The 144,179-nt window shown below is 44.9% G+C and overlaps 4 protein-coding genes and 1 non-coding gene across 6 annotated transcripts; 2 read left to right on the top strand and 3 right to left on the bottom strand.

Moving 5' to 3' along the window:
- Positions 1 to 9,779: 9,779 nt before the first annotated feature.
- On the bottom strand, positions 9,780 to 13,597 carry LOC144481822 (uncharacterized). Its single transcript, XM_078200975.1, has 2 exons — positions 13,541 to 13,597; positions 9,780 to 12,646 (listed from the first exon to the last, which is right to left on the bottom strand). The coding sequence occupies exon 2, from the start codon at positions 12,300 to 12,302 to the stop codon at positions 11,478 to 11,480; it is 825 nt and encodes a 274-aa protein (XP_078057101.1). The 5' UTR covers positions 12,303 to 12,646; positions 13,541 to 13,597; the 3' UTR covers positions 9,780 to 11,477.
- A 10,672-nt stretch (positions 13,598 to 24,269) lies between these two features.
- LOC144481933 (uncharacterized) lies at positions 24,270 to 29,325 on the bottom strand. Its single transcript, XM_078201102.1, has 2 exons — positions 29,147 to 29,325; positions 24,270 to 28,636 (listed from the first exon to the last, which is right to left on the bottom strand). The coding sequence occupies exon 2, from the start codon at positions 28,286 to 28,288 to the stop codon at positions 27,854 to 27,856; it is 435 nt and encodes a 144-aa protein (XP_078057228.1). The 5' UTR covers positions 28,289 to 28,636; positions 29,147 to 29,325; the 3' UTR covers positions 24,270 to 27,853.
- Positions 29,326 to 29,485: 160 nt separating this feature from the next.
- Positions 29,486 to 100,895, top strand: LOC144481934 (uncharacterized). The gene is made up of 6 exons (XM_078201103.1): positions 29,486 to 29,500; positions 30,100 to 31,546; positions 31,908 to 31,909; positions 45,995 to 46,828; positions 79,393 to 79,398; positions 99,452 to 100,895. Exons 2-6 carry the CDS (start codon positions 30,464 to 30,466, stop codon positions 100,803 to 100,805), a joined length of 3,279 nt encoding a protein of 1,092 aa, XP_078057229.1. The 5' UTR covers positions 29,486 to 29,500; positions 30,100 to 30,463; the 3' UTR covers positions 100,806 to 100,895.
- On the bottom strand, positions 92,544 to 92,615 carry trnae-uuc (transfer RNA glutamic acid (anticodon UUC)). The gene has a single exon. It is a non-coding gene; the product is annotated as a tRNA-Glu (tRNA).
- Positions 100,896 to 102,538: 1,643 nt separating the features above from the next.
- On the top strand, positions 102,539 to 113,834 carry LOC144481931 (uncharacterized). Of its 2 annotated transcripts, none has more exons than XM_078201099.1 (4): positions 102,539 to 102,642; positions 103,854 to 103,945; positions 105,163 to 106,140; positions 112,159 to 113,834. In XM_078201099.1, the coding sequence occupies exons 3-4, from the start codon at positions 105,272 to 105,274 to the stop codon at positions 112,241 to 112,243; spliced, it is 954 nt and encodes a 317-aa protein (XP_078057225.1). In that variant the 5' UTR covers positions 102,539 to 102,642; positions 103,854 to 103,945; positions 105,163 to 105,271; the 3' UTR covers positions 112,244 to 113,834. The 2 variants fall into 2 exon arrangements, with proteins under 2 accessions (XP_078057225.1, XP_078057226.1); XM_078201100.1 differs by having other exon boundaries at positions 102,539 to 102,673.
- Positions 113,835 to 144,179: the final 30,345 nt, after the last annotated feature.

The raw sequence follows: 144,179 nt of genomic DNA, 5'->3' as shown, positions 1-144,179 counted from the left end.
GCTGATTTGTTTTTAAATCATCTGGAAACTCGTGTGTCTATTTTAGTTTATATTTGAGGATTGATGGGAACCAGTTAAATGTAGAAATTTGAAGTAACTGTGAGAATTTTATTGTGTTGTCACCTCAACCCGAGATAAATAACAAAGATTTTGCAGGTGGTAATGTGTTTGGGATTTTAAATTAACGAGATGTTGCCTATAAAATCAGGCCTTGGAAGTTGGCTTAAAAAAGATTAAGTTACAATGAAGGATTTGGTATCCTATTTTAAGCAAGGAGTTGTGAGCTTGTCGAGCTCTGTTGCTTTAAGAAGCTATAGCTGAGAGAGAGAATGCTGAGGATTCATTGTTTGAAATTTACAAACTGAGAGAACCTGTGGGTTTCGTTTGTTTTAAGTGGATGTTTGTCGATGTGTTTTATCATTGTTTTGGGCTACATTTGTGAAGGTTTATCTTTCTGGGGAATTAACCTTATCTTGAGTCTTTAATTAGAGACATTTCTGAAAATTTAAACAACAGAACCACAAGAACGCTTTTGGTTATTGTTTTGAAGCACATGCTAAGTTTCTCTGCTTATGTATGGATGATATTTGTGGGCTGAATGGTTCAAGCTTTGAGATTTTCTGCCAGTGATTTAAATCAAACAGATTTTTAAAAAGGAAGTGCAATTAATCAAGCTTTATTTACAAAAGTTATGAACCTGCAGCCATTTTTACTGGCCAGAAACATGATAAGAAGTCTCACAACACCAGGTTAAAGTCTAATAGGTTTATTTGGTAGCACAAGCTTTCAGAGTCTCGGTCCTTCTTCAGGTGAGTGAGGAGTTGTGTTCACAAACAGGGCAGATATAGACACAAACTCAATTTACAAGATAATGGTTGAAATGCGAGTCTTTACAGGTAATCAAGTCTTAAAGGTACAGACAATGTGAGTGGAGAGAGGGTTAAGCACAGGTTAAGGAGATGTGAATTGTCTCCAGCCAGGACAGTTAGTGAGATTTTGCAAGCCCAGGCAAGTCGTGGGGGTTACAGATGGTGTGACATGAACCCAAGATCCCGGTTGAGGCCGTCCTCATGTGTGCGGAACTTGGCTATCAGTTTCTGCTCAGCGACTCTGCGTTGTCGTGTGTCGTGAAGGCCACCTTGGAGAACGCTTATCCGAAGATCAGAGGCCGAATGCCCGTGACTGCTGAAGTGCTCCCCAACAGGAAGAGAACACTCTTGCCTGGTGATTGTCGAGCGGTGTTCATTCATCCGTTGTCATAGCGTCTGCATGGTCTCCCCAATATACTATGCCTCGGGACATCCTTTCTTGCAGCGTATCAGGTAGACAACGTTGGCCGAGTCGCAAGTGTATGTACCGTGTACCTGGTGGATGGTGTTCTCATGTGAGATGATGGCATCCGTGTCGATGATCCGGCACGTCTTGCAGGTTGTGTGGTTCCATGATTCCAGGATATTTTGCTTAATGTGTGGGCATTTTAGTCCAGATTCAAACTCACACGTGAGAATGAGAGTTTTAATTGAAATAGTCAATTAAAATTTGGGACACGTGAAATGATTCTGACCAATCCTGTGTTCATCGAATCCCTACAGTGCAGAAAGGATCATTCAGCCCATCGAGTCTGCACCGTCTCTCGCATATTGCATTTTACCCAGGCCTTCTCCACCGTCCTATCCCTGTAATCTCACACATTTACCATGGGGAACCTATCTTGGGAAACTGAGGGGCAATTTAGCATGGAAAATCCCCCTAACCTCATTTTGGGACACTAAGTAGCAATTTAGCATGGCCAATTCACCTGACTTTCATATCTGATCTGTTGGATTGATCTTGGGTTAAACCTCCTGTCAGGTCCAAAGATTTACACAATTAAAACAATGAAAAGGAAAATTCTGGAATTGGATACTGAAGAAAAGAGTTTAAAAGGAGAGATTATGAAATAGAAATGATTCCCAGACCGTGTGGTCATTAGATTAAAACAAAGGAAGGGTGCTGATGTCCATTTGAGAAGTTTTAATCCACCCCTTTTCAAACTAAGGGCATCTACGTACAAAGCCCAAGGATGGTAGATACGGGGGTTGGGAAACCTAATGATGGGGGCACCTATCTATTTGTGAGATGATTACAAATCCCCATAATGCCCAGATACTAATTTTATTGGGCCTATCTGTAATGTATGTAATCTATAACCATTCTGATTGGACTGTGTCCAGGCGGGATGGGTTGAGTAACTGGATAAGAATTGATGATTTTCTTTGGGTGGAGTTAGAAACATAGAAACATAGAAAACTACAGCACAAAACAGGCCCTTCGGCCCCACAAGTTGTGCCGGACATATCCTTTTAGGCCTACCTATAACCCTCCATCCTATTAAGTCCCATGTACTCATCCAGGAGTCTCTTAAAAGACCCTATTGAGTTTGCCTCCACCACCACTGACGGCAGCCGATTCCACTCGCCCACCACCCTCTGAATGAAATACTTCCCCCTAACATTTCCCCTGTACCTACCCCCCAGCACCTTAAACCTGTGTCCTCTCGTAGCAGCCATTTCCACCCTGGGAAAAAGCCTCTGAGAGTCCACCCGATCTATGCCTCTCAACATCTTATTAGGTCTCCTCTCCTCTCCTCTCATCCTTCGTCTCTCCAAGGAGAAAAGACCGAGCTCCCTCAGCCTATCCTCATAAGGCACGCCACTCAATCCAGGCAACATCCTTGTAAATCTCCTCTGCACCCTTTCAATCTTTTCCACATCCTTCCTGTAATGAGTTGTACATGGTTAGCCCCTTGTGGCTTCTCCCTGCTGGTGTAACTCAATAAACTGTTTGTCGATTGAATCAGGCTTGAGTGTTGAATGATTCTTCTGAGTTCATTACCCCCAACACAGTGGGTACATTCCCACTTCATCTTGGGAGTGGCCTGATAGGCCGTGGTCCAGACAACATGTGGAGATTGGGGGACCTTTCATGAATCTCACGTGTTTGTTCGTTTTAGATGCGCATTCAAAATGGTTGGAAGCACCGATCATGAGTAATATTCCAGCTGCTGTGACAATAGAGAAGCTCTGTCAGATTTTCACAAGCCCTGGGTTACCAGATTGGCTTGTTTCAGATAACGACACTCTGTTTACAAGTGAGGTGTTTCAGGAATTCCTGTAAAGGAATGGTCTACGCCATGTGCGTACTACACCGATTCATCTGGCTACAAATGGTCCAGCAGAAAGAGCTGTTCAAACTCTGAAGGAGGGATTGAAGAGAATGGCAGGCGATACTTTAAGAACAAAGTTTTCAAGATTTTTGTTCCAGTATTGCATCACATCACAATCCACAACCGGACTCTAACCTGTGAAAATTTAGGCTGAATTCTCATCTGGGTCTGCTTCATCCAGATCTCAGAGCAAAAGTGAGTAGGAGACAAGAGAAGCAGAAGGAGGGACACGACTACCAAACAGAGGCAGTTCAAACCGGCTGATCAGGTTTATATCAGAAAATTTAGGAGTAACCAAAAGTGGTTACCGGGAATCATTTTAAACCAAAGTAGTCCAGTATCTTGGGTTGTGAGACTGTAAAACAGAAGAGTTGTTCGCAGAACCAAGACCATACTTGCTTGTGGTGTGACCCCGAGTCAGGAACAGTTTCAGAGTCAGCAACCATTACTGAGAACATGGCAGAGGGTCATGCTGCTGTGGACATTCACCAGGAAGTGGTTCCTGTGTTTCCAGCTTTGCCAGTTGACTCTGCTGTGGGAGTGGAAGAGGAACGTTCATGTACAGATTCTCAAACTACCTCTTCACCTCCCATTCCAGATCCACCATTACAAGATTTACCAGTGGTATTGTACAGGTCGCAATGCAACCGCAAAGCTCCTGACAGACTTCTATATTGTTAAAGACATTACTTTTGTTGTATTTCTGTCCTGATGGGGGATTGAAATTTAAGGGGAGAACATAAGGAATAGGAGCAGGAGTAGGCCATCTAGCCCCTCGAGCCTGCCCCGCCATTCAATAAGATCATGGCTGATCTGAATTGGATCAGTTCCACTTACCCGCCTGATCCCCATAACCCCTAATTCCCTTACCGATCAGGAATCCATCTATCCGTGATTTAACCATATTCAACGAGGTAGCCTTCACCACTTCAGTGGGCAGAGAATTCCAGAGATTCACCACCCTCTGAGAGAAGAAGTTCCTCCTCAACTCTGTCCTAAACTGACCCCCCCTTTATTTTGAGGCTGTGCCCTCTAGTTCTAGCTTCCTTTCTAAGTGGAAAGAATCTCTCCATCTCTACCCTATCCAGCCCCCTCATTATCTTATAGGTCTCTATAAGATCCCCCCTCAGCCTTCTAAATTCCAACAAATACAAACCCAATCTGCTCAGTCTCTCCTCATAGTCAACACTCCTCAACTCTGGTATCAACCTGGTGAACCTTCTCTGCACTCCCTCCAAGGCCAATATATCCTTCCGCAAATAAGGGGACCAAAGAGGAGAAGTGTTACAGAGTGTTCTTCTCAGCCTTTCTCACTTCTGAGCACGTGTGGGCTCTGGGCAGGGTTGCAGTCTGTAAGTCCAGGCTGGTTCTAGAGCTCCTACTTTCTTTTGTTTACTGCTGTTTTTTTTAAACTTTGTTGTTTATTTATATAAAGAACATTCTGCTTTTAACAACGCATTCGACCACCTTATTTGTGGACTGATGTTCTCACAATGGGAAAGCAGCCAGATTAGTTAAATAGACAGCCTTAACTGTGAGACAATTAAAGAATAAATGATTCATTAATGCATGTTTGGCTGGAAATGTAAATTTGAACAGAAAAGTTTACAACGTTTAGAATTCTAAACACAATAAGAATGGGTAAAATGCTGTGGGAATTATAAGATGTTCCCTTCTCAGGCCGATAGAATAAAAGGACTTGTTGACCTCAACTGGAGGGAATTAATAGGCTCCTGTTCAAGATGTCTCAACACTAAATGACTGATGTTAACTAATTATTGGTCGTTACTCAGGTAACCTCAAGAATTGTCTTAAAATTAGCCAGAAACCAAACCAATTTTATTATTGACCAGTTATAGACCAATTGTCTCCATTCCAACAATTGGCTAAGATGGGCTTTCAATGTTTTAAAAGTACATAAAAGGGATCTCGAGAAGGCAATTTGGCAGAGAGAGCTGGAGGGAGAGATGATTACAGCGAGGTGTTGAGGAATTATTTGCGGAAGGATATATTGGCCTTGGAGGGAGTGCAGAGAAGGTTCACCAGGTTGATACCAGCGAGGTGTTGAGAGCTGTTTGTTCACTTCACTTCTGGGCGGCACGGTAGCACAGTGGTTAGCACTGCTGCTTCACAGCGCCAGGGTCCCGGGTTCGATTCCCGGCTCGGGTCACTGTCTGTGTGGAGTTTGCACATTCTCCTCGTGTCTGCATGGGTTTTCTCCGGGTGCTCCGGTTTCCTCCCACAGTCCAAAGATGTGCGGGTTAGGTTGATTGGCCAGGTTAAAAATTGCCCCTTAGAATCCTGAGATGTGGAGGTTAGAGGGATTAGCGGGTAAATATGTGGGGGTAGGTCCTGGGTGGGATTGTGGTCGGTGCAGACTCGATGGGCCAAATGGCCTCCTTCTGCACTGTAGGGTTTCTATGATGATTTCTATGTCCTGGTCTGAGAGGGATGGAGAGACATCTGTTCAATTCTGATAGTTAAGCTTTCTTCTCTTACCTTTGTTTTCTTTTATCTTTCTGACTTGTTACATTTTTAATGGTTAATAAACTTTCTGAATTCACCAGAGTATTCTTTCTTGCCATATGGTTAAGTCACTAGAACCTGTGTGATTTACGATTAGTGAGGTTATTGCAAACAAGTGAACCCCATAAATCTTAGTTCAAATCAATCAAAGTTCTGACTAATGGAATGCAATCCTTTATGAGAGAAATTGAACATAGAAGTAAGCATGTTATGCTTCAGTGATACAGGGTAACGCTGAGACTGCATCTTGAATACTGGGTGCACTTTTCATATAACCATAGAAAATTACAGCTCAGAAACAGGCCTTTTGGCCCTTCTTGTCTGTGGCCGATCCATTTTATGCCTAGTCCCACTGACCTGCACTTGGACCATATCCCTCCACACCCCTCTCATCCATGAACCCGTCCAAGTTTTTCTTAAATGTTAAAAGCATTTACCACTTTATCCGGCAGCTCATTCCACATTCCCACCACTCTCTGCGTGAAGAAGCCCCCCCTAATATTCCCTTTAAACTTTTCTCCTTTCACCCTTAACCCATGCCCTCTGGTTTTTTTCTCCCCTAGCCTCAGCGGAAAAAGCCTGCTTGCATTCACTCTATCTATACCCATCAAAATCTTATACACCTCTATCAAATCTCCCCTCAATCTTCTACGCTCCAGGGAATAAAGTCCCAACCTATTCAATCTCTCTCTGTAACTCAGCTTCTCAAGTCCCGGCAACATCCTTGTGAACCTTCTCTGCACTCTTTCAATCTTATTTACATCCTTCCTGTAACTAGGTGACCAAAACTGTACACAATACTCCAAATTCGGCCTCACCAATGCCTTATATAACCTTACCATAACACTCCAACTTTTATACTCGATACTCCGATTTATAAAGGCCAATGTACCAAAGGCACTCTTTATGACCCTATCCACCTGTGACGTCACTTTTAAAGAATAAATAAAAGAATAAAGAACAATACAGCACAGGAACAGGCCCTTCGGCCCTCCAAGCCCGCGCCGCTCCCCGGTCCAGGATTGAATCCTGAATCCAGGATCCCCGCCCAATTTTCCAGCCTATCTACATACAAATATCCTATCCACCGAGCTGTCCCTCACAGCTATGATGCTTTGTTCATCACAACCTATTAACTCACCCCTACCCCCCCATTCCAGACCATGTGATCTCCAGGGAGAGGCGAAAACCCAGAGTGAAAACCCCAGGGCCAATACGGGGGAAAAAAAAATCTGGGAAATTCCTCTCCGACCCCCTGAGGCGATCGAAACGAGTCCAGGAGATCACAATGGCCCTGATCGGAAAATGCTTCCCAACCCTATTCATTTCCACTTCCACGAACACCATATGAATTCCCTGCCCCCGAGACAGGTTCCCAACTATCCGCAGTCTCGCTCTGTACTGGCACCAGCAAGATGATCATAGAATGAAGCCTTGAAACGAGAAACAAAGAACAATTAGCCCGCGACGCTCCCTGGTCCAAACTAGACCACTCTTTTGTATCCCTCCATTCCCACTCCGTTCATATAGCTGTCCAGATAAGTCTTAAACGTTCCCAGTGTGTCCGCCTCCACCACCTTGCCCGGCAACCCATTCCAGGCCCCCACGACCCTCTGTGTAAAATATGTCCTTCTGATATCTGTGTTAAACCTCCCCCGCTTCACCTTGAACCTATGACCCCTCGTGAACGTCACCACCGACCCGGGGAAAAGCTTCCCACCGTTCACCCTATCTATGCCTTTCATAATTTTATACACCTCTATTAAGTCTCCCCTCATCCTCCGTCTTTCCAAGGAGAACAACCCCAGTTTCCCCAATCTCTCCTCATAACCAAGCCCCTCCATACCAGGCAACATCCTGGTAAACCTCCTCTGTACTCTCTCCAAAGCCTCCACGTCCTTCTGGTAGTGTGGCGACCAGAACTGGACGCAGTATTCCAAATGCGGCCGAACCAACGTTCTATACATCTGCAACATCAGACCCCAACTTTTATACTCTATGCCCCGTCCTATAAAGGCAAGCATGCCATATGCCTTCTTCACCACCAGGGAACTCTGAACCTGTATTCCCAGATCCCTCTGTTCAACTGTACTCTTCAGAGTCCTACCATTTACCCTGTACGTTCTTCTTTGATTTGTCCTTCCAAAGTGCAATATCTCACACTTGTCTGCGTTAAATTCCATTTGCCATTTTTCAGCCCATTTTTCTAGTTGGTCCAAATCCCTCTGCAAGCTTTGAAAACCTTCCTCACTGTCCACTACACCTCCAATCTTTGTATCATCAGCAAACTTGCTGATCCAATTTACCACATTATCATCCAGATCATTGATATAGATGACAAACAACAATGGACACAACACTGATCCCTGCGGCGCACCACTAGTCACAGGCCTCCACTCAGAGAAGCAATCCTCCACAACCACTCTCTGGCTTCTTCCATTGAGCCAGTGTCTTATCCAATTTACTACCTCCCCATGTATACCTAGCGACTGAACCTTCCTAACTAACCTCCCATGAGGGACCTTGTCAAAGGCCTTGCTGAAATCCAGGTAGACAACATCTACCGCCTTCCCTTCATCCACTTTCCTGGTAACCTCCTCGAAAAACTCTAATAGATTGGTCAAACATGACCTACCACGCACAAAGCCATGTTGACTCTCCCTAATAAGTCCCTGTCTATGCAAATATTTATTCATCTCCTATTTAAGAAATCATACAAATACATTGAAAGTGGTTCAGAGGAGGTTTAATAGATTGCTTTCCAATTCTTGATCCTCGCAGTATAAATTTTGTCCAATTCTCCGTGTCTTCAGCTCTGACAAAGGTCACCCTGACTCAAAATGTTGTCTCAATTCTGTCTCTCCAGATGCTGTCAGACTTGCTGAGATTGTCCAGCATTTTCTGTTTTTGTTTTGGATTCCAGCAACAGCAGAGCTTTGCCTTTTTCACAATTCTTGTTTGATAAGGGGATCAAAAGTATCGGGTGTAGAACGGGAATGTGGAACTCAACACAAACAGATCAGCCATGATGTAACTAAATGGTGGAGCAGCCTCGAAGGGCCAAATGGCCGACTTCTGCTCCTGTACTGGTCACAAATTCCTGAGAATTGTGATATAAAGCTGGAAGATTTGCCTCCCTTGAGTTAGAGGGAAAATATGCAGGGGAACCATTACAGTGAAGCTTTTTCCCAGGGTGGAAGTCAATTACGAGGGGGCATAGGTTTAAAGGAGATGTACGAGGCAAGTTTTTTTTTTACACAGAGGGTGGTGGGTGCCTGGAACTCGCTGCCGGGAGAGGCATTGGAAGCAAATACGATAGTGACTTTTAAGGGACATCCTGACAAATACATAAATAGGATGGGAATATTGGGATACAGTCCCTGGATGGGTAAGGGATTTTAGTTCAGTCAGGCAGCATGGTCGGTGCAGGCTTGGAGGGTCGAAGGGTCTGCTCCTGTGCTGTAAATTTCTTTGTTCTTTGAAAGACAGTTCTGGGATTAAGGTTGCCAGACTGGAAAAGAAAAACATGGAAATAAACCCTCGGGGAACAAAGAATCACTTTGGACTGGTTTTTGGACAATTGAGTGTCAACACCCAAAGGCAGAGTGAAATATAACTGTTGAGTGGGATATTTGATTGTGTTAAGAGTAAAAGGGCAAAGTTCAATTTTATGGTGTAAGGGATATGTTCCCGACAAAAAAGCGTTGTCATTGTTACTTCCAGTTTGTTTGTTGGAGTCGAAGTCATGAGGTTGAAGTTTTGTTGTGTGAGCCGTTTTTTTATGGCGAGCTTGAATTGATTTTTAGAAGTTACTGGTCTTTAGAGAGATTCTAACAGTTGGTTTAGAGCCACAAGTTTCGACTTCCCATTCGACCCCTACTTTCAGGCACAGTGCACACCTACACACCTACACATCTACACACACACACACACACACACACACACACACACACACACACACACACACACACACACACACACACACACACACACACACACACACACACACACACACACACCCGCTCAGGTCAATTTCGGTAACTTCTTTAAGCGGATTCCCTCCAAGGGAAGATGATACTTTGATTTATTATTGTCACATGTATTATCATACAGTGAAAAGTATTGTTTCTTGCGCGCTATACAGATAAAGCATACCGTTCATAGAGGAGGAAACGAGAGAATGCAGAATGTAATGTTACAGTCATAGCTAGGGTGTAGAGAAAGATCAACTTAATGCGAGGTAGGTCCATTCAAAAGACTGACAGCAGCAGGGAAGAAGCTCTTCTTGAGTCGGTTGGTACGTGACCTCAGACTTTTGTATCTTTTTCCCGACGGAAGAAGGTGGAAGAGAGAATGTCCGGGGTGCATGGGGTCCTTAATTATGTTGGCTGCTTTGCCAAGGCAGCGGGAAGTGTAGACAGAGTCAATGGATGGGAGGCTAGTTTGCGTGATAGATTGAGTCACGACCTTTTCAGTTCCTTGCGGTCTTGAGCAGAGCAGGAGCCATACTAAGCTGTGATGCAACCAGAAATAATATTTTCTATGGTGCATCTGTAAAAGTTGGTGAGAGTCATAGCTCACATGCCAAATTTCCTTAGTCTTCTGAGAAAGTAGAGGCGTTGATGGGCTTCTTAACTATAGTGTCAGCATGGGGGGGGACCAGGACAGGTTGTTGGTGATCTGGACACCAAAAAACTTGAAGCTCTCAACCCTTTCTACTTTGTCCCCATTGATGTAGACAGGGACATGTTCTTCTTTACGCTTCCTGAAGTCGATGACAATCTCCTTCGTTTTGTTGACATTGAGGGAGAGATTATTGTTGCTGCACCAGTTCACCAGATTCTCTATCTCATTCCTGTACTCTGTCTCGTCATTGTTTGAGATCCAACCCACTACGGTGGTGTTGTCAGCAAACTTGAAAATCGAGTTGAAGGGGAATTTGGCCGCACAGTCATAGGTGTATGAGGAGTGTAGCAGAGGGCTGAGAACACAGCCTTGTGGGACACCGGTGTTGAGGATGATCGTGGAGGAGGTGTTGTTGCCTATCTTTACTGATTGTGGTCTGTGAGTTAGGAAGTTCAGGATCCAGTCGCAGAGGGAGGAGCCGAGGCCCAGGCCACGGAGTTTGGAGATGAGTTTGCCTGTTGAAGACCTAATGTTCTTTCAGATTTCTTGGGAAGTCATCAACAGAGTTGGAGGTATTTACACTGTAATCCAGACAAAAATTTTGGCTCCTTTCTGTCTCTCTATTGCTCATGTCAATGACAATCCGGCAAGGAGCTGGGGGCTGAATTTAGCTGAGAATAACGGTGCCTGCGCCCCAGTTGGGAAACTGCATGGGCGTCACACTAATAGACAGGAAGGTGCTGGAGGACTGACTGGGAAATGGGCCTCCAACCAATTGTTATATCAGTCACTCAGAGCTAAAGAGAAACCCATCTCTTTAAATACAGATACAGGGAAGAGGCTGCAATGAAATCTGTCCCTTTTAACCTGCACAAAAGCAGGAGGCCATTCAGCCCATCGTGCCCCTGCTATCTCTGAAAGGACTCGCTGATTCATCCAACTGCTCTGTTCTTTCCCCACAGCCCTGCAAATTCTTCCCTTTCAAGTCTTTGCCCTTTGGAAAGATACTATTGAATCTGCTTTCAGGCAGATCAGAAGAACTCACTGTGTCAAAACACAAAATAAAATCTCATCTTTCCCCTGGCTCCTTTGCCAATTACCTTAAAGGGACTCATTTCTGTCAAAGAGCCTGCCAACCCCTCTCACCCAGTCCAGGATCGGATAAACAGCAGCAATAACAACAAAATCCAACTCCAGTAATCACTTGTGAACTCGCTGGTGTCAGAAGATGGGAAAACTGACTGAATCCCTTCCCACACATGGTGCAGATGAATGATGTCTCCCCGCTGTGATCTTGCTGGTGTGTCAGCAGTTGGGATGAAGTACTGAATCCCACACTGAGGGTAGGCCTCTCCTTGCTGTGAACTCGCTGATGATCCCGCAGTGTGGATGACCTTCTGAACCTCTTTGTGCAGTGAGAGCAGCTAAACGGTCTCTCCTCAGTGTGAATGCGCTGGTGGACCATCAGATCCTGAGACCTTTTGAAATCCCTCCCACAGTCAGAACATTTAAAGGGTTTCTCATCAGTGTGAGTGAGATTGTGTCTGAGCAGACTGGATAACTGAGTGAATCCATTCCCACACACAGAGCAGCTGAACAGTCTCTCTCCGGTGTGAACTCGCTGGTGTCTCTGCAGATGGGGTAACTGAGTGAATCCCTTCCCACACACGGGACAGGCGAATGGCCTCTCCCCAGTGTGTACTCGCTGGTGTGTCTGCAAATGGGTTAACTGAGTGAATCCCTTCCCACACACAGAGCAAGTGAATGGCCTCTCACCCGTGTGAATTCGCTGGTGTGTCATCAGGTTGGATGCATCATTGAATCCCTTCCCACACACAGTACAGGTGAATGGCCTCTCTCCAGTGTGACTGCGCCAATGAATTTCCAGCCGAGATGGGTGCCTGAATCCCTTGCCACAGTTCCCACATTTCCATGGTTTCTCCATAGTGCTGGTATCCTTGTGATTCTCCAGGTTTGATGATCAGTTGAAGCCTCGTCCACACACACAACACGTGTACGGTCTCTCCCCGCTGTGAATGCTGCGATGTTTTTCACGCTGTGTGACTGGTTAAAGCTCTTTCCACAGTCAGTGCACTGAAACACTCTCACTCGGGTGTGTGTGTGGGGCTCGGTGCTTTTCCAGTCACACAATGTTCAAAAGCAAACAGAACAGAGAAATATTTTTTCTTCTAGATACAAAGGCCGATGATATTCAGATTCCGATAAATGGAGTGACTGTCAGATTTTGCTGAGAGATTTCTGTCTGTGAATCGTCCAACTTATGATATCCTGCAAAAATTACAAAAGTTATCACAGTGAGTAGAGGATAGAAATTCGGAACAGCCAATTCTAGTTTCTATGGGACATTCTTTCCTCTCTCATTCCCCAAAAGCTGTGAATTTCCATCCCACACACTCTCCCTCCATTCTCACTCTGCTGTATCTAATATTCACCCTCCCAATTCTCTATATGACTAGAAATATATAATATAGCTACAGTACTATATCACAACACTAGCAATAATGATAAATGTACTTTGTTACAGAACCATAAATAATACATCTATTCTGTACCATATAAAATAAACCAATATGTCTCGTGTTGTTATAAGTGTCACAAGTTGTCTTACATTAACATTGCAATGAAGTTACTGTGCAAATCCCCACACTCCGGCGCCTGTTCGGGGACACCGAGGGAGAATTTAGCATAGCCAATGCACCTAACCAGCACATCTTTTGGACTGTGCGAGGAAACCGGAGAACCCAGAGGAAACCCACGCAGACACAGGGAGAATGTGCAGACTCCACAGACAGTGACCCAAACCGGGAATCAAGCCCGGGTCCCTGGCGCGGTGAGGCAGCAGTGCTAACCACTGTGCCATCCTGCATCGCTTGCTATATTAATTTACTGTTCCCTTAAATGTCAGCCATCTTCTGGGGAAACCAGCCCTTTAATTGTGAACTTTGGGAAAGAGACCATCCTTTTAGCCAGACCAATAAATGTGTCAAGCTGAGGTAGCGAAGGAGGTCAATGTCTTAAAGAGAGAGAGACCTGGGCCAACTTTTCCAGAGTCTGCACCCTCCCTGGATTCACTTCCTTTCCCTTCAGTTGCTGCAAGTCCCCAATTTCCCCCAGAATGAGAAAAGAAATGGAAAGAGGGAGAAAAGAAAGTGTTTTACTCACAGATGTTGCCGACAGAAAGAAGTTTTAGCCTGTCGGAAGCTCAATCTTCATTCACACAAAGCCCACACTCTGATTGGCTGGAGGACCAGAGTCCTTCCAGTCCTCCAACTCTTCCCATTGGCCAACACGCAATTATAAAGGTCAGGAGGTGGGCTCTCCTGCGCAACTTCCCCTTGGACATGCGCATTCCGCTGCCGGGGGTGGGGCAGCGAGCGGCTTCTTGCTCCGGCGGGAGCCACCAGCCCGTTGCCTGGAAACCTCGGCTCGAGGAGGAGGAAGGAGAAGGGAACAATGGGTGGGGGCGGGGCTCCCGTGTCCGCGCGGCCGGGGCTCCCGTGTCCGCGCGGCCGGGGCTCCCGTGTCCGCGCGGCCGGGTGCGCACCCCCTGAACTTCATGCTGAGGTGCTGCAATGGGAAGGGCTATCGATAAAATGATTGCAGAACCAGAGCTCTTATGAAGGGTCGTCCAGCCTCGAAACGTTGGCTCTAATCTCTCTCCACAGAGACCGGCTGAGATTTTCCAGCTGTTTCTGATTCAGATTCCAGCATCCGCAATATTTTGCCTTTATATGTATTTATATATCCATGTGCACGATGTTAACAAAGTGGACTTTTACTAACCATTATGTAAAGCATACGATTTAGCTGACTTGACCACATTCCTATAGTTATTCAGCACCCAAAGACACAGTAATGGAGCATTAAACTATCCTAGCAGGGCCTCTGGTATCAGCATTGTGAGACTGCTAGCAGTAAGACAAATCAGAGATAAGAGTGTCCTGAGAAGAGAGATTCATTGTGAAGGCTCAGGGACGGTTGATAAGATGTAGGGATTCTATGATTTTAATGAACATTCTTTCCTCTCATTCCCCAAAAGCTGTAAATCTCCATCCCACACACTTTCTCCATTCTCACTCTGCTGTATTTAATATTCAACCTCCCCCCAGCGCCCTCCAATTCTCCTGAAGGTGCTGATTCAGGCTGATTGACAAATCCATGTTCACTGCTTCCTGTCCTGGACAGAGAGAGCTGAAAATCTTCACGCAGGCTGCCAGACAGACATATGTCTATGTGACTGAACTAAAAATGTGTGGAATATTCAGACTGGATTCACTTCCTTTCCCTTCAGTTGCTGCAAGTCCCCAATATCCCCCAGAATAAGAAAAGAAATGGTTTCCTCACAGATGTTGCACAGAGGAGGAAGTTTTAGTCGTACAGAAATATATCTGTCCAGCAGCCTACATGGGGATTTCCAGCTCTCTGTGTCCAGGACAGGAAGCAGTGAGCATGGATCTGTCAATCAGCCTCAATCAGCACCTTCAGGAGAATTCGGAGGGTGAATATTAGATACAGCAGAGTGAGAATGGAGGGAGAGTGTGTGGAATGGAGATTTGCAGCTTTTGGGGAATGAGAGAGGAAAGAATGTTCCATAGAAACTATAATTAACTTTTCTGAATTTCTATCCTGTAATGACACTGATGAATTTTGTAAACTCCTTTTACAGGATATCAGACAGTGAGGATTTACAGACATAAATTTCAAACCAAACGTCATGTCAACATCTGACTGAGTCACTCAATTTATCGCGAACTGAATATCATCTACCTTTTAATTGAGAAGAGAAATGTTTCTTTCTTCTGTCTGCTTCAGGAGATTTTAAACATCAGTGTGACTGGAAAAACACCGAGACACACACACACACACCCGAGTGAGAGTGTTCCAGTGCACTGACTGTGGAAAGAGCTTTAACCAGTTATACAGCCTGAAAATACATTGCAGCATCCACAGCAGGGAGAGACCGTACACGTGTTCACTGCGTGGACAAGGTTTCAACTGATCAACAAACCTGGTGAGTCACAAGGGCATCTGCACCATGGAGAAACTGTGGAAAAGGATTCATGTCCCCATCTCGGTTGGAAATTCATCAATGCATTCTCACTGGAGAGAGGCCATTCACTTGCTCTGTGTGTGGGGAGGGATTCACTCAGTCATCCGCCCTTCTGACACACCAGTGTGTTCACAGTGGGGAGAGACCATTCACCTGCTGTGTGTGTGGGAACTGATTCACTGGGTTATCCAGTGTGCAGAGACACAAAGTCACTCACTCCCAGGAGAGACCCTTTAAATGCTCTGACTGTGGGAGTGGCTTTAAAATTGCTGAGCATCTGATGGTCCACCAGGGCATTCACAGCGGGGAGGGGCGGTTCAGCTGTTCTCTCTGTACAAAGAGGATAGAAGTGCATGCATACTGTGGAGACACCAGCGCATTCACACCGGTAGAGACCATATACCTGCTCAGTGTGCACGAGAGGATTCACTCAATACCCCATGTGCTGAGGCATAATGTCACTCACACCCAGGATGGACCCTTTAAATGCTCTGACTGTTGGAGCGGCTTCAAAAGCTCTCAGGATCTGATGATCCAGCAGCGCATTCACACTGAGGAGAGACCGTTCAGCTGCTGTGTGTGTGGGAAGGAATTCATAAATCATCCAACCTGCGGAGACAGCAGTGAGTTCACAAGTGAATACAGGGGTTGGATTCTGCTGTTATTGCTGCTGTTAACCACATCCAGGGAGGAACCATGTTCATTCGGACAATTGGTGAAGTGGGAGGGTCAGAAGGTTTCTTTCTGCTGGTGTGGCCGTTCTCCCGACTTTGTTTCCAGTGGGCTGATGCTCTTTGAGCCTGGGAGAACACATTTCCACTGAAATGATCCACAAAAGTTGATGAAGAACATTTATTTCATCCTGGATAGTAAATAATGTTTTTCCTACCACTACAGGTTGATCTAAAATAAATACATTTGTCTCTGTTCCATTGAGCCTGCAGCACAGGGCCAGGCCAGTCGGCTCAATTGGTCTATGTCAGTATTTATGCTCCACGTGAGCCTCCACCCACCCCTCGTCATCTCCCCCATCACCATATCCTTCTATTCCTTTCCCTCTCATGTTTGTATCTGGCTTCCCCTCCAATGTATTCATGCTATTCACCTCAACCACTCGCTGTGGTAGTGAGTTCCACATTCTCACCACTCGCTGGGTACAGAGGTTTCTCCTGAAATCCCTATTGGATTATTGAACGCCCTTCATAATCTTAAAGACTTCCATCAGGTCACCCTTCAGTCTCCTCTTTTCTAGAGAAAAGCAGCCCCAGCCTTTCCTGAGGGTTAAATGCTCTCAGTTCTGGGATGAATCTCGTGAATCTTTGTTGCCCCTTCTCCAGTGCCTCTATTTCCTTTTTCTAAATGAAGATCACAAATGTTGACAGTGCTCTCAGTGTAGTCTAACCCTGGCTCTAACCAAGTTAAACATAACCTCACTGCTTTTTAATTCTACTCTGAGATCTGGTCCAGACTCTCCCAAAAGGGGAAACAACCTCTCAGTATCTACCCTGTCAAGCCCCCTGGGAATCTGATATGTCTCAATAAGGTTTGTTCTCATTCTTCTAAACTCCAATGAGTACAGGCCCAACCAACTCAACCAGCCTTCATAAGAAAGTTGCTCCATTATAGATCAACCTGGAGAATGTTCTCTGGACTGCCTCCAATGCCAATATAGCTTCATTTAGATAAGGGGACCAAAAGTGTTCACGGTATTCCAGGTGTAATCTAACTTGTGCCTTGTAGAGTTTTAGCAATAATTCTCTATTTTTATACTCCACTCCCTTTGAAATAAAGGCTAATGTTCCTTTTGACTTCCCGATGACCTGCTGAACTTGCATGCTAGTTTTTTTGTGATTTATGCGCAAGGACCCCCAGATTCCTCTGTGCTGCAGCTTTCTGCAGTCTTTCTCTATTTAAATAATATTCAGCTCCTTTATTCTTCCTAGCAAAGTGCATAGCTTTACCTTTTGCTACACTATGGTGCTCTGACTGTGGGTAATAATTGTACCAATTGGAGTTCAGTATAGGGCATTGATTGGATGGTCAGTTGATCACATGTAGACAGAGACTTGTAGAATCATACAGTGCAGAAGAGGCCCTTCGACTTCCAGTCAATAAAGCAGCCTTCTGTCATCAGTCTCTGTCTCCTACAACTGAGCCAATTTTGAATCCATTTGATCAAATTATCCTGTATTCCATGTGAATTTACCTTGTTTATCAGTCTCCCATGTGAGACCTTGTCAAAGACTTTGCTGAAATCCATGAACTACATCAACTGCACTACCCTTGTCACCTGCTCAAAAAATGCAATCAAATTTGTGAGGCATGACCTCCTTCTGACAAAACCATGCTGACTATCCCTTATCAAGCTTTGCCTCTCCAAGTGGAGATAGATGCTCTCCATCAGAATTTTCTCCAATAGTTTCCCCACCACTGGCATGAGACTCACTGGTCTGCAGTTCCCTGACTTATCTCTGCAATCCTCTTAAATAGCAGAACCACATTAGCTGTTCTCCAGTCGTCTGGCAGCTCCCCCGTGGCCAGAGAGGAATTGAAAATTTTGGCCAAAGCCTCTCCTCCTATAATTGCCTTGGGTACAATTCAAACAGACCTGGAGATTTATCCACTTTTAAGGCTGCCAACATCTCCAATACCTTGTCCTTCCCTATGTCAATTTGCTCAAGAACTTCACAGTCTCCCTGAATTCAATACCTTCATCCTATTTCTCTTCAGTGAAGACAGATGTGAGGTATTCAGTCAACACTCTACCAATGTCCATTGGCTCCACCCAGAGATTGCGCCCTTGGTCACTAATGGGCCCCACTCGTTCCCTGGTTATCCTCTTCCCATTGATATACTTATAGAATACCTTGTGATTTTCCCTACTTTTACCAGCCAGAGCTTTCTCATATCCCCTTTGCTCTCCTAATTGCTTTCTTAAGCTCCAACCTGCACTCTCTATACTTCACTCCACTGATTTGCTCCCCTTGTACTTGTTAAAGTATTTCTTTTCCTTCTCATCATATGCTGAAAATATCTGGTTATCCATTGTTCTCTGGGCTTTTTACTTCTTCCTATCACCTGAGAGGGAGCATGCTGTGCATGCACCCTCCCAGTTTCCTTTTTGAAGATCACAAACGTTGACAGTGCTCTCAGTGTAGTCTCACCCTGGTTCGAAACAAGTTGAACATACTCTCTCTGCTTTTCAATTCGATCCCTCGAGAATGGAACCCTATGTATGGGCCCCACATTTTAGGGAAGATGTGAAGTTGGGTGCAGAGGAGATTTATGAAAATGGCTCCAGGAATGAGGGACTTCAGTGAGTTGGAGAGACGGGAGCAGCGGAAATTTCTCGCTTTAGATCAGACAGGCATTAGGGTCAGGAAAGGGATCATTTAGCCCATTGAGTCAATGCAGATTCTCTGCAGATCAAACCATTTGATTTCCCATTGTATCCTGTATCCCTGTAGGTTTACTTCCCTCGTGCCCATCCAATTTCCTTTTGGAAACATTCCATCATTTCTGCTTCTTCTCCGCCACATAGGAAGTAGGTTCCAGGTATTTACCACTTTCTTCAAATGCAAAGGAGGCTCAGAGACACAGAAGGAGGCCTTTCCACCCATTGTGCCCATGTTGGCTCTTTGAACAATCTAAATATCTTTCAAGTCTTTTCCTTTTGGAAAGATACTATTCAATCTGTGTTTAGGCAGATCTGAACAACTCGTGGCATCAAAAATAAAATAAAATCTCATCTCCTCCCTCTGGCTCCTTTGCGAAATTCAGCTCTCAACTCTGTCACCTGGCTGTCATTGACACGAGCCACAGAGAAAGGTGCCTCAGGCTCAAATGGCAAATCGAAACTTGTGGCTTTAAAAACTGTTCGGATCTCTGTAATGATCAATGAAATTAAAAATGAATTCTAAACTGAGTGTACAGATTAAAGGATCACATGACTGAACTTCAAGTTTTCTGACAGTTACTGCAACAAACAAACTGTAAGCAACAATGATTAAACACTACATTTGTCGGGAGCATAGCCATTCAACCGTAAAATGGATTTTTGCCATTTTACTCTTAACACAATCAATTATCCCACTCAATGGTTATATTTTACTCTGCCTTGGAATGTTGGAACTCAATTCTCCAAAAACCAGTCCAAAGTGATTCTTGCTCCCTGAAGGTTCACTGCTAGTGTTTTCCTTTGCCAATCTGACAACCTTTAACCCAAAACTATCTTTCACAGTGATGGTTCCCCTGGACATTTTCCCTCTAACTCAGGCAAGGCGAATCTTCCAGCCTTGTTTCACAATTCTCAGGAATTTGTGACCATCATATAACATAGGAGCAGAAATCGGGCATTTGGCCTCTTTTGCCTGCTCCACCATATATTTACATCATGGCTGATCTCTTTGTGTTGAGTTCCACATTCCTGTTCTATCCCCGACATTTTTGATTCCCTTACCCAACAAGAACTGGGAATCAATCGAGCATGGATGTTCGGGAACTTGGGGAAATAAATAGTGATGTCTTAAGGAGTGTACTTATAACAGAGAAGGAGGTGCTGGAAGTCTTAAAGCGCATCAAGGTGGATAAATCCCCGGGACCTGATGAAGTGTATCCCAGGACATTGTGGGAGGCTAGGGAGGAAATTTGCGAGTCTCCCAGCAGAGATATTTGAATCATCGATAGTCACAGGTGAGGTGCCTGCAGATTGGAGAGTGGCAAATGTTGTGCCTTTGTTTAAGAAGGGCTGCAGGGAAAAGCCTGGGAACTACAAGCCAGTGAGCCTCACATCTTTGGTGGGTAAGTTGTGAGAAGGTATTTTGGGAGACAGGATCTACAGGCATTTAGATACACAAGGACTGATTAGGGACAGTCAGCATGGTTTTGTGAGTGGAAAATCATGCCTCACAAATTTGATTGAGCTTTTTGAAGGGGTAACCAAGAAGGTAGATGAGGGCAGTGCTGTTGATGTTGTTTACATGGACTTTAGCAAGGCCTTTGACAAGGTACCACATGGTAGGTTGTTGCATAAGGTTAAATTTCACGGGATCCAGGGTGAGGTAGCCAAGTGGATACAAAATTGGCTTGATGACAGAAGACAGAGGGTGGTTGTAGAGGGTTTTTCAAACTGGAGGCTTGTGACCAACGGTGTGCCTCAGGGATCGGTGCTGGGTCCACTGTTATTTGTCATTTATATTAATGATTTGGATGAGAATTTAGGAGGCATGGTTAGTAAGTTTGCAGATGACACCAAGATTGGTGGCATAGTGGACAGTGAAGAAGGTTATCTAGGATTGCAACAGGATCTTGATCAATTGGGCCAGTGGGCTGACGAATGGCAGGTGGAGCTTAATTTAGATAAATGTGAGGTGATGCATTTTGGTCGATCGAACCAGGGCAAGACTTACTCAGTTAATGGTGGGGCGCTGAGGAGAGTTATAGAACAAAGATATCTGGGGGTACAGGTTCATATATCCTTGAAAGTGGAGTCACAGGTGGACAGAGTGGTGAAGAAGGCATTTGGCATGCTTGGTTTCATTGGTCAGAACATTGAATACAGGAGTTGGGACGAATTGTTGAAGTTGTACAAGACATTGGTGAGGCCACACTTGGAATACTGTGTACAGTTCTGGTCACCCTATTATAGAAAGGATATTATTAAACTAGAAAGAGTGCAGAAACGATTTACTAGGATGCTACCGGGACTTGATGGTTTGAGTTATAAGGAGAGGCTGGATAGACTGGGACTTTTTTTTCTGGAGCGTAGGAGGCTGAGGGGTGATCTTATAGAGGTCTATAAAATAATGAGGGGCACAGATCAGCTAGATAGTCAATTTTTTCACATAGAGGCTGGTGAGTGTCTGGAACAAGCTGCCAGAGATAGTAGTAGAGGCGGGTACAACTTTGTCTCTTAAAAAGCATTTAGACAGTTACATGGGTAAGATGGCGATCGAGGGATATGGCCAAACGCGGGCAATTGGGACTAGCTTAGTGGTTAAAAAAAGGGCGGCATGGACAAATTGGGCCGAAGGACCTGTTTCCATGCAGTAAACCTCTCTGACTCTATGTTAGTCACATCCAGGACTGAACCATGCTCATTCTGACAGTTGGTGAAGTGAGAGGGTCGGAGGGTTTCTTTCTGCTGGACTGGCCGGTCTCACAACGTTGCTTCCAGTGGGCTGATGCTCTCTGAGCCTTGTTGCAAATTCTGGTTTCATGTTTCATTTATAGCACAGAATCTTGTGGTGTTTTGAAGATCAAATATAATCAGTTTGTGTTTATGTTTGCGACCTCCTGATTATGCCAGGTTGCCATGGAATTGAGCTGTGGGGGTTCGTAAGGTTCTTTTCTTTAATGTATCTGGGTGTTTCTCAGTGGATCGTTGCAGATCGTGACCTGTGTAGTTTATAGTATACTGGGAGGTCATGCAAGGGGAGAAGAGGCTGGAAGATGAGTCTAGCTTGGGGCGAGAAATTTCCAATGGTCTCCACGTTGAAAGTCTTGTGGTCAAAGGCAGTCGGCTTGAACAGTGAGCTTGGAATGAGCTGTGGAGAAGCTGTGGGAGCTGGCTGGGGAAAAGCAGTCAGTCTGTGCAAAGTCAGCTCAGGAAGGCAGTGGAACACATTAAATAGAGGGGAGACAGTGGCATCATGACATTGTGACTGGACTAGTAATCCAGAGACCAGTATTCAAAATCCCACCATTAGACTTTAATTCCAGACTTCTTTTTATTTAATTCAAATTTCACCATTTGCCATGGTGAAATTTGAATTAAATAAAAAGAAGTCTGGAATTAAAGTCTAATGGTGATCATAAAACCATTATCAATTGTCATAAAAACCTAAATTATTGACTTTAGGGATGGAAATTTGCCATCCTTATCTGGTCCGGCCTATGAAATAAAGAGTCTATGAAACAAAAGTCTGAAAACGAATACCACCCGACTCAACAACAGCTTCTTCCCTGCTGCCTTCAGACTTTTGAATGGACTTACCATATATTAAGCCAATCTTTCTCTACACCCTAGCTATGGCTGCAACACTGCATTCTGCACCCTTTGCTTCCCTTCTCCCCGATGTGCTGTGTGAACGGTATGCTTTGTCAGTATAGCTGGCAAGAAACAGTAAATGGCACAACACTTCTGGTTTGCAATGGATGGCATGTAAATCAATTCCATTCAATGTGACTCCAGATGCACTGCAATATGGTTGACTCTTAGAATGGCCTCTGAAATAGCTGAGCAAGCCACTCAGTTCAGGGGCAATCAGGGACAGGCAATAAATGCCAGTCCTGCCAGTGACATCTCATGATCGAATAGAAAAAACATAAAAACTAGGAGTAGGCCACTTGGCCCCTCGAGCCTGTTCCCCATTCAAGATCATCGCTGATCTGTTTGTCACCTCACCTCCACATTCCTGCCTGCCACTGTTCACACCCTTGTTAATCAAGAATGTTTTCAAAATATTCAGAGACTCTGCTTCCACTGCCCTTTGAGGAAGAGAGCGCCAGAGACTCACCACCCTCTGAGAGAAAACAATTCTCCTCATCTCCATTTTAAATGGACGACCCCTTATTCTTAAACAGTGACCACCCCCCCCCCCCCCTCTAGTTTTAGATTCTCCCACAAGAGGAAAAGTCCTCTTCACATCCACCATGTCAATACCCCTCTCAGGATCTTAAAGATTTGATCAATTCACCTCTTACTCTACTAAACTCCCGTGGATATAAACGTAACCTTTCCAACTTTGCCTATACTGGTAGTAGTCCAGTTAAAAACGGTAAAGTTGCCATCATCCCAGATGACTATGGGCTGTGACTGGTGGCAATTTGATCTGAGGGTCACCACATCTCAGGCGACGGACAAGGTTGAGAATGTGGGGCCTTCACAAATAACCTCAGTTGGTATGAGAATTGAACCCATGCTGTTGGTGTCACTCTGCATCAGTAGTCCAGTAAACAGTAAACCATCTCTGAACAGCTTCTAAACAATTTACATCTTTCCTTAAATAAGACCAATATTATACACAATAATAAAGATGTGGTCTCACCAGTGCTCTATACAACTGAAGCATAACCTCCCGACTCTTGGAATCAATTCTTGATGGTTTGAGTTATAAGGAGAGGCTGGATAGACTGGGACATTTTTCTCTGGAGCATAGGAGGCTGAGGGGTGATCTTATAGAGGTCTATAAAATGATGAGGGGCACAGATCAGCGAGATAGTCAATATCTTTCCCCAAAGGTAGGGGAGTCTAAAACTAGAGGGCACAGGTTTAAGGTGCGAGGGGAGAGATACAAAAGTGTCCAGAGGGGCAATTTCTTCACACAGAGGGTGGTGAGTGTCTGGAACAAGCTGCCAGAGGTAGTATTAGAGGCGGGTACAATTTTATCTTTTAAAAAGCATTTAGACAGTTACATGGGTAAGGTGTGTATAGAGGGATATGGGCCAAATGCGGGCAATTGGGATTAGTTTAGGGGTTTAAAAAAAAGGGATGGCATGGACAAGTTGGGCCGAAGGGCCTGTTTCCATGCTATGACTCTATAATTTACCTCTCAACAATCCGCACAGAGGGAAAATACATTTAAATATATATTTATGGAAATATCACTAAGTTATGGTGTGTATTATTAAATATGTAATTTAAAATATTTTAATGCACTGGGTGATCTTAAAGCTTCTGCTATCGGTCGGAGGAAGGAAAATGCTAAAAAAAAATTAAATGTTGCAGTGTGGAGTGTCGGAGTTTTTCAGGGACCGATGTATTATGCTAGCTTTCATGTAAGAGATTGCTCTTTTTTAATTACAGCTCAGCAAATACAAAGATCTCACAGAGACAGTAAATTCTGGTTGAAGACGTACTCTTTATTTTGCCCATGCCTGGTCCACACATGTGGGAGAAGTGACTTGAGGCAGCCCAAATCATTCTAAATTACACTGTTAAGACATACGGCAATTATACATTTTTCAGAAATTATTTGCCCGTCTACTCATCCCAACTGGATGAGCGTATGAATTATTTACCTTGGCCAATAACATTCTACCCTCTGGCAGCATAAAATACATCGGTCTGTAGAATCAGAAGTTCTGTCTCTTAGCGACCTTACTATGCAAGTCCAGAAAGTTCTTTCCCACTCTCTCACAGCAACCCTGAATACGTAAGTCCGTAAGTTCAAAAGTTCCTTTTCTCACTGTCAACTCAGCAATCCTTTATCAGGAAAACCTGTATCACTTTATTCATTTGGCTGTCTGGGATCGCTGGAAATATCTGAGACCCACGCTGACAAGGGAGTCTGTTTCTACTTTCCTTAGTGACTGTATTGTTTTCAAGGAATGCAGTTTTTTTTTACACAGCTATATCCCACCATGCCTTGGGGCAATGTGTAATTGGCCAAGGTGTACAGAATATTCAAAAATACATGTTTAAATTCTTTAACAGTGGTTATATTTGTTTCTATGCGAAACTGTACCTTTGTAACTCTGGGTACTTTGTGCTCTTTCTAAACTATATTCACTCTGAATTAGTTTTATCTTAATCTATTAGTCTTTTACTCCCAAGTTATCCTAAACCCCTCTAACATTAAGTTAAGGTATTCCTGATGTTTAGAAAACTCTTAAAGGTTACATTTTTAAACTTTGGATTGAGTTTTGTGAGGAACCTGTTTTTGTAAGAAATCTTCCTGAGTTATTTTTGAAGTCTGTGAGATTAATTTGGGGCTGTGAATGAGCCATTCTCCAATAAACCACAGGTCAATAAATCCATCACCACGGGTCCAGCTGAGGGCAGCTGGAGAGGGAAGAGTTAACAAAGAACTGCTGTTACCAGGTGGAAGACTCTTACATATAAACAAAGAGAGCCATTTCACATTCAGTGAGCATTTCCACAAGTGTCAATAAGATTCACCGGATTTGATGGTTTCCCTTCAGGATCAATGGAGCCCAGACTTGGGAAGGTATTTGGGAATTGGGAAGTGCAATGGGATCACCACTCACCTTGTTGGGAACCTGATTTGAGATTTTGACATGGTGGTCATCTTGGCTTGCCAGCCACAGAGAACAGAAAAGGCAGAGCCAGCTGTCTGGACACAGACCCATCTCCAAACAGCTTCAGAGCAGCAGAAAGGAAACTGCTCCTCAACAGGGAGGGAGAGACAGAGAGAGAGAGAGAGAGATATCCAGAAGCAGCCAAGGCTTCTGCTGTCAGTAACTGATCAGTTTGAAAGTGTCACGCCTGCACAGCCAGAAGTGAGGAACCTTCTCTCCTCCCGATGAACCCAACTCCATCCTAATAAACTCACCTCTGAAAGCAACATCTGGCTATTCGACAATGGAAGGCATTGTCACGGCAAAGACAATCCCAAAACCTCAAAACCTTCACCTCAGACAACGCAACATCCCAGTCCGGCACTGAGCAATATGGAACGGATTGCGTTTTGATAAGTCTCATTTATCTTCATCTATAATTAATCCTTGTGTGTGTGGAAGTAACCTCCAGAGCGACAGTGTGAAATAAAATAACCTCTTCTTTCAAGTATAAAGGCTTTGCTGCTGCGTGATTTTACATTGATTCACTCACTCCAAGGGTGAGATGTCCACACTCACAAACATTGTTCATGGGAAACTGGGCAAACACCTTTTAAAGCATCTGTGACCCTGAAATGTTATTTTCCTTTAGTTTCCAGTCTTCACCATTAGACAAGCATTCGCGGTTACCAAGTTATAATCCTGACAGCCTTGTGGTGAAGGAAGAGACTGGAGCCAATATTCACTTGGAATAGATTTATTCACAGACTGAAACACTACAGTATCTACCTCCTGACCCCACTCCACAATGTCAGTAACTCTCTACATGCGCTTAACTGACCCCCATCCAATCAATGCCCTTCACCTGTCTAGACTGAACTACAATTGGTACAATTAACACCCACAGTGAGAGCATCTCAAAAATCTCAAATGTAGGAAAATGTGAAGTTATGCACTTTGCTAGGAAGAATAAAGGAGCTGAATATTAATTAAATGGAGAAAGACTGCAGAAAGCTGCAGCACAGAGGCTTTGGGGGTCCTTGTGCATAAATCACAAAAAGCTAGCTGGTAATGGAAGGTAAATGCAATGTTGGCCTTTATTTCAAAGGGAATGGAGTATAAAAATAGAGAATTATTGCTAAAACTATACAAGGCACTAATTAGACTACACCTGGAAGACTGTGAACAGTTTTGGGTCCACTTATCTAATGAAAGACATACCGGCATTGAAAGTAGTCCAGAGAAGGTTCACCAGGTTGATCCGAACATGGAACGATTTTCTTATGAAGGCTTGGGCCTGTACTCATTGGCGTTTACAAGAATGAGAGGTGGCCTTATTGAGACATATTGGATTCTCAGAGGACTTGACAGGGTAGATACTGAGAGGTTATTTCCCCTTTTGGGAGAGTCCAGGACAGCCTAATCTCAGAGGAGAATTGAAAAACACGGAGGTTATGTTCAACTTGTTTAGAACAGGGTTAGACTACACTGGGAACACTATCAACATTTGTGATCTCGATTTAGAAAATGGAAGTAGAGGCACTGGAGAAGGTGTAACAAAGATTCACAACAATAATCCCAGAACTGAGAGCATTTAACCCTCAGGAAAGGCTGGGGCTGCTTTTCTCCAGAAAAGAGAAGACTGAAGGGTGACCTGGTGGAAGTCTTTAAGATTATGAAGTTCAATAACCCAATAGGGATTTCAGGAGAAACCTCTTTACCCAGCGAGTGGTGAGAATGTGGAACTCACTACCACAGCGAGTGGTGAGAATGTGGAACTCACTACCACAGCGAGTGGTTGAGGTGAATAGCATGAATACATTGGAGGGGAGGCTAGATACATCCATGAGGGAGAAAGGAATAGAAGGAGATGCTGATGGGGGAGATGACGAGGGGTGGATGGAGGCTCATGTGGAGCATAAATACTGACATAGACCAATTGAGCCGACTGGCCTGGCCCTGTGCTGTAAACTCAATGGAACAGAGACAAATGTATTTATTTTAGATCTACCTGTAGTGGTAGGAAAACCACTATTTACCATCCAGGATAAAATAAATGTCCTTCATCAGCTTTTGTGGATCATTTCAGTGGAAATGTGCTCTCCCAGGCTCAAAGAGCATCAGCCCACTGGAAGCAAAGTTATGAGACCGGCCATTCCAACAGAAAGAAACCCTCCGACTTTCCCACTTCACCAATTGTCCGAATGAACATGGTTCAGTCCTGGATGTGATTAACAGCAGCAATAACAGCAGAATCCAACCCCTTCTGAACTCGCTGGTGTCTCAGCAGGAGGGATGAATTTGTGAATTCCTTCCCACACAGAGCAGCTAAACGGTTTCTCCTCCATGCGCTGGTGGATCATCAGTTCCTGAGAGCTTTTGAAGCCACTCCATAGTCAGAGCATTTAAGTGGTCTCTCCTGGTTGTGAGTGACATTGTGCATCAGCAGGTGGGGTATCGAATGAGTCCTTTCGCACAGAGAGAGCTGGTGTGTGGTCTCTCCCAGTGTGAACTCGCTGGTGTCTCTTCAGTGTGCATGCCCTTCCAAACCTCTTTGTACAGAGAGAACAGCTGAACGGTCTCTCCCCGGTGTGAATGCGCTGGTGGTCCATCAGATGCTCAGCAATTTTGAAGGCATTCCCACAGTCAGAGCATTTATAGGGTCTCTCCTGGGAGTGAGTGACTTTGTGTCTCTGCAGGCTGGATAACCGAGTGAATCCGTTCCCACACACACAGCAGATGAACGGCCGTTCCCCAGTGTGACTGCGTCGATGAGTTTCCAGCTCAGATGGGGCTTTGAATCCTTTGCCACAGTCCCGACATTTCCATGGTTTCCTCATGGTGCCGGTATCCTTCTGATTCTCCAGGTTTGATGATCAGTTGAAGCCTCGTCCACACATACAACGCGTGTACGGTATCTCCCTGCTGTGAATGCTGTGATGTTTATTCAGGCCGTGTAACTGGTTAAAGCTCTTTACACAGTCAGTGCACTGGAACACTCTCACTCGGGTGTGTGTGTGTCTCAGTGGTTTTCCAGTCACACTGATGTTTAAAGCGTTCAAAAGCAAACAGAACAAAGAAACGAAGGCTGATGACATTCAGGTCCCGATGAATTGAGTGACTCTGTCAGATGTTGATGTGATCTTTGGTTTGAGATTTCTGACTGTATATGCTCACCTTCTGATACCCTGTAAAAGGAGTTTACAAAAGTCATCACAGTCAGTACAGATTAGAAACTCAGAACAGACAATTCCAGTTTCCATGGAATACTCTTTCCTCTCTCATTCCCCAAAAGCTGTAAATCTCCATCCCACACACTCTCCCTCCATCCTCACTCTGCTGTATCTAATATTCACCCTCCCAATTCTCCTGAAGGTGCTGATTCAGGCTGATTGACAGATCCATGTTCACTGATTCCTGTCCTGGACATGGAGAGCTGAAATACTGCATGCAGGCGGCCAGACAGATATATGTCTATATGACTGGACTAAAAAATGTGTGGAATATACATGTGGGGACCTGGGCCAAACTTTCCAGAGTCTGCACCCTCCCTGGATTCACTTCCTTTCCCTTCAGTTGCTGCAAGTCCCCAATTTCCCCCAGAATGAGAAAAGAAATGGAAAGAGAGAAACACTGATTTCCTCCCAGATGTTGCCCAGAGGAGGAAGTTTTAGTCTGAAGCTGATTGGACAACTTACGCTTTGTGACGCCACAATGGAGCCCTGCCTGAATCAGCCAATAGGGATCACACTGCTCCGCGGTGACGTCGCCACCCCTTCACCACCTCGAGCCGAGGTTTCCAGGCAACCGGCTGGTGGCTCCGGCCAGAGCGAGAAGCCGCTCGTTGATCTCTCCCTCTCCCCCGGCCCGGGACTGCGCATGTCTAAGGGAGAGGGGAAGCTACGCATGTGCAGAGAGTGCCCACCCCTGAACTTCACGATGAGATGTTGGCCAATAGAAAGAGTTGGAGGACCGGAAGGACTCTGATCCCTCAGCCAATCAGAACGCGGGCTTTGTGTGATTGAGCTCCAGACAGACTGAAACTTCCTCCTGTGAGTAAAACACTTTCTTTTCTCCCTCTGTCCATTTCTTTTCTCATTCTGGGGGGAATTGGGGACTTGCAGCAACTGAATGGAAAGGAAGTGAATCCAGGGAGGCTGCAGACTCTGGAAAGTTTGGCCCAGGTCTCCCTCTCTCTTAAAGGCATTGACATCTTTGCTCCCTCAGCTTAACACATTTATATGTCTGGCTACTAATGTTCACAATTAAATGGATGGTTTCCGACATAGATGGCTGACATTTAAGGGGACAGTAAATTAATATAGGACAGAGATATGTCTTGTGTTGTTCTACAAATTAGACAAATTAATTCTACAAATACAGATTAGATTATTTATGGTTTTGTAATAAAGTATATTTCTTCTTATTTCTGGCTGTGTAATGTATCACTGCAGCTACGTTATATATTTCCAGTCATCTAGAAAGTTGGGAGGGTGATTATTAGACATAGTGGATTGAGAATGGAGGTAAGTTGTGATATGAAGATTCACAGATTTTGAGGGAGGAAAGAATCTTCCACAGAAACTAGAATTGTCTGTTCTGAATTTCTATTTTGTGCTGATGGTGATGACTTTGTAAGTTCCTTTTACAGGATATCAGAAGGTGAGGATTTAGAGACAGAAATCTCAAACCAAATGGCACATCAACATCTGACAGAGTCACTCAATTTATTGGGACCTGAACATCATCAGCCTTTGAATCTTGAAGGAGAAATCTGTCTCTGTTCTGTCTGCTTCAGGGTATTTTAAACATCAATGTGACTGGAAAAGCAGCGAGACACACAGACACCTGAGTGAGAGAGTTCCAGTGCACTGACTGTGGAAAGAGCTTTAACCAGTTACACAGCCCGAAAAAAATCACAGCATTCACAGCGGGGAGAGACCGTGCACGGGTTCTGTGTGCGGCCAAGGCTTGAACTGTTTTTCTAACCTGAGAGACACAAGGATACCTGCACCATGGAGAAACAGTGGAAATGTGGGGACTGTGGGAAGAGATTCCGTACCCCATCTGATCTGGAAATTCATCGACGTGTTCACACTGGAGAGAGGCCATTCACTTGCTCTGCGTGTGGGAAGGGATTCAGTCAGTCATCCCACCTGCAGACACACAGGCGAGTTCACACTGGGGAGAGACCATACACCTGCTCTGACTGTGGCAAAGGATTTAGAGTTTCATCTCATCTGCGGACACACAGGCGAATTCACACTGGGGAGAGGCCATTCACGTGCTCTGACTGTGGGAAGGGACTCATTGATGCATCCGCCTTGTGGAAGCACCGGCGAGTTCACGTGAGGGAGAAACTGTTCCCCTGCTCAGAGTGTGGGAAGGGATTCAGTAATTCAATCGCCCTGCAGAAGCACCTTGGACTTCACACCGGGATAAGGCCTTTCACCTGCTACGAGTGTGGGAAGGGATTCACTCACTTATCCAGCCTGCAGATCCATTGGAGGGATCACATGGGGGAGTGGGCATTCACCTGTTCCCAATGCAGAAAGGGATTCACTCATTCATCTGCTCTGCAGAGGCACCAGAGAGTTCATACCAAGGAGAAGCCATTCACCTGCCCGGAGTGTGGGAAGGGATTCAGTGATGCATCTACCCTATGCAGGCACCGGCGAGTTCACTCTGGGGAGAGGCCGTTCAGCTGCACCGTGTGTGGGAAGAGATTCACTCAGTTATCCCACGTGATGCAACACAAGGCCACTCACACAAATGAGAGACCTTTTAAATGCTCTGACTGTGGCATTGCTTTCAAGAGCTCTGTGGAACTGATGTCCCACCAGCGCATTCACACGGAAGAGAGACCCTTCAGCTGCTCTCATTGTGCTAAGAGATTTAGAACATCGTCCAACTTGCTGAGACACCAGCGAGTTCACACCGGGGAGAGACCATTCACCTGCTCTGACTGTGGGAAGGGATTCACTCAGTCATCCCACCTGCAGAGACACCAGCGACTTCACACCGGGGAGAGGCTGTTCACCTGCTCTGACTGTGGGAAGGGATTTGCTCGGTCATCCTACCTGCTGAGACACCAGCAAGTTCACACCTGATTCCAGGGGTTAGATTCTGCTGTTATTGCTGCTGTTAATCACATCCAGGACTGAACCATGTTCATTCTGACAGTTAGTGAAGTGGAAGGGTCGGAGGGTTTCTTTCTGCTGGACTGGTCGGTCTCACGACTTTGCTTCCAGTGGGCTGATGCTCTTTGAGCCTGGGAGAGCACATTTCCACTGGAATGATCCACAAAATCTGATGAGACATTTATTTTATCCTGGATAGTAAATAGTGTTTTTCCTACCATTAGGGCAGAGAAGGAGACCATTCAGCCCATCAATTCTTAAGTGTGGAATAAAGTGTCAGTAAGTTTGTGAGCTATAAACTGAATTATATTCATGAAAGCTGTCTCTCTCTCGCTGTATATGCCATCACAACCCCTAGTCTACATTGTTTTCCAAATGTGTTCAGCTGGAATTGAAGTTACGATAGCCAATGGGTGCAAGCTGTTTTTGACTTGTATTTAGTTTTCTGCCCATCCTGTACTTTCCCACTAACTCTCAGACAAAACAGCCCGGCCAGCTGTAACAGTACTGTGTATAAATGTATGTTATTGTAACTGCTTTTTGAGATGCTCCATTTCACTGAAGCATTGCCCTGCCTGCTTGTAATAAAAATTCCTAAACTTACACCAACTCTGGACTCTGAGTAACATTTGTCTCACAGCAACCTGGCGTCAGGAACAGGATTCCCCGATGGCTCTGATTAAAGGGAAGTCCCCGTGGACAGCAGACACCGGGGTGAGTATTGTTTGTTTTCTAACACCCGGGTTTAATTGGGTCTGACTGAGCGCTGGGTCCTCCTCGGAACCCCAGGGCTCGGTTTCTGGTCTGTCTCTTTGATGTCCATTCACTGTCATTTCAATAATTGGAACATTGCAGACACGGAATTGTTGGTTTTACACTAAGGATGTGTCTGGGTGCGATGCTGAAGTCTCAGTGAGCCAGAGAGTTTTGTAGCTGCTGACAAGTGAGGGGATAAAGCTGCACGGGAGGCTAAACAGAAACAGTGAGGCAGTTGGAGAGAGTTTGGCGTGTTCAGAGGGTCCAGATAGGGGCTCAGCCAGCATTATCGCATTGATGGATCGGCACAGAAAAGATCCAACCCGTTGGAACCTATAAGGCCAAAGCTGGGTCAATGGCCTGGGGATTTGAATAACCCACAGGAGGTAAAGAGGTCGGCGGCACGGTAGCACAGTGGTTAGCATTGCTGCATCACAGCTCCAGGGTCCCGGGTTCGATTCCCGGCTCGGGTCACTGTCTGTGTGGAGTTTGCACATTCTCCTCGTGTCTGCGTGGGTTTCCTCCGGGTGCTCCGGTTTCCTCCCACAGTCCAAAGATGTGCAGGTTAGGTTGATTGGCCATGCTAAAATTGCCCCTTAGTGTCCTGGGATGCGTAGGTTAGAGGGATTAGTGGGTAAATATCTGGGGGTAGGGCCTGGGTGGGATTGTGGTCAGTGCAGACTCGATGGGCCGAATGGCCTCCTTCTGCACTGTAGGGTTTCTATGTTTCAGAGTGGACTTGCCCACAGCGGGAATGGTCATTTTGAATTCTATATTTGGCACGTTTAGCCACATTACCTTGGGAATGTAAGTCAATAGATATAAAAGCTGCATTCGGGAAATGTTGATGTACAAAGGGACCTCGGTGTCCTCGTCCACCAGTCACTGAAAGCAAACATACAGGTACAGCAAGCAGTTCGAAAGGAAAGTGGTCTGTTGGCCTTCATTGCAAGAGGACTTGAGTGCAGGAGCAAGGATGTCTTACTGCAGCTGTACAATGGCTTAGGAGGCCACACCTGGAGCATTGTGCGCAGTTTTGGTCTCCTTATCTAAGAAAGGATATACTTGCCCCAGAGGAAATGTAGTGAAGGTTCGCTATACTGATTCCTAGGATGGCAGGATTGTCGTATGAGGAGAGATTGAGTTGACCGGGCCTGTATTCAACACAGTTTCGAAGAATGAGAGGGAATCTCATTGAAAAGTATAAAATTCTGACACAGCTGGACAGACTGGATGCAGGGATGTTGATTCTTCTGGCTGAAAGGTCTGGAACAAGGGGTCACACTCTCAGAATACGGGGGGAGACCATTTAGGACTGAGATGAGGAGAAACTTCACAGAGGTTGGCAAAATGGTGGAATTCTCTACCACTGAAGACTGTGAAGGCCAAATCACTGAATATCATAGAATCCGTACAGTGAAGCAGGCCATTTGGCCCCTCAAGCCCGCACTGACAACAGTCGCACCCAGGCCCGATATATTTAAGAAAATAGATTTCTCGACTCTAAAGGTGTCAATGGGTATGGGGAAGCGCTGTCGTATGGCACTGAGAATAGATGATCAGTCATGATTATGCTGAATAGTGAAGCAGGAACGAAGGGCCGAATGGCCTCCCCTTGCTCCAATTGTTTAGTTTTCTCAACAAGCATTCTTTGTTGACATATAATCTCGACAGCATTATGGTGAAGGAAGAAACAGGAGTAAATTTTTATTTGGTATAGATTTATTCACAGAATGAGGTATTATGGGAAATACCTCCTGAATCCACTCCATGTCAGTATGTCTCTCTTTATATGTTCTCACGTAACCATCCAGTCAATGCCCTCCTCTTGTATATACTGAACCTGAATTAACACCCAGACCCAGAGCATCTGAAAGGTCTCTGATCGATGTGATGGTGTCTCAGCAGCAGCAATGAATATGGGACTCCGTTCCCCCACACGGTGCTGGCGAATGGCCTCTCTCTGTGAACTTGGCGATGCTTCCGCAGGCTGGATGACTCAGTGAATCTCTTCCCACACTCCGAGAAGGAGAACAGCCTCTCCCCAGCGTGAACGCGTTGGTGTGTGAGCAGATTGCGTGAACAACTGAACCCCTTCCCACACACGGAGCAGGTGAATGGTCTCTCTCTCCAGTGTGAAGCATCCAGTGCTTCCAAAGATTGGTTCATCGATGGAATTCCTGCCGACACTCAGAGCAGAGAATGGTTTTTGCCTGGTGTGAACTACGCGGTGGTTCTGCAGGGTGGGGGAACTACTGAATCCCTTCCCACAGACAAAGCAGGTAAACGCCTTTCCCCGGTGTGAACTCACTGGTGTGTAACCAGTTTAAGTTTATTTATTATTGTCACAAGTCGGCTCACATTAACGTTGCAATGAAGTTGCTGTGAAAAAAACAGGTGGGGTAAGTGAGTAAATCCTTTTCCACAGTCGTAGCAGGTGAACGGCCTCTCCCCGGTGTGAATGCGTCAATGAATTTCAGATGCGGATGGAATACAGAATCCTTTCCCACAGTCCCCACATTTCCACAATTTCTCCATGGTGCTGGTGTGAAAAACTGTGGAAATGTGGCAACACGCATAACTTCCCTCCATTGTCCATGAATGGGCCCAATCTCTCGCTCCTAATATATGCATAAAAGGCCGTAGGATTCTTCTTGGCCCTGTTTGCTAAAGACATTTCATGGACCCCTTTCGCCCTCCTAATTCCACATTTAAAGTTCCTTCCTACTTTCACTGTCCTCCTCAAAGACTTTGTCAGTTGTTGGATGCTTTGACCTATTGTATTCTTCCTTTTTCCTTTTAACTAAGCTTACAATTTCCCTTGTAATCCATGGTTCCCAAATCCTGCCATTTCTATCCTTCATTTTTGTGGGGATACGCATGTCCTGCATTTCAATCAACTGGCTTTTAAAAGCCTCCCTCATACCACACATGGATTTGCCCTCAAATAGCCGCTCTTAATCCACATTCCCCAGTTCTTGTCCAATTTGGATATATATGGCCCTCACCCAATTAAGCACACTCACCCGAGGGCCACACTTGTCCTTATCCATGAGTACCCAAAACCTTATGGAATTATGGTTGCTAAGCCCAAAATGCTCCCCAACTGAAACATCGATCACCTGGCCGAGCTCATTTCCCAGTATCAAGTTATGGTCCCGTCCATGGTCAGAGCAGGTGAATGGTCTCTCCCCAGTGTGAATGTGCTGCTGGACCATCAGATGCTAAGAGCGTTTGAATCCGCTCCCACACTCAGAGCATTTAAAGGGTCTCTCATTGGTGTGAGTGACATTGTGACTCAGTAGGTGGGTTAACTCAGTGAATCCCTTCCCGCACACACAGCAGATGAACGGTCTCCCCCTGGTGTGAACTCGCTGGTGTTTCAGCAGTCTGGATAACAAACTGAATCCTTCCCCACACGTGGAGCAGGTGAGTCGCCTTTCCCCAGTGTGACTGCCTCGATGAATTTCCAGCTGAGATGGGTGCCTGAATCCCTTCCACAGTTCCCATATTTCCACAGTTTCTCCACTGTGCAGGTGTCGTTGTGATTCTCCAGGTTTGATGATCAGTTGAAGCCTTGTCCACACACACAACACATGTACAGTCTCTCCCTACTGTGAATGCTGCAATGTATTTTCAGGCTGTGTAACTGGTTAAAGCTCTTTCCACACTCAGTGCACTGGAACACTCTCACTCAGGTGTGTGTGTGTGTGTCTGGGCTTTTCCAGTCACATGATAAAGAACAAAGAAAATTACAACACAGGAACAGGCCCTTCGGCCCTCCAAGCCTGCACCGACCATGCTGCCCGACTTAACTAAAACCCCTACCCTTCCGGAAACTACATCCCTCCATTCCCATCCTATTCATGTACTTGTCAAGACGCCCCGTAAAAGTCACAATCGTTTCCACTTCCACTACCTCTCCCGGCAACGAGTTTCAGGCACCAACCATCCTGTGTGTAAAAAGAATCTGCCTCGTACATCTCTTTTAAACCTTGCCTCTCGCACCTTAAACCTGTGCCCCCTCGTAATTGACTCTTCCACCCTGGGAAAAAGCTTCTGACTATCCACTATGTCCATGCCTCTCATAATCTTGGAGACTTCTATCAGGTCGCCCCTCAACCTCCGTCGTTCCAGTGAGAACAAACCAAGTTTCTCCAACCTCTCCACATAGCTAATGCCCTCCATACCAGGCAACATCCTGGTAAATCTTTTCTGTACCCTCTCCAAAGCCTCCACATCCTTCTGGTTGTGTGGCGACCAGAATTGAACACGAACTTCCAAGTGCGGCCTAACTAAGTCTATCAAGCTGCAACATGACTTGCCAATTTTTCAACTCAGTGCTCCGGCTGATGAAGGCAAGCATGCCGTATGCCTTCTTGACTACCTTCTCCACCTGCGTTGCCACTTTCAGTGACCTGTGTACCTGTACACCCAGATCCCTCTGCCTATCAATACTCTTCCGCGTTCTGCCATTTACTGTATATTTCCGATCTGTATTAGACCTTCACATGTGTCCAGATTAAACTCCATCTGCCATCTGTCTGCCCAAGTCTCCAACAGATCTGTATCCTGCTGTATCCTCTGATGGTCCTCATCACTATCCGCAAATCCACCAACCTTTGTTGTCCGCAAATTTCCTAATCAAGCCAGTTACATTTTCCTCCATCATTTATATATGTCACAAACAGCAAAGGTCCCAGCACTGATCCCTGAGAAACACACCCTTCCACTGCTACCCTCTGTCTTCTTTGATTGAGCCAGTTTTGTATCCACCTTGCCAGCTCACCTCTGATCCCATGCGACTTCACCTTCTGCACCAGTCTGTCATGAGGGACCTTGTCAAAGGCCTTACTGAAGTCCATGTAGACAATATCCACTGCCCTACCCTCAATCATCTTTGTCACTTCCTCGAAAAATTCATCAAGTTAGTGAGACACGACCTGCCCTTCACAAAACCATGTTGCCTCTCACTAATATGTCCACTTATTTCCAAGTGGGAATAAATCCTGTCTCGAAGAATCCTCTCCAAAAATTTCCCTACCACTGATGTAAGGCTCACCGGCCTGTAATTACCTGGATTATTCTTGCTACCCTTCTTAAACAAAGGAACAACATTGGCTATTCTCCAATCCTCTGGGATCTCCCCTGCAGCCAGTGAGGATACAAAGATTTCTCTCAAAGCCCCAGCAATTTCCACCCTTGCGCCTCTTAGTATTCTGGGGTATATCCCATCAGGCCCTGGAGACTTGTCTTCCTTAATGTTTCTCAAGAACCCCAATACCTCCTCCTTTTTGATCTCAACATGACTCAAACTATCTACACATCCTTTCCCAGACTCATCATCCACCAAGTCCTTCTCTTTGGTGAATACTAACGCAAAGTACTCATTTAATATCTCGCCCATTTCCTCGGGCTCCACGCATAGATTCCCTCCCTTGTCCTTGAGTGGGCCAACCTTCTCCCTGGCTACCCTCTTGCTCTTTATACATATGTATAAAAAGCCTTGGGATTTTCCTTAATCCTGCTGGCCAATGCTTTTTCGTGACCCCTTTTAGCCCTCCTTACTCCTTGCTTAAATTTCTTTCTACTTTCCTTGTATTCCACACTTGCTTCATGTGTTCCCAGCCTCCTAGCTTTGACAAATGCTTCCTTTTTCTCTTTGACTAGGCTCACAATATCTCTCGTTATTCAAGGTTCCTGAAACTTGCCATACTTATCCTTCATCCTTACAGGAACATGCCGGTCCTGAATCCCTATCAACTTACACTGTTTAAAGTCTTCTGAGGCAGACAGAACAGAGAAACATTTCTCCTTCTAGATTCAAAGGCCGATGATATTCAGGTCCAGTGAATTGAGTGACTCTGCCAGCTCTTAACAGCTGTTAATGCAACGTTTGATTTGAGATTTCTGTCTGTAAATCCTCACCTTCTGATATCCTGTAAAAGGAGTTTACAAAAGTCATCACTGTCAGTACAGGATATAAATTCAGAACAGACAATTCTAGTTTCTATGGAACATTCTTTCCCCTCTCATTCCCCAAAAGCTGCAAATTTCCATCCCACCCACACTCCCTCCATTCTCATTCTGCTGTATCAAATTATCACCTTCCCAATTCTCCTGAAGGTACGGATTGAGGCTGATTTACAGATCCATGCTCACTGCTTCCTGTCCTGCACACAGAGCATTGAAAATCTCCATGCAGGCTGCCAGACAGATATATGTCTATGTGACTGGACTAAATATGTGTGGAATATACAGACTGGACTCGCTTCCTTTCCCTTCAGTGGCTAAGGGTGGACAAGTCGCCAGGATCCAATAACTGCACAGTAGACTTTTAATGGAGGTTGCTGAAGAGATAGTGGACACTTTGGTTGTAATTTTTTGGAACTCACTAAATTCCAGGAGGGCATCGAAGATTGGAAATCAGCCAATGTGACTCCCTTGTTCGTAAAGGAAGAAAGGCAGAAGACAGAGAACTATAGGCCAGTTAATTTAACATCTATTATTGGCCAGACGCTGCAGTCAATAGTCAAAGAGGAAATAGCTAATCATTTAGGAAAGGGATGTTGTAAGTAACAGGGATGTTGAGGAGCAGACAGGGAAAAAGATCCTGGAAAGGTGTAATAATAACAGAGTGGTCGTGATGGGAGATTTTAATTTCCCAAATTTTGATTGGAATCTCTCTCGAGTAAGGGGTGTAGATGGGGACGAGTTTGTTAGGTGTGTTCAGGAGGGTTTCTTGACACAGTATGTAGATAAGCCTACAAGAGGAGAGGCTGTACTTAATTTGGTATTGGGAAATGAACCTGGGCAGGTGTCAGATATCTCAGTGGGAGAGCATTTTGGAGATAGTGATCATAATTCTATCTCCTTTACAATAGCATTGGAGAGATATAGGATCAGACAAGTTAGAAAAGTGTTTAATTGGAGTAAGGGGAACTATGAGGCTATCAGGCAGGAAATTGGAGGCTTAAATTGGAAAGAGGTTTTCTCAGGGAAATGTACGGAAGAAATGTGGCAATTTTTCAGGGAATATTTGTCTGGAGTTCTGCATAGCAACGTTCCAATGAGACAGGGAAGTTATGGTAGGTTACAGGAACCGTGGTATACAAAGGCTGTAATGAATCCAGTCAAGAAGAAAAGAAAAGCTTACAAAAGGTTCAGGGAGCTAGGTAATGTTAGAGATCTAGAAGAGTATATGGCTAATAGGAAGGATCTTAAGAAGGAAATTAGGAGAGTCAGATGCGGATATGAGAAGTCCTTGGCAGGCAGGATTAAGGAAAACCCCAAGGCATTCTACAAGTATGTGAAGAGCAAGAGGATAAGACGTGAAAGAATAGCACCTATCAAGTGTGACGGTGGGAAAGTTTGTATGGAACCGGAAGAAATAGCAGAGGTACTTAATGAATACTTTACTCAGTATTCACTATGGAAAAGGATCTTGATGGTTGTAGTGCAGACTTGCAGTGGACTGAAAAGCTTGAGCATGTAGATATTAAGAAAGAGGATGTGTTGGAGCTTTTGTAAAGCATCAATTTAGATAAGTCGCCGGGACCGGATGAGATGTATCCCAGGCTACTGTGGGAGCGAGGGAGGAGATTGCTGAGCCTCTGGCGATGATCTTTGCATCATCAATGGAGACGGGAGAGGTTCCGGAGGATTGGAGGATTGCGGATGTTGTTCCTTTATTCAAGAAAGGGAGTAGAGATAGCCCTGGAAATTACAGACCAGTGAGTCGAACCTCAGTGGTTGGTAAGTTGATGGAGAAGATCCTGAGAGGCAGGATTTATGAACATTTGGAGAGGTATAATATGATTAAGAATAATCAGCATGGCTTTGTCAAAGGCAGATCATGCCTTACGAGCCTGATTGAATTTTTTGAGTATGTGACTAAACACATTGATGAAGGAAGAGCAGTAGATGTAGTATATATGGACTTCAGCAAGGCATTTGATAAGGTGCCCCATGCAAGGCTTATTGAGAAAGTGAGGGGGCATGGGATCCAAGGGGACATTGCTTTGTGGATCCAGAACTGGCTTGCCCACAGAAGGCAAAGAGTGGTTATAGATGGGTCATATTCTGCATGGAGGTCGGTCACCAGTGGAGTGCCCCAGGGATCTGTTCTGGGACCCTTACTCTTTGTGATTGTTATAAATGACCTGGATGAGGAAGTGGAAGGATGGGTTGGTAAGTTTGCTGATGACACAAAGGTTGGAGGTGTTGTGGATAGTGTGGAGGGATGTCAGAAGTTGCAGTGAGACATTGATAGGATGCAAGACTGGGCAGAGAAGTGGCAGATGGAGTTCAACCCAGATAAGTGTGAGGTGGTTCATTTTGGCAGGTCAAATAGGATGGCGGAATATAATATTAATGGTAGGACTCTTGGCAGAGTGGAAGATCAGAAGGATCTTGGGGTCCGAGTTCATAGGACGCTCAAAGCAGCTGTGCAGGTTGAGGCTGTGGTTAAGAAGGCGTATGGTGTACTGGCCTTCATCAATCGAGGAATTGAGTTTAGTAGTCGTGAGATAATGTTGCAGCTATATAGGACCCTGGTCAGACCCCACTTGGAGTACTGTGCTCAGTTCTGGTCGCCTCATTACAGGAAGGATGTGGAAGCCATAGAAAGGGTGCAGAGGAGATTTACAAGGATGTTGCCTGGGTTGGGGAGCATGCCTTATGAGGATAGGTTGAGTGAGCTCGGCCTTTTCTCCTTGGAGAGACGAAGGATGAGGGGTGACCTGATAGAGGTGTATAAGATGTTGAGATGTATTGATCGAGTGGACAGTCAGAGGCTTTTTCCCAGGGCTGAAATGGTTGCCACAAGAGGACACAGGTTTAAGGTGCTGGGGAGTAGGTACAGAGGAGATGTCAGGGGTAAGTTTTTCACTCAAAGGGTGGTGGGTGCATGGAATGGGCTGCCAGCAACGGTGCTGGAGGCGGATTCGATAGGGTCTTCTAAGGGACTTTTAGATAAGTACATGGAACTTAGTAAGATAGAGGGTTATAGGTAAGCCTAGTAATCGCTAAGGTAGGGACATGTTCAGCACAACTTTGTGGGCTGAAGGGCCTGTATTGTGCTGTAGTTTTTCTATGTTTCTATGAAAGCTGAATATAATCGAACCTAATCAACATGGTTTTATGAAAGATAAATCATGTTTGACAAATTTGCTCAAATTCTTTGTGGATGTAAGAGGGAGAGTGGATCAAGAGCAATTTGGAGATGTAGTGTATTTGGATAGGGTGGCACAGTGGTTAGCACTGCTGCTTCACAGTGCCAGAGACCCAGGTTCAATTCCAGCCTTGGGTGACTGTCTGTATGGAGTTTGTACATTCTCCCCAGGTCTGCATTGGTTTCCTCTGGGTGCTCTAGTTTCTTCCAACAGTCCAATGATGTGCAGGTTAGGTTGATTGGCCATGCTAAATTTGCCCTTTTATGTTACAAGATGTGTAGATAGTGGGATAAAAACGTGGGGTTTCAGGATAAGGATGGTATGTTGGAGAGTCAGTGTTGTGTATTGTCTTCAGCCATTCAGCCTCTGATCTTCGGGTAAGCATTCTCCAAGGCGGCCTTCACGACAACGCAGAATCGCTGAGCAGAAACTGATAGCCAAGTTCCACACACATGGGGACAACCTCAACCGGGATCTTGAGTTCATGTCACACTATCTGTAACTCCCACGACTTGCCTGGGTTTGCAAAATCTCACAAAATCTCTTTAACCTGTGCTTAACCCTCTCTCCACTCACATTGTCTGTACCTTTAAGACTTGATTTCCTGTAAAGACTTGCATTCCAACCATTATCTTATAAATTGAGTTCGTTTATATATGCCCTGTTTGTGAACACAACTCCTCACTCAACCTGAAGGAGGAGTGACACTCCGAAAGCTTGTGCTACCAAATAAACCTGTTGGACTTTCACCTGGTGTTGTGAGACTTCTTACCGTGCATAAAGTAAAAGCCCATGGAATTGGTGGAAGTGTGTTAGCATGGATTGAAAACTGGGTGTCATGTCGAAAACAGAGTTGGAATAAATGAGGCATTTTCAGAGTGGAAAGATCTAACTAGTGGAGTCGCAGGGATCAGTTCTGTAATGACCTAGAGGAAAGAACAGAATGTAAGGTTTCCAAATTTGCCGATGATACAAAGATAGGTGGAAGGACATGTTGTAATGAGGATATTTTGATTCTGTAATAGGATATAGATAGATAGATTGAGTGACTGGATGAATACCTGGCAAATGGAGTTTAATGTGGGACAGTGTGAGGTCATAGAACATAGAACAGTACAGCACAGAACAGGCCCTTCGGCCCACGATGTTGTGCCGAGCTTTATCTGAAACCAAGATCAAGCTATCCCACTCCCTATCATCCTGGTGTGCTCCATGTGCCTATCCAATAACCGCTTAAATGTTCCCAAAGTGTCTGACTCCACTATCACTGCAGGCAGTCCATTCCACACCCCAACCACTCTCTGCGTAAAGAACCTACCTCTGATATCCTTCCTGTATCTCCCACCACGAACCCTATAGTTATGCCCCCTTGTAATAGCTCCATCCACCCGAGGAAATAGTCTTTGAACGTTCACTCTATCTATCCCCTTCATCATTTTATAAATCATGTATTTCAGTAGGAGGAATCAAAATGGAGATTATCTAAATGGAGAGACTGCAGGTGAGTGAAGTACAGAGGGATCGAGGTGTTCTCGTGCATGAATCACAAAAAGTTCACAGGCTGATCCAATAAGGAGTTAAGAAGGAAAATGGCATTTTGGCCTTTATTGCAAAGGGGTTGCAGTTTAAAAATAGGGAGGTTTTGTTGCAACTGTACAGGGTGATGGTGAGGCCTCACCTGGAATATTGCATACAGTTTTGATCCCTTTACCTAAACAAGGGTATAGGAACATTGGAGGCAGTTCAAAGGAGATTCACCAGGCTAATTCCTTGGACGAGATGGTTGTCCTATTGGGTGACGAAATAGAATCATAGAATCCCGACAGTGCAAAAGGAGGACATAGTCTGGGTCTTTATTCCTTGGAGTTTAGAAGAGCAATGGATGACCTTATTTAAACATATAAGATACTGAGGGAGCTTGACAGGGTAGATGGTGAGATATTTTCACTGATGAAGAGGCTTAAACAAGCGACAAGATAAAGGGCCCATCATTTAAAACTGAAATGCGCAGAAATTTCTCAGAGAATGGTGAATCTCTGGAATTCTCTTCCCCGCAGGGTGTTGGAGGTCGGCCCATTAGAAATATTTAAAGTGAAGGTGGATAAATATTTGATAAATTGAGGAATAGCGGGCTATGAGGAAATGGCACAGGAGCTGAGGCCGGCATTGACCTGCCATGATCGGACTGAATGGCGTGGCAGGCTTGAAGGGCTTAGTGGCCACTCCTGCGTCCATTTCTTGTCATCAGTTCCTGCAAGTCCCCAATTTCCCCAGAAAGTTTTACATTTGGACATAAATGATTGGACTAATCATGTGTGTAATACACTGTATTAGCTGGCTAGAGATACATGAAGAATGGGAGGAGGATTTTTATTTAGGCAGCGAGTGGTGACCTGGAAGTTAAAAATTCAACTCCGGAATGGAAAGGGGGAGAAAAGAAAGTGTTTTACTCCCAGATGTTGGCGATAGGAGGCAGTTTGAGCCTGTCTAAAGCTCCATCTTCACTGAGAGAGAGAGAGAAGCAGCAGCTTTGTTGGGTCGCAATGAACAGGTGAAGAAGCGCATTGTCCAACTTCCGCATTTAGACTATGCTGATTGGCTGGAGGAGCAGAGTCCTTCCGGTCCTCTAGAGTTCCCATTGGTCAATCCCCCGCAGACAGACAATGAGGGGCGGAGCCCCACGTGGGGGTGGGCGGGACTTTTCCCTCCTGCTGCGCTGAGCTGTTGTCCAATGGGAAAGGCTGGAAGACCCGGACAGACAATGGTCAGTGCGCTGGCTTTGTCCCGGCCCCCGCTCCACACCCGCAATGCGCCCTTTCCATTCACAGCTTCTCGCCGGCTGCAACCAATAGGGACAGTTGGAGGACCGGAAGGGCTCTGGTCCTCCAGCCAATCAGAGCGCGGGCTTTGTGTGACCGAAGATTGAGCTGCAGACGGACTTACACTTCCTGTCGCCAACATCTGTGAGTAAAACACTTTCTTTTCTCCCCCTTCCCATTTTTTCCTATTCTGGGGGAAATTAGGGAGTCGCAGCAACTGAAGCAAAAGGAAGTGAATTCAGGGAGGCTGCAGACTCTGGAAAGGTTGGCACAGGTCTCCCTCTCTCTTAAAGACATTGACATCCTTTGCTCCCTCAGCTTAACACATTTATTTGTCTGGCTAAAAGGATGGTCTATTTCCCAAAGTTCACAATTAAAGCCATCTCCTGTTCCCCAGGAGATGGCTGACATTTAGATGTCTGGTGTTGCTATATGGTAGTCATGATGTGGAGATGCCGGTGTTGGACTGGGGTAAACACAGTAAGGAATCTAACAACAGGTTAAAGTCCAACAGGTTTATTTGGTAGCAAACGCCACTAGCTTTCGGAGTGCTGCTCCTTCGTCAGGTGAGTGGGAGATCTGCTCATACACAACAAACAGGGCATATAAAGACACAAACTCAATTTCCAGAATAATGAATAATGATTGGAATGCGAGTCTTTACAGCTAATCAAGTCTTAAAGGTACAGACAATGTGAGTGGAGGGAGCATTAAGCACAGGTTAAAGAGATGTGTATTGTCTCCAGACAGGACAGTTAGTGAGATTTTGCAAGCCCAGGCAAGTCGTGGGGGTTACAGATAGTGTGACATGAACCCAAGATCCCGGTTGAGGCCGTCCTCATGTGTGCGGAACCTGGCTATCAGTCTCTGCTCAGCGACTCTGCGCTGTTGTGTGTTGTGAAGGCCGCCTTGGAGAATGCTTACCCGAATATCAGAGGCCGAATGTATAGATGTAGATGTTTAGGTTACTAGCATGCCTGAAGGTTTCCTTTTTCGGAACAGGACAACAGAAGTAGGGGGATCTGTAGCTTGAATCAGCAGCTTGAGGAGAATTGGGAGGGTGAATATTAGATACAGCAGAGTGAGAATGGAAGGAGAGTATATGGGATGGAGATTTACAGCTTTTGGGGAATGTGAGAGGAAAGAATGTCCCATAGAAACTAGAATTGGCTGTTCCGAATTTCTATCCTGTGCTTGCTGTGATGATTTCTGTAAATTCCTTTTTCAGGATATCAAAAGTGAGGAGACAAAACAGGTTTCACTTCAAGATCTGTCACAATCTGTTGATAAATTGGGACCTGAATGTTATCAGCCCTTTGAATCGAGAAGGAGAAACGTTTGACTGGGGTGTTTGCTTCAAAAGATTTTAAACATTAGTGTGACTAGAAAAACAGCGAGACACACACATGCACCCGAGTGAGAGTGTTCCAATGCACTGATTGTGGAAAGAGCTTTAACCAGTTACACAGCCTAAAATCTCATGGCAGTATTCGCAGCAAGGAGAGAACGTACCTGTGTTCTGTGTGTGGATGAGTTTTCAACTGATCATTGAACCTGGATAGTCACAAGGACACCTGCACCATGGAGAAACCGTGGAAATGTGGGGACTGTGGGAAGGGATACAAAGCCCCGTCTGAGCTGGAAATTCATCGACGCAGCCACACTGGGGAGAGGCCATTTACTTGCCCCAACTGTGGGAAGGGATTCAGTGATTCATCCAACCTGCTGATGCATCAGCGAATTCACACCGGGGAGAAGCCATTTACCTGCTCTCAGTGTGGGAAGGGATTCAGTCGGTTATCCAATCTGCAGACTCACCAGCGAGTTCACACTGGGGAGAAGCCATTCAACTGCTCTGAATGTGGGAAGGCTTTCACTCTGTTATCCCATTTGCAGATACACCAGCGAGTTCACAGTGGGGAGAAGCCCTTCACCTGCTCCCAGTGTGGGAAGGGATTTACTAATTCATCCAATCTACAGAAACACCAGCGGATTCACACTGGGGAGAGGCCATTCACCTGTTCTCAGTGTGGGAAAGGATTCACTCAGTTATCCCACTTGCTCACACACCAGCCAGTTCACACTGGGGTGAAGCCATTCACCTGCTCTGATTGTGGGAAGGGATTTGCTCAGTTATCCAAGCTGCTGATACACCAGCGAGTTCATACTGGGATGAGGCCATTCACCTGCTCTGTGTGTGGGAAAGGATTCACACAGTCGTCTACCCTGCTCTCTCACCAGCGAGTTCACAGTGAGGAGAAACCGTGCATCTGCTCTCAGTGTGGGAAGGGATTCAGAGATTCATCCACTCTGCTCAAACACCAGCGAGTTCACACTGGAGAGAGGCCATTCCTTTGCTCTCAATGTGGGAAGGGATTCACTCAGTCATCTAGCCTGCTTACACACAAGAGAGTTCACACTGGCGAGAGGCCATTCACCTGTTCTGTGTGTGGAAAAGGATTCACCCAGTCAGGCAACCTGCAGACACACCAGCGAGCTCACAATCGGTTACAAGGTTCGGATTCTGCTGTCCATCCATTCCCTGACACTCTCGAGAGCAAATCAGTCAGTCCCAATACCCCATTCTAATCCTAGACCTTTGCAAGTTTAGTTTGCCGAAATGTCCATCCAATTTCCTTTTGAAACTCTTCACTGTCTTAATATCCAACCCCTTCACAGACAGCGAGTTCCAGATTATTTCCCACTCGCTGTGTAAAATATTCTTCCTCACATCCCACCCCCCCCCCCCCCCCCCCCGCCACATCACCTGCCCAAAAGCTGAAACCTGTGTTCCCCTCATCCTTGTTCCATTAGATAATGGGAACAGCTTTTCTTTGTCCACCTTATCTAAACCTGTCAGAATCTTGTCCACCTCTATCAAATCTCCCCTCAACCTCCTTTGCTCCACGGAGGAAAACCCCAGCCTGACATCGGCAATAAAGAACAAACTAACAGAATATGGTAATACCTCAAATCAAATGGGAATGTTTAATTTCTGGTTTAAAGATTTGGACTGTAAGAGTGAATTAATGGATTTGGTAAATGGGGGGATAGATATAATTAGAGTAAAATCACAGGCGGGTCAAATGCTGATACCTCAAGGTGCGGACATCAGCAGGATTTGCCAGCAGGGTTGTTTACTTTCAAGAAGAACAGACCATTTTCTAACAAGCTTTTGAGTGAAGGTTTAATAACAAACCTACGTAGGTAAGATTGGAATTTTAAACCAATGTTCTGAGGTGGCATGGTGGCACAGTGGTTAGCACTGCTGCCTCACAGCGCCAGGGACCCGGGTTTGATTCCCAGCTTGGGTCGATGCGGAGTCTGCACGTTCTCCCCGTGTCTGCATGGATTTCCTCCGAGTGCTCCAGTTTCCTCCCACAGTCCGAAAGACATGCTGGTTAGGTGCATTGGCCATGCTAAATTCTCCCTCAGTGTATCTGAACAGGTGCCGGAGTGTGGCGATGGGGGGATTTTCACAGTAACTTCATTGCAATGTTAATGTAAGCTTACTTGTGACACTAATGAATAAACTAACTAAACTGTGTATTGAATAACTGTGTAAGCTGTCTGTATCTGTGACTTCGAGCTGAGAGTTGTATTAGAATGCTGTCTCTGTGATTACTGTGTTAGAGAGCTGTGTCAGAGCTATGACTTTGTGCTGTGAGAGCTGTATAACAGGAGGGTGCTCCTCCAGAGATTCCTCTGGGGTAGTTCTCTACAGGCTTGAATCATGAATAAACTACTGTAACCTGTTCCTGGATCTCCTGTGGTTAGTTGGAAGAAATACCTCACCATAGGACAATAAAGGAATTGGAATAACTCCTCTTGGGTGTGGTTGAATGGAATATATCAATCTAGTATCCACCTACTTCTAGTGAAAGTCTGGAATGTGTTAATGGAATGTGTAAGTTGATTACTTTCTCTTGGAGATATTTACGTCCTTGTGCATGAAGTTTGTTTTAAAGAACTCCAAATTTGAAAGCCTGTTCTTGCATGAAATATCAGCACCATAACAGAGGGAGATAAGAAAGACAGACACTCACTTTGATATTTTCATCAGCACATCTGAGAGTTAAGAATGTGTGACATGATTTTGGGATATCGGAGTGAGTGTACAGATGTGATTTGTTACATGTGAAAAATAGCAACCCTGAATTCATGGTGAGATGGAGTGAAGAGCGGGTCCCAAACACACACAGCTACTTGAGACACAGCAGGAGATGAAATGGTTAAGAGATTGAGACAACATTGTGACTCCATCAAGGCATTGATACACACTCCAGAGAGAAACTGAGTTCAAAGCAATCTGGATCCAATTAAACACACTGCACATGGACACAAATTGAGGAAAATTAAAGTAAAATGGATAATATTATAGATTGGGACAATTAAGAGCTTGGGAGAAATAATACTGAGTAAGTACTGTCCACAAGTTGGATAAGGATAAAAAGAGCTGGAGAATCTTTTATATCCATGCTTGATCTGTTGCTTGAAGCATCTGTCCTTTTGTACTCGTAACCTGGAACTCACAGTGCTCCTTCAGAAGAATAAAAGGTCGAGTAGATGTCACCCCAGGTGGGGCCAGAACAGAACTGGAAAATAAGGGAGTGAAATTGAGTGAGGGGTCAGAGAGAGAGTTCTCCTCCCCCTCAAGGTGCGGACTGTTAGAATCCTGGGGGTCCCCCGATTTCGGGTTTTCTTGCTAATTAGTGAACATTAAGTTAAATTCTATGACTGGCTGTGCATTGATTTTGAATTTGATTGTTACACTTCTCCTGTTTTTATTCCTGTTGTGATTACGCTCTGGGTAAGGATGGTTGACAGGCATCAAGGTGGGAAATTGTGGTTTGGGTCTTCATTGACCAAATGTTTTATTGACCCAAAAGGGGCCAAACTTCAGCAGAAAACAAGCAGAGCTGAGAACAGATGACTTGCTTTGTGTGAACAGGGAGATAAACAGCCCCCAGAGGACAGAGATAACAAGGAGTGCCTTGAATCCTAGACAACACCTGGGTGTCAAGGCCACCATGTTTCCACTGCTTGGCATGGGAATGTTGACTCCCTGTACCAGGGATGGAATGGGCGAAGATGATTGTTTGAGAGTTTGACGTGGCTTGGGCGGGTACAAGTGGTTGACTGACAGGTTTTGTAATTGGTCCGTTCAAATATTAGCTCGACAATGATTGGGTTAAATCAGTCTCCATAGTCTTTGTGATGTAAAAAAGTATAAGAAGGGATTCCCCAAGCACAGAGATTTGTCGAGGTTTTATATATTGCATTGACTGGTGCCGTGGCATCTGGGGCAGAGCAGGGAGCATTTCCGTGGAGGTAGTGCTTTTACCCAGAGTGCAATAGTAATGCACTTTGATACGACTGCTCAGACATTCGCATGTGTCAGCTCTTATTGATACTGAATAAAATCTAACCACTGTCCCCAATAAGGGTTATCATTGGGAATCATTTCAGAGTTTGGGAAAAGGGGAGAAAGGGTTAATTGACTCCCTGAACCCCATTTTCTAACATCGCTGTGTCAAAAATAAAATCTCATCTCCTCCTCCGACCCCTTTGCCAATTACCTTAGGGGGACTAATTTTCTGTTAAAGAGCCTGCCAATCCCACTCGCCCACTTTCCCTAAAGTGCACCTTGCCACTTTTTATAAGGCTCTATTGCTCCTTATGGTTCTGCTAAGGGAGTATGAACAGCTGGGAGCTAAATTAAAAAGCAGAACCAAAAAGGTAATAATCTCTGGATTACTGCCTGAGCCACGAGCTAATTGGCACAGGGTCAATAAGATTAAGCAGGTAAATGTGTGGCTCAAAGATTGGTGAGGGAGAAATGGATTCGAATTCATGGGACATTGGCACCAGTACTGGGGAGGAAGGGACCTGTTCTGATGGGATGGTCTTCATCTGAATCATGCTGGGGCCAGAGTCCTAGCCAATCGCATAACTAGGGCTGTAGATAGGGCTTTAAACTGAATGGGGGTGGCGGTTCAGTTGTAGGGGAAATTAGAAAACCCAAATTAAAGGAGGAGGTAAGAGTGTAGGTCAGCGCTTTGCCGGATGGTTACCAGACAATAAATGTGAGGGACAGACGGGTGAATGTCTTTATGCACAAAGAAATTATAAAAGAGTAGGGAAATTTACCAGTTGAAAAAATTTTAAAACTTTGTATCTAAATGCACGCAGCATTTGGGAGAAAAATAATGAGTTCATGGTGCAAATAGAAACAAAAGGGTACGATTTGGTGGCAATTGCTGAGACATTGTTACAAGGAGACCAGGTCTGGGAATTGAATATCCAAGGGTACTCAGCATTTCAGAAAGATAGACTGAAAGAAAAAGGTGGTGGTCTAGCTTTGCTGGTGAAGAAAGGGAACAGTACTTTCCATGTGTTGACAATGAGTCTTTACATTTTAAAAAATATTATATGTTTCTTTAAATCTTTCAACATTTGTTCTGAATACAAAACTCCATTGTCTTTTCTGCTGACCAAATAACTTCCAATTCTGAACTTTTGAACTTCTATTGTCTCAGCAATATTCAGACTTTGACTGCAATGAATATTTCAAATCTCTTATATTAATACATTATTATCACTAAACATCAATATATTTAACATCAAAATCATCCTTTTCCCTTTTAATGTTGTTTATCATTCATATGTGAGCAAACTGCTAACATAATCTGGTTCGGTGTCAGTCATTTTAACTCTTTCCTTCCCATCTATTACTAAACCTAATACTCTGCCTATGGTTTTGTTCGCTGAACCAGAATCCCCTTCCACACCTTTAATATCCAACACAAATTGATTGCAAACCTAACGGACAAACAGTAGGAAACAAGTCACTGGGTAACACAAATCCCACGGCGCTCATTTTCAGATTCATTTTTTCAATCAAATGAAGGAATATTACACTGCAAAGATTTGTGAAGTGTGTGTTAGTTTTATTTGTGACACACACACTCGGATTTTGTGTAAATGCTGCTCAGACGTTTAGTGAACGGGATATAACCTACCTGTGTTTCCCTGAGCCTGTGCTCAGTGGGATGTTTGGCCCGGGTTGGAGTATCTTGTGTCCCAGGGATGGGGACTAACCCGCTGACTGAAGTTGCAGTCGCCGCTTTCTGCTGGCAGCGAGCGATTGGAGAGTGCGGGTTAAAATCCTGCGGCTTGTCCCTGTCTAACTCACTGTTGTGCCGGGGAAGACAGAATCATTGATGGGTTTGTTTCCCCGTCTGAAATGTGGCTTCAAGCGAGTGTTATTAACGGAGGTGACGCTGCAGGAGCCTTTATTAATCTGACACCAATCAACAGCAATCAGCCAAAATGTGTAGGTTTGAGAGAAGCTTTCTGAAATGTCAGAGCTGGAAACAGAATTCAGTGAAAAATATTTTGTTGGGTTTAGTATGTACATGCAGATGGGGTTAATAAACATTAGCAGCTAACAGTTAGGCAAGGGAGAGTTGAAATAAATCAATCTTACCCAGCATGACAATTGTGAGCAGTTGATTATATGTGAAAGTGTTTTTAATGAAATTGAATAATGATCTATATGTTCAACATGAACAGAATCTGGAATAATGATTTTGAAAAAAAACTATTGTATTGAAATAATCCTTTGAGTTGTATTAATCAAGCTTAAAGAAAAAATGTGCAATTCTTGCAGTATAATGAGTGAACAATTGGTAAAATTAAAGAATACAAGATTCGGCAAAAATTGATAGAAAATTTTGTAGCTTGCATTAAGAAAAGAATGGATGCAAATAGATATATTCAAAATACATCTGTATGCAGGAACATTTGATACATTTTATATGATTCAAGCTGCCCAGGCTTGGAATGATGCTGAGTGTTGGGCCCACATTTGGCATTAGACCAAGTCTTGGCATTTCGCAAGTGCTGATTTAAGCGAAATAAAGCTTCTTGGATACTATGGCAACAACGAAGCAATCTATGCCAAGAGATGGACTTCCGCTGATCCGAATGAATGAATGAAATAACATTATTTAAGGTGGCAGATTTTAATTGATTTAAAATACTGTCATGATTCGGTCGACATATTAAATAATGAAATCACATATAGCTAATTAATGGGTCGAACTATAGATAACAAGAGTATAATTGTCTTGTATTTTGGCATGAAAGACAGGATCTTTGAGACAGCTCTGTGGTACTGCTTATACTGCTGGTCTATCTGAGGTCTCCCTTCGGCTGAAGTAATTGTTCTGTTATTTTTTTTGTATGTCCTTTCTATGTTTTAATAAACTAGTTTAAAATAATTCTGTTACGCTTTAAAACTGAGTCATTTCACCGTTGCGAGGTTTGCATTTTCAGAATTACTTTCGTTTTTCTAAAGATATTGAGCCACTGAATCAAAATTCCCTACTGCAGTACAGAACCCTAGAGGGGAAGGGGAAATGTAATACAGTGTCACATACTGCATTCAGTTCATATTTAACAATGAACGTGAATTACTGATTCATTTCTTCACTCTGGAATTAAATATATACAAATGTCTCTGCCTGGTTTCACACCGAGGACCTTTCACGCGTCAAGCAATTGCGACAACCACTACACTACAGAAACAGTGCTCAATAGCCCACACACCGGCTAGAAAGTCAAGTCATGCAGTCTGATTTCATTTCAGAACCATGTGTTAGCTGTTTCTGAAGTGCAATGTGAAATGCTTTTGCCTAACATGTGAAAGGTTCCCTGTTGTAATGGGGCTACAGGCTACACCCTGACTCATCTCTCATGGTGAGGAATAGTTGCTTAATTACCATTTGTTGTTAAATATTAAGCAATCACATTATTTCACAGCCATGTGATTTAAATGACAAAGTGGATGATGCAAAGAAACAAAATAGCTGCATGCAGTATGTGAGGGAGTATAGCTCGATGGTAAAGCATTTTACTGCCGATCAAGAGGTCCCTGGTTCAAATCCAGGCCCCTTTGTTGTTTGTCTTTTTTGTGGTTTCCACATGATAAAAAAATGTTGCATTACAGAAAGCTCAGATTGGTTGAAAAGCACTTTATGACGTGCACCAGGCTGGTCGGGAAAGGCGCTATATCAATGTAAATATGTGTTTCTTTACTTGGCTTCAATACTGGCCCTCTGGATACTGACCCTCGTCAGTGGAAACCGTTTCCCCCTATCTGTTCTATCAAACCACCTACCCCCATTCCCATAATATTGAGCAGCTTCACGAAAGCCCTGTTTAACCGTCTTTGCTCGAAAGAGAACCATCCCGGTCTCTATAATCTCTCCACAAAACTGTATTTTCTCATCCCTGGACATGATGCAAGGTGGAGGATTGAGAGGACATTTTCGAAAACATTGGCAGATGGCAGATGGGGGAAATGGAGAAGGAACCAAACAGAAAACCCAGTCTGCAGCTTTGTGAATCTTTCGAAACTCTTTGGGAACCGGAATCAGAGGAGAATGAAGGGTGAACTGTCCGACTGAGCAGAAACTTTCAAAACACCTTTCCCTCCTTTAAGACGCTGGAACATTGACTCTGATGTTATCAGTGAAACTTACTGACCAGAGATGTTGAAAGGATTTTCGTTATTGCATATCAGGAATTCAAATCTTAAAGCAGCTTTGGGCCAGTCAGAATACTTACGAATGGACAAGATATCAAAAGGCTCGAAGGGGGATGGCACCAGTTGTCGGAGAGCTGGTTCCCAGTGACATGGATGTGTCTGCAATGGGTGGACTCAGACCAGTAGACTTAACTTGTATCTGCATCCAACCCTTAGACATCGATGAAATAGTTCAATTCATGGAAACCCAACAATTATTTTCTCTTCCTCAGTTCCACAGTGAGTGAGACAGAGAAAAGCAGCAATATTCCACACCCACAATCTCCAAGCACCCGCTGCCAGCAGAAAGCCTTGGCGATTTTGCACAAAGTATTTTCTAACCAATTTTAAAGAGCAAATATTCAATATTTTAATCGATATCCTATTTAGTTCACATTCAACAATAAACTCGAATTGGGGAACTTCAGAACAGTGATGGTTGATGATGAACAATAATGGTTCTGTTCGTTTGGAACCAGGGACCTGCACAAATATAAATTGAATGTGATAACCCCATTCATGACAGAAACCCGGCTCACCATCATAGCATCAGGGCTAGAATATCAAACCATTCTGTCTGATTGTATTTCAGAACCTGTTTTGAGGAAGTACAATTCAGCTGAAAACTTAGCCATGTGGCAGAGAAATTGATCCAACATTAGAATCATAAAATGATATTTGTCCCAAAATTGAAAGTTTAAAGTTTATTTATTAGTGCCACAAGTAGGCTTACATTAACACTGCAATGAAGTTACTGTGAAAATCCCCAAGTCGCCATTGATGTAAAACTCATCTGGTTCACTAATATCCAGTAAGAAGTTTCACAACACCAGATTAAAGTCCAACAGGTTTATTTGGTAGCACAAGCCACTAGCTTTCGGAGCGCTGCTCCTTCATCAGGTGAGTGAGGAGTTAGGTTCACAAACAGGGCATATAAAGACACAAACTCAATTTGCAAAATAATGGTTGGAATGTGAGTCTTTACAAGTAATCAAGTCTTAAAGGCACAGACAATGTGAGTGGAGAGAGGGTTAAGCACAGGTTAAAGAGATGTGTATTGTCTCCAGCCAGGACAGTTAGTGAGATTTTGCAAGCCCAGGCAAGTCGTGGGGGTTTCAGATAGTGTGACATGAACACAAGATCCCGGTTCAGGCCGTCCTCATGTGTGCGGAACTTGGCGAGCAGTCTCTGCTTAGCGACTCTGCGCTGTCGTGTGCCGTGAAGGCCGCCTTGGAGAACGCTTACCCGAAGATCAGAGGCCGAATGCCCGTGACCGCTGAAGTGATCCCCAACAGGAAGAGAACACTCTTGCCTGGTGATTGTCAACTTGCCTTGGGCTTGCAAAATCTCACTAACTGTCCTGGCTGGAGACAATACACATCCCTTTAACCTGTGCTTAACCCTCTCTCCACTCACATTGTCTGTATCTTTAAGACTTGATTACCTGTAAAGACTCGCATTCCAACCATTATTTTGTAAATTGAGTTTGTGTCTTTATATGCCCTGTTTGTGAACAGAACTCCCACTTACCTGATGAAGGAGCAGCGCTCCGAAAGCCAGTGGCTTGTGCTACCAAATAAACCTGTTGGACTTTAAACTGGTGTTGTGAGACCTCTGACTGTGTTTACCCCAGTCCAACGCCAGCATCTCCACATCATCACTAATATCCCTCAGGGATGGAAATCTGTCATCCTGGTCTGCCATCACTGTGACTCCAAATCAACAGCAAAGTGGTTGACTGCCTGCATGGATGGCCAAAAATGCTGACCCAGCCTACAATGCCCACAACCCATGAACACAAAAAATATATATCCCGTTGGTTTTTGCATATTATCTCTTATCTCTTAAGCTCCCGCATAAGGCTTGGGGGGTCATTCAAAAGTCAAAACAAATCTGATTTATTTGGTCTTCACCAAGAATGTTCACACCTAAAATTGCGCTCGAGATTATTAGCACCAGTAGAGAAAGATTCCAACAAACATTGTTCATTTCTGGATATGATTAACATCATAATCTAATCATTGTAGTTACCTATGAACTTGCTGGTGTGTCCACAAATTGGATGCGGTAGTGCATCCCATCCCACACCGTGAGCAGATGAACAGTCTCTCCCCAGTGTGAACTCGCTCGTGTGTCAGGAGGTCCGATGACTGAGTGAATCTCTTCCCACACAGGGAGCAGTTAAATGGTCTCTTCCCAGTGTGAACTTGCTGGTGTCTAAGCAAGTCACATGACTGAATGAATCCCTTCCCACACTCGGAGCAGCTGAATGGTCTCTCTCCAGTGTGGATTAGCTGGTGTGCCCGCAGGTCAGATGGCCGAGTGAATCCCTTCCCACACTCGGAGCAGGTGAATGGTTTCTCCCCAGTGTGAACACGCTGGTGTCTCAGAAAGTCGCATGACTGATTGAATCTCTTCCCACACAGGGAGCAGTTAAATGGTCTCACTCCAGTGTGAATTCGCTGGTGAGCTAAATGAATCTGGCCATTTATCATGAATCTGGATAAAAAGTGACCACAAACACTGTTGTAAAAACCCAACTGGTTCACCAATATCCTGCAGGGAAAGGAACCTGTCAACTGGTCTTGGTCCAAAAGACTTGGGCTTCGATGTGAGCGGTGGGCGTTCGGGAAGGGGGATGGTGAAGAGGTTAATAGAGGCAGGAGGAGAAGGACAATAGGAGGATATTCCCAATGGTGGCGGTGTCCAGGACCAGGGGTCATAGTCTGAGGATTCAGGGTAGACCATTTAGGACGGAGATCAGGAGACATTTCTTCACCCAAAGAGTGGTGAGCCTGTGGAACTCATTACCACAGGAAGTAGTTGATGCCAAAACATTGAATGTATTAAAGAGGCGGCTGGATATAGCACTTGGGGTGAATGGGATCAAAGGTTATGGGGAAAAAGCAGGATTAGGCTATTGAGTTGGATGATCAGCCATGATTGTGATGAATGGCGGAGCAGGCTCGAAGGGCCAAATGGCCTCCTCCTGCTCCTATCTTCTAGGTTTCTATGACAACTAGAAAGAATCTCCTAAACCATCCACCACTATCTAGAAAGACCAGGTTTATCTGTCAACGAGAACATCATCCCCTCCAAATCACACATTGTCCTTACTGGACTGACATACAGTGCAGAATAAACAGAAATGTCCTTCACTTAAATAATGAGAAACATGAGGCCAATGCTACAGACTCCATCCCATGCAGGCTGACACAATTCCTCTCCCTCGTAACCGTCTGAGTCTGAACCAGACTGTTCACAAACATGGTGAAATATTTATTTTTAATAAATTTGGAGCATGTGGGCATCGATGCCTGAGCCAGCATTTATTACTCATTACTAATTGACCTTAAGAAGGCGATCGTCATCTGTCTTCTTGAACCTCTGCAGTTTTTACAGTGTAGGCACACATGCGATGCTGTTTGGGATGCAGTTCCTGATTTTTAGCCCAGTGACAATAAAGGGATGGCAAAGAATTTCCAAGATGTGGAGATGCCGGCGTTGGACTGGGGTAAACACAGTAAGAAGTTTAACAACACCAGGTTAAAGTCCAACAGGTTTATTTGGTAGCAAAAGCCACACAAACTTCCGGAGCGCTAAGCCCCTTCTTCAGGTGAGTGAGAATTCTGTTCACAAACAGAACTTATAAAGACACAAACTCAATTTACATGAATAATGGTTGGAATGCGAATACTTACAGCTAATCAAGTCTTTAAGATACAAACAACGTGAGTGGAGAGAGAGCATCAAGACAGGCTAAAAAGATGTGTATTGTCTCCAGACAAGACAGCCAGTGAAACTCTGCAGGTCCACGCAACTGTGGGAGTTACAAATAGTGTGACATGAACCCAATATCCCGGTTGAGGCCGTCCTCGTGTGTGTGGAACTTGGCTCTCAGTTTCTGCTCAGCGACTCTGCGCCATCGTGTGTCGTGAAGGCCGCCTTGGAGAACGCTTACCCGAATATCAGAGGAATATCAGAAGAATTTCCAAGCCAGGATGTTTCTGAAACTTTCATTCATTCCTTTCTTTCCTCTAAACTGTTGCTAAAATATTGTTGCTAAATTATCATGTTTTGTGATCCGATGGAGATTGGATCCACAGTGTCAAGATATAACATTATTATAAAAGCAAAACTTCTCAGATGCTGGAAATCTGAAATTAAAATACAAAGTACTGGAAAGTCTCAGGATGTGTGGCAGCATCTTTGAAGAGAGAAACCAAGTTAATGTTTCGAGTTCAGGTGACTCTTCACAGAATAATAAAAGTATTACATCAGTTGATATAACAATCAAAATGCACAGGCCTCTACCATATTACACCAGTAGGTGTAATCAACAACAGGACAAAATCCTACAGCTAGTAGGGTGATTAAGTGATTTTGCGTCCCATATATTGAATATTTAAGTAAGAACAATAAATAAGTCATAAAGTCATAGAGGTTTACAGCATGGAAACAGGCCCTTTGGCCCAACTTGTCCATGCCGCCCTTTTTTTTAAACCCCTAAGCTAGTCCCAATTGCCCGCATTTGGCCCATATTCCTCTATACCCATCGTACCCATGGAACTATCTAAATGCTTTTTAAAAGATAAAATTGTACCCGCCTCTACTACTGCCTCTGGCAGCTTGTTCCAGACACTCACCATCCCCTGTGTGAAAAAATTGCCCCTCTGGACACTTTTGTATCTCTCCCCTCTCACCTTAAACCTATGCCCTCTAGTTTTAGACTCCCCTACCTTTAGGAAAAGATATTGACTATCTCGCTGATCTATGCCCCTCATTATTTTATAGACCTCTATAAGATCAGGAAAGATACTGGAAAGACTCAGTAGGTCTGGCAGCATCAAACATTTAAACTCCATCTTGTCAGTAAGAATGTGCCTATTGTAGATTTAATGCTTTAAATATATAATGCTTGTTAACTCATGGTCAAACTCGTGGTAAATCACTTCATACAAATGAAGTATCTGGATTTTCTCTGTCAGATGGGACTGCTGCTGTGTCAAGCAGCCAGATGATCGAGTGAATCCATTTCCACATTCAGCTGCTGAATGATCTTTTCACAGTGTGATTTCACTCAGGAAATTCCAGCTCAAACTTGGAACTCTAATCCTTCTGGTAGTCAGCTCTACATTCTCAGCCAAAGAAAATACAAAATTATATGCGGTAAATCTGAAATAAAAATGTAGCTTTCTGGACTGATTTGATTTTAGGTTTATGACTTTTCAGCAGCACTGAATCAGTGCACATACCTTAAAACTTAACTTTGATTTCCAATCCACTGAAATTCCCAGATATACAGAGAATGTCAGCATTTTTGCAGTTATCTCTGGTTAAATTAGTCATTTCTGACGATATATTGGTGACTATCTTACATTTATTCTTACCTCTCTGCAGGTGAAAGCATCCTGCATACATTTTTGCAAGAATAAAACTTCAATCAAATCACCCCTCACTCTCTTAACCTATTCAGAATTTGTTGTTTGATTTACCTCTCCAATTCCAACATTATACCAGTTAATCTTTCTTGCACTTTGGCCAGTTCATCTAAAGCCTCTAAATATTATGGCAACAGAGCCTGTATTTTGGAAGCATTAGTGTTGCAGTGGGAGAAAGGATAGTAGTTTTAAATTGTTATTCATCAACATCTATTTCACAAATGTTATCATCCGCTGCTTTTAAGATGAAACTGAAAATATGTAAAATGTTGGTGTTGCATTTGTTTGTGTAAATTCTGCTCAGAGGTTCAGTAGGAGGGATATAATCTACGTGCATTTTCCTGAGCATGTGCAAGGTGTATTGGCAGTTTTCATTTGGGTTGAAGTATCTTTCACCCCAGGGATGGGCAGTAATAAATATTCAACAATCAGCGTGAATTATAGATGTTCTTCCTTGCTCTGAAATTAAATGACACTGCTTCTTGAATGATGCTGGAATCTGAAACAAAAATGGAAAATGGTGGAGAAACTCAGCAGGACTGACAGCATCTGTGGACAGGGAATAGAACCAATGTTTCAAGTCCAGATGACCCTCCGGTAGAGCCCAGAGCTTAGTGTCAGGAGAATCAGCAGGGTAAATAGGTGGGAGTTACGGGGACAGGGCCTGGGTGGGATTGTTGTTGGTGCAGGCTCGATCTTCTGCACTATAAGGATTGTATGATACACTGACACTCTAAAGGAGCACTTTGAACCCCCACATGGCAGTTTAAGAGGCCTTCGGGCCATTATTTTCAAAGAGCTGTCCTGTTCGTCCCAATATCATTCTCTTTATTTCTCACTGCGAATTTTACATTTCAAATCATTGTCCAATCCTTTTTTGAAAACTCTCAGTTAAGGAAATCAATGTTGAAAGCGGTGCAGGAGCTTCTGCACAGTGTGTGAAAACTAGCAAAGTTTTCCTGGCCCAATGACATGAAGAGCTGGAATCTGGATACTTACACAGATTGTGGAATGAAAAATAATAGTTTTGCAATTGAGTTTATTTTGAGTATTTAAAATAAGTTCATTCTGGCCAGGAATGTCCTATTTTTTTTCAGTTGATATATACATGCCTAATTCACTTTGCTGTACAACCTGTTACAGAGAGTGTTATAGAAGAGGGAAAGGTTTGCTGCAGCTGTAGATCACACCTAGAGGAATCGTTATGGCACAGAAATAGGCCATATAGTTCTACAAATATATAAAACAAAAAAGTGGCTAAAGTAAACATTGGTCCTTTAGAGGACGAGAAGGGGGATGTAATAACTGGAAATGAGAAAATGGCTGAGGCATTGAACAGGTATTTTGTGTCGGTCTTCACAGTGGAAGACACAAATAACATGCCAAAAATTGATGACAGGAAGGCTATGGCAGGTGAGGACCTAGAAACTATCATTATCACGAAAGGGGTAGCGTTGGATAAGTTAATGGGGTTAAAGGTAGACAAGTCTCCTGGTCCTGATGGAATGCATCCCAGGGGACTAAAAAAGATGGGAGAAATAGCAAATGCACTGGTGGTAATTTACCAAAATTCGCTGGACTCTGGGGTGGTTCCCGCAGATTGGAAAACAGCAAATGTGACGCCACTGTTTAAAAAAGGAGGTAGACAAAAGGCGGGTAACTATAGGCCGGTTAGTTTAACTTCTGTCGTAGGGAAAATGCTTGAATCTATCATCAAGGAAGAAGTAGCGAGACATCTGGATATAAATTGTTCCATTGGTAAGATGCAGCATGGGTTCATGAAGGTAAGGTCATGTTTGACTAACTTAGTGGAATTCTTTGAGAACATTACATGTGCAGTGGACAATGGGGAACCTGTGGATGTGGTGTATCTGGATTTCCAGAAGGCACTTGATAAGGTGCCGCACCAAAGACTGCTACATAAGATAAAGGTGCACGGATAGAGGATTGGTTAACTAACAGAAAGCAAAGAGTGGGGGTAAATGGGTGTTTTTCTGGTTGGCGATCAGTGACCAGTGGTGTGCCTCAGGGATCAATGTTGGGACCGCAATTGTTTATGATTTACATAGATGATTTGGAATTGAGGACCAAGTGTCGTGTGTCAAAATTTGCAGATGACACTAACATAAGTGGCAGAGGAAAGTGTGCAGAGGATGCTGAAAGCCTGCAAAGGGGATAGAGACAGTCTAAGTGAGTGGGCGAGGGTCTGGCAGATGGAGTACAATGTTGGTAAATGTGAGGTCATCCATTTTGGTAGGAATAACAGCAAAATGGACTATTATTTAAATGGTAAAAAATTGCAGCATGCTGCTGTGCAGAGGGACCTGGGTGTCCTTGTGCAGGAATCTCAAGGAGTTGGTTTGCAGGTGCAGCAGGTAATTAAGAAGGCAAATGGAATTTTGTCCTTCGTTGCTCAAGGGATGGAGTTTAAAAACCGGGAGGTTATGTTGCAGCTGTATAAGATGCTGGTGAGGCCACACCTGGAGTACTGTGTACAGTTTTAGTCTCCTTACTTGAGAAAGGATATACTGGCACTGGAGGGGGTGCAGAGGAGATTCACAAGGTTGATTCTGGAGTTGAGAGGGTTGGCTTATGAGGAGAGGCTGAGTAGACTGGGGCTATACTCATTGGAATTCAGAAGAATGAGGGGAGATCTTATAGAAACATATAAGATTATGAAGGGAATAGATAAGATAGAAGCAGGGAAGTTGTTTCCACTGGCGGGTGAAAGTAGAACTAGGAGGCATAGCCTCAAAATAAAGGGAAGCAGATTTAGGACTGAGTTGAGGAGGAACTTCTTCACACAAAGGGTTGTGAATCTGTGGAATTCCCTGCCCAGTGAAGCAGTTGAAGCTACCTCATTAAATGTTTTTAAGGCAAGGATAGATAAATTTTTGAACAGTAAAGGAATTAAGGGTTATGGTGAGTGGGTGGGTAAGTTGAGCTGAGTCCACGAAAAGATCAGCCATGATCTTATTGAATGGCGGGGCAGGCTCGAGGGGCCAGATGGCCTACTCCTGCTCCTAGTTCTTATGTTCTTATGTTCTAACCCATCGTGTCCGTGCTGTCTGAAAAGTAAAACATTAAAAAACTAGCTGTCCATTCTAATTCCACATTCCAGCACCCAGCCGTTGAGTTGCAGATCCAAGTATGTTTTGAATGAGTTGAGGTCTCTGCCTCCACCAAACCAGGCAGCACCCACCCTCTGCATGAAAATAATTTTTCTCATGTCCCCTCTAATCCTTTTACCAATCAGCTTAAATCTGTGCCCCTGGTAATTGAGCTCTCCACTCAGAGGAACAGTATCTACCCTATCTACCCCGTCTGGGCCCTTCATAATCCTGTATATCTCAATCAGGTTACCCCTCAGCCTCAAGAGTGGAAGAGTAAATACGTCTTGCTCGAATGAAACAGAGCATCGGCGAGTCCTCAGCTAGAGTACTATGTGTAGTTCTGGTTTTCTCACCTAAGAAATAATGTGTTCGCCCGAGAGGGAGTGCAGGATAGGATCACTAGACTGGTTCCTGGGCTGGGGGGGACTGTCTTATGAGGAGACATTGTGTAGACTAGGACTAAATTCAATGGAGTTGAGAAAAATAAGAATTGAGCTCACTGAAACATACAACATTCCTAAGGTAGATGCTGTTTTTCCATTGGGTGTTTCAGTGTGTTCCGATTTCAAAGTTTACAATAAATCGACCTATGGGATTCCCAAGGTTAAAATGCATTCCTCTCAATCATCAGTAACTTCTTAACCACCCCTCCTTCAAACATTACAAATTCCTCTTACTTTTTTCTAATCTTGATATTTTTAGCTGAAATATTTTAACACGATCTTCTGAACTAATGTGAAAATGACACCTTGTGATGGTGAAAATGAACTTGTTCCAGTCGGTGAGCTGAATCACATTGACACAGACACACACAGCCAGAATGACAGAGGCCTCAGGAGAAACAAACACACCTCAAAGTCCAAACCAGCAGGAAGCTTGACTGAGGTGGGAACTGAGCCCAAATCACCACAGACATTAGAACCTGAAAACCTGTGGCTTGACCAGCCACACTACCAGATTCATATCACTGTAACCATAGACTTAACGGAACTGATTCGAATGGTTCAATTTTCCATCCGATCTAGATAGACTTTCATTCACTGAATCAGAGAATCCCCACAGTGTAGAAGAATATTTCTTAGCCAGGCCCTCTTCCTCGTCAATACCTGTCACCCCATGCGTTTATCATAGTTAATCCGTCTAACCTACACATCTTGAGACAGTAAGGGGCAGTTTAGCATGGCCAATCCACCCAACCTGCACAACTTTGTACGATGGGAAGAAACCGGAGCACAAGGAGTAAACCCACGCAGACACGGGAATAGTAAGACCATGAGACATAGGAGCAGAATTAGGCCACTCAGCCTATCGAGTCTGCTCCGCCATTCAATCATGGCTGATATTTTTGTCATCCCCATTCTCCTGCCTTTCCCCCATTCCTCTGATCTCCTTATTAATCAAGAACCTATCTATCTCTGTCTTAAAGACACTCAATGACCTGGCCTGCACAGCCTTCTGCGGCAAAGAGTTCCACAGATTCACCACTCTCTGGCTGAAGAAATTCCTCCTCATCTCTGTTTTAAAGGATCGTCCCTTTAGCCTGAGGTTGTGTAAGAATGTGCAAACTCCACACAGTCACCGGAGGCTGGAATTGAACCCGTGTCCCTAGACGTGTGAGACAGCAGTGCTACCCATTGTGTTTCCAGACCAATCCCACCGTGTATATGGCAAAGAAACAAACAAAACCCGCAAATTAGCCAATAGAAAAGTGCTCGCTGGGGATTTGAACCCAGAACCTCTCGCACAGGTGGTAAATGCAGCACCTAACGCAAGAATCTTCCCCCTACACCAAACAACCGCCCTTAGGCAGTAGACGCAAACAAACTATACATCCATCGTCATCCAAAACTGGTTAGACATCTGCAGTGAAAGGTTTGACTGCTGGAAAAACTCAGGAATTCAGGGAGCGTGTGGGCACATGGAACAATGCTTATCTTTCACCTCCATGACCTTTCATTAAAACGGGGAATTGTTATAAATGTAGGAAGTTTTAAACAAGTGATATCCAGGAGAGAGGAAACATTACAACAAGAAAGGGCTCCCACAGGGTCGAAGTCAGGACAGGTTAAATGGAAAAAGTCTTTGGGGTCCATGGCCTCAGCGTGAGGCAAACAGGGAACCACAGAATGGTTGTACCACAGAGTGAGGCCATTCCGAATTTTGTCTTTCTCTTTTGCTCTTTGTTTCCTCTGGTCTCCCGCTGTTTGTGTGTAACCAAGTTTCAGTGGATTGATTCCCGAGACTGGGTATTTATTCCAGGAGGTGAGATTCAGTGGGATGAATCTATTCTCTCTGGAGTTCAGAATAATGAGAGGTGATATCTTTGAAAAGTCTGAAATTGGGAGACAGTTTGACAGTGTACTTGCTGAGAGACTGTTTCCCCCTGGCTGGGGCGTCTATAAATATGCTCACATTCTCCGGATAATGTGTCAGCCATTTAGGACTGAGGTGAGGAGACATTTCTCACTCAAAGTCTTGTAAATATTTGGAATTCTGTATCCCAGAGGTCTTTGGAGAATATTTAAGGCTGAGATGGAGAATGTTTTGGAATCTAAGGGAATGAAGTGCTATCGGGCTCGAGTGGGAACTTGGTATTGAGACTGTGCATCCGCCTTGATCTTATTAAGAGGTGGAGGAGGCCCAGTGGGACATTTGACCCAATCCTTCTCCATTGATTCTGTTCCCTGCCAATATCAGCTATGATGGCAGCTACTTCTTGCCGTTATGTTGATGAGTGTTGTAAAGCACTGATTCGTCGGCAGCAGCATTTGTGGAGGAGTGGGATCGAGTTCCAAAAACAGCCCAATTGCTACAATTGGTTTTCTTTCCTTTAACATTTATGAATACCTTTAGTTGAAGATGTGATCGCTAAAATTTAATACAGTAAAATGTATCATTATCCATTTTGACAGGAGGAACCAGCAGAATCAATGTAAATGTAAATTGCTGTGTGTAACGGATGGGCTTGTGGAACCAGTTTAGTTGCTCCTTCAGTAAACCAGATCTGTTTTCCCTCCAATTATTGCCAGTTATAGAGAGGGCCATAGACACAAGCTTCAGGGATATAGTTGCTCCAGGGAATGAAAATAGATGGGTGACAGTGAGAGGGGCTGGGAGGAAGCAGTCGGTGCGGGGATCCCCTGTGGTCGTTCCCCTTAGCAACAAGTATTCCACTTTGGATACAGGTGAGGGGGGGCGACCTACCAGTGGTAAGCCGCAGTGACCAGATCGCCAGCGCTGAGTCCGTCCCTGTGGCTCAGAAGGGAAAGGGGGAGAGTGGTAAAGCTATAAGTTATTGGGGACTCGTTTGTTAGAGGGATAGATAGGAGGTTCTGTGGCAACAAGAGAGACTCATGGATGGTATGTTGCCTCCCGGATGCCAGGGTCTGTGACATCTCCGACCGTGTCTTCAGGATTCTAAAGGGGGAGGGGGAACAGTCACAAGTCGTGGTGCACATTGGCAGCAAAGACATAGGTAAGAGAGGGGATGGGGATTTAAAACAGGAATTCAGGGAGCTTGGGTGGAAGCTGAGAGCCAGGACAAAACAGGTTGTCATCTCTGGTATGTTGCCGGTGCCACGGGATAGCGAGTTGAGGAACAGGGAGAGAGTGCAGTTAAACACATGGATGCAGGGATGGTGTAGGAGGGAGGGTTTCAGCTATGTGGATAATTGGAACACTTTCTGGGGAAGGTGGGACCTGTACCAACAGGACGGGGTGCACCTGAACCAGAGGGGCACCAATATCCTGGGAGGGAAATTTGCTACGGCTCTTCGGGGGGGTTTAAACTAATTTGTCAGGGGGATGGGAAAAGGAGTTGTCGTCCGTAGGTCAGTGAGTGTAGTGAGGTACTGGGAAGGGTATCATGGTCAAAGGTGGGTACCAGCAGACAAGAAGTTGGGTTGAAGTGTGTCTACTTCAATGCAAGGAGCATCTGAAATAAGGTAGGTGAACTTGGGGCGTGGATTGGCACTTGGGACTACGATGTTGTGGCCATTACGGAGACATGGGTAGAACAAGGACAGGAATGGTTACATAGAACATAGAACATAGAACAGTACAGCACAGAACAGGCCCTTCGGCCCACGATGTTGTGCCGAGCTTTATCTGAAATGCCGAGCTTTATCTGAAAATAAAGCTCGGCATTTCAGATCTGGTTGTTGGAAGTTCCAGGGTAGAGATGTTTCAGTAAGTGTAGGGTAGCTGGTAAAAGAGGTGGAGGAGTGGCACTGTTAATCAAGGAGAGTGTAACGGCTGCAGAAAGGCATTTTGAAGGGGATCTGCCTACAGAGGTAATATGGGCTGAGGTTAGGAATAGGAAAGGAGCGGTCACGTTGTTAGGAGTTTACTATTGGCCCCCAAATAGTAAAAGAGATGTGGAGGAAGAAATTGCTAAGCAGATTATGGATATGTGTGGAGGTCACAGCGTAGTTGTCATGGGGGACTTTAACTTTCCAAATATTGATTGGAACATTCATAGGTCGAATAGTTCGGATGGGGCAGTTTTTGTGCAGTGTGTGCAGGAGGGTTTCCTGACACAATATGTGGATAAGCCGACAAGAGGTGGGGCCACATTGGATTTGGTACTGGGAAATGAACCGGGCCAAGTGTTGGATTTGGTTGTGGGAGAGCACTTTGAAGATAGTGACCACAATTCGGTGTCTTTTGTTATTGCAATGGAGAGGGAGAGGGCCGTACGGCAGGGCAAGGTTTACAATTGGGGGAGAGGTAATTATGATGCAATCAGGCGGGAATTAGGAAGCATAGGATGGGAACAAAAATTGTCAGGCAAAGGCACTAATAATCATAGAATCATAGAATCCCTACAGTACAGAAAGAGGCCATTCGGCCCATCGAGTCTGCACCGACCACAATCCCACCCAGGCCCTACCTCCGTATCCCTACATATTTACCCACTAATCCCTCTAACCTATGCATCTCAGGGCACTAAAGGCAACTTTAGCATGGCCAATCAGGAAAGTGGATGAAGGGAAGGCGGTGGATGTTGTCTACCTGGATTTCAGCAAGGCCTTTGACAAGGTCCCTCATGGGAGGTTAGTTAGGAAGGTTCAGTCGCTCGGTATACATGGGGAGGTAGTAAATTGGATTAGACACTGGCTCAATGGAAGAAGCCAGAGAGTGGTTGTGGAGGATTGCTTCTCTGAGTGGAGGCCTGTGACTAGTGGTGTGCCGCAGGGATCGGTGTTGGGTCCATTGTTGTTTGTCATCTATATCAATGATCTGGATGATAATGTGGTAAATTGGATCAGCAAGTTTGCTGATGATATAAAGATTGGTGGTGTAGTGGACAGTGAGGAAGGTTTTCAAAGCTTGCAGTGGGATTTGGACCAACTAGAAAAATGGGCTGAAAAATGGCAAATGGAATTTAACGCAGACAAGTGTGAGATATTGCACATTGGAAGGACAAACCAAAGTAGAACGTACAGGGTAAATGGTAGGACTCTGAAGAGTGCAGTTGAACAGAGGGATCAGGGAATACAGGTACAGAATTCCCTAAAAGTGATGTCACAGGTGGATAGGGTCGTAAAGAGTGCCTTTGGTACATTGGCCTTTATAAATCAGAGTATCGAGTATAAAAGTTGGAGTGTTATGGTAAGGTTATATAAGGCATTGGTGAGGCCGAATTTGGAGCATTGTGTACAGTTGTGGTCACCTAGTTACAGGAAGGATGTAAATAAGGTTGAAAGAGTGCAGAGAAGGTTCACAAGGATGTTGCCGGGACTTGAGAAGCTGAGTTACAGAGAGAGATTGAATAGGTTGGGACTTTATTCCCTGGAGCGTAGAAGATTGAGGGGAGATTTGATAGAGATGTATAAGATTTTGATGGGTATAGATAGAGTGAATGCAAGCAGGCTTTTTCCGCTGAGGCTAGGGGAGAAAAAAAACCAGAGGGCATGGGTTAAGGGTGAAAGGAGAAAAGTTTAAAGGGAATATTAGGGGGGGCTTCTTCACGCAGAGAGTGGTGGGAGTGTGGAATGAGCTGCCGGATAAAGTGGTAAATGCTTTTAACATTTAAGAAAAACTTGGACGGGTTCATGGATGAGAGGGGTGTGGAGGGATATGGTCCAAGTGCAGGTCAGTGGGACTAGGCAAAAAATGGATCGGCACAGACATGAAGGGCCAAAAGGCCTGTTTCTGAGCTGTAATTTTCTATGGTTTCTATGGTTTCTAATCAACCTAACCCGCACATCTTTGGACTGTGGGAGGAAACCGGAGCACCTGGAGGAAACCCACGCAGACACGAGGAGAATGTGCAAACTCCACACAGACAGTGACCCAAGCCGGAATCGAACCCAGGTTCCTGGAGCTGTGAAGCAGCAGTGCTAACCACTGTGCTACCGTGCCGCCCGAAAATCAATGAAGGATGATTTGTTCAGTTTCATTGCGGTTTGACAACTGAGTGGTTTGCTCAGTCATTTCAGAGAGCAATTAAGAGTCAACCACATTCCTGTGGGTCAGGACAGCAGGGCATTAGCAAACCAGATAAATTTAGATGATAATCACCATTTTTTAAAGTCCCAAATTTATTAATTGAATTTAAATTTCACCAGCTGCCACGGTGGGATTGGAACAAATGTCCCCAGACTATTAACCTGGGCCTCTGGATTACTAGTCCAGCGACAATACCACTACACCACAACAAGTGATGATAAGTGGAACTTTTTCAAGGAACAAATACTGCGTGTCCTTGATAGGTATGTCCCTGCCAGGCAGAGAGGAAATGGCCGAGTGAGGGAACCATGGTTCACAAAAGAGGTGGAATGTCTTGTCAAGAGGAAGAAGGAAGCGTATGTTAGGTTGAGAAAACAAGGTTCAGTTGGCTCGATGGAGGGTTACCAAATAGCAAGGAATGAGCTGAAAAAGGGGCTTAGGAGAGCTAGGAGGGTGCATGAGAAGTCCTTGGCAGGTCGGATCAAGGAAAACCCCAAGGCTTTTTACTCTTATGTGAGGAATAAAAGAATGACCAGGGTGAGGTTGGGGCCGGTCAAGGACGGCAGTGGGACTTTGTGCATGGAGTCAGAAGAGATAGGAGAGGTGATGAATGAATACTTTTCTTCGGTGTTCACCAAGGAGAGGGGCCATGTTTTTGAGGAAGAGAGGGTGTCACAGGCTGATAGGCTGGAGGAAGTAGATGTTCGGAGGGAAGGTGTACTCGCAATTTTGAATAAACTGAAACTTGATAAGTCCCCTGGGCCTGATGAAATATATCCGAGGATTCTTTGGGAGGCAAGGGATGAGATAGCAGAGCCTTTGGCATTGATCTTTGGGTCCTCACTGTCCACAGGGGTGGTGCCAGAGGACTGGAGAGTGGCGAATGTTGTTCCTCTGTTTAAGAAAGGGAATAGAAATGACCCTGGTAATTATAGGCCGGTTAGTCTTACTTCGGTGGTCGGTAAGTTGATGGAAAAGGTCCTTAGGGATAGGATTTACGACCATTTAGAAAGATGCAGCTTAATCCGGGATAGTCAGCACGGATTTGTGAAGGGCAAGTCTTGCCTCACAAATTTGATAGAATTTTTTGAGGAGGTAACTCAGTGTGTAGATGAAGGTAGTGCAGTTGATGTCATATACATGGATTTTAGTAAGGCGTTTGATAAAGTCCCCCATGGTCGAGTTATGAAGAATGTAAGGATGTGTGGGATAGAGGGAAGTTTGGCCGATTGGATAGGTAACTGGCTATCTAACAGAAGACAGAGGGTGGTGGTGGATGGAAAATGTTCGGACTGGAAACCGGTTACCAGCGGAGTGCCACAGGGATCAGTGCTTGGTCCTCTGCTATTTGTAATTTTTATAAATGACTTGGAGGAGGGGGCTGAAGGGTGGATCAGTAAATTTGCTGATGACACCAAGATTGGTGGAGTAGTGGATGAGGTGGAGGGCTGTTGTCGGCTGCAAAGAGATATAGATAGGATGCAGAGCTGGGCTGAAAAATGGCTAATGGAGTTTAACCCTGACAAATGCGAGGTGATTCATTTTGGTAGGACAAATTTAAATGTGGATTACAGGGTCAAAGGTAGGGTTCTGAAGACTGTGGAGGAACAGAGAGATCTTGGGGTTCATATCCATAGATCTCTGAAGGTTGCCACTCAAGTGGATAGAGCCGTGAAGAAGGCCTATAGTGTATTGGCGTTCATTAACAGGGGGTTGGAGTTTAAGAGCCGTGGGGTTATGCTGCAACTGTACAGGACCTTGGTGAGACCACATTTGGAATATTGTGTGCAGTTCTGGTCACCTCACTACAAGAAGGATGTGGAGACACTGGAAAGAGTGCAAAGGAGATTTACCAGGATGCTGCCTGGTTTGGAGGGTAGGTCTTATGAGGAAAGGTTGAGGGAACTTGGGCTTTTCTCTTTGGAGCGGAGGAGGTTGAGAGGAGACTTGATAGAGGTTTATAAGATGATGAGGGGGATAGATAGAGTGAACGTTCAAAGACTATTTCCTCGGGTGAATGGAGCTATTACAAGGGGGCATAACTATAGGGTTCGTGGTGGGAGATATAGGAAGGATGTCCGAGGTAGGTTTTTTACTCAGAGAGTGGTTGGGGTGTGGAATGGACTGCCTGCAGTGATAGTGGAGTCAGACACTTTAGGAACATTTAAGAAGCTATTGGATAGGCACATGGAGTACTTCGGGATGATAGGGAGGAAATAGCTTGATCTGGGTTTCAGACAAAGCTCGGCACAACATCGTGGGCCGAAGGGCCTGTTCTGTGCTGTACTGTTCTATGTTCTATGTTTCTGTAATGTCGAGGTTATCACGTTTGCCTGATATGTGAAAGGTCTCTGGTTCGAAACCGAGCAAAAGCCTTTCACAATGCTTTTAATTTCACAATGATTTGATTTTAAAATCAGTTGCGTTTGCCACTAAACATTAACTGAGTTTACACATTCTCCTTGTGTCTGTGGGTTTCCTCCAGCTGCTCTTCTCACCACCACCCCTCCCCACCCCCCATCCCATCCAAAAGGCATGCTGGTCAAGTGTGTTGGCCATGCTAAGTTCTATGTACCTGAATGAGTGCCGAGTATGGTTATTCAGATTTTCACAGTAACGTTGTTGCAGTGTTTAAGCCTACTTGTGACGCGAGTAAATAAATTAAGAATTTGGATCAACTGCTGTTTCTATGTTATACATTGCCCTGAGTCTCAGGGCTGTGATGGGACACTGATCAATTTCACTTTGAAAATTTTAACATTTAATGTCTTTAACTAAACTAGACCTGAACTGAAATCTAGCCACAACCTAATCTAAACTGGGTCAAGTGTTAATTGTCATGATATAACTTTCACGTTGGGAAGCTGATCTGTGCTGTGGAAGAAATTTGAAATCTACTTTCTGGTTACCTATCAATGCATTTGTGGGTGTCTAGTTTGAGGAATGATTTAGTCCACTTGGATCTGAAAAAACCCTCTCTCCTGATCTTTTCAGAAGGCAGGGACACGATAGTTGAAACCCACACTTCATCTTCAAACTTGGCCTGGAGATGATCAACTGACGGTCCCACCCAGCAGTAAGTAATATTCACTGATATCACCTACTTGGGCCAAATTGTTTCGCCAAGCTATTGTCTGTCAGCCTGCCCATTTTTGGTTCCAAGTTCACTTTTCTGAAGTGTCCATTATGTTCAGTTATGGAATGACACTAAATTTGGAAGATATTAAACTTGAGACCTCCAGCTTGTTCAAAAGTTCACACTGGAGCAGAATTAGGCCAATGGCCCATCGCGTCCGTTCTATCATTGGCTGATATGCTCCTCATTCTCTTTCCTGCCTTCTCCCCATTGCCCATTAAAAATCTGTAACTCAAATTTACTCTGTCCCAGCATCCACCGCACTTCAGAGTAACAAATTCCATAGATTCGCAACCCTTTGGGAGACGTTTCTCCTCAACTGGTTTAAATTTTCTACCCTCATCCTAGAATGCCCCATAAGAGGATGCATTCGCTCTATATCTATTTTATCCATACCTTTTACCATTATGCCTACTCCCATAATTCTTTGGTGCATAAACACATTCAGCCATTCTGTCCCCCTCTTTTATTGTCTGGTAACAATCCGCCACATCACTTACCTGCACTCTTATCACCTCCAATTTGGATTTCCTAATTTCCCCTGCAACTGACACCCCCCCACCCCCTGGATTCAGTTTTAAAGCCCCAGCTACAGCCCTAGTTATGCGATTTGCTATGACTCTGGTCCCAGCATGATTCAGATGAAGAGCGTCCCATCGGAACAGGTCCCTTTTTCCCAGTGCCAATGTCCCATCAATTCAAACCCATATCTCCCACACCAATCTTTAAACCACACATTTACCTGCTTAATCTTATTGATCTTGTGCCAATTAGCTCATGACTCAGGTAATAATCCAGAGATTATTGCTTTTTTGGTTCAGCCTTCTAATTTAGCTCCTAGCTATTTGTACTCCTTCGCAGAACCTCTGCCCTTGTTTTATTTATTGTTGGTACCTACGTGGACCACAACTCTATCTTTACCCTCCAAGTTCCTTTACAGTTCAGATGGGATATCCCGAGCACCATGTAGGCAACACAACTTTCAGGGCTCTTGATCCTGGTCAGAATAGTGTCTATGCCCCTAAGAATCTCCAACCTGTTCGGCAAGGACTGAGGCTCCTGCAACTCTACCTGCCCCACCCGCCTGTCCCTGACCACTGGCAGAATTCAAGTTAGTTAGTCTGAGGGGTGTGACTGCCTCCTGAAAAAGCGTCCAGGTAACATTCCCCCTCCCTGATGTGTCGCAGTGTCAGCTCAGAATCCAGTTCATCAACTCTGAGCTGGAGTTCCTCGAGCAACCAACACTTACAGATGTGGTAAATGGGGTCCACCAGCTCCCACATCATGCAGGAACAACACATCACCTGAACACCATTGTGAAATGGGTGGACACACAGCAGTGATTTTCATAGTGTAGCAAGTAATATTTTGGGCTGCAAGGTAATTGAGGTATTGGTGACACCAACCACTTTAAATAGCATCAATTGTCGACCTGCCTGTTGTCCCAGCCCACGCTCCTGTTGAAAAGTGAGGGATTGGCAAGTGACAAGACTTCAATGCTGATGCAGTCTTTATGCTCACATGCAGTCAGACATGCACAGCATTTTACCATGCACCTGTGTGCAAAGGGCCTTCATCAGCCACTTGGGTGCCACTTGAATCTAAAAATTCCCCTTTACATTCAAGCTGTCTGAACTAGTCACTGTCTCAGCGGCTGACCCTCCAAAACCTGTCCTCAGGAATGTGATAGAATATTGTCTGTTTCCCAAACCGGGTCAGATCTGGGCACCATCCAAGACTTAAGCAGCCACTTAACTGACACCGGATCAGTCCCCTTCATTCAAGCACCCAACTCGCCATGAACAAGAGCTCAAGAGTAGGGGCTGGCCTTGTCAGCAATGCTTCAATGGGACGCTGGTCTTGGTAAATAGACAGAATATTAACTACAAAATTGTTAAGGTCAAATAAAAAGTTGCTGCTAGGCTGTCATCCTGTCTCCATTTGTCACACTCCTGCCTCCTGTGTCAGGTGCTGGATTTTAGCAGAACGTTCTCTGTGCAGGACTGAGAATGCTGCTGCCTTGTCAGTGGTCTGTAAGAATGTGAAAGTCTCTTCGCCGCCTCCTGTTTAAACAACACAAAAAATAACTTGCCGTTAACTTGAGCAAGAGGTTCTGCTGGTGTTCTAGTCAATACTTCCCCCTTGTAATAGATATTTCTGCTCACTGTCATTGGCTTGTGCTGAGTATCAATTGGCAGTTGCAATAAAACATTCAACTTCATTGGCTGTCGAAGTACTTGTGAGAAGTGGATTGGTACATGTTTCTGGAAAGGATTGGAGATGGTGCAGTTTGGTCCATGGGGGTGAGGGAGGGTCACGTGGACAGACTGTTGCCTCGAGCAGAGAATACTAACACTGGAACTGAAGGATCAATTGGGAGACCTCACTTTTTTAGGATCAATTTAACAGGAGGAACCTTTAGAAGACATTGCCTATAAGGTGGTCAATATGCAGGTCATTGACTCAACGATACAAGGACCAAGCTGGTAGAAATGTATCCACCTTGGAGCCGCTGCGTTCATTGATAGACTGAGTGACTAATCTATCAACTAGTTAAAAACCCACTCAGCTACAAGCAGAACATTACATTGCAAAATGTTTCAGCGGTTTATGCTGATGTTAAAAATGCTCTGATATAATCTGCATGTTTTTCATTCAGTACAGTAAACACATCCTGGTGATAGGAGTGTTTTGCCCCATCAGCGCAGAAAAACTCCCACAATGCTCAAGTAAATTCAACCTTTTCCTTTATCACACTTATTGCAGATGGTGCCTAGGTGGGTGGAACGTGAGCCCCAATTATACAATGGTACAATTGATAAACGTGCGAGGGGACTACTGTACACAGATCTAAGTGGCATGACAGACAAGCTTTTAACTGTACCAATATCCAAGCATTCATTCTGTTTTGTAAAAGGAAGTTATTAAACTTCGACAAAATGCTGCTTGGGAGTATTGCTTCCATTTGTGCTCACCTTGTTTGGAGCATGAAGGCATTTGGGAGGGTGCGGGAAATGGATTTCAAAGGCGAGGAAAACAATTCAATGAATTAGCATTGTGTTCAATGGCTGTAAGGAGAGGCTCCACTCAGAGGGAGGGTTGAAGGATCCATTTAAAAATGAGTAAATGGAAGTAATGCCAGCATGAGGAAATGATCCAGAATAGAACATAGAACAGTACAGCACAGAACAGGCCCTTCGGCCCACGATGTTGTGCCGAGCTTTATCTGAAACCAAGATCAAGCTATCCCACTCCCTATCATCCTGATGTGCTCCATGTGCCTATCCAATAACCGCTTAAATGTTCCCAAAGTGTCTGACTCCACCATCACTGCAGGCAGCCCATTCCATACCCCAACCACTCTCTGCGTAAAGAACCTACCTCTGATATCCTTCCTGTATCTCCCACCACGAACCCTATAGTTATGCCCCCTTGTAATAGCTCCATCCACCCGAGGAAATAGTCTTTGAACGTTCACTCTATCTATCCCCTTCATCATTTTATAAACCTCTATTAAGTCTCCCCTCAGCCTCCTCCGCTCCAGAGAGAACAGCCCTAGCTCCCGCAACCTTTCCTCATAAGACCTACCCTCCAAACCAGGCAGCATCCTGGTAAATCTCCTCTGCACTCTTTCCAGCGCTTCCACATTCTTCCTATAGTGAGGTGACCAGAACTGCACACAATACTCCAAATGTGGTCTCACCAAGGTCCTGTACAGTTGCAGCATAACCCCACGGCTCTTAAACTCCAACCCCCTGTTAATAAAAGCTAACACACTATAGGCCTTCTTCACAGCTCTATCCACTTGAGTGGCAACCTTTAGAGATCTGTGGATATGAACCCCAAAATCTCTCTGTTCCTCCACAGTCTTCAGAACCCTACTTTTGACCCTGTAATCCACATTTAAATTAGTCCTACCAAAATGAATCACCTCACATTTATCAGGGTTAAACTCCATTTGCCATTTTTCAGTCCAGCTTTGCATCCTATCTATGTCTCTTTGCAGCCTACAACAGCCCTCCACCTCATCCACTACTCCACCAATCTTGGTGTCATCAGCAAATTTACTGATCCACCCTTCAGCCCCCTCCTCTAAGTCATTAATAAAAATCACAAAGAGCAGAGGACCAAGCACTGATCCCTGCGGCACTCCACTAGCAACCTGCCTCCAATCCGAAAATTTTCCATCGACCACCACCCTCTGTCTTCGATCAGACAGCCAGTTACCTATCCAATCGGCCAACTTTCCCTCTATCCCACACCTCCTCACTTTCATCATAAGCCGACCATGGGGGACCTTATCAAACGCCTTACTAAAATCCATGTATATGACATCAACTGCCCTACCTTCATCAACACACTTAGTTACCTCCTCAAAAGATTCGATCAAATTTGTGAGGCACGACTTGCCCTTCACGAATCCATGCTGACTATCCCGGATTAATCCGCATCTTTCTAAATGGTCATAAATCCCATCTCTAAGGACCTTTTCCATCAATTTACCAACCACCGAAGTAAGACTAACCGGTCTATAATTACCAGGGTCATTTCTTAAACAGAGGAACAACATTCGCCATTCTCCAGTCCTCTGGCACCATCCCCGTGGACAGCGAGGACCCAAAGATCAAAGCCAAAGGCTCTGCAATCTCATCCCTTGCCTCCCAAAGAATCCTAGGATACATTTCATCAGGCCCAGGGGACTTATCGACCTTCAGTTTATTCAAAACTGCCAGGACATCCTCCCTCCGAACATCTATTTCCTCCAGCCTATTAGCCTGTAACACCTTCTCTTCTTAAAAAACATGGCCCCTCTCCTTGGTGAACACTGAAGAAAAGTATTCATTCATCACCTCGCCTATCTCTACTGACTCCATACACAAGTTCCCACTACTGTCCTTGACCGGCCCTAACCTCACCCTGGTCATTCTTTTATTCCTCACATAAGAGTAAAAAGCCTTGGGGTTATCCTTGATCCGACCCGCCAAGGACTTCTCGTGTCCCCTCCTTGCTCTCGTAAGCCCCTTTTTCAGCTCATTCCTTGCTAACTTGTAACCCTCAATCGAGCCATCTGAACCTTGTTTCCTCATCTCTACATAAGCTTCCCTCTTCCTTTTCACAAGACATTCCACCTCTTTCGTGAACCATGGTTCCCTCACTCGGCCATTTCCTCTCTGCCTGACAGGGACATACCTATCAAGGACACCCAGTATTTGTTCCTTGAAAAAGTTCCACTTTTCATTAGTTCCTTTCCCTGACAGTTTCTGTTCCCAACTTATGCCCCCTAATTCTTGCCTAATCGCATAATAATTACCTCTCCCCCAATTGTAAACCTTGCCCTGCCGTACGGCCCTATCCCTCTCCATTGCAATAACAAAAGACACCGAATTGTGGTCACTATCTCCAAAGTGCTCTCCCACAACCAAATCTCACACTTGGCCCAGTTCATTTCCCAGTACCAAATCCAATGTGGCCTCACCTCTTGTCGGCCTATCCACATATTGTGTCAGGAAACCCTCCTGTACACACTGCACAAAAACTGCCCCATCCGAACTATTTGACCTACAAAGGTTCCAATCAATGTTTGGAAAGTTAAAGTCCCCCATGACAACTACCCTGTGACCCCTACACATATCCATAATCTGCTTAGCAATTTCTTCCTCCACATCTCTATTACTATTTGGGGGCCTATAGTAAACTCCTAACAATGTGACCGCTCCTTTCCTATTTCTAACCTCAGCCCATATTACCTCAGTGTGCAGATCCCCCTCGAAGTGCCTTTCCGCAGCCGTTAAACTATCCTTGATTAACAATGCCACACTCCTCCACCTCTTTTATCAGCTTCCCTACACTTAGTGAAACATCTATACCCCAATGCTATACCAGAGGGTGGTTGTGGATTTAGAAGGCAATGCTGGAGTGGGATTCCATCTGAGCAGCAATATTTTCAGGCCTCAAGAGTGGGATAGGGTGTGTTTCTCTAGCTGGGAACTAGTACACTTATGTGGATACCCCCTCCCTGTGCTAGGAACCGGCTTGGCTAGGGACAATCCACACCACGTGATTTTGCTGCCAGTTCTGCTTGTCTCTTGCCCCAGGCAGCACCAGATATCCCAGCAGCCATTGAGCACTGAGAAATTGGAAATGGCAACAATCTCTCGATTGCAGGAGAAAACAGCAAAACGCATCAAACACAACCAGGTAATGCTGCACCGAATCTATCATGTAAGGAGTTGGTGTTTGATTTCTATCTCTATCCAGATTGGACAGGCCTTGTATGGAGGTGTCAGTTAAACTAGACTCACGATGCTCTGTTCAATTTCTTTAAATAAGCCCAGTCTCCGAACAATTCCTGACCTTGAGGGGTGGGGGGGGAGGGGTGGGGGGGAGGGGGGGTGGGGGGGGTGGGGGGGGTGGGGGGGAGAGGGGGGGGGTGGGGGGAGGGGGGGTGGGGGGGGGGCGGGGGGGGGAGGGGGGGCGGGGGGGGGGAGGGGGGGTGGGGGGGGGAGGGGGGGCGGGGGGGGGAGGGGGGGTGGGGGGGGGGCGGGGGGGGGAGGGGGGGTGGGGGGGGGCGGGGGGGAGACGGACCCATTGAGTCTGTATTGACTTTGCGAAGAGCATTTGACCATATCCCCCTTTCAAATATCACAATCTTTATATGGGGTGGTCCTGCATTAATCTATAAACCAGTGGCAGATTAGAAATATTCTGTCCATTCCAACGCTCCTCTCTCCTGCAGTTCGCAGTTTCGGGAAGGGTATGTTCTCCTGGGAAGGAAAGAACTAACCACAGCCTGATTTGAATATTAGCCTCCTCTGATCCAAAGCTGAGATGGGGCTGTTGGGTCAGATCAAAGATGATTTTATTTTCTTGCTATGACTGGAATATCTCAAACTTCAGCTTGGAAAGAGCAATTTAAAATCGAGGGCTAAATTCCTGTATGAATCAGCCACACATTGGTGGCTGGGCGTTCAATAGTCTCAACATGTTCTGGGCCACAATACAATCTTGTGTTGATTGAACAGGACACATCTATTGAGCAATTTCTTCTTTAGTCAACACTTCAGAATGTCCTCAATCTTGGGTCAATTGAATCACGCGGCGGCACATTGAGGTAAAGTCTACCATTCCATAAAATGCACAATGTTTTCATTCTGTCAGTTAATGAAATATAGGATTGAGCAGGGATAGTCACCTGAGCCTTGTTGAGGCCATAACCCCATATACAGGCTGATATCAATTCGTGGTAATCAGCACTGAGTTACTATAAGGAGACTCCAGCAACAGGGCACTGAGATGGATGTGACTCAACGTCAGTCAATAGCAGAATGTCCCTTCTGCCTTTCTAAGCGGCCTCATCAGAACAGCAACTTCCAAACAAGCCTTGACCCTTGTTCTGAATCGAGTCAGTTTGGGACTGCTTCCTCCACCCACTTCCAGTTTGATGAACTTGAGAATATTGTGTGGGGCCAGCTGTCACCATCTGTACTGCTCTCTACTTTTTTTTCCTTTTCCACAGAACAATTAGATGCAGAATATGAAGCTGACAGCAGTGCTCACAAGCTCCATTTCCTAGTTGTGTGGCTGTTTCTGTGTGAAGCACTTGGATTATCATGGCTGCCAGTCAATCCAGATTTTAATGCGTTGGTTTCAGTCCACTTTAAGTCCGATTTCTCTCCTAAAGAGAGAAGTGTTTCATAAAGCTGACATTGACCTTTGATCATTATTTACCCCAGGTCTTGCTGCTGATAATCAGCCACTGATTCCTGTGGAACACCTGTCCAAATTATTGAGTGTATTTTTTGACTTGTCATGGAAATGTGTAACTTGACAATTGTGCTTTGGGCAAGGTTTGCTCTTCTGCCAAAATGCTTCCTGCTCATTGACGGGACATGCTGTTCACCATTAGTAAATTCAGTCCCAGGAAGTTGGCAGTGATGCGAGGTTTCACAAGAACAAAGAAAATTACAGCGCAGGAACAGGCCCTTTGGCCCTCCAAGCCTGCACCGACCATGTTGCCCGACTGAACTAAAACCCTCTACCCTTCCGGGGACCATATCCCTCTATTCCCATCCTATTCGTGTATTTTTCAAGACGCCCCTTAAAAGTCACTATCGTATCTGCTTCCACTACTTCCCCCGGCAACATGTTCCAGGCACCCACCACCTTCTGTAAAAAAAAAATCTGCCTCGTACATCTCCTTTAAACCTTGCCCCTCGCACCTTAAACCTATGCCCCTAGTAATTGACTCTTCCACCCTGGGAAAAAGCTTCTGACTATCCACTATGTCCATGCCCCTCATAATCTTATAGACTTCTATCAGGTCTCCCCTCAACCTCCGTCGCTCCAGTGAGAACAAACCAAGTTTCTCCAACCGCTCCTCATAGCTAATGCCCTCCATACCAGGCAACATCCTGGTAAATCTTTTCTGTACCCTCTCCAAAGCCTCCACATCCTTCTGGTAGTGTGGCGACCAGAATTGAACACTATATTCCAAGTGCGGCCACACTAAGGTTCTATAAAGCTGCAACGTGACTTGCCAATTTTTAAATTCAATGCCCTGGCCGATGAAGGCAAGCATGCCGTATGCCTTCTTGACTACCTTCTCCACCTGCATTGCCACTTTCAGTGACCTGTACACCCAGGTCCCTTTGCTTATCAATATTCTTCAGGGTTCTGCCATTTACTGTATTTCCTATGTATCCACGTAGCCAGCTCACCTCTGATCCCATGCGACTTCACCTTCTGCACCAGTCTGCCATGAGGGACCTTGTCAAAGGCCTTACTGAAGTCCATGTAGACAACATCCACTGCCCTACCCTCACCAATCATCATCGTCACTTCCTCAAAACTCGATCAAGTTAGTGAGATATGACCTCCCCTTCACAAAACCATGTTGCCTCAAGCTAGTATAATTAACTGTTTTGTATATAGCAAAGGTATTTGTGACATTACTTGGTTTTGTATCCTCTCTGAATGCTCTCTATTCAAGCTCCTTTATTGTTAAATGAGGAATTTTTATACTGTAGTTTAAGCAGCAATATGAAAGTCATTGTTCCCAGCAAAGTCTTCAACGCAGCAGCAGAAATATTCCCCAGCCTTCAAATATATATGCTGATAATATGATCCCTGGTTCTCGACACGGGGCAAGAGGGAATCCCTTCAATTGTGATGTGTTCCCATTTAGTGCCTGTGGCTGCATTTAACGCTGGAGTGGTTGTCTGGTCCATTAATCTTGCACTAGATTGAGATCCGGGTTTTTGGGAGAAAAGGGTCCAAATCCAACTTGTCCCCCAGGAATATTTGGGAGCAAGAACAAAAGTAACACGAAGTGCTTCCTAAATATAAAAAGGTCAGACAATGGGCCGGATAACACATTCCGAGGGTAGAAATTTCTATCCTGCTTTGTTTATCTGTCACTGGTTTGTGAGAAACTGACCCTGCCTCACTGGGGAGTGCAAAGAGACATGTTTGTCGGTGTGGCCTGGTGTCTAATGAATGGTGACATTTTAAAGGAAGTAAATTCCAATGAGAAAGTAAAGGCGTTTGTGGGCTTTCTTAATGAGTGTTGGCACGGGGGAACCAGGACAGGTTGATCTGGATCCCTACAAACTTGAAGCTCTTGACCCTTTCTAGTTCATCCCCATTGATGTAGACAGAGGCATGTCCTCCACTGCACTTCCTGAAGTCGATGACTATCTCCTTCATTTTGTTGACATTGAGGGAGAGATTATTGTTGCCGCACCAGTTCACCAGATTCTCTATCTCATTCCTGTACTCTGTCTCCTCATTGTTTGAGATCCGACCCACTACGGGGGGTGTCATCAGTATACTTGAAAATCAAGTTGGAGGGGAATTTTGCCACAGTCTTAGGTGTATAGCTGAGAACACCCCCTTGTGGGGCACTGGTGTTGAAGATGATCATGGAGGAGGTGTTGTTGCCTATTGTTAATGATTTGGTCTGTGGGTTAGGAAGTTCAAGATCCAGTCGGAGGGAGGAGTCGAGGCCCAGGCCACGGAGTTTGGAGGTGACTTTTGTAGGAATAATGGTGTTGAAGGCTGAGCTGTAGTAAATAAATAGGAGTTTGACATAACTGTCTTATCTAGGTGTGATGTGGAGATGCCGGCGTTGGACTGGGGTAAGCACAGTAAGAAGTCTCACAACACCAGGTTAAATAAACCTGTTGGACTTTAACCTGTTGTTGTGAGACTTCTTACTTATCTAGGTGTTCCAGGATTGAGTGCAGGGCCAGGGAGATTGTATCTGCTGATTTGATTTATTATTGTCACATATTACAGAGGTATTTCCTATCTGCATACAGTGAAAAGTATTGCTGCTTGCATGCTATACAGATAGAGCAGACTCTTCATAGAGAAGGAAACGAGTGCAGAATGCAGTGTTATAGTCATAGCTAGGGTGTAGAGAAAGATCAACTTAATATATGATAGGTCCATTCAAAAGTCTGACAGCAGCAGTGAAGAAGCTGTTCTTGAGTTAATTGATACATGACCTCAGACTTTTCCATCTTTTTCCCGATGGAAGAAGATGGAATAGAGAATGTCCAGGGTGCGTGGGGTGAATAATTATGGTGGCTGCTTTGCCGAGGCAGCAAGAAGCGTAGACAGAGCCAATGGATGGGAGGCTGATTTGTGTGATGGATTGGGCTACATTCACAACTGCTTGTAGTTTCTTGAGCAGAGCAGGAGCCATACCAAGCTGTGATACAACCAGAAAGAATGCTTTCTGTGGTGCATCTGTAAAGGTTGGGTGAGAGTTGTAGCTGTCATGCCAAATTTCAAAGAAAATTACAGCACAGGAACAGGTCCTTCAGCCCTCCAACCCACCGACCATGCTGCCCAACTGAATGAAAACCATCTACCCTTTCAGGGACCATATCCCTCTATTCCCATCCTATTCATGTATTTGTCCAGATGTCTCAAAAGTCACTATCGTATCTGTTTCCACTACCTCCCCCGGCAGCAGGTTCCAGGCACCCACCGTGTGCGTGTGCCCCTCGTAATTGACTCTTCCACCCTGGGGGAAAAAGCTTCTGACTATCCACTCTGGCAATGCCCCTCATAATCTTGTAGACTTCTATCAGGTCACACCTCAACCTCTGTCATTCCAGTGAGAACAAATCAAGTTTTCCCCAAACCTCTCCTCATAGCTAATGCCCTCCATACCAGGCAACATCCTGCTAAATCTTTTCTGTACCCTCTCCAGAGCCGCCTCATCCTTCTGGTAGTGTGGCAACCAGAATTGAACACTATATTCCAAGTGTGGCCACACTAAGTTTCTATAAAGCTGCAACATGACTTGCCAATTTTTAAACTCAATGCCCTGGCCAATGAAGGCAAGCATGCCATATGCCGCCTTGACTATCTTCTCCACCTGCGTTGCCACTTTCAGTGACCTATTCACCCAGATCCCTCTGCCCATCAATACTCGTAAGGGTTCTGTCATTTACTGTATATTTCCTATCTGTATTCGACCTTCAAAAATGCATTACCTCATTTGTCTGGATTAAATTTCACCTGCCATCTCCTCCCAAGTCTCCAAACAATCTATTTCCTCTGACGGTCCTCATCACTATCCACAAATCCACCAACCTTTGTGTCATCCGCAAACTTACTATTCAAACCAGTTACATTTCCCTCCATCAAACAGCAAAGGTCCCGGCCCTGATCCCATTTGTCACAGCCCTCCATTCAAAAACGCACCCTTCCACTACTACCCTCTGTCTTCTATGACCGAGCCAATTCTGTATCCACCTTGCCAGCTCACCTCTGATCCCATGCGACTTCACCTTCTGTACCAGTCTGCCATGAGGGACCTTGTCAAAGGCCTCACTGAAGTCCATGTCGACAGCATCCACTGCCCTACCCTCATCAATCATCTTCGTCACTTCTTCAAAACTTGATCAAGTTAGTGAGACACGACCTCCCCTTCACAAAACCATGTTGCCTCTTGCTAATACATCCATTTATTTCCAACTGGGGGTGAATCCTGTCTCTCAGGATCCTCTCCAATAATTTATCTACCACTGACATAAGGCTCATCAGCCTGTAATTATCTGGATTATCCTTGCTACCCTCCTTTTAACAAAGGAACAACACTGGTTATTCTTCAATCCTCTGGGGCCTCCCCTGTAGCCAGTGAGGATACAAAGATTTCTCTGAAAGCTCCAACAATTTCCTCCCTTGCCCCTCTGTTTTCTGGGGTATATCCTAGGCCCTGGGGACTTGTCCACCTTAATGTTTCTCAAGACCCCCAATACAGCCTCCTTTTTGATCTCAACATGACTCAAACTATCTATACACCCTTCCCCAGAGTCATCATCCACCAAGTCCTTCTCTTTGGTGAATACTGATGCAAAGTACTCATTTGACATCTCGCCCATTTTCTCTGGCTCCGTGCATCAATTTCCCTCCCCTGTCTGAGTGGGCCAACCCTCTCCCTAGCTACCCTCTTGCTCTTTATATGTATAGTCTTCTGAGAAATAAGAGGCATCGGTGGGCTTCGTTAACTGTCGTGTTGGCAGGGCGGGACCAAGACAGGTTGGTGACCTGTTATGGCAGTAGGTGGAGTTTTTTTTGAAGTGACTAGAATGGTTGACGAGGGAAGGGCCGTGGATGTCGTCTATATGGACTTTAGTAAAGTGTTTGACAAAGTCCCTCATGGTAGGTTGGTGCAAAAGGTTGGATCGCATGGGATAAAGGGGGAGGTGGCTAGATGGGTGGAGGACTGGCTTGGTCACAGAAGACAGAGGGTGGTAGTGGAAGGGTCTTTTTCCGGCTGGATGCCTGTGACTAGTGGTGTTCCGCAGGGCTCTGTATTGGGACCTCTGCTGTTTGTGATTTATATAAACGATCTGGAAGAAGGTGTAACTGGGGTGATCAGTAAGTTTGCGGATGACACGAAAATGGCAGGACTTGCAGATAGTGAGGAACATTGTCAGAGGCTACAGGATATAGATAGGCTGGAAATTTGGGCAAAGAAATGGCAGATGGAGTTCAATCCAGATAAATGCGAAGTGATGCATTTTGGTAGAACTAACGTAGAGGGGAGCTATGCGATAAATGGCAGAACCATAAAGGGTGTAGATACGCAGAGGGACCTGGGTGTGCAAGTCCACAGATCCTTGAAGGTGACGGCACAGGTGGAGAAGGTAGTGAAGAAGGCATATGGCATGCTTGCCTTTATAGGACGGGGCATAGAGTATAAAAGTTGGGGTCTGATGTTGCGGTTGTATAGAACGTTGGTTCGGCCGCACTTGGAATACTGCGCCCAGTTCTGGTCGCCACACTACCAGAAGGACGTGGAGGCTTTAGAGAGAGTGCAGAGGAGGTTTACCAGGATGCTGCCTGGTATGGAAGGGCTTAGTTATGAGGAGAGATTGGGTAAACTGGGGTTGTTCTCACTGGAAAGACGGAGGATGAGGGGTGACCTAATAGAGGTGTATAAAATTATGAAAGGCATAGATAGGGTGAACGGTGGGAAGCTTTTTCCCAGGTCGGTGGTGACGTTCACGAGGGGTCATAGGTTCAAGGTGAAGGGGGGGAGGTTTAACACAGATATCAGAAGGACGTATTTTACACAGAGGGTGGTGGGGGCCTGGAATGTGCTGCCGGGCAAGGTGGTGGAGGCGGATACACTGGGGACGTTTAAGACTTATCTAGATAGCCATATGAACGGAGTGGGAATGGAGGGATACAAAAGAATGGTCTAGTTTGGACCAGGGAGCGGCGCGGGCTTGGAGGGCCGAAGGGCCTGTTCCTGTGCTGTATTGTTCTTTGTTCTAGGCGAACTGCAGTGGATCCAGGCAATCTGGAAGGCCGGAATTGATTCATGCCGTTACTCACCTTTCAAAGCACTTCATAATGATGGATGTCAGAGCCTCCAGATGATAACTGCTTGGCTTTTCTTTGGTACTGGGATGATGGTCATCGAGCCCATTGTAAATGTATGAAATTATGATTTTTTTAAAGTCTCTTTTCATCAGCTCCACAGTGAGTGAGACCAGGAATAGCAGCAATATTCCAGTCCTGCAATCTCCAAACACTTGCTACCAGCAGAAAACATGTGAGATTTTGCTGAATGTATTTTCTCAGATGGTGAAGAGCAAATAATCATTATTGTGATCGATACCATCGGCAAATCACATTTAACAAACCTGAATTGGAGGACTTCAGAACATTGAGTTTTGATTATGTTGCTGCCCTGTTTTGAACCCGCAACCTGCTCACATCAACTGAAACCAGACAGACACATTTGTACTAAAATAAAGGCAAAATACTCTGAATGTTGGAATATGAAACAAAAACTCAATGCTGGAAAATCTCATCAGGTCTGACAGCATCTGTGGAGAGAGAATAGAACCAACGTTTTGAATCTGAAAAGTCATTCGGCCTGGAAATGTTGGCTCTATTCTCTCTCCACAGATGCTGTTAGACTTGCTGAGATTTTCCAGCACACTGTCTTAGAAATATTTGTATGTCGTTTTAATCTTAGAAGGGATAAATAATTCACCTTTATTGTTGAACATTAACTGAATACAGTGTCTTACACTGTTATATTCCCCCTTACCTCAGCAGTTCTGAACATACTCAAATCCAACACATTTCACTTACTCCCGTTTCCAGCTCTAACGGTTCAGAAAGCTTCCCTCAAACATGCACATTGCAGCCGATTGCTGTTGAGTTATGTTTTCTTTGGTTGAGAATGTTGAACCGACTACCAGAAGTTTCAGAGATCCAAGACTGAGCTGGACGCTCTGTTGCGAAATCACACTCTGAAAAGATCATTCACCAGCTGAACATGGCAACAGATTCACTCGGTCACATGAATGGTTCACACACCACCAGTCATATATGAAAATCAGATACTTCATGTTTGCGAAGGGACTCAGTTTGATCACCTGCTAACAGTCCAGCTTTAAATGGTTAAAGGATTTAATCCACAATGCCCATATTCTTACTGTCACGACACAGTTTAAGACGTCTGTGTACAGAAGGAGAAACTAACTTCACTTTAACTGCTAAGTTACCAGTGAATTCAAATCTAACAATGTGGACTATTTTGTTCCTGCTTCAACCTTGGTCAAACTGGTAGAGACACGTGCACCTTGTTATATTAATTGCATTCTTAATTTTATATTTTCCCTAAGGCTGCAATCAGTATCACATGAGATATAATAACAGCTGTAACAATGTGGCTTTCCATTGGGGGATCCCTGACCCAGCATTCCACAGCGAGGCAGAATGGATCGAAAGCACAACTGCACATGCGCATTACGGAGTGTGGTTTGGGCATGCGCAGTGCTCCTCTGACGCCCGAGCTGCGGAGAGCGGGTGAGAAATTGGCGGCTGCAGCAGAACGACACTTAGTGGCTGAGCGGGAGAAATGGAGCCGGCGGAGTGGGCAGGGAGGGTTCATAAACACTTGGTGCAGGCCGCAGACCTGGTATCAGAAACTCGCGGCCCCGCGTTTGTAGCGAACAGACTGGCGATGGCCCGGGGAACGGCTGTGCAGCAGGGCGCATGCGCGCTCACCGTGTTCCAGGCAGCAGGAGGAGAGAATGTTGAGAGTTTCTATCCTGGACACTCACTGATGGATTTTGGAAATTCCTTTTACAGGGGAATAGAAGAGGGCATTTACATACAGAAAACTCAAAACAAGCGAAATGTTTGTCTCTTAATTTCTATTCTGGACTGATAGTGATGGACTATAGGTGGCACAGTGGTTAGCGCTGCTGCCTCACAGCGGCAGGTCCTGGGTTCAATTGCAGCCTTGGGTGACTATCTGTGTGGAGTTTGCACGTTTTCCCCGGGTCTGCATAGGTTTCCTCTGGGTGCTCTGTTTCCCTCCCACAGTCCAAAGATGTGCAGGTTGGGTGGATTGGTCATGCTGAATTGTCAGTTAGTATCCTGAGATATGTAAGTTAGGGGATTAATAGGATTGTGGGGATAGGGCCTGGGTAAGTGCTCTGTCAGAGAGGCTGTGCCAAACGGCCTCCTTCTGCACTGTAAGAATTCTATGATTCTGTGACATTTTATAATTGACTTTTTACAGGATATTACATGACCATTTGTAAACTGGAAACTCAAACCAAACATCACATCTAACAGAGTCACTCAATTCATCAGGCCACAATATTATTAGTCTCTGAGTGTAAGTATCGAATTCCAGTTTATTAACAATCATGTGTAAAATTTATTCCCTACATTCTGCTGTACACCTTGTCGAAAATCATGAATCTATTTCCTTTAATCCTTTTATGATCAGCTAATTGGAACAGCTTTTTTTAATCTACCTTACTGTCATCAACTTGTATACCTCTATCAAATATCTGCTCAATCTCCTTTGCTTTAGGCAGAACAACCCCGACATCACCTAACAATTAAAATCATTCTGGTAAATGTCCTCTGCACCCTCTCCTCCTCCATAATGTGTGGTGATTGCTGGTTTGCACAGACCCAGATGTTCTGTGTCTGTGTCAGTGACATCATCACACAGTGACATTCCCCCCACTCTCTGGGAATTTCCTCAACTGGGAGATTTTTCTCTGACTCCAGTGCTTCCGATATCACTCCAGCAGGAGATTTTAACCTTAAAAAGGAGACTTTCTTTCAGAGATGAGAAATTTTGACCACTCATCTACTGTTTAGAATTTTTCGTGCTCTGCTGTGTTATCTGAGAGGTTCCATGCCTCTGGGGGCTGGTGTGACTCCTTTACTATAGATCTGAATCCATTTGCAACCATTGCTCTGTTTCACCTGTGCCCATCCCTGATCATCTCTCTGCCATTCTCTAACTCCCTCTGTTCTAATAATGGGTGTTTTTAAGTTCTTTCATAATTCACTGACAATTTTGCTGACTGTCTAAATGAGATTTGGGCCACTGCCCATCCCCTGACCGTGTTGCTGGCTTCCCAGCGTTATCTTCCCACAGTATCTTTCATAGTCAGGGCTTGCTTTTCCTGCGCTATATTCCATTTCTCCTCCACTTCTGAGCTTATATTGAGCACAGAGTTCTGCACCTTTTTCCCTGTGATTCATTTTGAACAAGGTGTAACTTTGACTCTGTTTCTCTCTCCACAGATACTCTCAATATATTGTCAATCCATACTTGCCTGCGGAGAAGATAATCTTTGACCTTCTTGAACTGCTGCTGTCCATGTTGTGAAGGTGCTCCCACAATGCTGTTAGGTAAGGAGTTACAGGTTATTCCCCCAGCAATGATGAAGGAACAGTGATATATGTCCAAATCAACAACAACAATTTGTGCTTGTATAGCATTTTTCATGTAACGCAATGTTCCAAATCATTTCACAGTTATGTTCCAAATAACATTTGACTTTGAACCACATAAAGAAATATTTGGGTGGGTGACCAAAAGCTTGATCAAAGAGGGAGGAAATCTTAGAGAAAAGTGAGGGGGAGAGGTTTATGGAGGTTCCAGAGGTCAGAGCGGGCGGCACGGTAGCACAGTGGTTAGCACTGCTGCTTCACAGCTCCAGGGACCTGGGTTCAATTCCCGGCTTGGGTCACTGTCTTTGTGGAGTTTGCACATTCTCCTCGTGTCTGCGTGGGTTTCCTCCGGGTGCTCTGGTTTCCTCCCACAGTCTAAAGATGTGCCGGTTAGGTTGATTGGCCATGCTGAAAATTGCCCTTAGTGTCCTGGGATGTGTAGGTTGGAGGGATTGGTGGGTGAATATGTAGGGATATGGGGGTAGGGCCTGGGTGGGATTGTGGTCGGTGCAGACTCGATGGGCCGAATGGCCTCTTTCTGTACTGTAGGGTTTCTATGATTTCTATGAGAGCCTTGGAATCTGACAGAATTGAGCGATTTAAATACAATATGCTAAAGAGACTGGAATTTAAGGAGCAGGGGATTGTAAACTGGAGGTGATTACAGAGATAGGGAGGGGTGAGCTCAGTGAGGCGTTTGAAAACAAGGATCAGAAAATTTAAAATCGTGCTGCTTCTTAGCCTGAAGCCTTTGTAAGTCAGTGAGCACAGGGGTGAGGGGTGAACAAAACTTGGTGCGGGTAAACATGCAGGGAGGGGATCAGCTGGGCTGAATGACACTGCTTACTGACAGCACTGCTGTGCCTAGTAACCATCTACTCTGCTCAGTTTATATGTGGGGAGGCGATGGCCGAGTAGTATTATCGCTAGACTATTAATCCAGAAACTCCGATAACGTTCTGGGGACCCAGGTTCAAATCCCGCCATGGCAGATGGTGGAATATGTATTCGATAAAAAAAATCTGGAATTAAGAGTCTACTGATGACCATGAAACCATTGTTGATTGTCGGAAAAACACATCTGGTTCACTAATGTCCTTTAGGAATGGAAATCTGCCGTCCTTACCTGGTCTGGCCTACATGTGACTCCAGAGCCACAGCAATGTGGTTGACTCTCAACTGCAACTTGGTATGGCCAGCGATGCCCATACCCCACGAATGAATTTAAAAAAAAATTTCTTAATAATGTTTGAGACTGGAGTCTTGAACCTGCTGATCAATAAGGTATTAACTAGAATCTTCCATCTCTTTCCTCTTTTGTTCCTCTCCAACTTATAAATCTTCACCATTTATTCTGGGTCGGCACGGTAGCACGGTGGTTCACTGCTGCTTCACAGCACCAGGGATGGATCTGGGTTCAATTCCCGGCTTGGGCCACTGTCTGTGTGGAATTTGCACGTTCTCCCCGTGTCTGCGTGGGTTTCCTCCGCTTGCTCCGGTTTCCTCCCACATTCTGAAAGACATGTTGGTTAGGTACATTGACCCGAACGGGTGCCGGACTGTGGCGATTAGGGGAATTTCACAGCCTACTTGTGACAAATAAATAAACTTTTTTACTTTTAAACTTTATTCTAACCTATGAATTGCATCATCTCATACTTTTCTGTGTTATTTTTCTGACATGATGCTGCCCATTTAATATCTAAACTCTTCCAGTTTGGATAAATTTGAAACACAAGATTTGCAGTGGGGATTGAAGTGGGGACTTTCTCCTGTAAAGTTGCAGTGATAATGAGTGTCCTGGGGAAATGAGTGTGAATCCCCCAGCCCCGGACACAGGGGAACTGACCATCCATCTCTAGCTCTTATTCCCAAACAGAAAATACTGCCAATAATCAGCAATTTTGTGGAGATCATAGAAACCCTACGGTGCAGAAAGAGGTCATTTTGGCTCATCGAGTCTGCGCCGACCACAATCCCACCCAGGCCCTACCCCCATATCCATACATATTTACCCACTAATCCCTCTAACCTACGCATCTCAGGACACTAAAGGGCAATTTTTAGCAGAGCCAATCAACCTAACCCACACATCTTTGGAGATGCCGGCATTGGACTGGGGTAAATACAGTAAGAAGTCTCAAAACACCAGGTTAAAGTCCAACAGGTTTATTTGGTAGCAAGTGCTACCTTCGCTAAAGCTAGTGGCTTTTGCTACCAAATAAACCTGTTGGACTTTAACCTGGTGTTGTTAAACTTCTTATAATAATCAGCAAGTCAGCCTGAGTCTGTGGCTGCTCTCACCATCTGAGACCATCACAATGTCCGGCTGATTGACAGCACCTCCGGACCAATAGGAAGAGAGGGAGCGGGGCTGGGCGTCCAACCAATAGGAGTGCAGGAGGGGCGGGGCTGTGAGTAGAGTATGCGTAGTGTGGGTAATGGGGGCAAGTGCTCTGATGTCCAATGGGTAAGTGGGCTCGGAGGCAGCGATGGATCCGGCGGGTGGGGGAAGAGGCTTCATAAACATGTGTAAACCGCAAACCCAGAAAAATAATTTCCCGTTTGCACGGAGCGGAGCCCAGTTTTTATTTCCCCGTTTCTGACCCGAGTTCACGGCGGTCATGTCGCTCGCGGCCAATGTGCAGTTGTGCGCCTGCGCCATCGCCATCTTTGTGAGGAGCAATGTAAGGACGGTGCATGCCCAGTGCCCATGTTTGTTGGGGGCAATGTGAGGACAACGAATGCTCAGTTTCCGTGTTTGTTGGGGGTAATGTTTTTCAATTTTGGGAACTGGATAGTCTGGGTTTCTTTCCCATGGAGCAGAGGAGGCCGAGGGGGGATCTAATAGAGGCGGACAAAATAGATAGGCTCTAAAACTAGAGGGCATAGAATCATAGAAACCCGACAGTGCATCGAGTCTGCACCGACCACGATCCCACCCAGGCCCTATTCCCTACATATTTTACCTGCTAATCCCTTTAACCTCTCGAACCTACGCATCCTGGGACAATAAGGGGAAATTTAGCATGGCCAATCAACCTAACCCGCACATCTTTGGACTGTGGGAGGAAATCGGAGCACCCGGAGGAAATCCACGCAGACACGGGGAGAATGTGCAAACTCCACACAGACAGTGACCCAAGCCGGGAATCAAACCCAGGTCCCTGGAGCTGTGAGGCAGCAGTGCTAACCACTGTGCTACCGTGCCACCTGAAAAATTCCTTCCCTGACCGGGAATTGAACCTGGGCCACGGCGGTGAAAGTGCCGAATCCTAACCACTAGACCACCAGGGAACATAGGTTCAAGGGGAGAGATACAAAAGGGTCCAGAGGGACAATTTTTTCACACAGGGTAGTGAGTGTCTGAAGCAAGCTGGCAGAGATAGTAGTAGAGGCGGGTACAATTTTGTTTTTTTAAAAAGAGTTTAGACAGTTACATGGGTATGATGGCTATAGAGGGCCAAACACGGGCAACTGAGTCTAGCTTAGTGGTTAAAAACAAAGGGGCGGCATGGACAAGTTGGGCCAAACGACCTGTTTCCATGCTGTAATCCTCTATGACTCTGAGATAGAGGAGATTGTAAGAATCTTTTCCCTATGGTAGACCAAAGGGCAAAGGTCTATGGTGAGGAGTGTTTTCGAGGGGATGCGAGGAAAGAATTTTCACTCAGAGGGTGATGGAATGTGAAAAGTGCTGCCTGACTGGGTGGTGGAGGCAGGAACTCGCTCTCAATATTGTAAAAAGGAAGACGGAAGCTTATGTAGGGATGAGGAAACAAGGTTCAGATGGCTCGATTGAGGGTTACAAGTTAGCAAGGAATGAGCTGAAAAAGGGGCTTACGAGAGCTAGGAGGGGGCATGAGAAGTCCTTGGCGGGTCGGATCAAGGAAAACCCCAAAGCTTTTTACTCTTGTGTGAGGGATAAAAGAATGTCCAGGGTGAGGTTAGGGCCGGTCAAGGACAGTAGTGGGAACTTGTGTATGGAGTCAGTAGAGATAGGAGAGGTGATGAATGAATACTTTTCTTCAGTGTTCACCAAGGAGAGGGGCCATGTTTTTGAGGAAGAGAAGGTGTTATAGGCTGGAGGAAGTAGATGTTCGGAGGGAGGATGTACTAGCAGTTTTGAATAAACTGAAGGTCGATAAGTCCCCTGGGCCTGATGAAATATATCCTAGGATTCTTTGGGAGGCATGGGATGAGATTGCAGAGCCTTTGGCTTTGATCTTTGGGTCCTCACTGTCCACGGGGATGGTGCCAGAGGACTGGAGAGTGGCGAATGTAGTTCCTTTGTTTAAGAAAGGCAATAGAAATGATCCTGGTAATTATAGGCTGGTTAGTCTTACTCCGGTGGTTGGTAAGTTGATGGAAAAGGTCCTTCGGGATGGGGTTTACGACCATTTAGAAAGATGCGGATTAATCCGGGATAGTCAGCACGGATTCGTGAAGGGCAAGTCGTGCCTCACAAATTTGATAGAATTTTTTGAGGAGGTAACTAAGTGTGTTGATGAAGGTAGGGCAGTTGATATCATATACATGGATTTTAGTAAGGCGTTTGATAAGGTCCCCCATGGTCGGCTTATGATGAAAGTAAGGAGGTGTGGGATAGAGGGAAAGTTGGCCGATTGGATAGGTAACTGGCTATCTGATCGAAGACAGAGGGTGGTGGTGGATGGAAAATTTTCGGACTGGAGGCAGGTTGCTAGTGGAGTGCCGCAGGGATCAGTGCTTGGTCCTCTGCTCTTTGTGATTTTTATAAATGACTTGGAGGAGGGGGCTGAAGGGTGGATCAGTAAATTTGCTGATGACACCAAGATTGGTGGAGTAGTGGATGAGGTGGAGGGCTGTTGTAGACTGCTAAGAGACATAGATAGGATGCAAAGCTGGGCTGAAAAATGGCAGATGGAGTTTAACCCTGATAAATGTGAGGTGATTCATTTTGGTAGGACAAATTTAAATGTGGATTACAGGGTCAAAGGTAGGGTTCTGAAGACTGTGGAGGAACAGAGAGATTTTGGGGTCCATCTCCACAGATCTCTAAAGGTTGCCACTCAAGTGGAGAGAGCTGTGAAGAAAGCCTATAGTGTGTTAGCTTTTATTAACAGGGGGTTGGAGTTTAAGAGCCGTGGGGTTATGCTGCAAGTGTACAGGACCTTGGTGAGACCACATTTGGAATATTGTGTGCAGTTCTGGTCACCTCACTATAAGAAGGATGTGGAAGCATTGGAGAGAGTGCAAAGGAGATTTACCAGGATGCTGCCTGGTTTGGAGGGTACGTCTTATGAGGAAAGGTTGAGGGAGCTAGGGTTGTTCTCTCTGGAGCGGAGGAGGTTGAGGGGAGACTTAATAGAGGTTTATAAAATGATGAAGGGGATAGATAGAGTGAACGTTCAAAGACTATTTCCTCGGGTGGATGGAGCTATTACAAGGGGGCATCACTATAGGGTTCGTGGTGGGAGATATGGGAAGGATGTCCGAGGTAGGTTCTTTACGCAGAGAGTGGTTGGGGTGTGGAATGGACTGCCTGCAGTGATAGTGGAGTCAGACACTTTAGGAACATTTAAGCGGTTATTGGATAGGGACATGGAGCACACCAGGATGATAGGGAGTGGGATAGCTTGATCTTTTTTTCAGATAAAGCTCGGCACAACATCGAAGGGCCTGTTCTGTGCTGTACTGTTCTATGTTCTATGTATTTAAGAAGCATCTGGACAAGCACTTATATCAACGAGGTACAGTAGACGATAATTCAAGTTCAAGTAGATTGGATTAGTATAGATAGGTATTTATTGGGCTGCACGGTAGCACAGTGGTTGGCACTGCTACTTCACAGTGCCAGGGACCCGGGTTCGATTCCTGGCTTGGGTCACTGTCTATGTGGAGTTTGCATGTTCTACCCATGTCTGCGTGGGTTTCCTCCGGGTGCTCCGGTTTCCTCCCACAATCTGAAAGATGTGCTGGTTAGGCACATTGACCTGAACAGGCGCCGGACTGTGGCGACTAGGGGAATTTCACAGTAATTTCATTGCAGTGTTAATGTAAGCCTCACTTGTGACTAATAAATAAACTTTAATGGTGGGCGTAGATATGCTGGGCTTGTTTCTGTACAGTATGATACAGTGAGGGAAGGGGTGAGGGAGGAGAGGGGTGGCGGGAGGAGGATTCAAAACCTGAATAAGAAGCGCTCGGTGCTGTGTTCGCACCAATTGTGCCACGGCAGCAGCTGTCTGAGTTGGAGGCCCGAGTTAACGGCCGCCATCTTTATGGGAGCAGTGGGCAGCAGGGCCATGCATGCTCATCCTACTCCAGGCAGCAGGAGGAGAGAATGTTTTGATTTGATTTATTGTCACATGTATTCGTATACAGTGAAAAGTATTGTTTCTTGCATGCTATACAGACAAAGTATACCATTCATAGAGAAAGGAAGGAGGCACGGCAGAATGTAATCTTGCGGTCATAGCTAGGGTGTGGAGGTGAATTTCTGGACACACACTGATGGCTTTTGGAAACTCTTTTTACAGGGGATTAGGAGGGGAGCATTCACCTTCTCCAAAGTCACGTTTCTCTCTCCTGAATTTATATTGTTGAGAATAAGTACAGACTTTCTTCTTGCAGAATATTAAAATTGGAATTTCAGAGGAGAAACTCAATTCAAACATCCCATTAAAGGTGGACAAAATCATTCGATTCAGCGGGACCTGGATATTATCAGCTTTTGTATGCAAGTATTGAGTTCCAGGTCATTACCACTCAGCTGCTGAGAAATTTCTTCCTCACACACTCCTGAATCTCTTGCACCAATTGATACATATGTGTCTTGTAATCCTTTTATAATCAGTTATTGCAAATTCCTTTTCTTTCTGTACCTCATGTAAACTGATCATTAACTTTTCCACCTCTATCAAATCTCCATTCAATCTGATGAAGAGTCATCCAGATTTGAAACAAAGAAAATTACAGCGCAGGAACAGGCCCTTTGGCCCTCCAAGCCTGCATCGACCATGCTGCCCGACTGAACTAAAACCCCCTACCCTTCCAGGGACCATATCCGTCCATTCCCATCCTATTCATGCGTTTGTCAAGACGCCCCTTAAAAGTCACTATCGTATCTGCTCCCACTACCTCACCCGGCAGCGTGTTCCAGGCACCCACTGAACCTCTGTATAAAAAAAAAACTTGCCTCGAACATCTCCTTTAAACCTATGCTCCTTAGTATTTGACTCTTCCACCCTGGGGAAAAGCTTCTGACTGTTCACTCTGTCCATGCACCCCACAATCTTGTAGACTTCAATCAGGTTGCCCCTCCACCTCTGTCATTCCAGTGAGAACAAACCAAGTTTCTCCAACCTCTCCTCATAGCTGATGCTCTCCATACCAGGCAACATCCTGGTTAATTTTTTCTGTACCCTCTCTGAAGTCTCCACATCCTTCTGGTGGTGTGGCAATGTTCCAAGTGCAGCCTAACTAAGGTTCTATAAAGCTGCAACATGACTTGCCAATTTTTAAACTTGATGCCCTGGCCGATGAAGGCATGCCTTCTTGACTACCTTCTCTACCGGTATTGCCACTTTCAGTGACCTGTGAACCTGTACACCCAGATCCCTCTGCCTATCAATACTCTTAACGGTTCTGCCATTTACGTACAATTCCCATGTGTATTAAACCTTCCAAAATGCATTACCTCACATTTGTCTGGATGAAACTCCATCTGCCATCTCTCCATCCAAGTCTCCAACTGATCTGTATCCTCTGACGGTCCTCGTCACTATCCGCAATTCCACCAACCTTTGTGTCGTCCGCAAACTTACTAATCAAACCAGTTACATTTTCCTCCAAATCATTTACATAAATTAAAAACAGCAAAGTTCCAGCACTGATCCATGAGGAATGCCACTTGTCACAGCCCTCCATTCAGAGACGCACCCTTCCACTGCTACCCTCTGTCTTCCATGACCGAGCCAGTTTTGTATCTATCTTGCCAGCTCACCTCTGATCCCATGCGACTTCACCTTCTGTACCAGTCTGCCATGAGGGACCTTGTCAAAGGCTTTACTGAAGTCCATGTAGACAACATCCACTGCCCTACCCTCAGCAGTCATCTTCATCACTTCCTCGAAAAACTTGACCAAGACATGACCTCCCCTTCACAAAACCATGTTGCCTCTCACTAATACATCCACTTATCTCCAAGTAGGAATAAATCCTAACAAAAAATCCTCTCCAATAATTTCGCGACCACTGACGTAAGGCTCACCAGCCTGTAATTACCTGGATTATTCTTGCTACCCTTCTTAAACAAAGGAACAACATTGGCCAGTCTCCAATCCTCTGGGACCTCCCCTGTAGCCATTAAGGATACAAAAATTTCTCTCAAGGCCCCAGCAATTTCCTCCATTGCCCCTCTCAGTATTCTGGGGTGCATCCCATCAGGCCCTGGGGACTTGTCCACCTTAATGTTTTCTAAGAACCCCAATACCACCTCCTTTTTGATCTCGTCATGACCCAAACTATCTACACACCCTTTTCGAGACTCATCGTCCACTAAGTCCTTCTCTTTGGTGAATATTGATGCAAAGTACTCATTTAATACCTCGCCCATTTCCTCTGGCTCCACGCATAGATTCCCTCCCCTGTCCTTCAGTGGGCCAACCCTCTCCCTGGCTACCCTCTTGCTCTTTATATATGTATAAAAGGCCTTGGGACTTTCCTTAATCCTGGTGGCCAATGACTTTTCGTGACCCGTTTTAGCCCTCCTTACTCATTGCCTAAGTTTCTTCATTAAATGTCGTGCTTAAAAAAGAAAGCATCAGCCCAGGATATAAACTGAGAAAATACAAAGATTCGATTTGGTTTGAGTTTTGTTTGTGTAAATGCTCCCCGTCTAATCCCCTGTAAAAGGATTTTCCAAAAGCATCAGTGTGAGTCCAGGATAGAAATTCACAACAATCCCTCCTCCGTTGTGGGTCAGATCCCAGACAACGATGAGACATAGCACAAGAAAGAGACAGAGAACCCAGCAAACCAGCAACAATTCTCCCCCCGCCCACCCTGAGGGAGACAGCCATCGACCGCAGGTAGCGCAGCGGAGGGCACGCCTCCACCCACACCAATGGGGACAAAGCACAAGCGGTCAAGAGCTTCAGGCCTCCAGGTGTCTGGACCATAAACAAACCGTCCCAGTCCCTCCACGCCGAGTGTTGTTCTCTCTCCCCAGATCCTGTCAGACCGCCTGAGATTTTCCAGCAGTTTCTGTTTTTGTTTCAGGTTCCAGAAGCTGCAGTAATTTGCTTGTGTTTCCCTTCAAACTATTTTGCTTCAAGCAGAACAACCCCAGTTTCCCTGATCGCAGTGGCAGCACTGTGTGCCATCTGCAAGATGCACTGCACAATGCACCAAAATTCCTTTTGCAGCACCTTTGAAGCCCGCAACCTTTATACCCAAGAAGGACAGAGGTGTACACGGATACCACCACCTGCAGGTTCATATCCTTGTCACACAGCATCTTGAGTTGGAACTATATCACACTGTGTAACTTGGAAGTGATGGTGTCCAGATACACCTGCTACCCTGGTCCTTCTCGGTGGTGGAGGGTTTGTGAGATTCTGTCAGAGTTCTGGTTAAGATGTAGATATATGCAATATTTCTCCTTCACCCTTTTGTTCTCCCACTTCTCTCTGTCTATCTTTTTCTCCCTCTCATCTCTTGTGGGCAGGAGTCTTGTGCAATCCCAGATTTTCTGCCAGGTTCCCTTCCATGAAAGACATTAGTGAACCAGTTGGGTTTTTACAAAAACCTTTTATGGTTTTTCCTACCTCCCAGCCTTACAAATTACCAGTTACATTCAGTTCAATTTTACAACCTGCCTTTGTGTTTTTGTGGGTTCTCTCTCACTTTTTTTTAACTTTAAACCAATTTTACAGGGTATTAGAAGAGGAGGATTTGCAGTCAGGAAACTGAAACCAAATATCATATTAGGATTTGAAAGAGTTGCCCAATTTATCGTAACCAGAATATCATTGAATATTGAAAATGGAAGGAAAAAGCACCGTTTGCAGTGGGGAGAAACCTTACACGTGTTTTGTATGTGGACAAGAATTCAGCCGATCTGCTGGTCTGTCACAACACAAATGCAGTCACACTGGGGAGAAGATGTGCAAATGTGGAGACTGCGGGAAGGGTTTCAAATACCCAAGTGACCTGAAAAAGCATCAACACAGTCACACTGGGGAGAGACCTTTCACCTGCCCCACATGTGGGAAGGGATTCACTCAGTCATCCCATCTGCTGAGACACCAGCAAGTTCACACTGGAGAGAGGCCTTTCTCCTGCTCCCAGTGTGGGAAGGGATTCAATCAGTCATCCCAACTGCTGTCACACTATCAAGTTCACACTGACAAGAAACCTTTTACATGCCCAGAATGTGGGAAGTGCTTTAAAAGTTCCAGGGAACTGACGTCCCATCAACATGTTCACACTGATCGGAGACCATTCAGCTGCTCTCACTGTGGGTCTGCATTCAAGACATCATCTGAACTCATTAAACACCAGCAAATTCACACTGGAGACAAGCCCTTCACTTGTTCTGACTGTGGGAGGGGATTCACTCAGTTATCAGCCCTGTACATACACCATAGAGTTCACACTGGGGAGAGACCATTTAAATGTCCAGACTGTGGGAAGTGTTATAAAAGTTCCAGTGAACTGATGTCCCATCAACTTGTTCACACCAATGAAAGACCATTCAGATGCTCTCATTGTGGGACTGGGTTCAAGACATCTTCTAATCTCACTGCACACCAGCGAGTTCACACTGCGGGGAGACCATTCAAATGTCCAGATTGTGGGAAGTGCTTTAAACGTTCTGGGGAACTGATGTCCCATCAACGTGTTCACACTGATGAGAAACCGTTCAGTTGCGCTCACTGTGGGACTGGGTTCAAGACATCATCGAATCTCGCTGCACACCAACGTGTTCACACTGGGGAGAAACCTTTTAAATGCACAGACTGTGGGAAATGTTTTAAAAGATCTGGAAATCTAGTTTCCCATCAACATGTTCACACAGACAAGAAACCATTCAGGTGCTCTCACTGTGGGTCTGGGTTCAAGACATCATCAAAGCTCAGTGTACACCAGCGAGTTCACACTGGGGAGAGACCGTTCATCTGCTCCCAGTGTGGCAAAGGATTCAATCAGACGTCCACCCTGGTGAGACACCAGCGAGTTCACACTGATGAGAAACCCTTTAAATGCCCAGACTGTGGGAAGTGTTTCAAAATTTCTGGGAATCTGATGACCCACCAACGGGTCCACACTGATGAGAAACCATTCAAGTGCTCTCACTGTGGGTCTAGGTTCAGGACATCATCTGATCTTATAGTACACCAGCGTGTTCACACTGGGGAGAGACCATACACCTGCTCAGACTGTGGGAAGGGATTCACTCAGTCATCTGCCCTGGTGAGACACAAGCGAGTTCACAACTAACTACAGGGATTCAATTTTGCTGTTATTCACGTTTAGGTCGGATCCATGTTCCTTGGGGTCAGTTTCTGCTGATGGTCATCAACCCCAGCTCAGTTATAGGTGTTAATATTCTGAATAAAAGTTAAATAAATCAGCTTTGTGAAAACAACCATGTGTGTCAAGTCTTTTTAATATTTCTGAACCAAGTTTCTTCATTTCGAAGGGCTCTCCCTCCTGCCTCCTCCATCCTCACCTTCAACAACAAGTATGAGGAGCTCATGGAACTTCTTTGTCACTAAGATTGAGACAATCTGATCAGCTGCCTCTCCTGCTGGGGTGGGCAGAAGGGGGGATCAGGATATTGAATTTGATGATCAGCTATGATCAAAATGAATGGTGCAGCAGGCTTGACAGGCCGAATGGCCTCCTCCTGTTTCTAGTCTCTATGTTTCTATCCTTTCCACTAGTGCCCTGGACAAAAAGTCTCTTAAATCTCCCCTTCTCTGACTCCTGAACCCACATCTTTCTTTATTTTATCTCCCCTCTTCATTCTCACTCTGTCCACGGGACCCATTTCCTGCACCATTGACTTTTTCCTGTGAAAATGATCACACAATGTCACTGTGTCTACTGACATTTTTAATGGTTCTCTATGTTTCCAAGTTGGGCCGAAGGGCCTGTTTCCATGCTGTAAACCTCTATGACTATGACTATGTTCAGGTATTGTTCCTCTCACTTTCAAATCTTTCCTTGATGATCTGCTATCACCACCACCTCAAAAATAAAAAAATTCCTTGACCAATGTCCTTGTGAACCCCCTGGCCAATCTCCAGCCTCATTTTCCTCTCCCATGCCCTGGTCATCTCCCAATCCATGTTTTGATTTGATTTTTTATTGTCACGTGTTAGCATACAGTGAAAAGTATTGCTTCTTGCGCGCTATGTAAAGCTTACCGTTAATAGAGAAGGAAAGGAGAGAGTGCAGAGTGTAGTGTTGCAGTCATAGCAAGGGTGTAGAGAAAGATCAACTTAATGCAAGGTATGTCCATTGAAAGTTCTGATGGCAGTAAGGGAAGAAGTTGTTCTTCAGTCGGTTGGTACGTGACCTCAGACTTTTGTATCTTTTTCCTGACGGGAGAAGATGGAAGAGAGAATGACCGAGATGCATGGGGTCCTTAATTATGCTGGCTGCTTTGCCAAGGCAGCGGGAAGTGTAGACAGAGTCAATGAATGGGAGGCTGGTTTGCATGATGGATTGGGCTACATTCATGACTTTTTGTAGTTTCTTGCAGCCTTGGGCAGAGCAGGAGCCATACCAAGCTGTGATACAACCAGAAAGAATGCTTTCTATGGTGCATCTGTAAAAGTTGGTAAGAGTTGCCGCGGACATGCCAAATTTCCTTAGTCTTCTGAGAAAGAGGCATTGGTGGGCTTTCTTAACAATCGTGTCGGCATGGGGGGACCAGGACAGGCTGTTGGTGATCGGGACACCTAAAAACTTGAAGCTCTTTTTATCTTTCCTGGAAGTCCATGTTTGAATCCTGCAAGAAGATTTGTGTCCCTGTCACAGTATTGAAGCAGCTCTTCTCAAAGTCACAAATTTAATGCAATGTGAATGTGATTCAGGTAAATTGTCCATCTCATTCTGCCTGCACTCTCTGAGCCTCACTGACCTCTCACACTGACACCTCACAATGCCCGACTGATTGACAGCAGCTCCAGGCCGATAGGAAGAGAGGGGGTGGGGCTAGGAGTGGAGCATGCGCAGTGTGAGTAATGGCGATTTGCGATGCTTGGTCCGCGGATGTGCTCCAGGTGCAGGAAATAAATGGCTGTGAGCAGGAGCTATGAATCTGGAGGTTAGACGGAAAGGCTTCATAAACATGTTGTGTAAGCTACAGAAACTCCAGTTCCCGGTCCCCGATTGCCCGAAGTGGAGCCGCAGTTTTTTCTCACAAACCCGAGTTCTCGTCCACCATTCTTCCGGAATGCAACGCGTGACAGAGCGCATGCGCCGCCGCCATCTTTGTGCAGGGCAATGTGCAATTTGGCGCATGCATGGCCGCCATATTTGTCAGGGGAAAGTTGACTTCAATGGGAACAATCTGTCCATCAAACTGCTTCATCAACGTGTGAACAGTCTGGTTCCGCCTCGGACAGTTGTCAGGGAGAGGGATGGAGGCAATGGTCAGGGAGTGGAGTTTGCATGGGAACTGATGACTTCAGTCTTCCCAAAATTGAAATTTAATAAATTTCTGCTCACCCAGTTCTGGATGTCAGACAAGTCAGTTCATAGAATCCTGTCGTGCAGAAGAAGGCCATTTGGCCCATTGAGTCTGAACCGACCACAATCCCACCCAGGTCCTATCCCCATAACCCCATATGTTTACCCCAGGTAGTCCCCCAACACTGAGGGGCAATTTAACATGGCCAATCCACCTAACCCGCACATCTTTGGACTGTGGGAGGAAACTGGAGCACCCGGAGGAAACCCACGCAGACACGGGGAGAATGTGCAAACTGCACGCAGACAGTGAGCAAGCCAGGAATCAAACCCGGGCCCCTGGCGCTGTGAGGCAGCAGTACTAACCACTCTGCCACCGTGCCGCCCCAAGTCTGGTTCCTCTCCAAGTCTGGTTGGTCCTCTAGTTAGTGGAAGTTGATGATTTTGGAGATTCTCTCATAGTTCTGGTTGCATTTTTTATGACATGCGACTGATCAGATCGCTATGTCAGCAGACAGGTACCATAGAATCCCTATAGCGCAGAAGCAGGCCATCCGGCTCATCGAGTCTGCACTGACCCAGACCCTGTAACTCCACATATTTCTCCCGCTAATCCTCTAACCTACACATCTTTGAACACTAAGGGTCAATTTAACCTGGCTAATCCAACTCAGAAGGAGAGAATGTTGTGAATTTCTATCCTGGACTCACACTGAAGGGTTTTGGAAACTCCTTTTACAGGGAATTAGAAGGGGAGCATTTGCACATACAAAACTCAAAGCAAGGTAAAATGTTTGTTTCTTCTCAATTTCTGTTCTGGACTGACAGTGATGATTTTTTTTGCAGGATATTGGAAAAGCAGAATTTGACGGTGGGAAACTCAACCCAAACATCAGATCAAAACCTGACAGAGTCACTGGATTCATCAGAACCTGAATGTAAGTGTGTCTGTGGGAAAATATTCAAACCTCTATCACTGGAAATAGGAAAGGGCAATGTTATGGAGGGATTTGAAAAGAAGGATGAGAATTTTAAATTGAGTTGCTGTTTAACTGGGAACCTGTGTAGGTCAGTGAAGACAGAGTGATGGGTGAGTGAATGGGACTCAGTGCAGGGAACAGGGATTTGGAAAAACACAAACTTATCAAGAGTTATCAATGTGGGAGGCTGGTTAGAAGTGTGTTGGAATTGTCAATTCTAAGGTAACAAAAGAAAGGATGCAACAGGGTAAAATCGAGCCATTTAAATCAGATAGTATTGGGTTCCTGGAGATGACACAAGTATGTGGACAGAAGCTGGTGGTGCAGTATTTAATCATTGGTGTGGTTCAGTTTCAGACATTTATCAGGGAGAGGGATGGAGTTAGTGGTTGGGAGTGAGGTTTGTCGCGGGGACTGGGGTGGCACAGCGGTTAGCACTGCTGCCTTGCAGTGCCAGGAACCCATGTTCAATTCCAGCCACGGGTCACTGTGTGGAGTTTGCACATTCTCTCCCATTGTCTGCGTGGGTTTCCTCCGGGTGTTCTGGTTTCCTCCCACACTCCAAAGGTATGCAGGTTAGGTTGATTGGCCATGCTAAATTGCCTCTTACTGTCTAGCGGGGTAAATATGCAGGATTGTGGGGATAGGACCTGGGTGGGATTGTTGTCGGTGCAGACTCGATGGGCCGAATGGCCTCCTTCTGCACTGTAGGGATTCTATGATTCTATGAAGACAATGACTTCAGTCGTCCCAGTATTTAAAAGGAAGACATTTCTGTTCATCCAGTACTGAATGTTAGACACATCAAGATGGTGTGTGACTTGGAGGGGAAATTGGAAGTGAGGGTGTTCACCTACACTTGCCACACTTGTCCTTCCAGCTGCTGGAGGTTGAGGGTTTGGGAGATTCTGTCAAATTTCTGGCTGGGTTTTAGATATATAAAATCCATCTCGTTTATCCATTCTGCTCTGAACTCTGTTAGCTGCCTCCTCCCATCAAGGCCAGAGTCTTGCGGACCGTCCAGATCAATTATATTCTTACAACAATCCAGCAGTTTTCATGGTCACCTTTTTCTCGTGCCGGCTCCACAAATTACCAGATTCATTCAGTTCAATTTTTTGTGTTTTTGTGGGTTCTCTCTCACTCCCTTTTTCTGTTTTAAATCAATTTCACAGGGTATCAGAAGGGGAGGACTTGCAGTCGGAAAACGGAAACTAAACGTCACATCAGGATCTGACAGAGTCGCTCAATTTATTGCAAGCTGAATATCATTGGATTTTGAACATGGAAGGAAAAAGCTCCATTCACAGTGGGGAGAAAGCGTACACGTGTTCTGTGTGTGGACGAAGCTTCAGCCAATCATCTGACCTGTCAAAACATAAACACAGTCACAAAAGGGAGAAACCGTGGGAATGTGGGGATTGTGGGAAGGGATGCAAATCTCCATCAGCGCTGGAAATTCATCGATGGTGTCACACTGGAGAACGACCATTCACCTGCTCTCAGTGTGGGAAGGGATTCACCCGGTCATCTGACCTGCTGACACACCAGCGGATTCACACTGGGGAGAGGCCGTACACCTGCTCCATGTGTGGGAAAGGATTCACTCTGCTGTCAAGTCGTTTGATACATGAGCGAATTCACACAGGAGAGAGACCGTTCATCTGCTGCACATGTGGGAAGGGATTCATTGTCCGATCCAGGTTGGTGACACACCAGCGCACTCACACTGGCGAGAAGCCGTACACTTGCTCCAAGTGTGGAAAGGAATTTGCTTCCTCCTCTGCCCGCCTGAGACACCAGCGAGTTCACACTGACGAAAGATCTTTTAAATGCCTGGACTGCGAGAAGTGTTTTAAAAGTTCCGGACAACTCCTGTTACATCAACGTGTTCACACTGATGAGAAACCGTTCAGGTGCTCTCACTGTGGGACTGGGTTCAAGCGATCCTCTGATCTCACTGTACACCAGCGAATTCACACTGGGGAGAGACCGTACATCTGCTCCAAATGTGGGATGGGATTCACTCAGTCATCCGCCTTGGTGAACCACCACCAGCGAGTTCACACTGGGGAGAGACCGTTCATTCCCCCCAAGTTTGGGAAGGGATTCACTACCTCATCCATCCAGCAGACACATCAGCAAGTACAAAAGTAAGCACAGTGATTGGATTAGGATGCTAATCACTTCCAGAATTGAATCATGTTTATTCGGGTCTTTTTCTGCTGATGTTAAAAATCTCCAGCACATTTTTAGATGTTAAATCCTGTCTTAAAAAAATATAAATCAGCTTTATATTGAGTTTTGTATGATCCCATCTTTATGTGGGCAGCTGGGAATAGTCCAGTTTCGAGGGAACAATGAAATGGATGGGTTTCAGTAGCAGATGAGCTGAGGCAAGAGTGAAGTTAGACAAAGTTACTGAGGTGGAAATAGGCGGTCTGAGTGGTATGTAGTCAGAATCTCAGCCTGGGGTGAAATCTGACACCAAGATTGTGAATAGTCTGGTTCAACTTCAAAGCTGTAAGAGAGTATTGGTAAGATGTAAGATGATATTGATGGTTAGGGAGTGGAGTTTGTAGTGGGGTATGAAGACGGTGGCTTCAGTCTTCCCAGTATTTAAATGGAGGAAATTTCTGTTGATCCAAGACTGTCCGTTGGTAGTGTTCACATACACCTGCTACCCTGGTCCTTTTAGGTGGTGGAGGGTAAGGGTTTGGAAGATTCTATCAATGCTCTTGTTGACTTGTAAATCTATAAGATCCCACATCTTCATCTTTGCCTATCCCGTCTCCCTCTCTATCTTCTCCCAGAGATATTGGGAGGTTGTAGAGGGGTGGATTGAAACTAACTTGTCAGGGGTAATGAGAACCTGAAGGGTGGCCCAAATTGGAAGGAAGTAATGTTGGTCACAGGAAGTGATAATGGGACTAGGCAGGAGAAACAAAGCAAAGCATCGAGTATGTGTCGAGTGCAGAATGGTGTCAAGAAGATAAAGTTAAGGGAATTCTACCTGAAATGCGAGCAACATTCGGAACAAGATAGATGATCTAAAGACATAAATAGAGGTAAATGGGTTTGATATAATTCTCAGTACAGAAACATGGCTGCATGATGACCAAGTCTGGGATCTGAATATTCATGAATATTTTATGTTTAGGAAGGACAGACAAGAAGGGAAAGGAGGTGGAGTTGTGCTGATAATATGGGATGGGATCAGTGCAGTAGTAAGGGAGGATCTCAGATCAGAAGAAGAATGTGTTGAATCTGTTTGGATGGAGCTAAGAATCAACAAAGGGCAACGCACATTGGTTAGAATTGTTTATAGGTCACCAAATAGTAACGGTAATGTGTAAATCAGGAAATGAGAGAAACATGTAGCATGGGTAATACAGTGATCATAAGTGACTTCAATCTGCACGTAGACTGGTTAAACCAAGTGAGCACTAATGCTAAGGAAGACGAGTTTCTGGAGTGTGTCACGATGGGTTTCTCAAGCAGTTTGCTGAGGAGCCAACTAAAAGACAGGCTATTGTAGAACAAAGAACAGTACAGCACAGGAACAGGCCCTTCGGCCCTCCAAGCCTGCGCCGCTCATGTGCCCACTAGACCATTCTTTTGTATCCCTCTATTCCCAGTCTGTTCATCTGGTTATCTAGATAAGTCTTAAACGATCCCAGTTTGTCCGCCTCAATCACCTTGCTTGGCAGTGCATTCCAGGCCCCCACCACCCTCTGTGTAAAATACGTCCCCCTGACATCTGTGTTGAACCTTGCCCCCCTCACCTTGAACCCGTGACCCCTTGTGTTCGTCACCTCCAACCTGGGAAAAAGCTTCCCACTGTTCACTCTATCTATGCCCTTCATAATTTTATACACCTCTATTAGGTCGCCCCTCATCCTCCGTCTTTCCAGGGAGAACAACCCCAGTTTACCCAATCTCTCCTCATAGCTAAGACCCTCCATACCAGGCAACATCCTGGTAAACCTTCTCTGTATTCTCTCCAAAGCCTCCACGTCCTTCTGGTAGTGTGGCGACCAGAACTGGACGCAGTATTCCAAATGTGGCCTAACCATCGTTCTATACAGGTGCAACATCATATGCCAACTTTTATATTCTATGCCCCGTCCAATAAAGGCAAGCATGCCATATGCCTTCTTGACCACCCTCTCCTCCTGTGCTGCCACCTTTAAGGATCTGTGGACTTGTACACCCAGGTCCCTCTGTATACTCCTGATGGTTCTGCCATTTATTGTATAGCTCCCCCTTACATTAGATCTACCGAAATGCATCACTTTGCATTTATCTGGATTAAATTCCATCTGCCATTTCTCCGCCCAATGTTCCAGCCTATCTATATCCTGCTGTATTCTCTGACAATGTTCATCACTATCTGCAACTCCAGCAATCTTTGTGTCATCCGCAAACTTACTGATCACACCAGTTACATCTTCCTCCAAATCATTTATATATATCACAAACATCAGAGGTCCCAGTACAGAGCCCTGAGGAACACCACTAGTCACAGACCTCCAACCAGAAAAAGACCCCTCCACTGCTACCCTCTGTCTTCTATGGCTAAGCCAGTTCTCCACCCATCTAGCTAGCTCACCTTTTATCCCGTGAGATTTAACCTTTTGCACCAGCCTGCCATGTGGGACCTTATCAAACGCTTTACTAAAAAAGACGACATCCACGGCCCTTCCCTCGTCAATCGTTTTTGTCGTCACCTCAAAAACTCAACCAAATTTGTGAGGCATGACCTCCCTCGTACAAAACCATGCTGTCTATCGCTAATGAGATTATTCAGTTCTAAATGCGCATATATCCTATCTGTAAGAATCTTCTCCAACAACGTCCCTACCACGGACGTCAAGCTCACCGGCCTATAATTACCCGGGTTATCCTTGCTACCCTTCTTAAATAACGGGACCACATTGGCTATCCTCCAATCCTCTGGGACCTCACCTGTGTCCAGTGAAGAGACAAAGATTTCTGTTAGAGGCCTAGCAATTGCATCTCTCGCCTCCCTGAGGAGTCTAGGATAGATGCCATTCGGCCCTGGGGATTTGTCTGTCTTAATGTTTCCTAAAAACTAGTATTATCTAATGAAAAGGAGCTAATCAATAATCCAGTTGGAACAGAACCTTTAGGAAAGAGTGATCACAATATGATAGAATGTTACATTATGTTTGAAAGTGAGGAAGTTCAATCTGAAGCCAGGGTGTTAAAGTTGAATAAAGGAAATTGTGAAGACATGAGGGACAAATTGGTTGAGGTGGATTGGGAAAATACATTAAAAGCAATGACTGTGCAGAGGCAATGGATAGTCTTCAAAGGACAATTACATAGTATACAGCACCAATACATTCCTTCAGGGTGCAAAAGCCCCCCAAAAATACAGTCAACCATGGCTGAGAAAGGAAGTTAAGGATCATATCAGATGAAAAGAGTTATAAAGTTGCCAGAAATAGGAGTAAACCTGAAGGTTGGGAGGTTTTTATAAATCAGCAAAGGAGGCCAAGAAACTGATGAAGAAAGGGAGAACAGAATATGAATGCAATCTGGCAAAAACATAAAGACGGACTGTAAAGTTTCTATAGGTATGTAAAAAGAAGTGTTTGGATAAGACAAACGTGGCTTCATTACAGGCAGAGAATTCAGAATGGGGAATAGAGAAATGGCAGAAAAGCTAAATGATTACTTTGTGTGTGTTTTCACTAAGGAGGATACAGGAAATCTCCCAGATGTAGAAACCCAAGGGACGAGGGGGAATGTGAAATTGAAGGAAATTATTATAAGTAAGAAGGTTGTTTTGGAGAAATTAATGGGACTGAAAGCTGAAAAGTCCCCGGGACCTGATAGTCGACATTGGTGATCATCTTCCAAAATTCTATTGATTCTGGAATGTTTCCTGAAGATTAGAAGGCAGCAAATGTCACACCCCTATTTAAGAAGGGAGGGAGAGAGAAAGCAGGGAAATACCGACCTGTTCGCCTTACATCAATGGCAGGGAAAATGTTGGAATCTGTTATAAAGGGTGTGATAAATCGACACTTGGATCTGAGTGGGCATAGTCAGCATGGATTTCCAAATGAGAAATCATGTTTGGCAAACTTGTTGGACTTTATTGAAGGTGTTTGGACTTTCAGCAGGCTTTTGACAAAGTTCCCCACAGGAAGTTGATGAGCAAAATAAAAACACGTGGGAATGGAGATGACGCAGTGTCACGGATTGCGGATTGGTTAATCGGCAGGAAACAGAGAGTCGGAATAAACAGGTTATTCTCGCATTACAGACTGTGACTAGTGGGGTACCACAAGGGTCAGGACTTGGGACCCATCTGTTCACAATACATATCAATGATTTGGATGTGGGGATCAAATGTAGTATTTCCAAGTTCAGGGGATAGCAGGGGGGTCGGTGGAAGGAGATTGGACAAACGAAGAATGGGAGGTTATCTTTTTGAAACCTACAAAATATTTAAAGGAATTGACAGGGTAGGTGCAGATATTTCCATTGCTTGGGAAGTCTAGAAGCAGGGGCACAATTTCAAAATAAGGGGGAAGCCACCTAGGGCGGAAATGAGGAGAAATGTCTTTACTCAGAGAGTAGTGAATCTTTGGAATTCTTTATGCCAGAGAGATGGAAACTCAGTCACTGAGTATGTTTAAAGCAGAGATTGACAGATTTCTGATTCTGATTCTGACAATAACGTAAAGGCTTAAGGGGATAATGCGTGTAAACGGCATTGAAGTGTCTGATCAGCCATGATCGAATTAAATGGTGGAACAGGCTTGATGGGCTGAATGGACTACCCCTGGTCCAATCTTCGGTCTCTGATTCGGCCTCTGATATTCGGGTAAGCGTTCTCCAAGGCGGCCTTCGCAACACACGACGGCGCAGAGTCGCTGAGCAGAAACTGATAGCCAAGTTCCGCACACACGAGGACGGCCTCAACCGGGATATTGGGTTCATGGCACACTATTTGTAACTCCCACAGTTGCGTGGACCTGCAGAGTTTCACTGGCTGTCTTGTCTGGAGACAATACACATCTTTTTAGCCTGTCTTGATGCTCTCTCCACTCCCATTGTTTTGTTTCTTAAAGACTTGATTAGTTGTAAGTATTCGCATTCCAACCATTATTCATGTAAATTGAGTCTGTGTCTTTATAAGCTGTTTGTGAACAGAATTCCCACTCACCTGAAGAAGGGGCTTAGAGCTTCGAAAGCTTGTGTGGCTTTTGCTACCAAATAAACCTGTTGGACTTTAACCTGGTGTTGTTAAACTTCTTACCAATCTTTAAACCAGTTGTCAGGTTCTCTGAAGCACATGAGTTACATAGTTGTTTTTTTTTTACAGCAGTCCAGCAGCTTTAGTGGTCACTTCATTCTTGTACAGATCCCACAAGTTGTTAAATTGTTACGAACCCACAGGTTGTTAAGAAGGCGTACGGTGTGTTAGTTTTTATTGGTAGAGGGATTGAGTTTCGGAGCCAGGAGGTCATGCTGCAACAGTACAAAACTCTGGTGCGGCCGCATTTGGAGTATTGCGTACAGTTCTGGTCGCCGCATTATAGGAAAGATGTGGAAGTGTTGGAAAGGGTGCAGAGGAGATTTACCAGGATGTTGCCTGGTATGGTGGGAAAATCGTATGAGGAAAGGCTGAGGGGCTTGAGGTTGTTTTCGTTAGAGAGAAGAAGGTTAAGAGGTGACTTAATAGAGGCATACAAGATGATCAGAGGATTAGATAGGGTGGATAGTGAGAGCCTTTTTCCTTGGATGGTGATGGCTCGCACGAGGGGACATAGCTTTAAATTGAGGGGTGAGAGATATAGGACAGATGTTCGAGGTAGGCTCTTTACTCAGAGAGTAGTAAGGGCGTGGAATGCCCTGCCTGCAGCAGTAGTGGACTCGTCAACATTAAGAGCATTCAAATGGTTATTGGATAAACATATGGATGATATTGAAATAGTGTAGATTAGAGGGGCTTTAGATTGGTTCCACTGGTCGGCGCAACATCGAGGGCCGAAGGGCCTGTACTGCGCTGTAATGTTCTATGTTCTATGATCTAAATGTCCAGATTCATTCAGCTCAATTTCACAAGCTGCCTTTGTGTTTTTATGGGTCCTCTCTCACTCCCTTCTTTCTGTTTTAAATCAATTTCACAGGGTATCTGAAAGGGAGGATTTGCAGTCAGGAAGCTCAGACCTATCATCACCTCAGGATCTGCTGGGGTTTCTCAATTTATTGTAACGTGAATATCATCGGATTTTGAATATGGAAGGAAAAAGCACCGTTCACAGTGAGGAGAAACTGGGCACGTCTTGTGTGTGTGGTCGAGGCTTCAGCCAATGATCAGACCTGTCAACCCATGCGGTCACACTGAGGAGAAACAGTGGAAATGTGGAGACTGGGAAAGGATTTAACTATCCATCTCCACTGGAAGTACATCGACACAGTCACACTGGGGGGAGGCATTCACCTGATCTGAGTGTGTGAAGAGATTCACTCAGTTACCCACACTGCTGACAAACAGCGGGTTCACACTGGGGAGAGACCGTTCTCCTGCTCTGTGGGTATAAAGGGATTTGCTGATTCATTCATTCAACTGAAACACCAGTGATTTCACACTGGAGAGAGGCCGTTCACCTACACTGTGTGAGAAGCGACTGACTGAGTCATCCCAGCTGCTGAAACACCAGCGAATTCACAAGTTACTGAATGTCGATAATTTCCAAATCACTAACTTTATTATGATGGCTACTTTGTAACCTGAATCTGTTATTTTGTATAGTAAACTAACTTGGTCACAAGCCACTTTGAACTAATCTGGAAAACATTTTAAAAATGAATCCCATTGCTACATTATCAGAAACCAGCCAGTTTAGCCAAATAAAGAGCCTTAATTGTGAGACAATTAATGATTCAACATTTAATTGATAGATATATTAGCAAGGTTAGTAATATAATTTCTAACATAAAATCTGTAATCTTTTGTGTTAAATAATTAATCAATAGATATACTAGTAAGACAGGTAATATAACCCAACAAAATCCGTAATCTTTTGTGTTGTATAATTACACATAGGCGGCATGGTGGCACAGTGGTTAGCAGTGCTGCCTCATGGCATCAAGGACCCGGGTTCAATTCTGGCCTCGGGTAACTGTCTAAGCGGAGTTTGCACATTCTCCCCATGTCCTCCAGGTACTCCGGTTTCCACAGTCTGAAGATGCGGGTATTAAGTATGCTGCCATGCTCAATTACCCCTTAGTATTAGGGAGGTTAGAACGGTAAATGTGTGGAATTATAGGGATAGAGCCTGGGTAGGATTATTGCCAGCGTAGGCTCGATGGGCTGAATGGCATCTTTCTATCCTATAATTAAGCACACTGTTCATAAATCATGCAAATTGTAAAATGATGTATTTGCAGCCAGTCTGGACAGATACAGTATAGGTCTGGAACCTTTATGGCCTTGACAAGCTTCATTCAGTTGGATAATGAATAAACCTTTATTCGACCCGTCTGATCTTTCAGTAAGACTCTGCATTGAAACATCAGGAGATGCTAGCAGGTGTCAAGAACCAATTATAAATTGACAGACAGATATATTTACCAAGTATTGTTTGACATTTTAACTATATCTATTATCTTGAGTTAACCTAAGAGACAGCATGGTTTTAAGGTTTAGAAAGTGCGTATAATTATCTAAAACCAATGAGTTAGCCCTTATCTCATTCTTGACAAATTTTAGACTGATTTGTTATTTCCAACAACTTGGTTAAGGAGTGCTTATGACATCCTTTAAAGATAAAATAAAGGTTTCAATAAGTTGTTTTTGTTAACTGTTATCCACGTTTTGGGATTGTCACTTCAGCTTTTCGGTTTGATCCACTGAAGGAGTTGAGAGAAGTCTGTTCAATTATTCAAGTTAAACTTTTGCGGCATTGCCTTGGCACTCAATTCACTATTTACAGGAATGAACAAAATGTAAGCTTTCCAAATTTGCTGATGATATGAAGGTAGGGGGAAAGGCTGAAACGGGATATAGATAGATTGGATGACTGGGTGCAAACCTGGCAAATGGACTTTGATGTGGGGAACTATAAGGTCGTGCACTTTGGTAGGAGGAATCAAAAGGCAGATTATTATCTAAGTGGAGAGAGATTGCAGGTGAGTGATGTACAGACGGACCTCGGCACATAAATCACAAAAAGCTCGCAGGCAGGTCCACAAGTAATTAAGAAAGCAGATGGCATTTTTAGCCTTAATTGCAAACGAATTGGAGTTTAAAAATAGGAAGGTTTTGGTGCAATTGTACCAAATTGCACCAAATGCAATGCTGTCCTGTGCTGTTGAGGCCTCGCCTGGAATACTCCATGCAATTTTGGTCTCCTTACCATAAAAATTATACAGTAACACTGGAGGCAGTCCAAAGGAGATGCATCAGGCTAATTCCTGGGATGAGGTGATACGATGGCACAGTGGTTAGCACTGCTGCTTCACAGCGCCAGGGACCCGGGTTCGCTTCCGCCACAGGTCACTGTCTGTGTGGATTCTGCACGTTTTCCCCGTGTCTGCGTGGGTTTCCTCCAGGTTCTCCGGTTTCTTCCCACACTCCAAAGATGTGCGGGTTAGGTGGATCGGCCATGCTAAATTGCCCCCGAATGTCAGGGTAAATGTTTGGGGTTGCTGGGGTGGGATCTGGATGGGATTGTTGTTGGTGCAGGCTTAATGGGCCAAGTGGCCCCCATCTGCACCTAGGGATTCTATGAGAGGGTTGTCCTATCAAGAGAGAATAAATAGTCTGGGTCTGTATTCCTTGGAGTTTAGAAGAGCGAAGGATGACCTTATTCAAACATATAAGATCCTGAGGGGGTCTGACAGGGTAGATGGTGAGATGTTTTCACTAGTGGGAGAGTCTGGAACAAGGGGACATAACTACAAGATAAAGGGCTGGTCATTCAAAACTGAGCTGCGTAGAAAATTCTTTTTGCAAAGTGTGGTGAATCTCTACCCCAAAGAGTAGTGGAGGCTGGATCTTGGAGAGATGGATAAATATTTGATAGATCGAGGAATAGAGGACTATGGGGAAATTGCACAGAAAAGGAATTGTGGCCTGCATGGATCAGTCATCATCATATTGAATGGCAGGGCAGGCTTGAAGGGCATGGTGGCCTACTCCTGCTTCTATTTCCTGTCTTCTTGTTTGAGAAGTGCCCCAGTGTGATGAGGTGAATTGCAGTCTGCCTATATAAACAACAGACTTGCAAACATTAAACCTGTATTCACGGCCAAGGTGGTCAAGGTGATGGATTATGATTTTCCAATTAAAGTTCAAATACTGTGATGTACGCTTCCCATCCACTCCAAAGATGTGCGGATTAGGTTGATTGGCCATGTTAAATGGACTCTTCAGTGTCAGGAGGATTAACAGGGTAAATACGTGTGTTTACAGAAATAGGGCCTGGTGGGATTCTTGTCGGTGCAGGCTCAGTGGGCTGAATGGCCACCTTCTGAACAGTTGGAATTCTATGATTTATTATTCATTCTAATCAGGTAGGTACCAAATAATATGGGATTGTCATGAAACCTTTTCCTTCACCAGAGTCAAGTTTGTTGTTTTTCATGAAAGGCGCTATATAAATGCATATCCATCTTTAATTATCGTCAATCCCAGTCTTCTGGTTCTATTTTATTTATAGTTTATTTATTAGTGACACAAGTAGGCTTACACTGCAATGTATTCACTGTGAAAATCCCCTAGTTGCCATACTCCAGCACCTGTTCAGGTACACTGATGGAGAATTTAACATGCCGATTGCACCTAACCAGCACGTTTTTTGGATTGTGGGAGGAAACTGGAATACCCGGAGGAAACCCATACAGACAAAGCGAGAACATGCAGACTCCACGCAGTCACCTAAGACAGGAATCGAACCCGGATCCCTGAGCATTGTGAGGCAGCAGTGCTGAGCATTGTGAGGCAGCAGTGCTAACCACTGTGCCACCGCTGCTTCTACTGATCTCATCAATGGAAACAGTTTCTCTCTCTCGACCCCATTCACACTCACATTTTGCACCATCATCCCTTTACTGAAGCACTTTCCCGTGGATGAAAAAAGACACTTGCTGAATACCTCAGCTGAGACTCCGAGGAGTTTGTATTTAACTGTTGGGGATGGGACCTGGGTGGGATTGTTGTCAGTGCAGGCTCGATGGGCCGAATAGCATCCTTCTGCACTGTAGGTATTCTATTATTCTATTTCTGCTGTTTATTACATCCAGGATAGGATTATCATGCCTGTGCATTTTGGTTGCGTTTCTCGTTGTTTGAATAATTTTATCCCTTGCTCATAGAAAGCATTCTTTCTGGTTGTATCACAGCTTGGTATGGCTCCTGCTCTGCCAAAGACCGCCAGAAACTACAAAACGTTGTGAATGTAGCCCAGTCCATCATCCAAACTAGCCTCCCATCCATTGACTCTTTCTACACTTCCTGCTGCTTCGGCAAAGCAGCCAGCATAATCAAGGACCCCACACACCCCAGACATTCTCTCTTCCACCTTCCATCAGGAAAAAGATACAAAAGTCTGAGGTCACGTACCGACCGACTCAAGAACAGCTTCTTCCCTGCTGCTGTCAGACTTTTGAATGGGTCTACCTTGCATTAAGTTGATCTTTCTCTACACCCTAGCTATGACTGCAACACTACATTCTGCACTCTCTCGTTTCCTTCTCCATGAACGGTAAGCTTTACATAGCGCACAAGAAGCAATACTTTTCACTGTATACTAATACATTGGACAATAATAAATGAAATCAAATTATCTATTCTCACAAAAGGAGGCTCATACGCAGGCACAGTTCTGAATTCTGAAAGGGAGCATGCACAAAGTGTGTGCTCAGGTTGGCACGTGCGCAAAGGCTGCTGCAAAGATATGTAGAGGGACAGGTAGTATCAAGGAAGCAGGGGGGCTGCAGAAGGACTTAGGTTAGGAGAGTGGGCAAAGAAGTGGCAGAAGGAATACAATGTGGAAAAGTGTGAGGTTATGCACTTTGGAAGGAGGATTGGAAGCATTGACTATTTCCTAAATGGGAAAATGCTTCGGAAATCAGAAACACAAAGGGACTTAGGAGTCATTGTTCAAGATTCTCTTAAGGTTAATGTGCAGGTTCAGCTGGCAGTTAGGAAGGCAAATGCAATGTTAGCATTCATGTCGAGAGGGCTAGAATACAAGAGCAGGGATGGATTTTTGAGGCTGTATAAAGCTCTGGTCAGACCCCATTTGGAGTATTGTGAGCAGTTTTGGGCTCCATACCTAAGGAAGGGTGTGTTGGCCTTGGAAAGGGTCCAGAGGAGGTTCAGAAGAATGATCCCTGGAATGAAGAGCTTGTCGTATGAGGAACGGTTGAGGACTCTGGGTCTGTACCCATTGGAGTTTAGAAGGATGAGGGGGGATCTTATTGAAACGTACAGGATACTATAAGGCCTGGATAGAGAGGACATGGAGACGGTGTTTCCACTTGTAGGAAAAACTAGAACCAGAGGGCACAACCTCAGACTGAAGGGACGATCCTTTAAAACAGAGATGAGGAGGAATTTCTTCAGCCAGAGAGTGGTGAATCTGTGGAACTCTTTGCCACAGAAGGCTGTGGAGGCCGGGTCATTGAGTGTCTTTAAGACAGAGATAGATAGGTTCTTGATTAATAAGGGGATCAGGGGTTATGGGGAAAAGGCAGGAGAATGGGGATGAGAAAAATATCAGGCATGATTGAATGGCAGAGCAGACTGGATGGGCCGAGTGGCCTAATTCTGCTCCGATGTCTTCTGGTCTTAAGCTGCAGGATTGGGAGAATCTCGACTCTGAAACTCATAGGAGGGGAACGGAGGCAGGAGAGTGGGTGGGGAAGCTTCAGGAACACCTCTTACAGGACTAGAAACCTGAATAGGTGCCACGGCAGCATCTGCCTCAGTTGGAGGTCCCGAGTTACCAGCCGCCATCTTTATAGGGGCAAAGGGCAGCAGGGCACATGCACACTCATCCTGCTCCAGGCAGCAGGAGGAGAGAATGTTGTGAATTTTCTATCCTGGACTCACACTGATGGTGTTGGGTCATGTTGCTGTTGTGGCCTGGTGCTTGGGTTTCTCGTCCTGTTTCCATTGCATTATTTGCCTGGACTGCCTCTCTCTCCAGAAGGAGTGAGGGTTTAGTTCCCAGTGTTGGTGTTAGTTGGAGCTGTTTGTTGTTTTGATATCTGGCAACAGTTTCTAGGCCAGCAATCTCCTTGAAGCAGAGTCAAAACCACCTCTAAGCCTCAGTAAATTCCTCCTCCTGGGACTCCCCTTGATTTCTGTCTGAGGGTCAAAGGGTGTTTCCATCTGTCTTGCTTGCAACTCGTGCAAGAACTTTTGTCCCGGCTGGGACTTGAGATGATGTTCCAGTTGAGACTTGTGTGTCCAAAGGGCGTAACCCAGGAAGGTGCAGCTCTGGAAGACATAACCCGGAAAGGTGTACCCAGCAAAAATGCAAGTAAGGAAGGTTCAACCCTGGAAGGTGCAATTCAGGACGATGTAACCACAGAAGGCTTAACCCCAGAAGATCTGGCCTGGCGGGGTGGAACCTTGGAAGTATTTGGATGAATATTGCAAGATAACTTACAATTGATTCTATTGTTAATTATAATGGGCTCCACTGTTGTAAAGGGATCGTCTCTTATTGTATTATTCTCAGGATTGTATTAGTTCCTTGGCTTAGTTTTACATTATTTGGGCCTGGAGGGCATCCCCCCTCCCCTGGTTACCCCCCCCCCCCCCCCCCCCCCCACCCAGAGAAACCTTGGAGGGTGTAACCTCTGGCGAGGAAAAATCCGGAAGGCAAAGCCCCGGACAGAGTAACCCCGGAGGGGCCCCATGCTCTGGGGGAAAATCCGGAACATTGTGCCCAGACAGAGTACCCCGGAGGCCCCCAGCACCCCGTCCGAAAACCTGGAAGGGAAGGTTCGGACGGTGTAGCTCCGGGGTGGCATAACCTCCCGGGCCCTGGACAGAGTACCTTTGGAGGGGTGCGCCGCCACCCCCTGCCCCCCTCCCAGAACGGGAAAATCCAAGAGGCGAAAGTGAACAAGGTAAAAGATACATTATAGAAGAGGTGATCGTAAACAGAGGAGGACAGAATTAAAGGTGGGATTCATTAGATAAAAGATAGACATTTAAAGGGATTCTAGAAAGTAAAACGTAGTTTAGTTGATAGCTAGGGATGAAGGAATAAAGGTTTTTTTAAAAAGGAAGAGATAAGATAGACATTAATGGACAGTTGAAAGCTCACAACACTGTTTTCTGAGTTTGGGACAATTCTGACATAGAAAATGTGCTGTACCTTAACCAAATGAAGTTATTTAAGATGAAGAATGAGTAATAAAAATAAGTTACTGCCTGGGATCAAATAGAAAGGTTTGATTTCTGTTTCAATTATGTTATCGAATTCAGTAAAAAAAGAGATTCCAGAGGACCGAAGGATGGTTATTTGTGTACAAAGGCTTTTCACTGGCAAAGGGGTAAGACAAGTATTGAAGACTTTTTAATTACAGTAGGAATTTTGGGGGAAGTTATTGTATCTTCAGAAGGAACTCTTCAAATGCAGATAATTAAAAAAAACTTACTCTAACTTAGAAATCAAAGAAAGAGTTTAATGAAGAAACTTCATTACTCCAAACTTGGGGCCTCACCCTGGCCCACTCCAGGCTCACCCAATTCCAAACAGGTTCTTATTTATAGTGAGTCAGCTGGTCAGCTGAACATCACATCATCCTGCAATTGGTTCCATGGTTCACTGGATGAGCTGACTCTTACAGTTTGTGGCCATTGGTCACATTACATCCAACACAAAGTTGTCATCAGTTGCATTCTAACAGGTTCCCTTTATTTTATTTTTTTTCAACATAATTTAAGACAACCATCCTCCAGTATTCTTAACAACCTTTCAGTGCCTGCACCCCTTTTTTAAAACAGTTGGACAACTGTAGATTTGCACCAACGCAGTTAAGTTTGGAAACTTCCTTGTTTTCCAGCATTTGTTTAATGCTGGCTAAATCAATTCTTAGTCACTTTTCTGTTGCAATTTTTGTTGAGTAAACCACAAGGACCAATTGTCCACAGAACACTCAATTGGTACTTTCTTATCCAATGTGCCAATAAAAAATAATTCTGCTAATGTGTCAGACAAATATATCCCCATATCCAACGCTTCCACTAACACTAGGGTTTCAGCCACCAATGTGCTTTTGACTACCCTTTTCATTTTCTTTGCTTCCTAGGCCAAGGGGCAACATTCTCCTTCCTTCCCGACAAGGAATATTATGAATTTTGTACCACTCGAATATCCATCTGGTAGATTAGCATGTAAAGCATCACTAAACACAACCAATTTCATATCTTCCGGTTCTCCTACTGCTGGGAATTTAATTACACATTCCTTTAATTTTAGCTTTTTAAATGTTTTATTAGCCTGCAAGATCTCTCTGACTGTGGCATGCCTCAACATATTACTGAGCTCTCGGACATTATAGCTCCCATCCGGTCTCGTCTGTATGCATAGTCAATTTAGCTGTCCTATCATGCCCCTCAACAATTCTGCTTTTTTTGTTGGCCTGTTCCTCTTTTTCCATCGACCTTTCTCTGGTAATGGGAATGGGATCAATACTGTTTAGATATCCGTGTTGACTCATCGTTACACCAGAGGTACTTTGTCGGATATCAAGACCAAGATATCGAAAAGCACCAGCTGCTCGACTCCCTACTTTAAATTCTGTTTTCAGCTTCTCAATTATCCTTTTTTCAAATTCTTCTGTGTCACCCCATAGGAAATCATTCACATGATTCATGAATTTTTCCTGGGTTCATGAATGCTTACTGTCTCACCCTCAGGACTTAGGTCTCACTTTTTTTGCATCCATCTGTCCACCCCATTTTCCCAATCTATAGCTTTGGCTTCTTGCCCTCACTCTTGTATGTTGAGCCAGTGTTTGTACTTTCCTGAGGCGTTTCCTGCTTTACCGATTATAGTGGCATCCCTCCACTCGCTTGACCCTTCAGGTATGTATGATACCACTGTGCCTACTTTGGGTAGCTGAACCTTTGAAGTAGCAGTTTTATCCCCTGCTTCACTGGGAGCAGAGAATTCCTGAACTCTGACTGAACACTGATGAAGGGTGTCTGTCCAAATCAGGATGGTGGGTTAGAGATGGTGGATCTCACAGCATTGCATCTCTACTCCTTGTCATTGTAAGGGTTGCAGTGCAGGGAGGTGCGGTCAAAGTAACCTGGGTGTTTTGGTGCAGTTTATTCTGTGGATGTACTTCTTGTATCCACAGAGAAGGAGGTAGCAGTGAATAGATTCTCATTACAGACAGGCACTGATGAGACAAAAATCTATTCTCCCTTACAAGCTGATTGTGCTTATTGTGTCTTGTTGAGATACCCAAATTAGTGAGTATTCCCTCATATGTTGGGCATGAGAATACCAGGTGTTTGATAGGTTTGTGAGAATCAAACATTGAAATTCCTGATGAAAGACCATTTAGATGCTCTAACTGTGGGACTGGATTCAAGCAATCATTTAATCTGACTGCACACCAGCAAGTTCACACTAGAGAGAAACCATTCACCTGCCCAGATTGTGGGAAGGGATTCACGAAGTCATCCAACCTTTTGATGCATCAGCGCCTTCATACAGGGGAGAGATCATTCCACTACCCAGATTGTGGTAAGAAAATGAGTATTCGAAGAAAATGATCTATCCTTGGCCCCTCCTATTTCTGATCTACATGCTGCCACTAGATGACAACAACCAAAAGCACCGTGTTAGTTTTCACATGTACACTGACAACACCCAACTCTACCTTACCCCCATCCCTCTCCATTCCTCCATTTTTTAGTAAATTATCAAACCTCATTAGGGCAGGTGATAGCCTAGTGGTATAACCGCTGGACTTTAATCCAAAAGCTCACCTACTGTTCTGGGGACCTGGTTCGAATCCCGCCACGGCAGATGGTGGAATTTGAATACACTAAAAAATCTCTGGAATTATAAGATATAGGAGCAGAATTAGACCATTCGGCCCATTGAGTCTGCTCCGCCATTTTGGTCATGGCTGATATGCTCCTCATCCCCATTTTCCTGCCTTCTTCCCATAACTCTTCAACCCATTACCAATTAAAAATCTGTCAAACTCCTCTTTAAATTTACTCACTGTCCCAGCATCCACCGCACTTTGGGGTAGCGAATTCCATAGATTCACAACCCTTTGTTTTAAATTTGCTGCCCCTTATCCTGAGACTATAACCTCTCATCCTAGAATGCCCCACAAGAGGAAGCATCCGCTCCACGTCTACTTTATCCATACCTTTTATCATATTGTATACCTTAATTTGATCTCTCCTCATTCTTCTAAGTTGCAGAGAGTATAGGCCTAAACTGTTCAATCTCTCTTCATGTGACAAACTGCTCATCTCTGGAATCAATTTAGTGAACCTCCTCTGAACTGCATCCAGTGCCACTACATCTTTCCTCAAAAAAGGGGACCAAAACTGTGCACAATACTCCAGGTGCGGCCTCACCAATGCCTTGTGTAGTTGCAACAATGCTATTCCTTTCACTATAAGTGCCAACATTCGATTGTCTTTCTTTATTATCTGCTGTACCTGCATGCTAGTTTTCTGTGACTCATGAACAAGGACACCCAGGTCCTTCTGCACTGGAGCACCCCAAAGTCTCTCCCCATTTAGATAATAAATCACCTTCCCTTTTTCCGACCAAAATTCATGACCTCATACTTATCCACGTTAAACTCCATCTGTCATATTTTGGCCCACTCTCCTAACCTATCTGTATCCATTTGTAAGGTCCTTATTTCCTCATTGCAATTTACTGTCCTGCCTATTTTTGTGTCATATCCCTGTGTCCAAGTCATTAATCTAGATTGTAAATAGCTGGGGCCAAAGACCGAACCCTGTGGCACCCCACTAGTTACTTCTTGCCATCCAGAAAAAAAACCATTTATCCCGACTCTCTGTCTTCTGTCCATCAACCAGCCACCTATCCAAGCTAATAAATTGCCTCTGATCCCATGTGATCTAACCTTGTGAATTAACCTTTTGTGCAGCACCTTATCAAATGCCTTCCAGAAGTCCACATATACTACATCTACAGGATCCTCATCATCCACTTTGCTTGTTACATCTTTGAAGAACTCTAACAAATTAGTCAAAATGATTTGCTCTTCATAAAACCATGCTGACTCTGATGGATAGCGTTTTGACTTTCCAAATGTCCTGATATTACTTTCTTGATAATTGATTCCAACAATTTCCCAACAACAGATGTTAAACTGACTGGTTTGTAATTTCACACATTTTGCCTCCCTCCCTTTTTGAATAAGGGCATTACATTAGGGAGAAAGATGGTAAGGGGTGGAGGGGGGGGGGGGTGGTTCGGGGGGCGGTGGGGGGGGGGACATCCATGGCTAAACAAGGAGGTCAAGGACAATATAAGGACAAAAACCAAGGTATACAATATTGCAAAGGCCAGTGGCAGGCTGGAATATTGGAAAACTTTCAAACATAAACAAAGGGATACTTAAAAATTAATAAAAAGAGCGAAGGTAAATTACGAAAGAAAACTAGCACAAAATATCAAAATGGATAACAAAAGCTTCTACACATTTTCCAGTCCACTGAAACCTTCCCCGTGTCCAGGGAGTTTTGGAATATTATAACCAATGGATCCACTATCTCCACCACCACTTCCTTTAATACCCTAGAATGTGAGCCATCAGGCCCAGGGGACTTGTCTGCCTTCAATCCCAATATTTTGCTGAGTACCTTTTCCCTATCGATGTTGATTGTTCTAAGTTCTACCCTTTCTATTACCTCTGACTTGCCCATTCTATAGAAATGGTACGAGTGTCCTCCACCGTGAAAACTGAGGCAAAGTATTGATTTTGCATCTTTGCCATTTCAATATTCCCCACGATTAACTCTCCGGTTTCATCGTCCAAGGGACCAACATTCACCATAGCAACTCTCTTCACTTTTATATACCTATCGAAGCTTTTGCTATCCTTTTTGATATTTTTGCTAGTTTTCTTTTGTAATTGACATTAGCTCTTTTTATTAATTTTTAAGTATCCCTTTGTTTATGTTTGAAAGTTTTCCAATCTTCCAGCCTGTCACTGGCCTTTGCAATATTGTATACCTTAGTTTTTGTCTTTATATTGTCCTTGATCTCAGTGTTTAGACATGGATGATTTTTTACCCCCCCACCCCCCACCCCTCCACCCCTTACCATCTTTCTTCCTCACTGGGATATATTTTAGTTGTGAGGAATTGAGTATCTCCCTGAACAACTGCCACTGCTCATCCGCTGTCCTACCTTTTAGCCTTCCTGCCCAATCTACTCGGGCCAAATCTGTCCTCATGCCTACGTAATTTCCTATGTTTAATTGCAGAACGCTAGTGTGGGACTCCACTTTCTTACCTCCAAAATGAAATTTTAATTCTACCATCCTATGGTCTCTACTCCCGAGAGGACCCTTAACTATGAGGTCATCAATTAATCCCTCCTCAATACACAATACCAAACCCAGAATAGCCTACTGCCTAGTTGGTTCCACAATATACTGTTCCAAGAAACAATCTCTAATACATTCAACAAACTTTGCATCCAGGCTACCCTTGCCAATTTGATTCTTCCAATCTATGTGCATATTAAAATCACCCACGATTGTTGCTGGTTTATACTGTGCCCCACTGCAGAACTACTGCTTGGGGACCTATATATTACACCTGCTAAATCCCTCTTCCCTTTGCTATTTCTTATTTCTACCCAGACTGATTCCACATCTTGTTCTCCTGTGTTTATGTCATTTCTCATTACAGCACTGATCCCTTTCTTCACCAGCAAAGCGACACCACATTCTTTTCCTTTCAGTCTATCTTTCCGAAATGCTGAGTACCCTTGGATATTCAATTTCCAGACCTGGTCTCCTTTTAACCATGTCTCAGTAATCTCTAAATCATACCTTTTTGTTCCTACTTGCACCATTAACTTATGAATTTTGTTCCGAATCCTTCGTACATTTAGATACAAAGCTTTTAAATGTGTTCTACTGGTGAATTTCCCTACTCTTTTATGATTCTTTGGTGTATAAAGACATTCACCCGTTCTGTCCCACCTTTATTGTTTGGTAACCATCTGCCACATTGCTAACCTGCACTCTGACCTCCTCTTTTAATTTGGGGTTTCTAATTTCCCCAACAACTGATCCCTTAATCTTATTAACCCTGTGCCAATTGGCTCCTGGCTCAGGTAGTAATCCAGAGATTATTGCCTTTTTGGTTCTACTTTTTAATTTAGCTCCAAGCTGTTCATGCTCCCTGAGCAGAACCTCTGCCCTTGTTTTATCTATGTCATTTGTACCTACATGGACCATGGCAACTAGATCTTTACCCTCCCGCTCCAAGTTCCTCTGCAACCCAGATGAGATACCCGAACCCGAGCACCAGGTAGGCAACACAAACTTCAAGACCCTCGATCCTGGTCACAGAGAACAGTGTTTATGCCCCTAAATATGCTATCCCCAATTACAACTACATTTCTTTTCTCTACCCCCAGTTGAATGTCTCCCTGCAGCACAGTGCCGTGGTCAATTGGCTCATCCTCCCTGTAGTCCATTCCCAGCCACACAGGGAGCAAGAATCCCTAACTAGTTGGTCAAGGACAAGAGCTGAGGCTCCTGCAACACTTTCTCCTGGATCCCTCTACCTGCCTCACTTGCAGCCACACCCTCCTGTCTCTGACCGATGGCCGAATTCAAGTTAATTAGTCTCAGGGGTGTGACTGCCTCCTGAAACACAGCGTCCAGGTAACTCTCCCCCTCCCTGATGTGTCGCAGTGTCCGAAGCTCAGAATTCAGCTCATCAACTCTGAGCCGGAGTTCCTTGAGCAACCAACATATACTACAGATGTGGTCACTGGAAACAACAATGGGGTCCACCAGCTCCCACACCATGCAGGAACATCACATCACCTGACCCTCCATCCTTATTTCATTGAATTCATTTTGAATTGATTTTTAAAATTTAACTGTTTTTATATCTCTGCTTATTATCTCAATCTGAACGCAACTTATAACCAGTAATTTAAAACAGGTTCAAATTTAACACAGATTCAAAGTTGTCAGTTTCCCGATTAGCCAATCAAATCACAACCTTCCTGTGGCGTCACATTTCAGCGCCCCCCCCCACCCCCGCCACCCCAGTCGAAACACTCAGAATCAGAATCTCTTACCTTCCCAATTTGCTCTCCAGCTTGCTCCCGCTCAGCTCTGCTCCTGAAGTGAGTAAATTAAGAACTGATGACCATGAAACCATTGTCGATTGTCGGAAAAACCCGTCAGGTTCACTGCTATCCTTTAGGGAAGGAAATCTACTGTTCTTACCCGGTCTGGCCTACATGTGATTCCAGAGCCACAGCAATGTGGTTGACTCTCAACTGCCCTCTGAAATGGCCGACCAAGCCACTCAGTTCAGCGGCACCCAGGGATGGGCAATAAATGCTGACCCAGACAGTGACGCCCATGTCCCATGAGTGAATTGAAAAGAAATCAAACTACTTCTCCCACATCCTGTACTGGGTTAATACAGGATGTGGAGGAAGCAGTTTGATTTTTTTTTCACATCGCCAGGGACTTGGTTCAATTCCAGTCTAATATGGTGGCAATACAATTAAATATATATTTTTAGGTATAGGGGCAAGGGTACAAATATTGCCAAGAAAAAGCTTTCAGATTGAACCATTGCATTGAACAATACTGGAATGAGTTATTGAAATCCCCAATTCGTGGTGTGATTTTCTCTATCATTCATTCTAAATGGAACATCCTGTTAATTACAAGTCGATCCCATTCAGGAGGCTGGAGAAACTTTACTATCCAATTTAATATTCACATAATATTGTATTTGTAGATCAGAGACAAGTACACATACCTCAATCAGTTGGGAGGTAACTCCCATATCTTCCGCCCTTGGGCACTTTTTCTTCAATCATAACAAACAGGACGAAGGAATGTTTCACTTTGAATTGTCACCATGCTGTCAGTAGAAAGGGTTAATTTATCTGCTTGTTTGCAGAAGTAAGAAGTTTAACAACACCAGGTTAAAGTCCAACAGGTTTATTTGGTAGCAAAAGCCACACAAGCTTTCGGAGCTGCAAGCCCCTTCTTCAGGTGAGTGGGAATTCTGTTCACAAACAGAGCATATAAAGACACAGACTTAATTTACATGAATAATGGTTGGAATGCGAATACTTACAACTCCCCTTCCCTCCCCTCCCTCCACAGTCCAAAGATGTGCGGGTTAGGTGGATAGGCCATGTTAAATTCTCCCTCAGTGTACCCGAACAGGTGCTGGAGTGTGGCGATTAGGGGATTTTCACAGAAAGTTCATTGCAGTGTTAATGTACGCCTACTTGTGGCACTAATAAATAAACTTATAAAGAAACTGGACTGGGATAGATAATCAGAAAGACAAATGACTGGAAGCTCGGGATCACTCTTGCGGACTGAATGGCAATGTCTCATAAAACAGTCACCGAATCTGGATTAAGTCCCCTTGGTTTAGAGATCACTCTGGAAGCTTCAAATAAACAATATTAAATTCTAAGAAGTATAAGTATATCCTGTATCAAGTAGCTTTGAATCCCGACAGTGCAGATCCAGACTATTCGGTCCATCAAGTCTGCACTGACTCTCCGATGGAGCATCTTACACAAACCCTATCCCTGTAACCCCACATATTTACCTCACCAGTCCCTCTAACCTAGCTACTAAGCTGCAATTTAGCATGGCCAACCAATTTAAGCTGGATATGTTTTGGACTGCTGGAGGAAATTGTTGGAAACCACCGCGTGCGGACTCCACGCAGACAACAGCGACATTGAACCTGAGTTCTTGGCACTGCGAGGAAGTAGTGCTAACCACTGCAGCTCTGGAGTGTGTGAAGGGAGGTAGTGAAAGAGCAGATGCTGCCTCTGCTGTGATTGCAGGGAGATTGACTGCAATAATGCTAGAACTGGAAGGTTATATTTATAAAGAAAGATTGAACATGGCAAACATGACTTTCTCTGAGATAGAGAGTGAGTTTTAACTTGATTGAGGCCTCAAGGATTATGAATATGACCTACCATTCAAAATTGGAAATATATCACCGTTCCTTCAATGCTACTGGGTCAAAATCCGGAAATTCCGCCCCTAACAGCACTCTGTGTGTATCTGCACCTCAGGGACTGCAGCGTTTCAAGAAGGCAGCTCACCACCACCTTATCAGGGAAAATCAGGATGCACAATAAAACCGAGACAGTGATGCCTAAATCCCATATATGAATAAATTTAAAAATATGATTTTGTGTCAGTAATCTGAGTTGTTCATAAATAGGATGACCCGTGACACTGATCCTTCCTGCCACCATGAGTTACTTCCTGTAAATTAGAATATCTGCACATTATAAGCGCACTCTGAGTCCTATCATTCAGCCAATTTCTTAAACAGATCAATCGTTTGCCTTCAATTCCATGATTTCACATACAGCTAACAGGGTGGAATTATGTCAAATTCTTTCTGAAGGTCCATATGAATAACATCCATAGACATTCACTACTTCAGTCACCACTTCAACAGATACAATCAGGTTTGTCCAGGATGACCCACTCTTTACAAATCCATGCTGGATCTCTGAGAAGCTCACTTTTTTTCAACCTGTTTAGTCACTCAGTCCTTAATTATAGACTCTACCATTAATTATAGGATCGAACTTTAATTATAGACTCTATCATTAATTATAGACTCCAGTAATTAGACTTCAGTAATTCCCCGACAACAAATGTTCAAATAACTGGTCAAATTGGTTCTCCCCTCTCATCTTAAATCATTAAGTACCGGATACTCATTGGCATCTATTATTACAATCTCTGAGCTCTTCCATTTCTGGACTTCTGCATCCCAGCTTTATTTTGGTGATTGTTTCTCCAGCTGCCTTACCGCCAGGCTCTGGAATCCTTTCCCACATCTCCACCTTCCCTGCTCTCCTTTAATAAGCTCCTTCAATCTGCTGCTTTGCTCAGAGCACTGCCACCTATCCTAATATCTACTTATGTAGCTCTGTGCCACATTTGATAATGTTCATGTGAAGCTCCTGGGGATAATTTGCTAAGTTAACAGCGCTATATAAATGCAATATGTTGCTGAGAGAATATGTGGTCAACAAGTTTGTAGAGAGTGAAATAAGAACAAACAAAGAACAAAGAACAATACAGCACAGGAACAGGCCCTTCGGCCCTCCAAGCCCGCGCCGCTCCCTGGTCCAAACTAGACCATTCTTTTGTATCCCTCCATTCCCACTCCGTTCATGTGGTTATCTAGATAAGTCTTAAACGTTCCCAGTGTGTCCGCCTCCACCACCTTGCCCGGCAACCCATTCCAGGCCCCCACCACCCTCTGTGTAAAATATGTCCGTCTGATATCTGTGTTAAACCTCCCCCCCTTCACCTTGAACCTATGACCCCTCGTGAACGTCACCACCGACCTGGGGAAAAGCTTCCCACCGTTCACCCTATCTATGCCTTTCATAATCTTATACACCTCTATTAAGTCTCCCCTCATCCTCCGTCTTTCCAGGGAGAACAACCCCAGTTTACCCAATCTCTCCTCATAACTAAGCCCCTCCATACCAGGTAACATCCTGGTAAACCTCCTCTGTACTCTCTCCAAAGCCTCCACGTCCTTCTGGTAGTGTGGCGACCAGAACTGGATGCAGTATTCCAGATGCGGCCGAACCAATGTTCTATACATCTGCAACATCAGACCCCAACTTTTATACTCTATGCCCCGTCCTATAAAGGCAAGCATGCCATATGCCTTCTTCACCACCTTCTCCACCTGTGACGTCACTTTCAAGGATCTGTGGACTTGCACACCCAGGTCCCTCTGCGTATCTACACCCTTTATGGTTCTGCCATTTATCATATAGCTCCTCCCTACATTATTTCTACCAAAATGCATCACTTCGCATTTATCAGGATTGAACTCCATCTGCCATTTCTTTGCCGAAATTTCCAGCCTATCTATATCCTTCTGTAGCTTCTGACAATGCTCCTCACTATCTGCAAGTCCTGCCAATTTTGTGTCGTCCGCAAACTTACTGATCACCCCAGTTACACCTTCTTCCAGATCATTTATATAAATCACAAATAGCAGAGGTCCCAATACAGAGCCCTGCGGAACACCACTAGTCACAGGCCTCCAGCCGGAAAAAGACCCTTCCACTACCACCCTCTGTCTTCTGTGACCAAGCCAGTTCTCCACCCATCTAGCCACCTCCCCCTTTATCCCATGAGATCTAACCTTTTTCACCAGCCTACCATGAGGGACTTTGTCAAACGCTTTACTAAAGTCCATATAGACGACATCCACGGCCCTTCCCTCGTCAACCATTTTGGTCACTTCTTCAAAAAACTCCACCAGGTTAGTGAGGCATGACCTCCCTCTCACAAAACCATGCTGACTATCGTTAATGAGTTTATTCCTTTCTAAATGCGCATACATCCTATCTCTAAGAATCTTCTCCAACAACTTCCCCACCACGGACGTCAAGCTCACCGGCCTATAAGGCAAAGAGTTTCAAGCACTTCGGGTCAGGCTCAGAATGTGGCCAGGACAGGAGTTGCTTTTGAGGGGTCTGAATTCAATAAAGAAAGAATCCAGCCCCTGAACAAGAGGATTAATTCACTCTTGCTGAACAGAATAGAGAGAGGCCATTCGACCCAATCTCAATGGGAGAAGAGATTCATTTTCTGTGTCCCTGTAAACAGCCACATAAATCTAATGAGCAATTGCGGATTGATTACCCAGAATGCTCCAGAGGATAGACTGTGCTCCATTAATAACTCCAGGAACTCAATCTGTCATCGCCATGTTGAACTGTGCTCTGAGCATGCTCACAGTGCGGCTGATGGAGACAGACCATGGGGAACATGTGGCTCAGGGTTGGAGGGAGTGGGGGGAGAAATTCTGAGCACAGAGGAGGATTGCATAAGTCACTCTGCCTGCCAGCCTCTCCTTAGAGTTCATGTCCATGCCCTGCTGCCCCTGGAGAGGGGTCATGCGGTGCCCACTGACCCTCTTGATACTTTTCACATCAGATGGCTTCCTCAGAGTACAGAGTACCTCACACATACTGGGGGAAAGACTTCAGTTCGGAAAGTTCCCTTTGCTTTTGATGGGACTTTGTTGCTGGTTTAACCTTCTGTTAAATTAATTTGACCACATGTTTTGGGAAAAGTGATTCCCAAAGAAATAGAATTGTCCGTTCTGAATTTCTATCGTGTATTTGCAGTTGTGACTTACACAATGTCCCTTTGTGGAGTGGTAGGAGGGGCGGATTTGCAGATGGAAAACTGAATCCAAACATCACATCAAGATCTGGCAAAGTAACTCGATTCATCCGGACATGAATATCATCAGTCTTTGAACGTGGAAGGAGAAATATTTGTCTGTTCTGTCTGTGGGGAAGATTTCAAATATCACCGTGACTGGAAAAGCACTGAGTGAAAGTGTTCCAGTGAACTGACTGTGGAAAGAGCTTTAACCAATTACACAGCCTGAAAAAAAACACATCGCAACATTCTGGGCAGAATTTTACCGGCACGTCCACCCAAGGTTCGTAGGATCCTGCCCGAGGCCAACGGAGAATGCCATTCTCTGAGCCCCCGGAATTGGGCCCATCCGGTAAAATTTCAGCTTTAGACTGGGGATCCCCCCTCATTGAACAGAACATAATCATACTGGGGGAGAGACCATTCACCGAATCCAAATGTGGGAAGAGGTTCACAGAAATAATCCACCTCACTTTGCAACAACTTGCTCATTCTGATAAGAGACTATTTAAATGTTCTGACTGTGAGAAGAGCTTTGAATGGAAAGACAGATCACGAGCGAGTTCACACTGGGGAGAGGCGGTTCACCTGCTCCGTGTGTGGGAAGGGATTCACTTAGTGACCCCAGCCTCTGAGGCATCAGCGAAATCCCAGGTAACTCGGGGGGCTGGATGCTCCACTTATTGCTGCTGTGAATCTGTGAAGCACATCCAGGACTGAAGCATGTTCATCTTGATAGTGGGGTTTGTTTCAGTTGATGTTAATAATCCCTGTATCTGGGCTGGAGTTTGACATTCTGGATATTAGTTAAAGAAACCAGCTTTCTGTCAAACATGCAATGTTTGCACCCTCAATTTATCTCAGCTAAGAGGGTATCGATTTATGTCCTAATGGAAGGTCTGTAACCAAATAGCACCTTTCAGAATTTCGGAATGTCCAGAAGTTCTTTATAGACAATAAAAGCCTTTTGAAATGCAATTACTTTTTTAATGAAGGAAGTGCACAGCAAGTTTTGAAATAATACACAGCAAGATCCCACATACATAAATGTCATTCTGACCAGCTAATCTGTGAAGTGATGCCTGTTGAATAATACATAGAAATCATAGAAACCCTACAGCACAGAAAGAGGCCATTGGGCCCATCGAGTCTGCACCGACCACAATGCCACCCAGGCCCTACCCCCATATCCCTACATATTTTACCCGCTAATCCCTCTAATCTACGCAACCCTGGTCACTAAGGGGCAATTTTAGCGTGGCCAATCAACCTAACCCACACATCTTTGGACTGTGGGAGGAAACCGGAGCACCCGGAGAAAACCCACGCAGACACGAGGAGAATGTGCAAACTCCACACAGACAGTGACCCAAGCTGGGAATTGAACCCAGGTCCCTGGAGCTGTGAAGCAGCAGTGCTAACCATTGTGCTACCGTGCCGCCCATTTTTTATCTTAAGATTTTTTATCTTAAAAAATAAAACCAGTGTGAACTCCCCTGCTGCTCAGACTAACATCATGAGAATATTTACAGCTGAAAGATAGGGTAGATTAACTCTCAACCTCCTGACTTAGAGTAGAGAACAAAACAATTGAACCAAGGCTAACACCTCCTCGTTACTCTGAACTGATTCAGCTCTTACAGCTCCAATTACTTTCATAAATACGTCCCACTCTCCAGATCTTCCAGAGAAACTCTATGAGCTTTGGTATCCGGGAAAGATGTCAGCAACATATCAATGTTTAACTGAAGAATTTAATGAAAACATCATGGGAGTGTTTAATGGGGATGGTGTAGAGGGAGCTTTAATCTGTATCTAAGCCCGTGCAGTACCTGTCCTCGGAGTGTTTGATGGGGATGGTGTAGAGGGAGCTTTACTCTGTATCTAACCCCGTGCTGTACCTGTCCTAGGAGTGTTTGATGGGGACAGTGTAGAGGGAGCTTTACTCTGTATCTAACCCCGTGCTGTACCTGTCCTGGGAGTGTTTAATGGGGACAGTGTAGAGGGAGCTTTACTCTGTATCTAACCCCGTGCTGTACCTGTCCTGGGAGTGTTTAATGGGGACAGTGCAGAGGGAGCTTTACTCTGTATCTAACTCCGTGCTGCACCTGTCCTGGGAGAGTTGGGGACAGTGTAGAGGCAGCTTTACTTTATATTGAACTCCGTGCAGTGCCTGCCCTGGAATGTTTGATGGGGACAGTGTAGAGGGAGCTTTACTCTGTATCTAACCCCCGTGCTGTACCTGTCCTGGGAGTGTTTAATGGGGACAGTGCAGAGGGAGCTTTACTCTGTATCTAACCCCCGTGCTGTACCTGTCCTGGGAGTGTTCAATGGGGACAGTGCAGAGGGAGCTTTACCCTGTATCTAACCCTGCGCTGTACCTGTCCTAGGGAATGTTTGATAGGGACAGTGTATAGGGAGCTTTATTCTGTATCTAAGCCCGTGCTGTAGTTGTCCTGGGAGTGCTGGGGACCATGTAGAGGCAGCTTTACTTTGTGTTGAACTCCATGCAGTGCCTGCCCTGGAATGTTTGATGGAGACAGTGTAGAGGGAGCTTAACTCTGTATCTAACCCCGCGCTGTATCTGTCCTGAGGAAGGTTTGATGGGGACAGTGTATAGGGAGCTTTACTCTGTATCTAAGCCTGTGCTGTAGCTGTCCTGGGAGTGTTTGATGGAGACAATGTAGAGGGAGCTTTATTTTGTATCTAACCCCGTGCTGTACCAGTCCTGGGAGTGTTTGATGGAGACAGTGTAGCGGGAGCTTTACTTTGTATCTAACCCTGTGTTGTACCTGCCCTGGGAGTATTTGACGGGGACAGTGTAGAGGAAGCTTTACTCTGTATTTAACCGATGCAGTGTCTGACTGGCGATTGCTTCCAGCAGATGCTAGATATTCAGAATGCCATATTCCGACCACACTCTCATGTATCCATCACCTCTATGAGAAAAACATTGAACCCAGGGTGAAGAGGAAACAATGTTTTCTCCCAGACACAGCTCCAGGGCAGTGTGCGTAATGAGCATTGCTGTCGGGCATTGAGTGTACTGAGCATTATTGTAGGACAGTGTGTTGAGAATTGTTGTAAGACAGTGCGTGCACTGAGCATTGTTGTGGGGCATTGGGCCTGATTTTACCAAACATTCGCGCCTGTTTTCGGGCGCGAAATCGTGGTAAAGTCAGGCGTCGGGCCTTTAACGCGATCTGCACCCGAATCCGAGCAGATCGCGGCTTTACCGACATGCGATTCGGGCGCGGGTCCGGTCCGTGCCCGAATCGGGCGGCCCGACTTGAACCGCACACCCAACTCGACCACCAAATCCCACTTTACCGTCTTCTGGTCCGTTCCGAATCCGCGCTGTAAGCGACCTGCAGAATAAAAATCTGAAGCGGATTTCTATTCTGCAGGGGAACCTCCGAAGCCCATCCTCCTCGACCATCCTTCGCAGACCCCGCCCCCCCCCCCCCCGCTAACCACCCCGGCAGACCCCCCACCCCACCCCACCCCCGATCAGACCCCCCTGGGAGGCAGGTCCCCCGGCAGCCCCCCCCCCCCCCCCCCCCCCCCGGGATCAGACCCCCCTGGGAGGCAGGCCCCACCGGCAAACCCGCCCCCGGGATCGGACACCCCAGGAGGCAGGCCCCCCGCCCCCCCCCCCCCCCCCCGGCAGACCCCCCCTCCCGGGATCAGACCCCCCTGGGAGGCAGGCCCCCCTTGGCAGAGCACACTCCCAACCTACCTCGATCGCTGCTCTCCCTCCACCATCCTTCCGACCTGCAGTCCTTCAAGAGCCTGCAGCACCTTCCTGGCATTCCGCTGGCGTCCGCCGGAGGAGGGGAGCGGGCTCAGATGGATCTCTGGTTGGGGGGGGGGGGGAGGATGGACTTGGGAGAATCTTGCAAACTGAAAATAGTGTAGCATCTTCTTTGTGCTGCCTAATTATCTATGGGAAAGGTAATTAAACTACAGTGTCCTAGTGAGCAATTAGTGACCTGTATAATACATTTGTGATCTGTATCTGGATTGTTGATGTCCCTGTAGCCATGAGCCAGGTGCTCAAATGTTCAGAGTCATGTGGTGAACTTGGAAGAATTGTCCCTGTGGTGGAACTTGGTTGGAAATAAGATTCAAGGAGATTACTAAATCTGGGAAATCAACCATAGTGAAAACAAGTTTGTATTGGCAACTCTTCTCTCACATTCCATGCCAGATGTGCCCCTACTTATGAATGTGATTTGCATGGGCAATGTTGGGTGCAGCTAATCTGCCTCTGGAGCAGCCTTGGATAAGACCATAAGACCATAAGACATAGGAGCGGAAGTAAGGCCATTTGGCCCATCGAGTCCACTCCACCATTCAATCATGGTTGATTTCAACTCCATTTACCCGCTCTCTCCCCATAGCCCTTAATTCCTCGAGAAATCAAGAATTTATCAATTTCTGTCTTGAAGACGCTCAACGTCTCGGCCTCCACAGCCCTCTGTGGCAATGAATTCCACAGACCCACCACTCTCTGGCTGAAGAAATTTCTCCTCATCTCTGTTCTAAAGTGACTCCCTTTTATTCTAAGGCTGTGCCCCCGCGTCCTAGTCTCCCCTGTTAATGGAAACAACTTCCCTACGTCCATCCTATCTAAGCCGTTCATTATCTTGTAAGTTTCTATCAGATCTCCCCTCAACCTCCTAAACTCCAATGAATATAATCCCACGATCCTCAGACGTTCATCGTATGTCAGGCCTACCATTCCTGGGATCATCCGTGTGAATCTCCGCTGGACCCGCTCCAGTGCCAGTATGTCCTTCCTGAGGTGTGGGGCCCAAATTGCTCACAGTACTCCAAATGGGGCCTAACCAGTGCTTTATAAAGCCTCAGAAGTACATCCCTGCTTTTGTATTCCAAGCCTCTTGAGATAAATGACAACATTACATTTGCTTTCTTAATTACGGACTCAACCTGCAAGTTTACCTTTAGAGAATCCTGGACTAGGACTCCCAAGTCCCTTTGCACTTTAGCATTATGAATTTTGTCACCGTTTAGAAAATAGTCCATGCCTCTATTCTTTTTTCCAAAGTGTACGACCTTGCACTTGCCCACGTTGAATTTCATCAGCCACTTCTTGAACCACTCTCCTAAACTGTCTAAATCTTTCTGCAGCCTCCCCACCTCCTCAATACTACCTGCCCCTCCACCTTTCTTTCATCTTGTTTTCATCTGAACATTGCACAGAATTAGAGGAATTCCATTTGAAAGATAATGTCAAAATTATAATCGCAGGAACTAAAAACCTGACAGTCAAAAATTTGGGAAAATACTTCAAAATATAGATGGGCGATACAGGGACACCAACAATCCAGTTACAGATCATAAATGTATTATACAGGTCACTAATTGCTCACTAGGACACTAGTTTAATTACCTTTCCCATAGATAATTAGGCAGCACAAATAAGATGCTACATTATTTTCAGTTTACAAGATTCTCCCAAGTCCATCCGCACCCCCCTCTCTGCTCTCTCTGCTGTGTTTTTCTTTCGCGCCCGGGCGTGCTGCTTCAAATTTGTTTCGAACTGCGCATGCGCAGTTCAGAGCTCCGATCATTCTGGCAGCGCTAAGCCCCGCCCACTGTGCGGATCGGACTGGAGCCGGCAAAAAGCATATGGGCGCGCTGCAAAGAGGATTCCGGGCTCGGATCTGTATTACGCCCGGATCCGGCCCTTAGACTCCAAAGGGTAAAATTGAGTGTACTGAGCATTGTTGTAGGGGAGTGAGTGTACTGAGCATTGTTGGAGGGGAGTGAGTGTACTGAGCATTGTTGTGGGGGAGTGAGTGTATTGAGCATTGTTGTAGGACAGTACGTGTACTGAGAATTGTACATTCTGCACATTAGTAATTTCACCAAGTTCACCTGTCCCTTTCACCTTTTGATTTACAGCTGTAACTGGACTGTTTTTGTAACTGCTATAATGAAATAAGAAGCAAGTTTTGACATTTCCTTATTATCTGGGACCTGGGTTCGATTCCCAGCTTGGGTCACTGTCTATGTGGAGTTTGCACATTCTCCTCGTGTCTGCATGGGTTTCCTCCGGGTGCTCCGGTTTCCTCCCACAGTCCAAAGATGTGCAAGTTAGGTTGATTGGCCATGCTAAAAATCGCCCTTAGTGTCCTGGGATGCGTAGGTTAGAGGGGTTAATGGGTAAATATGTAAGATATGGGGGTAGGGCCTGGGTGGGATTGTGGTCGGTGCAGACTCGATGGGTGGAATGGCCTCTTTCTGCTCAGTAGGGTTTCTATGATTCTATGATCTGCTATTAACAGTCTCACTTTCTAGAAGGCCAGTGTTCACTTTATCTAATCTTTTACTTTAAAAAAAAACCTGTGGAAATTCTTCCTATCCCTGGTCACATTTCTAGAAATCGTACTCCAATTTTTTTCTTCTGATTAACTTTTTAGTCATTCTCTGCTGTTCTGAATATTCTGACCAACCATCTAACCTGTCATTTTACTTTGCACGCTTTTCCCTTAAGTTTGATACTTTCCTTAACTTCTTTAGTTAATGACAGGAGGTGGGTCCTCACATTAGATTTCGATTTTCAACGTAGGAATATAGATATTCAGAGTATTCTGGAATATCTGAATTTCTATTGATTGTACCCTATCTTAGCATGCCAGTTACCTTCAGCTTGATCAACACATTGCATGATTTAAAGAAGGAGTTAGATGTAGCTCTTGGGATGAACGGGATCAAAGGATATGGAGGGATGGACCAGTCTATTGATTTGAATGATTAGCTAAGACCAATAATGAACGGTGGAGCAGGCTTGAAGGGCTTGAAGGGCTGAATGGCGGATTCCTACTCCTTTTTTCTCTGTTTCATGCTCATTTAAATGCTTCTTAAATGTCGTGGGGATTTCTGCCTGTAGCACCTTTCAGTCAATGAATTTCAAATTTTCTCCAACCTCTGGGTGAAAAATATTTTCCTCAAATTCACCCAAAATCTCCTGCTCCTTACTTTCTGGTACTAACCTCTCTATAAATGGAAAAGCTTCTTCCGAAATACTCTATCCACATCCCTCACAATTTTGCACACCCCAATTAGGTCGAACACTCTGCTTCCACTGCTTTTTCAGGAAGAGATTTCCATGGACCTCTAAGAGAGAGAGAAAAAAGTCTCATCTCCATTTTAAATGGCTGGTCCTTTAGATTTAAACAGTGACCCCCAGTTCTAGATTCCCTCTACCACCACCCTGTCTGGACCCCTGGGGACCCAATATGTTTCAATCAGGTCGGCTCTTAGACTTCTCAACTTCAGAAGATATAAACCGAGCTTTTCTTATAAATCAGCCCATCTATTTCAGATATTAATCTGCTAAATCTTCTATGTACCACTTCCAATGTATTTGCATAATCTCACTAATGCTCTGTATAACTGAAGCATAACCTCCTTACTTTTGTATTACGTGCCCCCTCACAATATATTATAACATTCTATTAGCTTTCCTAATTACTTGTTGTACTTGTATTCTAGCCTTTAGTGATTCCTGCACTTGGACACACAGATCCCTCTGCCCCTCAGGGCTCTGCAATCTCTCACTACTTAGATAATATGTTTCCCTTTCATTTAGACATATTTGTTAAATGTATTCTTGAGATTTGGGCATGTGCCTATGGAGAAGAGGATGTTTGGCACTCGTGAACCACTGCACCATGAGGTGAATCTGTTCCCACTGTACTATTAGGAAAGGAGTTATAGGTTATTCACCGAGCAATGATGAAGGGATGAAGATGTGTCCAAGTCAGCAATAACAATTTATATTTTTAAAGTGCATTTAAAACAAATCATTAAAGCCATTTCACAGAAATGTGACAAAGCAACATTTGAACTGGGCTGCATATAGAGATATTCGGGCAGGTGACTGGATATGTGGTTGGAAATTCATCTTGCTTTTGAACAATCTTGTTGGGTCTCAGATAATTGTTTGGGAGAGTGGTGGATTCAGTGGCTAGGAGTTAAGTGTGTAGTGAGGAATGAAGACAATGGCTTCAGTCTTCCCGATATTGAAATCTCATCCATATTGAAATGGATGAGATTTCTGCAGATTCGGTACTGGATTTCAGAGAAGTCAAGATGGTTTGTGACTTGGAGGGGAAATGTGAGATGATAATGTTCACACTCACACCTGCTAGACTGGACCTGAAACATGGTGGAGCATGAGGAGTTTGGAGATTATGTCAAAGTTTTGCTTGCATTAAAGATGTACGCAATCTGTTTATTTCAACCTCTGCCCATCCTTTCTCTCTCTCTCGCTCTTGCTCTCTCTACTCTAATTGAAGCCAGTGTTGCAGATCTCCTGATCAGTTGGCAGGATCCCTTTCCTAAAGGACATTAGTGAGCCAGTTGGGTTTTTACAACAATCCAGCAGCTTTCATGGTCACTTTTTCTGAGTGCCGGCCCCACAAATTACCAGATTCATTCAGCTCAATTTCACCAACCCGCCTTTGTGTCTTTGTGGGTTCTCTCTCACTCCCTTGTTTTTGTTTTAAATCAATTTCACAGGGTGTCAGAAGGGGAGGATCTGCAGTCGAGAGATTGAAACCAAATATCACATCAGGATCTGAAAGAATCATTCAATTAATCGGAACCTAAATATCATTGGCTTTTCACCATGGAGGGAAAAACACCATTCACAGTGGGGAGAAACTGTTCACGTGTCCTGTGTGTGGATAAGGATTCAGCCAATCATCTGAAATGTTGAAACATAAATACAGCCACATTGGTGATAAAGTGCAGAAATGTGGGGACTGTGGGAAGACATTCAGATACCCATCTGAGCTGAAAAAACACCAGCGAATTCACACTGAGGAGAGACCGTTCACCTGCTCCACATGTGGGAAGGGATTCACTTGGTCATCACAGCTGCTGCAACACCAACAAGTTCTCACTGACAAGAGACATTGCAAATGCCCGGACTGTGGGAGTGTTATAAAAGCTCTGGGAACCTGATTGCCCATAAACCTGTTCACAGTGACGAGAGACCATTCAAGTGCTCTCACTGTGGATCAGGGTTCAAGACATCATCTGTGCGCACTGTACACTAACACAGTCACACCAGAGAGAGACCATTCAACTGCTCCCAGTGTGGAATGGGATTTTTTTCAGTCAAACCACCTTCTGAGACACCAGCAAGTTCACACTGACAAGAGATTTTGTAAATGCCCAGACTGTGGGAAGTGTTTTACAAGTTCTGGAAAACTGAGCTCCCATCAACAGGTTCACACAGAAGAGAAACTATTTAAATGTCCAGGCTGTGGGAAGTTCTATAAACGTTCCTAGGACCTGTTGACCCATCAATGTATTCATACTGACGAGAGACGGTTCAGGTGCTCTGCACGTGGGACCGGGTTCAAGACATCATCTCAGCTCATTGTACACAAGCAGATTCACACTGGGGAGAGACCGTTTACCGGCTTTAAATGTGGTAAAAAGATTAATTCAGTCATCTGTACTGCTGAGACACCAGCGTCTTCACAAGTAACTGCAGTGATTGAATTTTGCTTGAGGTACACTCAGGACTGGACGATGTTCATTGGGATTTTTCCCTGTTATGCTTCAGCCCAGGAAAAGTGGCAAATGTTCTGGATTAAGTCAAATGTGTGTTAAGCGCAGAGCATGTCCAGTCTTTTAAATATCTCCAACAAGTTACTTCCTGATCAAAAGTTGTCCCTCTGTTTTGCCTTCTCTATCCTCACCTGCATTGATTCTTCCATTAATCCTGTTCAGTTTTGCTGTGACTCTATTGTTCACATTTTCTACATTGTAAAGTTTTGAGAACAAAACCCATTGTTAGCCTTGAACACAGCAATCAAGGTTAACACTCCCACAGGGCACTAAGTGCTGCACTGGTGGAGGAGCTGTCCTTGGTTCCAGATTTTAAACTGAGGTCCCCTCTGCACTGTCCGGTGGATAGAAGAAGATCTCTGGTCTTTATTTTAATAGAAAATAGGATCCAGTGTCCTGTTCAATATTTATCCCTCAATCAAAATCACAAAAACATTCTCTGCTCATTCTGACGTCGCTGTGTGTGGGAGTTTGCTGTACATTACAACAGTGAATCCACTTCAAAATACTCTTATTGGCTGGAAAACACTTTGGGATTCCGGTGGTGGTGAAAGACACTAGATAAATTATTTCTCAATCTATGTCACTCGTTATTGATCTCTCTGCTCAGGAAATAGCTCCTTCCCATCCATACTATCTCAGTCCCTCATAACTTGATACAACTCAATTAAATCTCTCCTTAGCCTTCTCTGTTCCAAAGAAAACAAACCCAGTCTATCGAGTGTTTTCTCACAGCTCATTTTAATATGGGTAATGTTTAGTAGGAGTTCCAAAATACTCTCCCCTAAACATTTGACATGGATCATTCTGGTCTGGATCTTGTTTGACGTGGACCTGCCGCTATCAAAGAATCCCTACAGTGCAGAAGGAGGCCATTCAGCCCATCGAGGTTACACCGACCACAATCCCACCCAGGCCCTATTCCCGTAACCCCATATATTTACCCTGCTAATCCCCTGACACGAGGGTCTATTTAGCATGGCCAATCAACCTAACCCGCACATCTTTGGACTGTGGGAGGAAACCGGAGCACCCAGAGGACACCCACACAGACATGGGGAGAATGTACAATCTCCACACAGACAGTGACCCGAGGCTGGCATTGATCCCGGATCCCTGGTGCTGCAGGGCAGCAGTGCTAACCACTGTTGCACCGTGCTGCCCATCTTAGTCCCCCATTAAGTGGCCATTCTAATTCTGTGACTGAGCAACTTTATTGATTCAGGGGCTTGAGTGGAAATTGTCGCTTTGAAAGTGCCATCATTCATTGTACATTAGGCCCCACCTACACACTCGTTTCCAGTGCTTCCAGTGAGGCATGAACAGTTTGCACTCATAAACCAGCAACTGTGTTATTTAAAACAAAGGGATGGAGAAAGACTCAGTGTGAGTTGTGACACTGCCGGAGTCCAAAGATGTGCAGGTTAGGTTGATTGGCCATGCTAAAATTGCCCCTTAGTGTCTTGAGATGCGTAAGTTAGAGGGGTTAGCGGGTAAATATGTAGGGATATGGGGGTAGGGCCTGGGTGGGATTGTGGTCGGTGCAGACTCGATGGGCCAAATGGCCTCTTTCTGCACTGGAGGGTTTCTATGATTTCTATGATTCTATGAATGGAGAGCTGGAGTTCACCCAGGAAAGCAGCTAAGTTTAAAAAAAAAGCACCTAATGTGGGGATCAAATCCACGACGCTGAGATTAAAGGTGTCATGTTCTAATGACTGAGCTAGCCAGGCATATATGTATGATTAAAATGAGATAAATGTCTAAATGCAATAGCAGAAAATGAAATAGACCATTAGAAGCCCAAGAGTCCAATACTTTCCACTCAGTCATCAATAACAACATTCACAACTGCACCTACTTCCAAACATTGTGAGCCATTTTCCTCATGATTTATTCCTGGATGTAATGTTTTCCTGTGATGTGTGCTCATTTTGAAATGAGATTTGCTTCAATATCCAACACAAATTGAATTGCTGATGGAGAAACAAAGGAAACAAGTCACTGGGTAATACAAATCCCATGGTCAGACCAAAAGACTTCGGAGAAGTAGGCCATGCAGCCCCTCGACTCTGCTCCACCATTTAATGAGATCATGAGTGATCTGCTGTGATAACACTCGCCTTATCCTCATAACATGCACTTCTTTGACGGTGGGAGGAAACCCACACAGACAAGGGGAGAATGTGCAAACTCCACACAGATAGTCACCGAAGACCGGAATTGAACTCACGCTGTGAGGCAGTAACCACTGTGCCGCCGAGCAAAAACATATACTGGCACTGGAGGGAGTGCAGAGGAGATTCACTAGGTTGATTCTACCCAGAAATTATTAGATGAATTAAAATCACTTCTAACTCCTGGTTATTTATAGTACAGACATCTTCCCTCCCCAACCCTCCATGGGATCTCTCCAGCACCACTGGACAGCCCCCTCTGACCCTGACTATCCCCATCACTGCTGACTACCTGACCTCCACTGGACCCCTCCGCCACACACTCCCTTGAACTCCCACAGGATCCTCGTTTACCATCCCCACCCTCTGAGTTCATTCTCCTCCCCCCACTTATCCCCAGACCACCTACTTCCCCTACTGACCACCCAATCCCTCAACCCTATTGACCAGCCGATCCCCACCCTCCCCACTGACAAGCCAATCTTCCCATTCAGCACCATCCCCCGATCACTTTGACCACATGACTCTCGTTTCCAGGTAAGTACATAGGAGTGGAATGGCATTCTGACTCTGTCACTCCAAGGAAGTTACGGGTCATGAAGCTGAGGCTCTGACATGTCCCCAAGGTGGATGTAAAAGATCCTATGACACTTTCTCGCAGGTTGATATTCATTCCTAAAACAGAGTATCTGGTCATCATCTCATAGCTGTTCTTGGAATCTTACTGTGCGAGAATCAGTAGCTACATTTCCTACATTGCAAGAGTAACTGCGTTTTAAAAGTTTACCATTGGCTGAGAAATGCTTTAGGTTGCTTTACGGTAGTACATGCAAGTCTTTCTTTCGAAAAGAATGCTGAACTGTTTATTGCAACAGAGGCTGCTGCTCGGAAATTTTGCATAGATGTAT

The sequence above is a fragment of the Mustelus asterias genome, chromosome X (genome assembly GCF_964213995.1).
Source record: "Mustelus asterias chromosome X, sMusAst1.hap1.1, whole genome shotgun sequence".
Lineage (NCBI taxonomy): Eukaryota > Metazoa > Chordata > Chondrichthyes > Carcharhiniformes > Triakidae > Mustelus > Mustelus asterias.
The sequence above is the reverse complement of the archived record's forward strand: the minus strand, read 5'-3'. Positions and strand labels throughout refer to the sequence as shown.

What these genes read in the sequence shown, in the direction of transcription:
- LOC144481934 (XM_078201103.1), top strand. Translation starts at nt 30,464, where the DNA reads ATGGAGAAACAGTGGAAATGTGGGGACTGTGGGAAGAGATTCCGTACC.
- LOC144481931 (XM_078201099.1), top strand. Translation starts at nt 105,272, where the DNA reads ATGGAAGGAAAAAGCTCCATTCACAGTGGGGAGAAAGCGTACACGTGT. An exon ending in ACACATCAGCAAGTACAAAA is followed by an intron (nt 106,141 to 112,158) that starts GTAAGCACAGTG and finishes TCAATTTCACAG; the next exon opens with GGTATCTGAAAGGGAGGATT.
- LOC144481822 (XM_078200975.1), bottom strand. Translation starts at nt 12,302, where the DNA reads ATGGAGAAACCATGGAAATGTGGGAACTGTGGCAAGGGATTCAGGCAC.
- LOC144481933 (XM_078201102.1), bottom strand. Translation starts at nt 28,288, where the DNA reads ATGAGGAAACCATGGAAATGTCGGGACTGTGGCAAAGGATTCAAAGCC.